Raw genomic sequence first — 117,093 nt, forward strand, 5'->3', positions numbered from 1 at the left:
TGGACATGTTCATGAAAGCAGATCTTTCTCCTCTACTGCCAGATACCCTGGACAAGAAAGCAGTAGAGGAAATTGAAAACAAATGAGATTCTGGAGAAAGAGGTCCAAAGTGATGCTGGAGTAACTGCACATGGAGGATCCTTTATGTCCAGATGAGTGAGACAGACAAAGACCAGCTGCCTTTATGTGCTTGCCCTGTCTGATAGTGACTGGAGCATGCTGCATCTTTCAGTTGCCTCCTGCCCATTTTAAAGGTTTTAAGAGCTTCTCTAATCAAGTTAGGGCAACACCATATTTAATCAGTTGCCTGTCAGCTGGCACAAGGCCTTGAAGAGGTTTGGAAGAGGGAGTAGAGACACTGCACACCTGCTTCCATCCTCTGCCCAAGATACGCTCAATAACACCAAGTGCTCCCGTTTGGTTTGCTTCTGGGCTACAAGCAAGTATTAAAACAGGGCTACTGGTTACTCAGACGTGCAGTACCTTTGCACCAGCCCAGGCACAGCATTGTACTTGTTAGTTCATCACTTTGTGGAAAACATATGAAGCCTGGTCACGTGCGAATCAATATTTCCAGTGGATAAGAGGGAGGGAAAGAGAGAAAGAGGGAAGAGCTAAGGCAACAACTTGACTGAATGCAAATGGGAGAGGAAGTGGACTAGCACTGCATGCTGAAGTCTGGATTTTTCTATCAACATTGTGGGTGCTTTTGCTTTTCTTAATGCCTGAGCTTCATGGAAATCAGTGTTTATTTATTCATATTTAAATGATTTTTGAATGCTTGCTAACTCAATATATTGATAATAAACTTTTTGGTGGAAAATAGATGCTGGTTTGATTGCTAACTTTATTAATTGGAATGGAGGATACACAGACCTCAGGGAATCATATATTTTTGTGTCTATTAATATAAATATTTTTCTTTTAGATAAGCATCTGATAGAGAAAAAAAAATCTATGAAAGCTGTAAATAAAAATTCTTTTCTTCTCCCTTCTTGCAAATTGTTCTGTAAATAACTACAATTGGTTTTGGACTAGAGGCCAGACCTTGACCACTTAATCAGTGCAACAGCTGTGCTTTTTCCCCAGCATCACTTGTGAGCATCTGGTATATTCTCCACGTGGGAAAGGCATGTGGCTTGTACCTGGGTTTGGAAGAGAGACAGCACTGATCTTGCTCTTGCCGCAGTGGCTTGGGGCACAGCAGAGTGCCTGGTGAAACAACACAGCTAAGGTGACTCCTGCTTGCTCACAGATCTTCTGCTTCAAGGCCTTCCACTCCTGGAGACATGTGAGAGACAACGCTGCCTCCAGAGCACCGAGCGACCACTGCCCCTTAGCAAAGCCCGCGCATCAAAGGTTGGTAATGCAGATGAAATTTGGAGTGGTTTAAAACTAACTCCTACTGTTAAAGCAGATTAATATTAGCTTAAACAGACTCTAGTACTTTCTGAGAGAGGTATTCTTCTGTCTGCAGACAAAGAAATTCAAAGTATGCTAATGAGGGGAGTTGGTTTGGAAATTTGTGCTGTCTTTCTGACCATAACTATACTGTTATATCTCTCTTTTTGCATATTTGCATGGAGATAGAGTGAATGAAATCCCATCCTTTAGACTCAAGCAGCCTAGGCACAGGCAGAACACACTTCAATGTATGCTGCCTCTGCTTGCCAAAATATTTCTTGCCTCCAATTGGAAAAAGGCAAGTTCCCATGTGGGACAAACAGCCTGCTTGAATCATAACCTCTGGGGCAGCAACATTTAATAACTTTTCTATGAGTTTTTCATCATTCCTAAATAACTGACTTGAAATGTAACTAATTTCCTTTGTAAGTTTTTCTGTAATTTTGGTCACTTCTGAATGAAAGCAGCTTCAGTCAAACTGAAAAACAGGAAAGCAGAGGGAGAAAAGATGGCCATAATATACACATTGCAAAGGGAAAGTTTATGTGTGTCTTCCTTGATAATTACCCTACTCAGTCACAATGGATCCAAAACTGCAGAGGAGAAAGGGTGAAGGGACATGAACTAAATGTGGTCAGTAAGTTAACTTTAGGGTAGACTCGAATTTGGGTTCAATTAAAACAAAGTCTCTTAAGGGTGAGGAACATACTCAAGGAACGTACAGTCAGATAACAGGACAAACTGAAAGGCTGAGAAGTTGGGAAGATGATATGAAGACTCTTCTTTGTAAGTCTTTGGCAGTACTGCATGTGAGATCGCGTTTCTTCTCTCTCCCAGCTGTCCTTGATTTATGAAGGATGAAGGCTGCTACTACAGTTTTGGTTATAGACTGAATTCAAATTCAAGCCAAGCAGCTCACATCTTTAATACTGGTGATCTCCATTTCCTTCCATCTGTCAGCTAGGGTTGTGATGGTCCTGGACACAGTCCAGTAGTCTGGAGGGGAGAGTTTGGTGGAACTGGCCTCTGCTCAGTTTCCACTGCACAACTCCCATGGCACAAAAGCAGTTCCCTTTCTGAACTCTTACCAGATGCATTGAAGAGTTAAACAGTGACTACAAAAATTTATTTAATCTCTTGCAGTCACCCACCAGTTTCAAGCTATGCCATGATGACAGGTTGCATGGGAAAAGCTTCTTTTGTTGACTGAACATGACATTCCCCTTCTGGCTGCACTCAGGGTATGAGTACCCATACTCAGTTCACTGGCACTGCACTTACCTACTCTTTTAAAAAACAACCTACTAAACCAGAGGAGATTATTTCGCTCCCACCATGTAGCGTATTTGGAAAGTGACCTCAATTTGTCAGCAGCAGGAACTGGCTTTTAGTAGGCTTGAGAGACACACACCTGCAAAAGGTGCTGGGTCTCAACCTGCCAGAGATTTATTAGCTTTGGAAAGGGTGGTCCACAGTATTGCCACAGGCTCTGGAATCGGAATTTGCTGTGACAGTCTCAGGTTAGGAGGTGGTCTCTGCAGAAACCCTCATCTTTGCAATTCTGAAGTAAGAGGTTGAAAAACATAGTTAGCATTGACATTCTTCAAGGCACCAACATATGATTATTATTGACGTCTGGAACAGTGAGTAGCTGAATAGCCTGTCACTTGTAGTTTTAGAATTATTTTCTTAAATGTTTTTATAACCTTTTATGAAATTGCCTAGAATGAATCACTGTTTAACAACAGCTTAGTAAACATCATACAGTTAAAGTGATTTGAACATAGTACAGTCTGAACTAAGATTGAGTCTTCAAAGAAAAGATTTGCTAGAAGCTGCAAAACAAACTCTGTTCTTTCCCTTAATGCAATAAAACACCTGTCAGCCTCCAAATAATCAGATTTTCAGAAGTTTCTAGCAATAGCTGTGAATTCTGAATGTTCCCTTCCACCCCAGAAGGCATACACCTGATGATTTATAACCAGGACACATTCTGCTCTTTAAATACCGCAAGAAAGGTACATGACCCTAACCAAGGGCACAAGGACGTGGTTTCTGATTGGGAAAACCTTGTAAGGGGGTGTGTGATTCTCACACGTGCTTTTCTGGGAGCTCCTTGATGCAATCTGAGTCTAATGAACACACCTGACAAAGCAAACAAACACCAGAGAGCACTTCCTCAGCCTTTTTCCAGAGTTATAACTGTAGCTGTACCCAGGATCATAGGGCAAAATCTGACTGACTGTCTGTCAATCAGTCCGTCCATTTCTTCTACCAGTGAAGTCCACAGGTAAGAGCAGACTATTCGTATCTTACTCCAACTCTGTTTTGATTCAGCTGTAAGGTATGGAGAAGCATTTTTGTTTACTTTAGACAACGAGTATAGTAATTTCTGAGGCATTCTAGATATGGATAAATGATACTGTTGTTGTTATGAGGCACTGAACTATGAGAAGACATGATAGTGCTTCTCCCTACATGTTTTTTTTGACCTGTGCCAAGCCTCTGAATTGCTCCGTGCCTCGCTTTCTTAGACACAAAGTGGGAGCAAGCTGTATGACTGTGCTGTGATGTTACACTCAGAAACACACATGAGGCACTTGCCTATTCTACAGGAGTAAACAAGACTGAGATGACAAACAGCTGTATTTTTAGGAGTAATTATTTTTCTCTGCCAACTATTTTGGAACTGGACCAGTGCAGTGGACTGACTGTTAGTCAACACACCACTAATTGGCTGGAAAGGGAGAACAGATAGATACTGGGATGGAGGAGCTGCATCTTGAACCAAATCAAACCCAGGCCCAGCAGATCTAAATAGTTTAGTGGCAATGTCCTGGATGTGTCTGCACCCCTCTACTGCATAGTAATGCAGGGAGTGAGAAGACTGAGGTCTGGCAGAGATAATGGTGTCAAACTCAATGTTGCACGAATGTGGTTGTTGTGCTTTGAGGAACTGGGTGTCTCAGGATCAGTGTTGGAGGGAATGGGCCTCTGAAAGCTTGGAGCTGGCTTTGTGTAGTACCAGTCACAAAGCCAGTCCTAGGATTGTTCAGGCACTACTTAGATCCATGTCTTCGTGCACACTTGATGAAGTCCAGCACGAAGGAAACTGGCTAAGACAGCTGCAGAAATATTAGGGAATATTCCAGAGCTATTATGGGAAATGGATGAAATCTCAAAATGTAGGAAAAGAGTGTATGCACTGATACTCTTTTAAGAAAGGAAAAAAAGAAGTGAAAAGAACTGGTTAGTAGTCACCCAAGTTTCAATTCCTGGAAAAAGTGGAACAAATGAGCAGTGTGTAAGGATATAGAAGATAACAAGGTGGTAAGTTACAGGCACACAGGCCTGTCAAGAAGAAATCCTATTGGAGCCACCTTTCCTCTTCTTTCTGACAGAGGAACCATCAGGGAAGAAAAAGATGTCCTTTCTTCTGACTTGGGTATAGTTTTCCATATTCCTTCCCACGACACTTGTAAGGCAGCTACAGACCCACACCCTGTGAAACTCATGTAATATGAGTGCACAGTCCAAGGGGAAAGCTTATTGACTGAACAGCCCTTGGAACTTTGTATCAAACACAGAGAGAGTAATAAGGGGACTTATTATTAATGGCTCCATAGTTGCAACAGAGATAATGCTTATCAAATGTCATGACAGTGTCATGCTGGCAGTCATGCAAGCACATGGGAGAACAGGGTCAGAATTCAAAGGGAGGACCAAATGAAACAATATTCAATATGGACAGGTACAAAATAAGAATGAATAATCCACTGCACCAATACAAGGTAGGTGACAGCTTGCAGGACAGCAAGGGAATCCATACAGCAAGGGAATGGAAGGTTTTAGTGGGTTTAAGGGATCACAAAATGAATGTTTCAAATGCCTTGCTACTGTTAAGAGACCAACATTATCCTGGGACAAACAGACATGAGTACAGACTCTGAAACAGCCTCCTTTCTCTGCATAGCACTGGTGGGGTTTTGGCTTGAGTGTTATGCCTAACTGTGGACTAGACAGTGTCCCTGCCAGTCTGTGCTGAGGGCAAGAGAAATCACTCAGTAAGAAAAGAGGTGTTTGGCAGTGTTTTTAGAAACAGAGGTAGCAGCACCACCTGCACACTTCTATTGACTATTTCTGCCTTATTTTAGTCTCCAAATACTAACGACAGATTGTGCAACTGTTGAAACAAGAGGATCTTCTCAGCTTCAATTTAATGGTCTAGGGGCCACTGGCTTTAAAGGGATTTCAAGTTCTGGTTCTGGAGCCATATGAGAAATTGGAAGGATTTCCAGTCTTGGAAGATTTTACTTCCATCCCAACCACTTCCACATTTCTTTTCCTGACCAATTTTTTTCAGCCATTCACTACTCTGAAGAGAAGATAGACTCTTAGCAGCACTGGCTGATACAGATACTTACAGGTATCAGAACTTTGTACTAACTAGTCTGACTTCTGTTTATGTCTCCTTTCCAGACAACAATCAATCCAGTGTGGTTATTTTAATTTAAATAGTAGCATAAATTTTCTGCTAGCTTTACTTAAAAATTTATTTCAGGAAGCTCAAAAACCTCCCTTTCATTTGCTCACTTGCATAGCCAGACAGTGCCTTCTCTCAGTAAGTTTGCTGTAAAATAGTATTTAATAGTAAAATAGTATTTAAAAAATGGGACTTTATTTTTGGGCAACATCAAGTTCAGATAATGATAGTGTAGCTGGATGCAGCACCGGTTGTACAGCTCAGGCAGCTGGCATCACACTGGTCAGCAGGACCAGTGTTGACCCACAGAATCTCAGGCTGTTCCCTGAGTGTGCTGGTAGTTACACAAGGACAATAAAGTTACCTGGAGAAATTACTGACTTTTTAAGGGCAACAGCACTGGAGCTCTTGCTCCCATTCAGAGATGGGAAGAACGAGGGAAGGAGAACAGAAAGGTCTCCAGCTCTCATGAACTGACTGCAAGAAAAAGCTTAAAAAAACCAAAAATCAACCCAGAATAAGAGAGTATTTATTAGCACTTTTTAAGAAAGGATAGACAGCACTGACAACGTGTGAGGGAAACATCCCTTTTTGTGGATTATACTTGGTTCAGGAAAGCAGAAGCTGAGCACAGCTGAACTGGATGGGTATGTTGATGTTACCTTTGTAGCTCTCTAATCAAGGCAAGCAGTTGTAAGTTCTGTGCCTTCAGCACCAGAAACAAGGCTACCAGTGTTAGAATCATTTGTGATTCTCAGGCCTGGCAAAGCAGAAAAGAAGGTTGGGATAGGACGATGATCTGCTGTCAGTGCAATGAGGCTGGAGCAGAATAGTTGTGGAGCTCTGGCAGGATTGAGTTGCACTGGTAGAGCCCTGTGAAAACCAAGGACACTCACAGCAGTGGGTGTTGCAGGCCAGCATCACAGCTTTAAGGGAAAGTTGTCTTTATGTACACGGTTTCTCAGTGCGTAAAATACTTCATTTATCCTGTAATTGCAAAAAACTACACTGACACCACCAACCCTCACTACCATCATCATCCATGTTAAAAAAGACTAATTGTGAACAAACAGGTCATTTGGGGGGACATTAGAAGTATCCTCTTAGTCATACTACAGAAAACAAGATCACTGTTTCAACTCACGTAGTTATTTCAGGCAGAAGCAGTGTAAACTCCTCACAACTATAAATTAAAATACAGAAGAATTCTCACCTGTGGTTTTATATAGAAATTGAATTCCAACTGTTTACTCTATCAGATCAAACAGGGAGGTCTCTGTGTCTATCTTTAACATCAGATGGCTTTTCTGTTTTAAGGCAAATGTAACAGATCCTGAATATTCCTTACATAAAACTAGAGAGACAAAAAAACCTCATGGCAACTGAAGGGCACAGTCCAACCAGCCACATCAAGAGAAATGGGTTGATACCTCATTTTGTTGTGTCATTACTTGGGGAATTTTATCTCTTTTATTTACCTCAGTGATCTGCAATTGTCAGTTTGAAGGCCACAAAAGGGGCCAAGGGGTTCTTGGCTCAGTGTCTGTGGGTTCTGAAATGACCCACGTTGTTTTCTGGCAGCAGAGAGGGAGAAAATATTTGCAAAGAACTCGCAGACCAGAGTCAGTCCAAGAAGCGGCAATAACCAAAAAAGAAAGAAACCAGACAAATAAAAATGCATGACTAATATAAACAGCATGTCAAAAGGGAAACAACTTCTAGTGCTCATTTCCTAGCTAGAGCCAGTAGCTCTTCTTTTCCTCTACTCTGTTCAACATGGTTTTTCTTTGCTGTCCTCTTCCAGTGTCAGTGACCATGAAGAATCTGCAAACAGAGATCACTTTATCAGTTGCCACACCATGTCCTTCATGGTGAAGTCTCTCAGGGTTTCTTTCTCTAGGGCAATACAAAAATCTCTGTGTTTAGAAATGGAAGGTTTCAACCAGCCCTGCAAGGAACTTACATGTACATGTGAATCTGCAAGTGCAGAGATGCCTTTGCTTGTCTTGGCCATGAGTGCCCGACAAGCCACAGTGGAGGACATGAAGTACTGCAAGAGCTTTCTCTGCATATAGTATGACACATGTCAGTGTCATATGGAAAGTTAAATTTATTTGCCCTAATAGACATACTGGATTTGATTTCTTGCCTGAGGCATCAGCCACTGTTTCTTCACCATGAAGAAGAAAACGCATGACCTGTCACTCCCTGGTTGAATGCAGTGTGCTCATCAGTTTAGCAGAAGTGCAACCTGCTCCTGCCCTGAAATTTGCCACTATTTCATCTGTAACATAAACACTTATTCAGTCACAACTTACAGAAATCATCTTATGGCAGCTAAATCTACAAGAATTTAGATATCTTTAAAGAAGAGAATTGGTCTCTCTTTGGTTTAGTTCTGTTCAGGACTGCAACTGCAGAAGTAGGCTTGGTCATAGGAATCTGGTTCCATTTCTTCTCTTGCATCCCTCTAGCAAATGAATTTAGACACTCAGATTCACTTTACCTCTGTTTGCTATTAGTCACAGAGTTAGCCAGTACTTAAAACACATCCAACTCGAGCACCGCTTCCTGCTCCAGGGAACACCTTTAAATAATGGCATGGGATAAGTAAGCAGACCTGGCTCTTATCAAAGTAATTTGCACAGAAAGTGTGAAAACCACAATTTCTTAGTTATTTGTGTAGATGTTACACTTACTGTGAGGGTGGAAAACCCTCAGCATTTCCAGTAGCTCCCTCTGCCCACAGTAGTTTTCACCAAAAACACAATGTGCTGTTTAATCAATTACAAAACTGACACCTGGGGGAAAAAAAAAAGGAAAAAAAAAAAAGAAGAATCAGTTTCAGAAAATCTAGGAGTTGAATAGACAAACTCTTATTTTCTTCTGCAGTTTTCCTTGTCCAGCTCCACTTTACAAAAGATTTTTGAAGACTGTCCTACTGCCCTCTGTGGGCTTTATTGTAAAGTACCTTTAAATAACCCTTTGGGCATGTGTTGGGACATGACTCCCTCAGAAACTTTTGCTTCTCTCATGCCCATGTGCTGCAGCTGCTTATTAAAATGATATCTTAATTTAACAAGGCCAACTGTACACCCTCCCACCCCCCACGTGGCTGCCAATGCTTTAAGAAGCCTAAGAGAAGGCATCTGTAGTGGCTGTTTGGTCTTGCTTGTTCTGAAAGCCAGTGAGATATAAACCCATCTCCAAAGACACATATAGAAATGGAAGAACTACTGATAAGTTGGGAGGGAAGATCCTGATACATATGAGATCCTGCCTTAGTTTTGGTTGAGGTGCTTTGTTTCAGTCATCATTTTGTGGTGTTCAGAGGCTGGGCTGAGGGGTTTTGCCAGAGAACTGAGTGGATAATAAATAGTGTTGATAAGATTTATACGTTAGAAACTCTTTGTGAAGCAGAAATGGTGTTTTCTGGCATTTCTCTACAATGGTCAGTTTTTAAAGAATGTAAAAATAACTGCTGCTTTTTAGCTTCAGCTGCTCTGAGTCCCTTGGCAATCTGGGGAATGAGATGCAGAACAGACAGTGCCTGGGGGTGTTCTTCTGCACCATTACTGTCCAGGGCATTAGCTCAGCTCCAGAGAAACTACAGAATTAAGAGAGTTTCAATTTGTTCTCATTTGTCCAATAGCATGGCTAAATCTCATATTTATTTATAGTATCTTCCAAATTAAGAGAGATGCAAAATATTTTTTTCTCAATAGTCTATTTGGATTTTAATTTGTAAACTGCAATTATTGCAATGAATTTTTACCAGTGCCACCTTCAAGGAACTAGACCTGAGTCTGCTCAAGACTCAAGTCAGCACAGAAATGGGCATCAGAGAGTTGTGGTTTGGGTCATGGTGCTTCTGGGCTTTACTTAAGTACTGCCAGTAGCCACTACACATCCTAGGGAAGTAACCTTCCTCTGATCTACAGCATTGTAAGAGCCAAACCAGCATCCTTCCACGTGCTGGAGGCTGTTGAAAATGGTTGTTTTACTCTGCTGCAGCAGATACTCCAAACATTTACACCAAACCATGGAGGACCATGTACTTAACTTCTGGAAAATAGGCCTGTGGGCAACTGTCCCTCCGGTTAAATCTCCTGCTAACACAGTCCCGACTTGGCAGAGTCCCCTGCTCGTACGTGTTCCTTCCCACCGGTGAGTTTCCACGCACACTCATTGCGCCAGGCGGAGGAAGGTAGCCGGGGCTGGAGCACCCTCTGCAGGGACCTTCCTCCCGTCACGGCGCCGGCAGCGGAGCCGCCTGCCCGGGAGGAGGTGTTCAGGGACACCTCCAACCCACAGCGCTCCTCCGCACTGTCGAGATGGACGGAGCTAAAAGGGCAGAGGGATTGTGCTGTGCGACGCCTCGGCTCAGGGAGTGTCAGCAGTGGGAGCTGCAAAACGCCTGCTCTGCTGGGAGGGGATGCGAAGGACATACTTTGGGAAAGGGGAGCAACATGATTATGGAGATGCTAACCCAAGTGCTGCTTGGTATGAACCATCCTCTTTGCAGCATGAAGGCATCTATAATTTTAAGGCTTTAGTATTCTTTAAGAAAAACTTATGTAATTAACAAAATAATTTATTATTACCATCCAACATTGAACTAAGTTGCAAGGCCTCCATTTGCTTTTGTGAAAGTTTTCTCTACCAAAACCACTGTGATGGTTGTCCTATTTCCCAGCTCAAGGCCTCATACTCAAGCTTCCACTCAGCTTTCAAACGTGCTGGAAATAAACAGAAATTCTGGCTTCCAGGGATTTCATTTCAGTGCTGCCTGTGACCATGTCATTGAGCAAGATTCCAGATTTGACAGACATTTGTTTTGAATATCATTGCTTACGGGCACTGGCAGAGGAGCACTGGCAGAGGAGCACAGTCCCCTGCTCCAATAGCTTGCAATGTGTAGGGCAAACATTGTCTAAGATTTAGCTGATTGTCAACTAGTTGCATCAACCTCTTGTAGTCCTATAATAAACTAAAAGCAACAAAATAGTGAAGCTTAATACCATCTTTTAAAGGTGGTATGTTCAGGATTACACATCACAGCTTGCTAGAAGCAGAGTTGTGGTATGTGGTTTGCTTGGGGAAGGAATGCTCTGTAACTGCAGCACTTGGCTGTCATCTGCTGAGATGAAACTGAAGCATTAAATTTGCTGTAAACAAGGAAGGAACTCTATGACAGTATTTGGTTTGCATTCCTGAGCTTGCTGCATGAAAAGCGAAGGTAGAGAAGGGTTTTTTTATCAAAAGTGTTAAAAGAATTAGCCTGTCTTGGATACCTCAATATCCACCTTTCAATATGGCACCTATACTTTTGTCACTTCAATAGGTGTACAAAACAGCTCAGAAAATAAAGTCTTTCTTTTTGTTTCTGCAATTCTCAGTGGCTTGCTCTGTGCACATTTCAACACCATCGCTTCTTGCACTTAGTCCTCTTTTCCATTTGAACTGGAAAAGCGGCTCAGAGAACTAGCAGCTCAAACAACTATCTCAGCAATATAACAGCACGATATGTTTCTTCTCAATCCGATGCGTGCCTGACCCATGATTGCAAGGGAAGCTCTTAATCTCATTTTAAAAATCAAGTTTCCACTTTCCAAGGCATAAGAAGGTGAAAACAACTGAACCATGAACAATAGTTCAAGATTTATTTATTGTTTTATATCATGAATCTAGGTTCCATTCCTTTTAATGTTTATATTTTGAAATAGTGGCTCTTTCTGAAGCCAGTGCATAAGTTGAGTTACTTTTGAGAATGGTTTACTGCTGTCTGGCTAAGTTATGGCCCTCAAGTATAATAGGCTGCAGCCAAGCTCTCAGGTTTCTTTGAAAAGCTTTTTAAAAAGACTGTTCCATGCTGCCTTTAATCTATTTACATTTACTATTAAACTTCTATCATCAGTTCTATTCAGCTCTATTCATTGTTGCCCTGGTCTTTGTGTGCTATCCCATACAATCAATGTAAAAATCCTTACATAATTAAGTCTGTACTTGTAGAACATAGAGTGCCATTCCCATGGAAAAAAAACCAAAACAAAACAAAAAAAAAAACACAAGAGGAAAGCAAAGGCCCATCTTTCTTATGGGCATGTGGAAATACAACCTCTAGCTAAGCAGACCACTGGAAAAAAATCCAAACTACTCTCTGATCATAAATTACTAAGAAAGGTAGTGCCATTTATAAAGCTGTCTTGCCACTTTTCTTTTTAATTTCTCCCCCCATACAGACAAGTATTCTAAGTGTTTCACAAAAAGCAATGAAGATCAAGATCTTTGTTTCCATTTCACAGACTGAGAAATGGAATAATAGTGGCTGTGAATGATTTATTAAAATCCAGAGTGAAGTCAATAATATTGAGTGGGATAAAAAAACCTACAGTGCTGGAATGAAGTAGATCTTTTGATCTAAATGGAAAATTGAGAACTTTGTATGTGCTTCACCACCTATACATTGGCCACAGGTGACACAGGATATGGATACACTGGGTTTCATTCTGGTCTTCTCATAAATTATTGTTTTTATGTTTGTACTTGCTGCCTTAGAGCTCATTCCTTATCCTGCCAGGCTCGAGTCTGGACTGAAATTTCCAAACCGACGGGCCGCGGTGCTGCTAGCTCCGTCCTGCAGTGTGGCTTGAGGCGTCTTCATGGCTGATGCAGCAAGACAGCTCTGTGAAGTCGAGTTCCGCAATTATAGATCCCTGCAGGGAATTTGAGCTGGTGGTGTAGAGGGAAAGCAAGAAATCCTGCATTCGCCCGCTGCAGTCCGAGGACGGGGGGTACTCGGAAGGATTGGAAATCAGCAGCTGACTGATGGTGGGGTGTAAACACAGGAGCGAACTGGTGTAGTGCCTGGTCCCTCCGGACGGCCAGCCTGGAAGCACAAGTCCTTCACTAGTGTCCAGGGGTCGCAGGCAGTGACCCGTCCCCTTGCCTGTCCCCGAGCCCTGCCCGAGTGCCCGGGCGGGCAGCGGGCACAGCCGCGGGCAGGGGCTGCCGCCGCACCCCCGCAGCTCTCGCCGGCCGGGCCCGCGCCCCCCAACCCCGCCGCCAGTGACCCGGGCCCGGCGGGAGCGGGATCGGCATTCGAGGCTGGAGGGGCCGTGCCCGTCGGCCCCGCTTCCCAGGGCTCCGCCTCGCCGGGGCTGGGGTGACACGGGCGAAGCCGTGCCGGGCCGTGCCTGGCAGCGCCGGGCGGGGCGGGCCGGGGCGGGGCCGGGGCGGGGCGGCCGTGGCGCGCTGTGGCTCGGCACGGCCCGGCACGGGGGGTGCGGCACGGCCCGGCCCAGCCCGGCACAGCACGGTGCTGCCTCCCGCCGGGCCGCGCCGGGAGCAGGGAGAAAGGGGGGAGAGAGGCAGGGAAGAAAGGAAGGAGGCAGGGACGGAGGGACCCCACGGCGCCGCTCGGAGCCCGGCCCGACCCCGGGAGCGCGACAAGTGCCTGGCACGGGATAAAGTTATCCCGGAATAAGGCTGCACGCATGTGCGTCACCCCGGATGTGAACATGCCGGCCCGGCTCCCCGCTAGCTCGCTCCGCCTGGCTCCAGCGGATGGGCTGAGCCGAGCCGTGTCGAGCCGAGCCGTGCCAAGCCGTGCCCGCGTCCCTGCAGCCCGGTAGGGGCTGGGGGAGGCCGGGCCCCCCGGCGCCCTCGAGGGTCGAGGTGCGAGAGCCCCTCTCGGCGGGGCAGGGGCAGGTGCGCAGCCCGGGCGAGCGGCGGGCGGGCCCCCGGCAGCGATGGATTTTCGGGGGAAGAAGTACGAGCGCGGCAGTAACTGGTCTGACCCCGAGGTGGTGGAGCTGCTGCAGCTCTGGGCCGATGAGTCGGTGCAGATAGAGTTGGAGAGCTGCTTGCGCAACCAGCACGTCTTCAACCGCATCGCCGAGGTGCTGCGGGAGAAGGGCATCCACCGGACGGGCGACCAGTGCCGGGAGAAGATCAAGAAGATGAAGCTGGAGTACCGGCGGATCAAGGACAATAGCAAGGCCCCGCGGGGCGGGCGGACGTGGAAGTTCTACGAGGTGATGGACCGGGTGCTGACCAGCCGACCAGCCCTGGCCTATGGGTCCCTGAGCAGCAGCATGATGGCTCAGCAGGTGTTGCAGGGCAGCATGGTAGAGAGCTACCACCACCAGTTTGCCTCCTCGGCCCTGCCCTTTGGACACTCCCAGCACCCTGAACTGATGGAAATCAAATGTGAGGAGGTGAACTCTGATGACCACAGCTTGACCCCAGAGCCCCCACAAGCCATGTCTTACCAGCAGGGCTCCCCTGAAGAACAGGAGATGGAGAGAGCCTTCTTGGAGAGGGCCCAAAACGACTCTCCCATCTCCAGGGTGGAGATTCCCATTGAAACCAATGTTTCACCTTCAGGTAGGGATAGCCTTTTACATTCCAGCATAAGGTTTCTGCCCATTTTCCCAGAAAGAGAGATTTTTTTTCCTGGTGAAGAGGTAGACACCTGGTTGTCACACTGACATTCGGATTCTTGTTTTTCCACATCCCAAAAAGCTTTAAAGTAGAAGGCTGGTATCTGCATTCAGAGTCTTCTGGCCATTCCTAAAATGTATCTTGCTGCAGGTAAATAAAGTCTAGAATTACTGAGCTAGGCTAAATACTGTGTATGAAATCCAAAGGGCTGGAATGTCAGCCATAAGCTGGGCTAGGCGTTTGTGCTGGATTTCTGCATGTAGTGCTGACAGTGCTTACCTTACTGAAAAAAAACGCCAATTGCATGCTTTTTGGTATAATTTGAACATAACCAGGGCTGTCTGCAATCCTCATGCTGAATTGTATCAGGAGACCCTCTTCTGCCATGGTTGTGTTATAAACCTGCAGGTGAAACTTCCCTTGCGTTCTTCTAAAATGTATTCCAGATCTAATATTTTAGGATATTCAACAATGAAGAATACTTGGGAATAAATTGTCTGGCTTTCTAAACTATTTAGTGGGACTTGTAAAGAAGTCATGGGCAGAAACAGCATATTTGTTTATAGGAGATTAGACTCGTGCACTGACAGTAGAGTTGGCCATTGCTTAGCTGTCAGGAAGGGTATAGTCTGGAAATCCTGGGGATTTCAAACCAGTCTAGAACAGGCTGATGGAAGAGCATGACATGTTGGAGAAGAAGAGGGATGATAACCAGTGTGAGATTAATGTCTGAGATCAGGAAGAAATGCTATGTCCTCTTCACTGTGGTGATTTCATAGCTAGTCCAGTGGAGGCAACTGGTGATTGATCATTCAGGTTAATACGGAGGCCAAGTATGGGGCTGGGGCTGGCACCATAGTGGTATGCCCAACGCGTGCTGTTAAAAAACAAACTTCAAAAAAAATTTGCAAACCTCGAGATGTACCTGACAGGTTTTACTTTGTTTTTTTTTCTGTAAACCCTGTAGTAGATCAAAAGGCATTTCAAGGACGGGCAGGGAAAGGCAGCAAAGCATGTCCATACCACTTTGTTTGCTGCGCATTTACTTTTTCTTCCTTGCTTTTATGTATTCACAGGTTTCAGTGAGCCCAACATGGCAAACTCATCACGGATCCAGAATGTTGTTCCCAGGCCTGGCTTCTCTGCCTTGCATCGACTGAGAAAAAAGCGGAAAGGCCAGCGTATGAGGGACCCTCTTGATGATCTCTTGTTGAAGACTCTGACATCTCAGCGGGCCATGGAAGAGCGCTTTTTGCAGATGGAGGAACGCCGATTTCAGCGAGATTTGGATGTGGAGGAGCGTCGAATGCAACTGGAGCAGCGACGGTTTGAACTGGAGCGGGAGCATGAGTTTCGCATGTTCAATGTCTTTGCTCAAATGCTCAGCATCCTAAAGCAGAGCCATAGCAGCTCCTCCTCCTCTGTTGCCATGCCTCGGAGCTTGGACTTCAGCCAGGCATTGTCCGAAATGGAGGGAATGGGAGGAGGAGGGAGCAATCTGCAAGAGATGAGGTTTCGTCCACTTACCAAGAGGAGGGTTGACATGCATGGCTTCTGTAACCCCAACGGCTTCCAGAGAAGCCCCTATCTCTCTGCTCGTGGCAACTTTGCCAACATGTTTCAGGGCTCCACTGAGGAAGGGTACAAAGCTTATCATGCTGACAAATATGATGAAGACAAGAACCCCAATGTGAGTGAAAAGCTCGAAGTGTTTTCCTTGCTTTATTACTAGGAAAAAAATTACTTTCTTAGAGGTTTGCTGGCAGATACGCCAGAAGTGTGGGGGGTTTTTTTGATGTGTCTAATACAAGGCAGATCAAACTGTTTGTTTGAGGAAAAGAAATTAGAAATAGTTTTGCAGATCATCTAGATATCAAAGATGAATGCTGCATTCAGCTCAGGTTTGCACACTCTGATTTCCCTATTGGGGTAATAATACCAGTAGTAGACCTTGAAAGATGTAAGAAATCTATAGGAACAGAGCTCATGTTCTTCCTTGCACTTCATCACCTCTATTATCCAATGAAGACCATCTTTGATTATCTAATTATATCTGATTATTGCAGGTGATGGGTGCAGGAGATACAACTGCTAAGTAGTAGACTTTTTTTTTAATTACTTTTAATACCACTCGGCACTTTTTCTGCCTGCTTACGCTTAGCTGTTCAGTTTTAAGTAGCTCATCATAGCCCTCTTGTGGCACAAAGACTGTGTGTTAATACTTCATGGCAAATTATTGCTGAGTAACAAGTATAGTAAATATAAATAATGATTTATCTGTGGATTACTTTAAAATAGATCCTTCATTCAGATACTGAACTGCTTGAAACTTTAAAAATATTTTATTATTAGTCCTGACTTAGTCACCCTGTGTTGGGAGGTGAAAACTAGATTTTTAAGCTAGACAAACGTGGGCAAGTTTTTGTTACAAGGTGTTTTATGAGGCACAAGCTGCCACTTCTACCAACTGCTGTCTATGTAGAAAGCAGCTTTTTAAACAAATACTTGAAGTTGGACTTGTACTTTAATAACATTAGAAGCATACAGTTACTTAGATTTTCTTTCACATTTTTAAAATTTATTCACCCAACCTCTTTCAATAATGAAAATGTGCTAGTAGATTTGAACTCTTCAGGAGCTAATGCCATGCTATATATGGCCAAATCATACATGGAACTGTAGGGCCATCTCTCCAGAGGGGAAAATTCAGTGTTATAATCACTTTTCATGACTACATGTTTATGTGGTTTCTAAGCAAATCAGTGGTGTGGAATGGTAAGGTCTGATACACAAATGCTTTTAGGTAAAGAAACATGTCCAAAACATTGTTTAAAACAGCTGCAGAAGGGTAAACCCCATTTTTTTTTCAAAATTGTTTTAGGGTTTCTTTTTTTAGTTACATATACCAGTAAGTGAATTCAAGATTAAGTTAAACATATTTTGTAAAGAAGTATAAACCATTAGTACATATTCATTTACAGACTGTTTATTAGCTCAGAAGCTGAATACTTGGGATATATATGGAAACACACACACATAGATGCGTGTCTTGAGTTATATATGGTGAAGTTTATGTGAACTGTGTTTTGATTTTTCCTTGGTAAGCTTTTTGGAAGAAATTTAGTGAAGTGATAGCTAAGGTGATGTACGCAGATTTTATGTGTCTATAAACAATACACTGTTTGTCTTTCTAGGGTATAATAAACTTTGGCACCAGTGAGAATAAACTCTGCTTTGACCTGATGTCTAAGCGGGTAAGTTCTATTCCAAAAAGAAACACTGAATTTGCTCTATAGTTCCTCCTCAATGCTTGCACTTTCCTAGAGTTACTGCTGTTGCTCAGGCTTCTCTGGTAGAGTTTTTCATTGTGAATTTCCTATTTGTTGGAAGTCACTTTTGAATCCATTATGTTATTTTTCCAGGAGGATAAAAACATGGGTGTTTTTCTCTTCCTCTTTATGATGGGTTCCCCTTTGGGGATGTACTTGGTTCAGAAAACGAAATGAAAATAAGATTCATTTTATTTTCCTCTGCTGATGGTTGATGATTTAATACAGATGCTTTGAAATTAGTTTTGAACTCTATTTAATTTCAAGGATCTTCACATCTCTCCATTATGAGGTCACACAATTTGGATAAATGGTTCTGAACTCACCTGAAATGTGCAAGGGTGGCAGCAGTGAAATCCCTCAAAATCAGACTGGGTCAGCTGCTACCTGCTCACTTTGTTCAGTTCCACCAGGCAGAGGAATGAAACACGCAGCACAACTGAAAAAGTAGAAAAAGGCAAAACGAAGGAATTGTAGAGGAATGTTTCTAGATTTCCATTAAAATCACTGCCCAGGTGGCAGCCTTCGAGGTGGGCAGGTGGTACTTTCTCTTGCCGGTAGTTGTCTGTGGGGTGGGAAGGTGACTCAGGGTTGGACGCTCAGTCTCTACATTTTGAAGTTCATGGTTGCTCCCATTCCACCAGTTCCCACCTTCAAAATGTTTAACATCTTTATAGATGATTTAGATGAGGGGATTGAGTGTATCATCAGCAAATTTGCTGATGACACTAAATTGGGAGGGAGTGTCGACCTGCTGGAAGGCAGGAGGGCTCTGCAGAGGGATCTGGATAGACTGGAGAGATGGGCTGATTCCAATGGGATGAAGTTCAATAAAGCCAAGTGCCGGGTCCTGCACTTTGGCCACAACAACCCCATGCAGCGCTACAGGCTGGGCACAGAGTGGCTGAAGAGCAGCCAGGCAGAAAGGGACCTGGGGGTACTAATTGACAGGAAGCTCAACATGAGCCAACAGTGTGCCCAGGTGGCCAAGAAGGCCAATGGGATCTTGTCCTGTATCAAAAATAGTGTGGCCAGCAGGAGCAGGGAAGTGATCCTTCCCCTGTACTCTGCGTTGGTGAGGCCACACCTTGAGTATTGTGTTCAGTTCTGGGCCCCTCAGTTCAGAAAGGATATTGAGGTGCTGGAGCGGGTCCAGAGAAGAGCAACAAGGCTGGTGAAGGGACTGGAGCATAAGTCCTATGGGGAGAGGCTGAGGGAGCTGGGGTTGTTTAGCCTGGAGAAGAGGAGGCTCAGAGGTGACCTCATCACCGTCTATAACTACCTGAAGGGAAGTTCTAGCCAGGTGGGGGTTGGTCTCTTCTCTCAGGCACTCAGCAATAGGACAAGGGGACACGGGCTTAAGCTCCGCCAGGGGAAATTTAAGTTGGATATCAGGAGAAAATTCTTTACAGAGAGAGTGATCAGGCATTGGAATGGGCTGCCCAGAGAGGTGGTGGATTCACCATCCCTGGAGATTTTTAAACGCAAATTGGACATGGCACTGAGTGCCATGATCTAGTAAATGGACTGGATTTGGACCAAGGGTTGGACTCGATGATCTCGGAGGTCTTTTCCAACCCAATCGATTCTATGATTCTATGATTCTATGATTCTATGATTCTATGATTCTATTCTATGATTCCTTGTTTTATTTCTACCTGCCACTCCATTGACTCGGGGGGGGATGCTACCCCACCACTCCCCCTTCCAGCTAAAAGAACAGGTAAGGCGGAGCTGCTGCCTGAACGAAAATGGTGCCTTCTAGGCTGCATAGGTGGTACCTTCCTTCCTTTGCTGTCCTTTCCCCTTTAAACTAGCACCAAGCCTGCAGTAAGTAGTGCAGAGCCAGACAGTAGTCAGCTACATCCTAATTAGCCTTTCTATGAAAATGAGTTGAGACTTCAACTAGAGTGTTCAAGCTTGTGGCAACAAGTTGAACAAAGATACTGTTGCCAGCTTCTCAGTCATCGCAGCCTGGAGTTACAGTATGGATTCACTGAAGGCAGCACCAGCTGGGATTGTAGGCAAATAATTTTTTGCTGTTTGGGACAATAAATACTTAACTTTGCCACTGAATAATGTATCGATTTCTGTCTTCAACTTCTGACTCTTAAATTAGAGAATATTTTGTGGTGTGTGAGATCTCAGATGGTCTTCCTTTCAGATAGCCCATCTGGTTTCCTTAGCCCTTAACACATTTTTTTAAGAGTTCTCCTCTTATTATTGCATAGTCATTTTTCACCAAGTCTGCTGATATGTTTTGTGTAGCATTCTCTAGATAAGTTTAAGAGAGAGATCTGAGGCACAGTTCTGTGCTGTGTTGGCTCCAAGAACATCTACAGCTCAATAAAGGAACTTTAATCCTACAATATCAGATTGTAATTCTGCATGGGATAAGGACAGTGCCTTTAAACTCCAGAGCTTTGCACCAGATATTAGAACACTTATACAAAATGTTGTGGTTTTGTTATCATGTGTGAAATTTTCACACTGCATGTTGAATTTTCCTCCACCCTGGCACTATCACCTACTTGAGTCCCCCCCGCCTTTACTTTTTTTTAATATTAACTCATAGATTTGGTTACTGTTAAATATTTGGAAGGTATATTGTACAGGATACTTGTTTATTCCCTTTTTGTTTATCTAAAATGTCCTATTCTCTTTATCTGTATCAATGCTTTGCTTTCCTTTGCAACTTCACAGAACTGGATTATGTGAAACCCTGATATTTATAACCTCAAAAATATTTAGGTAAAAGCAGTGTACATACTTTATCTAAATATAAACATTAAAAAGGACTCCACAGTTCAGGTGAATCTGTCTTTGAGAGCAAAATGAACTCCTCATAAGGAAAAAACTGCCTGCCCAGGGGAAGAATTATCAAGAAGATAATTTCATTGTTCTTCTGTCTTTTGAAAGCTCACATTATACTTCAACACTTACCAAAACTGATCAGAATTATAGAACTGAAGGAGCTGCAGTAACTTGGAACTGAGACATTAATGAAAGCTATTCATTAAAAAGAAATTAATGAAGAATTAACATATTGAAAGTTTATTAAATAAAATATGTATCTGACTGTGATTCAAATTTCTTTCTAACTCCTTCTAACAGTCTAGACATGAACTTTTACAACTGGGACTTGTCTTTCGAGTTGAAAGCTGTTGTCCTCAGAGCTTGGGCAAAACACTCTTGGGGTTTCTTCATTTGCTGCGAAAGTCTTCTGCAGGCATCTCTGTTATGGGCATCATGTGTGTTGCCTGTCCTGTACCCTTTTTTGTAGATCTCTGTGCAGTGAAGTTTTGGCTGCAACAACTTAGCAGAAGCCCATACTTCATATAACCTGAAGTTATCACTGATCAGTTTGCTGGTCCTTTGTTCTTCTACATCCATTAATTTTGATGGTCACTGGCTTTCCCAATCCAGTTTTACAACTGTTGAAGTTGCACGGGTGTGTGTCTATGCAGGTGTGTGCCTGTACATGGATCCCATCTATCTGCATGTTTCCCTTAGCAGTGAATGTGCTTTTAATGGTTCTTCTCATTGCTTCCAGCTGACACAGACTGATATGGATCTGATGGAACCTTCGCTGCTTCAGTATCCTGACTGGAAGGGACATCTGTTGTAAGTCTTTTCTGTAATGCTTCTCTTTTTGACTACTTGTTTAATAAGCAGAGTGAATGAAGACAAAGCACTTATGCTACATTCGCTAGTTAAAACTTTTCTAGGTCATATAATCATCTTTTTCTTTGCAAAACTGTAAATTAGCTGTCCTACCAGCTAATCCAATCAAAAGCTCTTTTATGGAGAGAAAGTGCAAGTTTTCTAAATAAAACACAGTTTTAAAAGCACTGCATACGTTAACAAATTGGGTAACTCCAGGCAGTTCTTTGAAATGTAGTGAATGCTTGGGGACAGTAATCCTTCTCTTCTGTGCATGATTATAGCTCATGAGAAATGCTGGCACCATTGTTGACATTATCAACATTATCCGTGACCTCTGCTGTGTGTAAAAATCCTGTCTGTTGCATGGGTCTATCCTGTTTTTTAGCCATTTCCGTCACACTTTACTATGCCCTGACTTTATTTTCCTAAGATGTGAACCTATCTTGGAAGCCCAGCCTCTTGGAGAATAAGCTGAATCAATATTTGCTTTTGTGTATTTTTCAGTTTACGTGAGGAAGTGGCTCGATTTTTGACCTATTACTGCAAGGCCCCTGCACCTCTTAAAGCAGAGAATGTAAGTAACCCAGTGTTCATTGCTGTATATTCTAATGTATTGCCATTTGTTGGTAATCAGTTTCAACTTCTGTTTTTTTAAACAAATGATTTGGTAAGAATGCAGCCTTTTATCATGTAAATGAGAGTGATTCTTCATTTCAGTAGCTTTTGATGCACACTTCAGCCAAAACATTTCAGGTCTACTGTATATTTGCCTCATGCTTTTCTTTTGTGTGCCAATGTCTCCTGCCAGCGCTCTCAGTGGGGCTTTATGTTTTCATCTCCTTATTCAGCTCAGGGTCCTACTATGCCTGTATTCCTCACTCAAAGAGTGCCCATTGTTTCAGTTGAGTTTAATTTCATCCCATTCTGCTCTTATACCTCAAGACAAAGATTTGTAATTGAACCAAGAGTTAGTTTTAGCCTGTAAAATAGACCTTTTCAAACTGCATGGCATTGTTGTAAGGAAGGGATCAAGACCTGAGTCTCTGCAGAACTTGCTGACTTGGGAGAGATACACGTACCTGTGGGGATCAGGGACTCCCTACAGCGTTCAGGGCAACAGGAACTGGTGCAACCACTGCTTTTCTGGCTGCAGTGATTCAGCAGAATCCCATTCTTCTCGTGAACTGAAGTTACTGCTGCTCAGTTTGCCGATCACTGCCTCTCCAAGGCACCTGATTCTTCCTGCTACTTGGAATGAAACTCATGGTACCTGTGAGCTTTTGTCTTCCAGAAGCAGGAGTCAAACCTGCTCGTGTACGAGACCTATTTCCACTTTTGCACAAATTTGTTAGGAGGTCAGAGCTGTTGTTACCACAAGGAGACGATATCGCATATTAGCTGTTGAGAAGTAGTTTGCCTTCATAGCAGTTCAGAACTGCTCCCCAGTTTTTCCCTATTCTTTTTCTAAATTGCTTGTTAGAATCAATAATGGCATCAGAACAAAGTGTCTCTGAAGCAAAAAACAGGATTAAAGTTATTTCTGGTAGAAGTGGGATTTCAGCAGAAAAATTCTACTAGACAACTGGGGAGAAAATTTATTTCAGTGATATTGTCAGGAATTATTATAGTGTTGTCTTTCTATGTACAGATTTATCACTATCTTCTCTCTTTCTTTTCTAGGTGATTGTTTTAAATGGTTGTGGCTCTTTATTTTCTGCATTAGCTACAGTCCTTTGTGATCCAGGGGGTAAGTGGATGGTTGGAAAATGTTTTTGGTTTGGTTTGGATTTTTGCTGGGAAATAAAATACTGTGTTACTTCGTTTAAATATTGTTTGACAGAAGTGAAGTAGTGGAATTGCCATTTGCCTTCTTCAAAGTTCTTGTTTCCTGCAAGATTGTGCTGTGAAATTCTTCATCTTCATGGTCTGCAGATGTCATGCACTTACACTTGATGTTTGCCCTGTCTGCCTTTAGTCTGCTAGACTAAACATGGGCTATACTCATGTTTACCTGGCTTCTTGCAGAAGATTAAAGTATTAATGTAAAAATAAAGTGAAGGCAAAGGCAGTAACACTGCAGTGGTTCCAGAGGGCTCAGTTGTAAAAAAGCTTTCATGTTTAGCTCAAGCACAGTAGGAGAGAGAAGGATTATGACCTGTTGATAACCATTTTTGTTTTCTCTTTTCCAGAAGCTGTTCTGATTGCTACTCCCTTTTATGGTGGTATTACCCAGAGTATCTTCCTCTATGGTAATGTCAAGCTGGTGTATGTCTGTTTAGACAGTAAGGTAAGATCTGAGGAATACCAGCTTCTGTAGTGAAATTGATACTGGGAAGTGATGAGCTTTGGGAACCTCTGGAAGCCGTTCTCAGATCAAGGATACATTGCAGCCAGCGGACATTCTCCCAGTTTATTACTAGGAAACTGGGCACATAATTTGCAAGAAAGTAATTTGAGACTGCAAATCTGGATTCCAGTTCTGTCCTTTTCTTGTATCTCACTCCCAATAACTTCCCTTGAAAGGAAAAAAATGACCATTTTGAACCTTGGGGAGAGAAGTGTGTCTGTCCTACTAAAGATGGTCCCAGGCTGGAAGAGCAGATGGAGATCTTGCATTGTTTTAGTTATTCAAAGATAGCCAGAGAATTCTGTTTGTGGCCAGCCTATGATGGCCATTTCTTTGATTCTATTTATTTATTTATTATCTCTGTAGTATAAAAGGATAAGAAGATGGTTGCTAGGTCATTATTGTTGTTTTTTTTTTTTTCTTTCAGGAAAGATTTTTCAAGGGATTGGCTGAGGGCAGTCTCTATTGAAATAACTTGGCCTTTTTTATATCTTTTATGTCTTTCAGATTACTGGAACAAACACTCGGCCTTTTCAGCTCACAGTGGAAAAACTGGAAAAAGCTTTGCAGGATGCCCAGGCAGAGGTGAGTTTAGCTGAGCTTCACATTACTACCTCAGTCTACAATGTTGGAGACGTGATGTCCCAGAAGTGGCCTAAAGATCAAAGCACTTTCAAAACCTATCACCTGGCTTTCTGTTTGTCCTTGTAGACCTCCTGAGATTAGGCTGCTTGCAAACTCGAGGGCAGTCTTAGGGGGACTCCCTCAGTGTCATGTCTGTCCAATTTTGGTCACAGCAGAAAGGATAAACTAGGAGTACCAGACCATTCACAAAGCACTGGAACCCATTCATATCACTAAAAAAAAAAATAAAGTACTTGGGCTTGCACTAAAATTTGGGACTACCCAGGGTTTCACCGTCAAGGCAGGCCAGCTGAGTTACCCCAAAACTGACTGCTCTATACAGCCACAGCAGTGCAAATGAGTCCACTAAGAATGCTGAGAGTTTTTGCAGAAGAGAGAGAGGTACAAATCTAGACAACAAAATGCAGATGAATATCTCTTTTCTGAAGAGTGAATCTCTAAGTTTTGACATTGTCGTAAGTCCCATAAATGTTTAGCTGCATCTTTGGATCATTACTGGCTCTGACATCTCCAGCCAAGTGTGCTCTAAATGAGTAACTTTGCATCCACATAACTCAGATTTTCATCTTTCTTGCCACATTCATGGACAATCTTCAGTAATTTATTACTTCCCAATTACTGATACAGCTCAGAGAAAGTGCTCCCATGCTGAGAACATGTGAGAGCATCTTTCTCGTTAATTGGTTGACCAGATGGCAGTGATTGTAGCAACTCCCTCTTTTAAAAATCATAGATTCATTCTATAATATTTTCCTCAGTTCACTTCGCAAGTGATATAATTATTTAAAAAAATCTTGATTTGTGGCTAAAAGTTTTCTCATACAAATCTAACCTTTGAGGTGAAAAATTATGGTGGAAGCTTAAGGGGAATCTTGTGTCAAGCTCACTGCTCAAGTAGAGGGACTGAAAATTTATCCCATAATGGGGACTCTTAATACTGTGTTATTTGTACTCTGCAGGGTGTCACTGTAAGGGCCTTAATTCTTCTGAATCCCCAAAATCCCCTTGGGGACATCTACTCCTTGTCAGAGCTACGGGATTACCTGGAATTTGCAAAAAGGTATGTCAGTTTGGAAGGCTGAGGCATACTGAGTCAGATAGAGCTTCCAGAACCTGGCGTGCTGCTTGATGTCCCTGAATTGCTGTGAATATCTCTCAAGTCAGGCAAACTGTCTGTTCTTCACACACAGTAGTGGACTTAAGACAGGAGAGGGGAGCGCTGGGAACATGGACCATGCACTCATCTGGGGTGGTAAAGCGACTTGCATCAAGGAATGCAAGTTTTATTTTTCAGTAATCCTAGCAAACACTGTAGTGCTGTACTTCCCTGGTAGAAAGCTGAGTTGTTTTCTTTTTGGTTTCTCTGTATCTGTTAAGACAAAGGAGTATAGGAATATGGGTTCCCAGCTTCATCATGGATCATAATACTCTCTGAGATTCTGAATCCGTCAGATGCTGAGTGGATGATAATACAGCTTTTTCTAGATGGATAGTACATACAGGAATTAATTTTCACTAGTGCGTTGAAAATTATTGGATTTTTGTCTTGTTATATGGTTGCAGTGGGTGACAGTTAAGTGGATATACCTCAAATCACTTCAATGTACATATAATAGACCTGAATTAAGAAAAACTGCTTTATTTTGCAAAATTTGGCATCCCCTCTTCCTTATTTAAAGCAAGTATTTGCAGGCCTGAATTTATCCCTGCTTCTAAATGTGAAGCAGCCTTCTTTAGTAATCTCCATTTTGTCCTTTTGCAGACATGAATTGCATGTGATAGTAGATGAGATCTACATGCTGTCAGTTTTTGATGAATCAGCCACGTTTCACAGTGTCCTAAGCATGGACAGGTAAAATCAGCTCCTACTTCCCTGGCCATCTTCCAGTGACAGTTCAACATGATGCCTTGCTGAGAACTTGTGACTGGAAGTTAAGTCATGAGCAAGCAAATTCTGAATCCGTCTTATACTGATTTCTTTCTTTTTTTTTTTTCTTTTTTTTTGTAATTTCTGAATGGCAAATGCATTTTGTGTGCAATCTAGCAAGTAAAAAATGACAGCTTTCTGTTGTGGTACACTTTTCAAGGTGTGCTTCAATATTTGGTTGTGGCAGTCCCCAAAACTAGAAACAGATGTTTCATTTGTCGAAGATGCTGAGACTTTTCCTCCTACCTAAACATCGTAATCTCTTTACCACGTTTCTGTTGATGCCTGGAAAAACTTTCTTTTGCTGTTTACTTCCTTTTTTTTAATAGAGTAGTCACAGATCACAGTCTGGTATTACAGACTTGATAAAGGCTTTTATTAAGTATTTTTTAATGAGATGAAAAACTTTTCAAATCTTTTTAAAATATGGTGGGAGGGGTTGTTGTGGAGGTGGGCTTTTTGTTTGTTTGTTAAATTTCTAGTCTTTACCAGTGGTGCTATCTTTCTTTTTGTGCACAGTTGCAAGGAAATAAAATATTCTTTGTTAGGTGTTAGCACAGTGTTGCTAGGCTTGATCTAAAAGAAAATGACTTTTGATTCTTGGAATATGCATTGGCACAGGCCTGATTTCTAGCATTATATGTACAAGCTTCATATGTTCAGGAAATCTGTGTATAAAATGTAGCACTGATATGCATCTGTATATCTGAAATATTTAAAAATTCTGTCTAAAACTACTTCCAGGGAGTTCCTAGCTTCTAAAGTTATTTGCATTTGAATTTTCCCTACTTGACTAATGTTCCTGGTGCACTATCTATCACTGTGTAATGCTGCCTCTCTGTTTCTGCAATGCTGCACTGGTGATCCAAAAGCTTCAGCACCTATGACACTAACTGCCCATCTGCATCCTTCTACATACAGATTGCCTGATCCACAGCGGACTCATGTGATGTGGGGAATAACCAAGGTGAGTGCTGGTTGCTGTTGTGCTGTGGCTTTGTGGCTGGTGGGGTTGGTCTGGGGTCCTCAGTTTCTCATGCTGAAAAGAGCAAGGTAGTAGTAGTAGGATCCCAGCCTTCCTGTTTGATAAAGTAGTCTCTCTGCATCTTCTCCAGGATTTTGCTGTTTCTGGGATTCGTTTTGGTACTTTATATACAGAGAACCAAGACGTTGCTGACGCAGTGGCTTCTTTGTGTTATTTCCATGGGGTTTGTGGACCTATCCAGCACAAGGTTGCACAGCTGCTTAAAGACAGAGGTGAGTCAGTAGCTCCATGTAAAATCCTCTGCCATTCTGTGTGTCTTAGTACTCAAAGGATCCCCTCTCCTCACTTTCTTAAGTAGTCTCCTGTTTGTACAGCTTAACTGACAGTCTTCTGTTATCCTGAAACTGCCCATGCAACACAAGGCTGCCAGCTCTACATAAAAGGATCATTTCTGCAGAGCTTCTGATCAGCAGAATTAGAGGAGCAGCTTGGAAGAAGTGTGGTAGCTATTTGTACAGAAATAGCCAGTGTTGTGTAGAACCACACCTTGTGGGACAAGGGAAATGGAAGTTGATTTCTAACTCCACCCAGGATGGAATGCTAACAGTCTACAACAACTAAGAGCTATGAATGTAGGAAACTTCCTTAGGAAGGTCAAGAAGATACTCTTCTGCACAGACATGAAACTGCTAAGTAGTTCTTGCCTGTCTTTTTGCCATTTGAGTAAACAGAAAACAAAAGAAGGAGGTGAAGGGAAAAAGAGGTGAAATGGAAAAAGACACAGAGTGTTTTGGAAACTTGAACAGATCAGAATACTTTCTCAGTTTGCAATTCTTTTCTTTATCTTCTCCTTCTGGTCAGACTGGATCAACCAGGTGTACCTGAGGGCCAACCATGCCCGCCTGAAAGCTGCCCATACGTATGTGACAGATGAGCTGAAGACACTTGGGGTTCCTTTTCTCAACCGCAATGCAGGCTTCTTTGTCTGGATTGATTTCCGAAAGGTTGGTAGTCTTAGAAAATGAGGCTTCTCCTGGGATGAGGGCAGGTACATAGTGCAACTGCGTCTGGGGGATAGGTTAATATTGTGATAAGCATTTTGTTTTAACGAATCTGTTGTCTAATGAGGGAAGGACTGTCAGGTGTTTCAGTCTGTTCTTTTCCTTTCGTCTATCTGTGAACTTCCCTCCTTGCAGGAATCTTACTACTCTCAAGCTACTTTCCTCCCCATTTCTTCCTTTATATCACAACTGCTGTACTTCAGAGGTAAAAGGTGTCTCCCTTGGCCTTTGCAGACCTCATGGGAATCACAGATTCATGAGGATCTCAGCGATCTAGTCTATATGTTACTAACATCTGGCCCTTCTGATGACTCTTCTAGTACCTTAAGACAGGCACATTTGAGGAGGAGTTGCTACTCTGGAAGCGTTTTCTGGATAATAAGGTCCTCCTGTCCTGTGGAAAAGCCTTTGAATGCAGTGAACCTGGATGGTTCCGCATCATCTTTGCTGACAAGACCCACCGGCTACAGTTAGGCAAGTAATATTTTCTTCTCTTTTTTCTCTCACCAGAATTTCTGTAGCACTGTTCCCTTCTCTCCTTAATCCTAAGACTATTACTATCCTCTTGTCTTGTCTGTTTGTCTTTCCTTTCTCCATCCTCCTTTTCTGGATCTGATGGATCTGGGGGCACTTGTGGCTCAAATTAATCTACTAGTGTTTCTCCTCCTTATACCACTGCAGGTATGCAACGGATACGCAAGGTTTTGGAAGAGCGGGAGCAGGAGATACTGGCAGAGGAGAAGGAGCAGCCCTGTCAGTCAGATCAGGATGGCAAAGCAGATAGCACAGATGAAGTCATTTTTGTATCCCGCCACCAGGAGCCTACCTGCGCCAGCAGCTCCAACCTTGGTGACCTCATTGGCCTCCTGCAGCAACAGATGCGTTCTTCTGACTGGCTACAGAAAAATACAGCCGAGCAGTTTGCACAGGAAAAGCCAGAGATCTATGATGTATTCAGCAAACTGGTGGGGAAGCAGTAGCGGTCTGTGTTTCTTCAGGGCTGTTCCTGAGCAGTGACTGACCCTGGGCCCCTTACAGCTCAGGAGTGACTTCCAGCAAATAATATATTTTCTGTATAGCAAGAAAATTACTTTGTAAACCCCCTTCTCTTCCCTCTGTTTGAGATCTCTAATTTGTACTATATAGGTGTATTCCTTGGATTGGGGTGAGGGTAGGGAATGGGGAGGTCTTGTTTGTCTGCTGCTCCCTGTCCTGCAGCATCATTGTATTTTGTATTTCATTTCTAATGAATATGCTCTTAACTCTCTTATAAGGTTCTGTGGTGTTATTTTTTATTCTTCTTGCTTCACACTTTCCAAGAAGACAGAGACTTGAGATTGTTAAAATGTGTAAAGTTTCCCTTTTCCTAAATGATGATCAGATGTGACTATTTTGGGGACAGAAGATGACTGCTGTCTCAAAGAGGTGTTTTGGGAAGAGAGAACTTGGTGTCAGCCTGAACTTAGCCCCAAGGGGTAAGGGTAAATAAGCATGTGTATGGATTCATCTGCATGAGTGAGGCTGTTTGAGCCATGGTCATCTAGACTGAGCTCTGTAAAGCTTTCTTTTTCAGTTTAAACCAGATCTAACCTCAGATCAGACAGTATCCAACACCCTCGGTTGGTGAAATGCCCATTTTTATTTTTATTCTACTTTTTTATATTCATGTAAATAAACAGCATCCGTTGGCCTCTTGATAGAATGTCCACAAAAGAGCTGCGAACAGAGAGGCAGTTGAATGTTCTTTCTACAGCCTTCGTATTCCTGGAAGTCCATCCTGTCTGGTTAACAGTGAAGTATATTGGCAGGACAGTGCAGAGAATGTTAGGTGTTCCTACAAGTATACCTGCTTCTGTCACCTACCACAGATTTTCAAGGTGGCACATTCCACCATTATCAGGATAATTAAGGCAATTTTTTATCTATGTATGTCAATTTGCAGGGTAATTTTTTGACTAAACAGTATTCTTCCACCTCCACTCCTTCCTTTCCCATTTTAAGACATTTTTCTGTATGCTGGTGATAGAGTATTTCAGTTGGAAAGCTTCTTTCACAGATACAAAACTCTTTAATTTCTGGTACTGTAAAACTTGAGGTATCTTAAAGAAATTGAAACTGTTTCTTCTGCATACAAATTAGTCCAGAGTTGAAGGAAATTGCCCGTGAAGATGAAATGGAAGTGCACCTTTCCCCTACTGTAATTTGTTCTAATAGCAACCAAGTTTCATCTCGGTGGCATTATAGAATCTGTTTATATAATGAGCTAGAGAGGTGAAAGACAAAATTCTGGCTAAATTCTGTGCTGTCAAAACAGTTGAAATTTGCTGATCACAAATGAAGAACCATCTTCTACTCTTCTGATCAAGCTCCAATATGAAAAAAATCCTCAGTCCCATGAAGTCTTGCATCTTGCTTAGATTTGTAACTCATTCAGAAGAAGGTTGTTATTGAGAATTAACAGGAAATTCAGATTAGTCTCTGTTTCAATCTTTAAGAAAACCATTTTATAGTTACTTTGTGAGGTGGGATGTCAGGGAATGCTGGCTCACAGTTGTACCCTTATTGCTCTGTTAGTTTTGTTCTTGGACATCATAGGTTTTGGCAGATGGGCAAGAGCGACAAAAGCATATGTCTGCATTATAAACCAAATTACCCAGGCATAGGTAGCAAATAATTAATGCGATCGCACTTTAATGTATGGTGATGGTGGAGAATTGTCTGGACGGTGAAAAGCCTGAGCAGTGGTTGAGGAGATGATGCTGCACGTGGCTGCTGTTAGCAGTAACCGGCTCCTCCCTCAGAAGCCAGCAATGAGGTGAGGTGATTGGTAAGATCAGTATCAGGGATAGTTATCAGCATCATATTTGCTTACTAGTTTGGCATTTGTCCATGTACAATATTTTAAAGGACATTCTTTGTTGTAATTTACTTTCCATTTCATCTTAGGTGTCCACAAAGTAAGCTATAGTAGAAGACAAGTCTCCTTAATGGAATGGAGGGTGAGATGAACAGCCAAAATACAAATGGACTTCCTGATTTACCCCCTCATATTTAGTACCCCAAGGAGGATCTAAGCAACAAAAATTTAGGGAGCAAGCTGTTTGAAATCAAGAACCAGATGAGACAGTATAGGCATTAGTTGAAGTAGTATTTCAGGGAATTCCTACAACAAACTCAACCTATTAATGACTCCTAATTTTCTTTTGTTGTTCTGGTCACTCTTATGATTGGAGTATGTGAATATACAATAGTAACAATTAATGTAATATTTTTCACACATATATGTTTACTGCTCAGAAAGTGGATTTATTGTAGTGTCTCTGTGTGGATGCAGCTGATAAAGCACACCTCTGTAGGAAAGAGGGTGTAATATGCTTTCAAAATCCTCACAGCTAATATAGTATGGCCCACAGTCACTTCCATCTGAGCTTGCTGGAACTCAAAATAATAGAACACACAAACACACACTTTGTTGTACGGAGTATTTTCCATGTTTTGTTCAGTTTTTTTCAGCTGAGGAGTTCTCTGCTAAGGAATTTTAGCTTGGTCACAGAAACCAAAAAATTAACTGGAAATGAGGCAAGAGAGAAATGTGGTGTCATGAGTATGCTGTTGAAATAAGCAATGTTTTTTCGGCTGTACAAACCCCATAAATTTTGCAAATGGCCTTTACTGGTTGACAAGAATTGGTAAACATGTAGAAAGTCCTGTGCATATGTATATAGAAGCTAAATCAACTCTTATTTGCTCTGAGTACCCTGAGAGAAAAAACACAAGCTCTGCTTGTACAAACTGTTTGTTCCTTCTGCTGCCTCCATGTTAGATGTTCTCTCTGCTTGCTGTATACCATAATTCTCATTAATGGCCTTTTTTTTTCTTCCTCTGTGTCAAATCTTTACAGGAAAAAAAATAGAGAAATGATTAAGGACTCTCCCATCCTGCCCCTGCCCCTGCATTTCTTTTGACCAGTTTGTCAAGCAGTAGGCAAAAAGAGCAGCATCTCAAATGAATCCAGTCAGATTTATATTTTTAAAAATTGCTGTGTTTCATCTAAAATAAGAAATGCCACCAAGATTGATATACCAGTGTGAGCTTGTGCTCATTATAATCAAACAAGACGATAAAATCTGCTTTGCATATAACTTTTGTGCTCCAGTTATCATCTATTTGACCACAGAAAGGATCCTAGATAGTTTAATGGTCCTTGCCATGTTCCAATAACACTCTCTGTCTCTCTCTCTGTCCACCTCCTCCACACCCCCACCCCATTCTCTCTCTCTACTCCAGAGAAATGTTCAGCATTTTTAGGTTAGAAGTGGGAATTTCCTGTGCAGCACTGCTCTCAGTCACAGAAACTTCCCTAACACACATTTCAGGCATAGACTTGACATTTTCATGCTTGTGGGAGGGGAAAATCTCTGGATTTCCAAATTATTAACCTGTGTTACATTGTAGTTAAGCAGACAACATAAGTGAGGCCCATTCTAAATAAGTATTTAGGAAGGATCATGCATTCCTAAAGAAAGAATCTGTGAAGCTGAGTTTTCTCTTACAGAAATTGAATAGATCCTAAGCAAAATATCTGTAAGGGAAAATATTCACTAATAACAACCTGAACTAAAGAAGGGTAGCTGCTAAAATATACTATATGATAGATTTTGTTGGGATTTTGTGTATGTGTGTGTGTGGGGGGGGGTTTGTTTGTTTGTTTTTTGTGGGTTTTTGTTCGTTTGGTTTTGGGTTTTTGTTGTTGTTTTGGGGTTTTGTTTTTTTGTTTGGTTTTTGTTTGTTGTTTGGTTTGGTGTTGGGGGTTTTTTTTCTTTTTTTTCTTTTTTTTTTTTTTTAAATAAATGTTAATACCTTAATTGTGTCTTTCTGTCTTGGAACATCTAACAGATCGTACAGTTGAGCTGACTGCTGTGTGCTCCTCCCATCCCCATAGCGACCCAGTTTCTTAAAACCTGCCTTGGAGTCAAATTATCATTTATATTGACAATTTCTCTGCAGTCTTCCTCCAGTTACTTGCTTACAAAATCCCTCTGTAGCTCTCATCCTGTTGGCAGAGTGGTGTTTTCATTTAATCAGAGAGATAGTGGCACACAAGGGCTGGATAAAAAAAACTCTCATGGATTAAGCTACGTGAGTCACACCCCTGAAAATTTCTGCATCTGAAATATTAAGCATGCAAAAGGATAAAACTGCATTTTGCACTTTTAATTATATATGCAGCTCTTTTTGTAATATTGGCTGACCTAACAGGAGATTGTCTTGGCTATTTCTGAAGCAGTTCAGACTGCACCATGAAGAACAGGGCAAGATATATAGACAAAAAGATATGTGTTCCATCTGAAAAAATCAGTGGCAAGATACGCTCCTTTTCCATTCCAATTAATGCTTTATTTATTACCGACTTACATAAAACACTGTCAACTGACTGACGACAAGATCCTAAATTATCTGCAGCCAACAAATGTCCTAAAGAGTCTGAGATGGTTATAAATACTCTACTTTTTGTCCTCAGTTTGCCTGGATTGGTTATTTTTAGCAAATAGCCAGTCGACCTTATCAAAATGAAGAATCAAAAATAGTCTGGAAAAACACTGCAAGGAAAGGCTATTTTTAGCTCTCTGTCTATTCCCTGCTGCTATCCAGCAAGGTCTGATGGCACAGCTCATGCACGAGTGCTTAGTTATTCTAGGCGAATGCTTGTCGTGACCTGTCCTTTCCCTGGATACCTCACTGCAGAAAGAGTTCAATTGATTAAAGATTAATGCATCTGCAGACCGTGACAGCTGAAAGCTTTAGGGAGGGGGAACCTACACTGACAGAGTGTTTCTACCTGCACCTTTGTGCTACATTATAGTTTCTTTGAAGGGAACTTTTGCCTAACTGAATCTTCTTGTGTCTCACATCTTTCAGTGGTTGCTATTGCAGCAGATCTCCAAAGTATATTCAGCTTTTTCCTTTCAATTTAGGAAGGTGGTAGAGGAAGTATAGTTACAGACATAAGGTCTGTTTTGAGCAGTGCCATCCATCACAAAGGAGCAGCATTGGAAGTGTATGATGGTCTGGATCAATAGATAGAACCATGCAATTGGCTGCTAGCTATTGATCAGACTAGTTAAAAACTCTACTGATATAGATGCAGGTATCATTTAGTTGTAAGACTTAAACTGGAACAGTGAACCAAGGCTGTTGCAATATTCTGCTTTTTTTTTTTTATAATAGAAATTCTTTCATTTAGTTCAGTACCTTATATATTGGCAGTAACCATTACGAAATTTTTCAGAAGAATAAATTGAGCTATGAGGTTTTGGCTATGCTATGCCATAGGTTGAAAATAAGGCTGAAAAGATGTCCTCAATCCATTAGTTTTCCCCTTCATATTTGCCTTCTAAAATTATCTCCTTTTATTATAAAGGTGTTTTCAGAATGTGCTGCTTTCATCACTGACTGCATAAGGTGCACCATAATCTCACATGCAGCTACTTCATATGTGGAGATACAATAGCTAACAGAAGGTTCTCTGAACATTTCTTTCTCTTCTGTGTACTGATCATCCCAGCAGAAAACACAGGATGCTGTATGTGACAGCAGGCTAATGTATGACGTGATGGTAAAGCCCTTAAAAATGAACTCCAAATGACCCCCCAAAAGCCATATAAGACAGGACATAAAAGGGCAAAGCAAAGAGAGGTAAAATATCTGATTTCTCCTGTGCATTTATAAAAATTGATAGCCTGTTATCCAGATGCTGATGAATATTTTTACAAGCTATAAATGGCAACCTGGAGTCTAAAAATAGTCTGTGCTGCAGACTTGTCTGGCTTAGCTACATCACTAGAATATAAACAGGCTCCCTGATGTGGTTTCAGGGAAATCTCTATCAAAACAGACTACGTCCTCCATTTTTCTTGTGATTTTGAAATAAAATAGCTGATGCTGCTTGCATTTGTTTAATTCTAGCTTTTAATAGAATTGCACTGATTTCCAGATTTTCCTACAGGGATGAAAGGATCATCAGGTTTCCATGAATATTTCAGCTACAATTGATTCGATGCACTTTCTTCTCCCTGGCAGAGCAGGGAGGCGGAGGAAGCGCCCGCGGGCACTGCATGGGCTGGCGCAGGCTGCGCTCGGTGACCCCCCGCCGCACGTGGATCTGCCAGTGTCCCTGTCACGCGACAGGGCCGGGGACCCCCCTCTGTATCTCAGACACATCCAGGCACGGTTTATGCTGATGAGCCCCGTAGCTGCAGAGATCCGGCGCTCATCCCGGCAGCCCCAATACATGAACGGTACCCCTTCCAATTCACAAAAAATTGGACACGGTCCATCTACCTCCTGAAGGAGAGTTCCTGCCTCTGCTTTATGAATGGCACAGTTCACAGCAATTTGAAGCTGAAGGGTTAAACCCGGAAACATTATGTACTCTAACAAACTTCAGTAGCTTGCACTTGGGAGGAAGGAGAAGGCACTACCAGCCCTCAGAAAGATCTGAGAGTGCTTCCTGTCATTGGCTTTGAATGTCACAGACAGGGTGAAGAAGGTATCAGTGAGACTGAGCAGAATGCTACATCACCTGCTATGCAACGTGTATGAGGAGAGGTTGAAAGAAAAGAGAAAGCAACTGCAGTGACAGCATTTTGCCTTTCTTGTGGGAGTACCAGGCTGTCTCTGTGCGTGCGTGTGGACGGCTTTGCAGAAAGCTGTTTTCCCAAGGGCAGGTGAAATGAAAGAGAACTAATCCATTGCGGACAGCTAAGACTGTTTAAGGACACTGTACTCCATGTGTGTGTGACAGAGAGAAAGAGACTCAGGTTAGAGGTTTGGAGCAGGGACAGGTACAACCTCTTATCCTTTTGCAATCACACATTATAGGATAGCCCACCACCACCTCACCGTTGTACGTAAGGTACAAATACATAAAAATGACTACAAGAAAAATTGAAGAGGGGAATAATACATTTCAGGCCACCAAAAGCTGACACTATAAGATACACACGGTAAGAGTCTTTTAAACCCCGAAGGATTACAGGATAGGAGCAGAGCTGGCCTGACTGGTAGCCCAGGCAGCAGAGACCAGGTATGAGGCTGGAGATGCTTCTGTCCCAGAAATTGGGTGGCTGAAGGGGCTGCAACAGGAGAAGTTTTTGTGGCAGGATATCACTGACCTCTGGTAGCTCCAGAGGCAGACTGTGGCAATGTTCCCTGGAGACCTGCAGCTTTACGAAGCAGAGGACTTCTCAAACAGCCCATATCTGTCCTCAGCTTGGCAGGAGAAACCAGTAAGCAATTGGAAACTGCCGAAAACTGTTGAGTGTTAAACTGTAACCATCGAAATAGTGACAGTTGTAACAGTTAAAACTGTTTGCAGGGTGATAGATACAAAGTAATCCCTCTCTCCACCTCAGTGGCACAAAAAATAGTCAGGGTGTATCAGCCCAGAGAGCAGAGAAAGATAAAGAATATGGGTGCCACATGCAGGGACACTACACTGCTGCTGCTGGAACGTCTCCACTGTACCGTTGCAGTGTGCACAGTTCAGCTGCAGCATCAGCCTCTGCTATGAAGACAGGCTGAGAGGATTGGGGTTGTTCAGGCCGGAGAAGAGAAGGCTCGGGGGAGACCCTAGAGCAGCGTGAAGGGAGCCTATGAGAATGCTAGAGAGGGACTTTACAAAGGCATGTAGTGATAGGACAAGGGAAAATGGCTTTAAACTGAAAGAAGGTAGATTTAGATTAGACATTAGGAAGAAATTCTTCACTATATGGTTGATGAGGCACAGGTTGCCCAAAGTTGTGGATGCCCTATCCCTGCAAGTGTTCAAGGTCAGGCTGAATGGGGCTTTGAGCAACCTGATTTAGTGGAAAGTGTCCCTGTCCTGGAAGTTGTTCCTGCCCTGCCCTGCCCTGGAAGAATGGTTGGAAGTAGATGATCTTTAAGTTCTTTTTCAACCCAAACCATTCTACGATTCTATGATCTTACCTGCCTTCCCTCCCCCCCTCCCCCCCCCTTTTCCTATAGACCTAGTCAGTGCCCATTTTTGGTAATGAAACCAGTGTCCATGATTCCCACACAGCTCGAGTTTTGTGCAACAAATTTGTCCTCCTCTATTTTCTATCAGGAGAGATATTGGTTCAAGTCACTTTTGAGAAATGTTTGGGGAAGGTGTAGGTTTGGGTTGTTTTTTCACTCAAGTACTGTGATCCAGCAGATGGGAAAGGGACGCATGACCCAAAAGTCTTTGGTCAATAAGAAATCTCAATATAGTTTTGGAAATGTGCACAGAACAGGAGGAAAGTGAGTCAAAAATGCAAACGTATCGAAAGCCAGGGTGGTGGTGGCCCATGGGTACAAAGTTTGCACATCCAGGTAAACACCAACATTGTCCCAGTGCCTGTTCTGACGGGAGAAGCGTCCCGTCAGCGAGGAGGCCTTCCCAAATCCTGCAACCAGACTTCAGTCACCGGGGTGGGGCTTAATGCGGAGCAGTGTTGGAAGAAAAACCACTAACAGGGAAGAAAACTCCCCAAAATGAAACAGGCTCCGGGGGCAGCCAGGGCGAGGGAGCTGTGAGGGGGTGTACAGTGGGCAGCGCTGTCGAGGGCAGGAGAAGAGGGCACGGCCTTAACCTGGGGCCGTTGGCAGTGTGAAACGCGGGTTTCCATCCGTGCCCTGGCGCACGACAGGCACAGACCCCTTCTCTGCGCTGCTCCCTGCAGCGCCGCCCGGCCCCGGAGCAGCGCCGGCCCAGGGGCAGCGCCGGCCCTCGGCAGCGCCGGCCCAGGGGCAGCGCCGGCCCTCGGCAGTGCGGGCCCAGGGGCAGTGCCGGCCCAGGGGCAGTGCCGGCCCAGGGGCAGTGCGGGCCTCCGGCCGCGGGGGGGCGCCGGGCGGTGCAGAGCGGCGGGGCGGGCGGGCCCCGCTCGGAGCGGGAGCGGCCGGGAGGCCCCGGCGACTGCGGGCGGAGGTGAGTGCGGGCGGCGGGGGTGGCCTCCTGTCCCTGCGGGTGGGCAGGAGAGCGGGAGGTGAAGGAGCCGCGGTGGGGCGGGGGCCCGGCTGCTGCCGACGGTGTCCCGGGCCGGCCTGGGCCCGCCCGCCGTGTCCCTCGGGGGGCGGCCCGTCCCGTCCTGCATCCCTGATGTCCCTTAGTGTTGTTGCCACCTCTCTGCTGTTTCTTGTTCCCGTTACTTCCAATATTCCAAGTGCGAGTACGCCTTGTTTCCCCAGTGGACCGTGTGCTGTGTGAGAGTGAATGAACTTGTCCATGGATGGAGAGGTACCTTCCGCGGAGGGTTCCTCCCCTCGGGCTCAGGTCTGGACAGATTTGCCGGGTGACCGAAATGCTCGCTGCAAATGTGCGGTCTTTGTCATCACGCAGGTGGTTCTGGCGCTGTGTCAGGAAGGAGGAATGACGTTAAGAGTCAGAAGCGTAAGGAAAGTTTCTAATTATAAAACTGATAGTAATGTAGCGTTCTGGCATCTGTCCTGATAACAGCATCATACAGGTATTGCCCTGTACAGGAGGCTTTAGAAGCTTCTTCCAGAGTCAGAACGTGGATGTAAATTGATGAGAGCGGCTGTTAAAATGGAATGTTTATTATCATCTCAGATTATTTTAGTGCTACTGAGTGTAAGTACAGTCATGTGTTACCCACCCTGTCCTAACAGTCTTTTGTTAAGAATTTCCAAATAACCCAATTTGTTATAAAGACCATTTGTTTGATAATGAAACTGATACTTCTTTTGTTTATTGATACTTATTTTATTCATACTTGTTGTCTGCCGGACAGTTGACTTGTCAGAATTTCTTGGTAGCTTACAAAGCAAGAAAACATTCCATTTGTCCTAAAGGAAAACACATAATTATACCATTCACATTCTTTTTCTGGAAAACATACTTACTACTTTTAAAAGGCTCTCACCGTGGAGAATTCAGTTTGAATTTATTTGTTATGGAAGTTTTAGTCAGAAACCTAAACAAGTTTTTTTTTGCCAATTCTCCAGTCTGTAGTTAATGTAAATTGCCTTATGCAGGAACCACAATTCTGTGTGTAAAAACTTGTAAGAACTATCAAAGATGACAATATTTGTGTGACAGTTGTTTGTGATACTTGAGATTGCATCATGTTTTTCATTACAACTCTAGTACAGACTATGGCAAACTATTATTTAAATGTTTTTCTTAATGTGACTGCACTGGCAGCTCATAGAACACTTTTTTGCCCCAAAAGGCATATTGACAAAGATGACAAATTAATTCCTTTTTCTTGCCAGAAGTGTTACCATCATTCTAGTCAGATATTGTGGGGCTGCTATGAAATTCAGTTTGAAAGCACCTTTACCTTAGAGATGGTATCATGATCCTACATTCTGTGTGATGCCCTTTTGTAAGTCTTTTGCAGGGTATCCAAGTTGTTTGTCTTCTGTAGGTAAGTGTTTTGTTTTTTTATTAGTATTCACTATCAATACACTTGGTTATAGGTGGAGTGGGACCTACTGGGTCTCAGCGCTCTGCTGTGTCTGAGATTTCCTCCTCCCCTCACTGTCCAAGCCATGCCTTTTTCTGACTTGTGATTGTTAACTGGCCAACATCATTTTGTTACAACCAGGCCCAGCAGATCATCCTCAATTTGTCCTGGATGATCTGGTGGCAGTCCTGGTTGGCATCTTATATTCTAGTGGGACGTGAGCATTTGAGGAAAGTTTACTGCAATCTGCTGAGATGAGGAACCTTCCATGAAAGGGCTAACTGGATGTTTCTCTGCATTTTGGTAACTATGTATCTCTTCTAGAGTTCATCCTAAAACCTCTCTCTATTTTGTAGAGACAAGAGATAATTGATTCCATTATGTGTGCGTCGGCCAAATATAACACCCGGGGTCCAGCCCTCATCCCAAGGATGAAAACCAAGCATCGCATCTATTATATCACTCTCTTTTCTATAGTTCTGCTTGGCCTAATTGCCACAGGAATGTTTCAGTTCTGGCCTCACTCCATTGAGTCATCCAGTGACTGGACTGTTGAAAAACGCAGCGTCCATGATGTGCCTGTGGTCAAGCTTCCTGCTGATAGCCCCATTCCTGAGCGGGGAGACCTCAGCTGTAGGATGCACACCTGCTTCGACGTCTATAGATGTGGCTTCAATCCCAAAAACAAAATCAAGGTGTACATCTACTCACTGAAAAAGTATGTGGATGAATTTGGGGCGGCAGTGAGCAACACCATTTCCAGGGAATACAATGAGCTGCTAACGGCCATCTCTGACAGTGAATTCTACACTGACGATGTCAACCGGGCCTGCCTTTTTGTGCCATCCATAGATGTCCTCAATCAGAATGTGCTCCGTATCAAGGAGACAGCTCAGGCTTTGGCACAATTATCCAGGTACATGCTGAAACTTCAATGTGTCAATTTAAAGAACACAAAGTGGTAAAAACTAAAGTTAATGCAGGAGGGGAGAATGCAGTGTGTTCATGCCAGAGCTAGGCTTTGACAGAATTTGTCTATATGCAGAGAACACCTTTCTAATTGCTGTCTGTTTCTTCTTTTGCTGTAGGTGGGATCGGGGCACAAATCACCTGCTCTTCAATATGCTGCCTGGAGGGCCACCAGATTATAACACTGCCCTAGATGTTCCTAGAGATAGGTACGCGTTGTGCTGTGTTTGAGTGCACAGATCTGGGTTTAAATGCCACTGAAGAAGCAACAAGCTCAGAAGGGCAGTTGATATCAAAGAATATGCTCCTTAACCTCTACGAAGCTGTAATATGACTTTCTTTCTTCTTAAAAAGGGAAGTAAAGAGGTCCCTGCCTTGTATAAAACAGGTGTTTACTTCTGAAATCTGAAAGTTTATCCCCATCCTTAATTTTATTTAGGATGTGGCTGAAATTTTGTGCTTTTAAGTGCTGGACTTGTAAGGTTGGAGAATCTTGAGATTAGACCTACATCTGGTGTGTTACTGAACCTGAATGCTTTACAGAATGTCCCATTTGATGCAAATTAGAAGTTCAAAGATGATTGTAGCTGCAGTTTTCTGATAGAAGTCAGGTACTTCAGGGCATTTTAAAGCAGCTTCTCTGCTTGACAAAACTATGATGAATTTCAATTGTGTTTGTTATCTTAATAATAAATCTGTATTAGTAATTGGACAAATGCTCTTAGTTATTCTCTGGTAAGTGTGTTTTGAAAATATTTGCCAGGAATTTAAAAGGCATAAATTCTGAGCTCCATTTTCACTTGCAGAATAGTTTACTTTTGGAAGAGGAAAGGAGGTTGTAAGGCAAAGAAAATAGGAAGAAGAGGAAGACAAACTTATTTAGCTTAGATGCTGTTACTGAATATGTTTCTAGTGTATTAGCTTGTCTGTGCTTAGTTCTGCTAAGTTAGCTCCCATGTAACCAGTGCCTTTCTTGAAGGTCAACTTTCTCCTGCTAAATGTCAATAAAATCTTGCCTGAGATATGGGACCTTTGCTGAGATGATTGTGTGTGGAGTCTATCTTGATTTCTTTACAGCAAAGAAAATTTAGAACATCCCTCAGTGCCAGAACAGATTTTTTTCTGGACATGTTTAAGGAGTAAACTTGCTCATTGTGAAGTAAGGATTTAGTTTTTTACTTCTCTGCATGAAATATGTTGTATGTATGTGGGTTAGCCTGGAGAGGGCAGTCAAGCATCAGTCTCACGTAACGAAACCTGCTAATCTCATGGTAGATACTTGCATTTGTTATCTTAGATTTATGATTCTTAAGGATAATTTTCATTTGAGAATGCTCTGTTTAATGGGATGGACTGCATGTTTGTGGATGCATGTGTCTATTGAAGAAGTGGATTTATTAAGAGAATGCAGTAGATCTACTGCAAAACTTTTTTGGTTTTTTTACTCTTTTTATCTGAAATCTCCATTTATATGGTTTAGTATGCAGGAAATGTATTATTTTGGTACGTGTTTGTCCTAAGTGTTTTTCATACTATCATGGAAAGCTCAGTAATTTAAGTAAAAAGCTAAAATCTTTTTTTGGCATACAGCTGTTGTTGTAACTTGCCAATTTGACTGACCCTGCAGCTGTATGATCATGAGCTGTAATATGTGAGAGAGGCAATAACAGCACTTGGGACAGCAAAAAAAGTGGAAACTCCTTTTTGTAGGCAGCCAACAGTTAGAGTATTCCATCTACAGAACCTGTACCACAGGTCACAGGTGTGAAGGCAAGAGAGCTGTGAAAGAAGTCACAGACTAGTGTGGACCTAGTCCTGGAAAGGCCTGAGTGATGCAATGTGAGCTTTCAGTATGATATTGGAGACCTTTGGAGTTCTTAGTTCAAGTCTAACTGAGTGTGTTTTCTGTATTTAAGAATGTCTGCAGGTGCTACAGGATGGGTACTTAACCAAGTGTGAAAGACAGTTATTTGTAGCATCACAGGAGGAGAGGCTGCCGGCCAAATTAAACGTATGTTGGTAGAGTTCAGTTGTTTTTCAGTGACTTGTCTGAACTGTACCAAGACAACTCCAGAAAGACTGCATTTGTGAAATTTTGTGAAATACATAGGTAGTATTTGTGAAGTTTGCACAGGAAGTGTGGCCTGCCTTCTACAGTCAGCATGTATCAGAGATCATAAATAGCTGAATGACAGTGGATCATGAGGTTTGGTAGATTTGTGTTCTGCTGATTTTCTGCAGAATATTAATCCAGGTAAAGTAAGACCTTATACACAGAGGGGAATAGAGTTCTATGATAATTTTACATCTGGAATCGTTCTTATCTAAGGTACTTCACTAAGGGGTTGTTTGTTTATTAAATCGTTACATCAAATTTCCAAAGACAGTACAAAAGGGCTTTATCCCATAATTTCAAAGGTGGAAGTCTGCCTTGTGGGCATGGAGACTATGTTGCTGATATTAGCTTTCATAATGCATGTAATCTCCTGCTATGAAACTTAAAACATAAGCTCTATATTATTTGTTAATTAGTGCTGTTGAATTTGGTACAATAATGATGTTGAAAGGATTTCTTTTGCAAAGCTAATCTGTAGCTGTAGAATTGAACATACAAACTAAGATACTTTTTATTTATTTCTGCTACAGTTTGTGAATTGGATTTCAGTTGGCAGAAAGCTGCTGCTGTTGGCAGCTGGGCAGAAACTTTTAGAGTAGAGGCCAGCTGGCACACTTCAGAAAAGTGGTGAAAAGTTGCTCAGGAACAGGCTCATTCCTCACTGATCGGTGCAATTTAAAGATTATTTGTCTTGAGTACATTAGGAGTTAATATTCCTACTCCCTTACTGCACTGTAAAATGAAAATCCGCATGGAGTTACTTAACTGGTGTTGGTTCCCTGTGGGTTTATTTAGGTAGAAGTCTGCATGACACACACCTGCTTTCTCAAGGCTGATGAGGTGCTGTCATGTTTTCACCGGATCCAATTAAAACAATCTGATTCTGGTTTCCCAGTTGGGGGCTGGGGGGTAAAAAAGAGGAGGGGGATATAGAATGCAAGAACAGCAACACCCAAGCCAATTTTTTTTCTCCCTGCTTGTGACTGAATTAGTATGGATAAGACATGGAACATGCAGCTTCAAGGGTGAGACCTAGTTCTAGCAGTACATGTCACCAAAGGCAGGGAGATGGGGGAGCATTGGAAGGGAATTAAAAATAATCACTTGATTTGGAATATAAATTCTAACTCAGCATGTACTTGGTTTATCATCCTGTTTTCAAGTTGATTTTTGCTCCTATCATTGTTTGTGTTCTGAATGAAGAGTAATAAAGGGCAAGTTGTTTTGATTTTGTAGTTACCAAGCTGAAATGCATCTCCAATCCAGAACCTCTAATCCAGAGCCTGGGATCTTCAAAGAGTGTTTGCCTTGACTACTTGAGTGAAATCAGTCACATTTATGGCAAAGCGTGATCATGATATTTCAACACTGAACAACTGTGTTGCCAGTCAGAACAGGAAGTGAAGTATCCTGTGGGACATCTGATGGGGATTAGACCAGGCAGAACATACTGGTGCTCATCCAGGATGTCTTGTTGTGATGGGAAAAAATGATGGGTCTTGGTGATATTTAGGTATAATGATAATCTGTTGTCTAACAGTTGTGGAAAAACTGTTTTTCCAGACACCATACTAAGGATTTCATTCAATGATATCTGAAAACAAGAATATCAGCTAATGGATTGTCAGTGCCTCTTCCAGTCTCATCTTAACTTTTTGTTCCTATGTGTCTGTTCTGATTACTGATGAGATGTGTGGGTGCTCTGATCTGAACTGTGACAGGATGCAGGCTGGTGATAGTAAGGCTTTTGGCTGTAGTCATAGCTACAGCTATGCATACAGCTCCTCAAGATCCTTTCTGTAGTGCCTTGTCTAGTGGTGTATTTGTGTTCTGCTTCTTTCCACAGAGAAGGAGAGAAACTGAAGTTGAGAAATATTTTTGTCCAAAGTACTTTGTGGGGTACCTTAAGCAGACTCAGTATCCTGGGGCAACTGAAAGTATAGTGCACCCTCTTGTTGAGTGACACAGGACTGAAAGCTTGATCAGCTGTTTGAGAAGTCTCACTAAAGAAGCTGAGTCTGAGTTTCTTTTGGAACTAGGATGATGCGTTAATGGTGCCACCTGGTCACTGGAGATGAAATGGCAACAGAAAAGCTGCTGACCTCTAATAGCATATTTAAAAGATGCTTGGTTTGTAATAGTATATAGTAACAAACCTGTTTCTGGAATTGTAAATGATATATTGTTTTCTTCTGTACACTTTGTTGTCTTCTGCACTTCTGGGTGGCAAAAGATTGTTCCATCTAGGAAAAGACACAATGAGGGTCATCCTGTTGGAAGGTTGAATTGCATTTTAATTTATCAGTCCTTGGTGACTTCCATGCTCTCTAGCACATAATGTCCCAAGCTGTTGGAACTTAATTTCATAACATGCAGATTTCTTGTTCTTTTTTTTCCTGTTTATAGAATTTTTTGTGTAATATAAAAATGAAATAAATTTCACTAGCTTGTATGATAACTTTGAAAATACAGTGGCAAATAACTCTGTTGTATTTTGCAGCCTGAGAAGTCCAGAGTTGCTATAAAATGCCAAATTACTATCTTACTGTACATCATTTGTATCCGAAGTGTAGCATGTCTCTAACATTTTGGAAGTTGTGCCATACCCTATTTTAGTGCAGGCATCAAGGAATATCTTAACTAGTATAAATAATTCAGAATGTATTTCTTTAAGTTAAAATTGCCTTAGGACAGGTAAGCTCACTAATTGCAAAATTATCATAATGACAGCAATATATTAAATTTCCCTATATTAAAACAAAAAGTCCATTCCTCAGTGATCATACACAAATGTAAGCATTCTGTTGGTGACTAGTTCCAATCTAGCAGTATGCTCAGATCATGAAAACTAAAGTGAACCTAAAAACAACATGGAAATATGCCACTGACTAAAGTCGAGGGAAAAACTTACTTCAGAGCATGCATCTTCTTTCTCTGGTATTCACAAGCAGTGAATTACTGGAGTCTGAATGTTACAGATTCTCTGTTCAAAGTTGCTTTCTTTTATTTTCCAGAGCTCTGTTGGCTGGTGGAGGCTTCTCCACATGGACTTACCGGCAAGGCTACGACGTCAGTATTCCTGTTTACAGCCCCTTGTCAGCAGAAGTAGATCTGCCAGAAAGAGGACCAGGGTAAAGTAATCACCATGAATTTGGCAAAGTATATTCAATATCATGTTTGGTATTGATGATGATAAAATATAAATATAGCTACTAGCTTTATAACTGGTGGTTCCAATGCTAATAGTCTTGGCTCATCTGCCAATATAGCTATGAATTGAGGATTTTTTTTGAGTGATTCTGTTTTTCTCACACCAGAAACTGGACTGTAAAATATGACAGCGTGACAGTGTTTCTGGTAGAATTAGATTCAATATTTCCAGTGAGCTGACGAGATATTTTGGATATAAATAGAAGTAGTTGCTAATATATTTGATTTCTTTGAAGTATAAGTAAATCAGGGCATTAATTCAAAGCAGTATAGATTCCCTAATAAATTATCACTTCACACAGTTTATTTAAGGATACTTAAAGGCAAAGTAATGACAAAAGACACTATTGCAATGATAAAAGTGTGCTATACCTGCGTTGTGACTTTAAAGAGATAGAATGTCCTAAGTTGGAAGGGACCCACCCACAAATCTAACTCCTGCCCCTGCACAGGACAACCTCAAGAATCCCACCATGTGCCTGAGAGTGTTGTCCAAACACTTCTTGAACTCTGTCAGGCTTGGTGCCATGACCACATCTCTGGGGAGCCTGTTCCAGTCCCCAGTCACCTTCTGAGTGAAGAACCTTTTCCTATTATCCAGCCTAAACTTCCACTGATACAACTCCCTTGAGTCCTGTCACTGATCACCACAAAAAAGAGATCAGTGCCTGTCCCTCTGCTTCCCCTCGTGAGGAAGCTGCAGACAGCAATGAGGTCTCCCCTCAGTCTCCTGTTCTCAGGCTGAACAAGCAAAGTGACCTCAGCTGCTCCTCATATGGCTTCCCAACTAGGCCCTTGACCTTCATATTTCTCCTTTGCACTCTCTATAATAGCTCTATATCTTTCTATTATTGTGGTACCCTAAACTGCACAGAGGACTTGAGGTGAGGCCGCACCAGCACAGAGTAGAGTGGGACAATAACCTGCTTCAACAAGGCAGTGCCTGATGCCCCCAGGACATGGTTGGCCCTCCTGGCTGCCAGGGCACTGCTGACCATATTGAACTTGCATCAGCCAGGACCCCCAGGTCCCTTTCCACATCACTGCTCTCCAGCCTTCTGTTCCCCAGTCTCTACATACATCCAAGGTTGCTCCCTTCCTTGTGCAGAATCTGGCACTTTGTTAAACTTCATATGGTTGGTGATTGCTCAGCCCTCCTAATTTGTCGAGGTCTCTCTGCAGGGCCTCTGCCTTCAAGGGAGTCAACAGCTCCTCCCAGTTTAGTGTCATTGGCAAACTTACTTAGTATTCTTTAGAGTCCTGCTTCAAGGTTGTTAACAAAGATGTTGAAGAGAACTGGGCTGAGAATGAAGCCCTGCAGAACCCCACTAGTGACTGGATGCCCATCTGATGTTACCCCATTCACTATAACTCTTTGTGCCTAACCTGTGGTTATCTCATGAAAAAGAAAAATGAGAACTGATTTGATTATGGGAATACATACATCCAGAGCTTGGAATATTGTTTTTATTTGTTTCTTTTTTAAAATAGTGGAGTAAGACATAAACACAAACAACACAACCCCCTCCTCCCCAAACCTTGTAGTTGGAAGTAAAGCAAGACAATTGGGAAATAAAGCACTAATTTTATCAGATAATGTAATTAGTCATTGAAATGAGCTACCCTAGAAAATGGTGGTTTCTCTAATCCATTCATGTCTTCAGAACAAGAGGAAGTAGAAGTCTGAAAGACGTGTTTTAATTGATTATGGAAGGCTGCTCTTTTAATATTTCATAAATCTTTTAATTACAGAGCTGAAAGTGTTTCACTGTAACAGAGTTTTACTCTGCTACGGTTTAAAAGTTCTGTTGATTGAGACAATGGGGATCAATGATGTTTCCTCTCATGAAGATCAGGTTTAGAAATGCAGAAACTTTAGGCTCTTTTCTTCTGACAGCATTCTGTAGAGAATATGAATTTTCAAAGTTGAAAACTGTGATTGAAAGGGCACAGCCTCTGTCAGACACAAAAGTTGTTGGTCTTTGGTTTAAGTTGTCTTTTCTGGTAAGGGCAATGCTCTTGCTCTTCCTCTGGGCTGCTCCCAAGTACAATACTGCAGTCAATTAGAACAACCGTGTGCAGTGGTGGTTTACTTTGCTCACACCCTTTGTGTTCCTGCTTGTGATGCTCCTGGGCCAGACCAGCGTAGGGGCATCTGGTTGCATCCCAATTGATTCTTCACAAGTCTCAAGTATTACTACGTTCTGATACAGAGTGAAAACACACTTTATGTTTCTGTCTGGAAAGCATGAACATGATTATAGGCTTCAGCATGTATAGAACTAACTGTAAAGACAGATATAGTCGTATTGTTCGTGTCCATGTATTCAGCTAAACGCTATGTCTGGTTTTGGGTCTGATAAGAGAAAACAAGTCTTGTGTTCAGTGAAGGTGTAGGAGCTTTCGTTTTCTCAACTTTTTTTTTTTTTTTGGTGGTGAAGAGAAAACTGCTCTACGGAGTGACATCTAGTGGCCAGTTAGCGTTGCTATTGAGACGCATTCACAGCTTAATTGCTTTGTGCAGGAGTCGTGTGGCAAGGACACACCGCTCAGAATTTAGGCTTGCTTGGGATGAACTATTGCATTCTACTATGCTACTGTGTTATTTCTTGGGAGATAGGATGTATTTTCTTTTGTTGCAAGATTTGATAGCTAGATTATGAGTGTCATAGAACAAGGACAGTTTCAAGGCAAAATTTGGTTTTGAACATACACACAAACAAACCTACATATTTTTTAGCTGATATTAGGCATTTATTCTCACTCATCTGCATCATTATTTCCTTTTTTTAAGGCCTTTTATCGAGCTGAACTGAAGGGTGCTTGTCTTTTTAATTGGATTGCTTAAAATCCACTTCTGCTAGAAATATATATTCTGTAGAGCTGCTGGTAGCAAATTGGTAGCAGCTGGAAGCTTGGGAAAAAGAATGTTTAAAAAAAATATTATGCAAGTCTCATCTGTTAATTGGAGCAACTAAAGTGACCAGCATGAAAATGAGTAGAAGAGGTGAGAAGAGCAGCAGGAGAGGTCTGACTTTATAAAGTGTGTGTGTTTGTATGTGCTTTCAGAGCTGTAAATTAAAGATAGCATCACATGGAGTAAAACTGGAATCCTAAGTGCAAGCCTCGTGCTTCCTGTGTTCTTTTGGTAGCGTGAGGGCAGTCACTCTCTGTGTGTTCCTTTCAGTGGGGAGTGGTAGAGCAGTCTGACTTAGCTGACCTGTTTAGAAAAGAAACCCAAGTAGACCAATATAACAATTAAATGACATGCTATTTTCCAATATTAATATAGCTTTTTAGAGCAGCAAGCACCTAATTTGGGCCTGTGTGGTTCACCTCCAGTGTAAATTAGTGTTTTTAAGCACTTCAATGTCAAGGCACATTTTAAATATTCATAGTTTTGGAACGTGGTGGGACTTGAGAGTGTATGGGATAACAGGCCCTCAACTCTTCCCTGGAAATTTTACCTTTATATTGCCCAGAAGGGACAGAACTGAATCACAGTTAAAAAAGATGAGCTTGTCCTATTGCTTCTGTCACCATATTGACACTAAATAAGCTAAATACTAAATACTGAGATGCCAGTTCAGCATCTTTTTTCAATCAAAATTCATGAGATAATATATGGGAGGAGAAACTAGCAGCAGCATTCAGTGTCCTATCTACTTTGTTTTAGCACCAAACAAAAGTACAAACAATCCTGGCATCAGTAGCAGGCTATTTTAATATGTAGCTAAATAATGTTTATTTCAGTTTATAATAGAGGTTATAATGTGAGTGCCTATTCTAATGTAATAAGCATTTTTTCCAAGTACAAATTTATTCAGAGTTGTAAATAACTATCTTACTATCCCAGATTCAATTATATTGCACCATTACCCTTTCCAGCCTTATCTGAAAATATGGTCTTGGCAGCGTGTCCACATTTAGTTAATCCTGCTCTGCTTTTCCAGGATGGAAGGAAATGTGTTCTAGGGCATCTTGGAAGTAACCTCCCAGTGCTGCTAGCTAACCTTGCTGTGGTTTTTCAGTCCTCGCAGGTATTTCATTCTGTCATCTCAAATGGCTCTGCACCCAGAATACCAGTCTGAGCTGGAAGCTCTTCAGGCTGAGAATGGGGAATCAGTGTTGATCCTAGACAAATGTACAAATCTGTCAGATGGGGTCCCTGCTGTTCGCAAACGCTGTTACAAGAATCAAGTCTTTGATTATCCTCAGGTGCTTCAGGTAAGGCTGTCTCTCTGCAAACGTCTCTTCACCTTGGTGTCTGTCTTAGCTGTGGTGCTCTTCCTGTTTAGCACTGGTAGGGTACTTCCTTGTATTTAATTAACTTACTATGTTTTGAAACTGCATAATTTGTTATGTAAGCTTGAATATTATATCCTAACTTTATCCTTATTTTTAAGAGGGCCAAAAACTATATAATCAAACTGATATGTAGACTATGCTGCAATTTGAAAACACTGCTTGTGTATAACAACTTCTTGAGATTGGTCATGGTGGTCTAGTAACACAAGACAATGTTATGTAAATATAAAAAAATTACACGAAGATACTGCCAAATCCAGCAGTAATGTGAGGAGAAACTTTTGGAGGCCAGATAAAACTGCTGACTTCAAAACTGGGGAGGAACATTGGAATCTACAGCTTCCAAAATAGCTGGTAAAAGGCCCTTCAGCAGGCATGAATTTGGAATTGATTTGTCACATGTGACAGTCCAGGCCTTGTGAGATGAAGCTTGGAGCAAAAGATGGCTTTGTCAATTGGATAGGTTAAATGAACTTTAAAGAGCATATGTGTGGATGTATTTGGCCAAAAAAAGTGTTACATTTAAGGAGAGTTAGATTACACTTTGTGTATGTAGTTTAGTAGTTAAATCGCACAGAACTATCTGTATAGATATGACAGACTGAGCTACAAGACTTGTCAGCATGCAGCTATGAAAACATCTAGGTGAAATGTGTTTCATGGCCTTGACTCAACTTCTAGAGGCCTTTTGATGTGTCACTGAAGATAAAACTAGATAGTGTTCTCAGACCCCTGTGTCTCTTGGCAATTCACTAACAGAGAGGTGTTTCGGCATGCAGTGTGGTAAAGCGAGTTATGCCATAGGCCACTGTGCTCTGTCTGTGGCCACCAGCATATAATCCGTCTTTGAACTTCAGCAAATGATGGAAAAATAACAAACAAGCTGAGAGAAGGCAAAGTTTCCACCCCCCCTGTTATGTTTTATAGGAAATATGTTTAAAATTCCTCGTGGTGGAGGAGGAGATGGAGGAAAGGGGTCACCCGGAGTCCTAAACTTGGAGTAAAGAAAAAAAACAAACTTGTTTGCTTTATTTCTTTAAATACAAACTGGATTGCTAAAAGACAGCAAGTCAGGGAATCTATATCTTGCTATGTATGATTTTGTAACTCAGAAGAGAGCTGGCGCATGCCGAGATTGTTAAAATACTTTCCTTTGTAGAGCCCTGCATTTCCCTTTGGAATGTCTGGCTGATAACAGCAGTGATGTGAGGAGATATATTTATAGTAACCTTTGTCTAGACAGGAAAAATGGTTATCTGGGCAGATGAGCATGTGTGTCCACATCTGTGCTTTTTTTTTCTCTCCCAGACCTTACTAGATTCTCTTCCACCTGCTGCTGTGTGATCTAGTGAGTCAATGGTTAAAATGCTTGTTCATTCTTTCAGCTCCTTCCATTCCCCACACCCTTCTTTTCCTTCTCTACCTGTCTAAGAGTGGGGAAAGGGGGGCTTTGATCACGGTTCATCCTTTCCAGCACTGCCTTTACATACTTCCTACTAGACAGGCTCTTGGGCTTCTGTGTTGTTAATGCTTCCCGTTTGCAGTCTTCTCTTAGATGAGATTTTTGAGGCTTTTAGTAGTCTATGGGTATGAACATAGGTCTTCTGATTGCAGTAGGAAACAAGTGAAGAGCCAGCAAACCCCCTTGTATTTCCTAGTTCCATTTTGATGTTTTGCTGCCCTACTGAGGCTTCTGGCTCCTTTTCTTCAGGCCACGGAACACAAGCTGGAAAGATGTTTTCTTATCTGTGGGAGCCCCTGTATCAACTTTAAAATTTTTCTTTCTTAAACTTAGGGATAGTACTGACTTAGGATTTTTCCTTGTTGTGTAGCCGAACTCTACTAGCATTTATTTTGCAATCTTGAATCTGTAGCAAGATTCCTCAGTGGCAGTGAGAACTAAAGTCCCTATATACAGGTGAGTGTGGCATAGTCAAGAAGTCTTCTCTGCTGCAGTTTAAACTCATGGCATTTTGTCTTGTGTGTCATGGATGTGAGTAGGTGGATTATGTTCTTCCTTTTTGCAACAACTTTTTTTGTCTTTGAAGCTCCCTTCTTCCTGTCCTCACCCCTTCAGAATAAGTAGTATTGATGTAGTCAATTCTTCCTTGTAGATCATACTTACAAGGTAAGTAGCCATCCTTTGCCTACCACTGTAAGTGCTTTGCCCAAGACTGAACACTGCTCTGTCTGAGGTCTTTAGTTACTGAGAAGAGTGAGTGAATCATTCAGGTTTTGCGAATTGTTCTTCTTTTTGTGTTGTAATACTACTAGGGGTGGATTGGTTTGTTTTTTCAACAGTACAACATTGCTATCACTTGGATATCCTTTCTTTACCTTTTCTTTTGTAGTTAATGTCCTCTTCTGCAAAGTGCAAATCCTAGCCAGTTACTTCATGCTTTATGTTTGTGCAGTTTGTTATTTCTATCTAAGTGTTGAATCCTACACGTATCGGTATTTTTTAGCTGATTTATCCCTATAATGTCAAAGTCTAATCCTGCTATCCTTAATACCAGCTAATCCTACAAAATCATAGGTGTCGTCAGATCTAATAAGTGTGGTCTTAATTCTGCTACTCAGTTAACTAAAAGACACATTGAATGCTGTTGTACTTAGGATAGATTACTTGGTTCATCACTGTTTTTACTTGTGAGCCACTGCTAACTTCTTTACTGGAGTTTTCTGACTGTAATTTATGTAACTGTAAAGCCTATGAGGACCTTATCTAGCCCCAGATTTCTTACTTTGTCTCTGAAAATGCTATCAAAAATGTCAAATGAATTTTAAAATTGAGATATGAAGTCCGTCACTTCCCTGCTATCCATAGAACTACATTACCTTATAACAGAAGAAAATTAAGTTGGCTTTGTACAGTTTGTACTCAAGTGAGTTCATACTAATTGTTGCTCATCTCGTTATGCCACAGTTTCAAAATGTTTTAAACTTATTTTTCTCTTTGAGTTCTCTCAATTAGAATTCTTGCAGTTTGGCCATTAAAATAAATAGAATTGACCCACTAGCTGATTTTTCATCCCTCTACTTATGATTTTTTTATTATTAGTTGTATAATTATTTTTAATTAGCTAATAATACAGAATATATTGGTTGCACAGAGCAAGACAGTTTTCCTTTTGACTTGTTTTTTTTATGAGGGGAAGAACAGGAAAACATAATGCATATATACATACACACACAATGCAAATCTGACATTTCTTTTTTTTTCCTCATTTGTGTGTTGGATGCTTTTGTTGACAGGAGTCTACATTCTGTGTTGTTCTACGTGGAGCCCGCCTGGGGCAGGCTGTGCTGAGTGATGTTCTTCAAGCTGGCTGCGTCCCAGTCATCATTGCTGACTCCTACATTTTACCTTTCTCTGAGGTTCTGGACTGGAAGAGGTCTGTACCCTCACTGTTGTATATCATACTGCTGCATTCGATACTTCATTACCTGCAGTGATTTGAGTAAAATCTGTGTGATAAGTGAAGTGTACTGGGGGCTACATGGAGTAGAAAACAGAGTAAGATACACACAGTATTTACCCTTGATATATTGTGTATCAAAAATAGGAGAGGAAAATAAATGAGACAGATATAACAGAGCATTTGATTATCCTGTAGCCAGTCATATTTTTTCTGAAACAGTTTTGCTTTATTATCTTGTGCTTGAATTCAATGAGAACTGGTCTCCATTCAGGCTCTTAAAAGTATTTACTAAAGATTGCATCAGAGAAATGTAAATTCTCTATATTGCATCATGATTCCCAAATTGATCTGAGATGGAAAGGTATACTTATTTTGTAGCTGAGTACACTGTGTAAGGAGCTTGGATTATTTTTCTATGCGTGCCCTATGCCCAGTTATGTGATCTTGGGATAGTATGTGTAAAAATTACTAGTTTTACACTGCATATGCTATTACTGTTTTGTCAATCCAAAAATCTCTGCTGACAGCAACTCAGTAGCAATCCAAAGATGAGAATTCAGGATTTCTGGGTCTCTGTCCCTTCCAGTTATTAGATTGTCTGGACAGATCAGTCTACAGACTTTGGCGACACTATCTGTGGGCAAACTGGCTGGTGGTGTGGAGGAACTGCTACAGAGTAATTCATTACACTGACAGAAGACTGCTTCTTTCTGCTCATGTCTTTTGAATATGTCTTATTAAAATAGTAAAACATTCGGGGTTAGAGAAGCAGTTGACATCTTTTAGTGTAGAATTTCTTTCTTCTCCTCTTGCCATTTGTTTCCTGTTTTTTGCTTATAGGGCCTCTGTTGTCATCCCTGAAGAAAAGATGCCTGAAATGTATAGTATTCTGCAAAGTATCCCCCAGCGACAGATTGAAGAAATGCAAAGACAGGTAAAATAATGTAATGTGTTAAAATTATTTTCCTTTTATTTACAGTTGGAGTGTAGGTTCATATACCGGCCTTGCTCTGAAAGCTGTTGGAATGCAGAAACATCCACTGTACTCTCATGTTAATATTTTGATTATTTGACCCTATTCTTTCCTTATGCTAAACATCTGCATTCACCATAATTTTCCAACAGGACAGAAACTCTCCTTGAATTTGAATGTACTGTCTACTCACATCTATTAACATATTTCTTTTGAAATAAGTGTATATTTGTTTCTTTTTTCTACATGGTATTTAAATTGCATCAAAGAAGTTCGAGAGTCTTGTCTTTATCTCAAAAGAAGCTTTGGTTTGTAGTAAGTTTTAATTGCTTAGAATGCGAGAGAAGCATTAAGTCCAAGAGGTTTTAAATATCATTCCTCTGAGAGGGATGTTTTACTTATTTGGTAAAATAAGAGAAGAGCAGAGACCGTGAACTGTCCAAACTTGTGAATGAAGCCTGTGTCAGCTGGGTATACAGGAAATGTCTCCTAGTTTACTCCAACTCCAATTGATGCTAATTCCTGTTTATTGGCCTTGTTATTATGGACACTATCATCATAGGTTGCTCTAATTCTAGACCTTACACAGAAAGAGCAAGCTCAGCAATGAGGACGTTTAGCCATATGAGAATTTTCACAAACTGTGAAGTTTTGCTGTCAGATTAGGGGCTAGGATTCAAGCACATTGTTCCTTTGGTGATTGGAATATATAGATTATATTTTCAGGCCAGCAAAGAAGATATTAACGTATATGGTACACTTGTATCTAGGATATTTCATCCTTGACATCTTATTGTACCTGAGCATATATTGTTGCAAGGTAGGAAGATACTCTTATTATCGCCTCAGTTCCTCATCAGGAAAAACATAGAGGAAGTAAGAGCGAGGTACGAAAGGAAAAAGTTAACTGTCTGATCTCAGGTGACTTTTAAAGATGCATGGAATTTCTGCAGTCAAATTTCTGCAAGAATTGTGAAGTCATGTTTCTGAAATTCCCTTACCCAACCTTAGTGACAAAGTCATCTTCTGTGTGGTCCTTGTAAAAAGTGAGCCAAGACATGGTTTTTCAGGGTGTAGCCTAAAACACTCTAGTTACTTCTACTTAGGCAGTGCTAAAAGTTGCATGATGTATGTTAATACTGATACGTGTAGAGAAAATAGACTCTCAAATTAAGAAGTAAATGTCTTTCACACTTGAATTCTGTTGCCAACTTCATTCTGTGTACAGAGAGTGTGCAAATACCACAGCAGCCGTCAGGGGTCTCCTTTCTCTTTAGTGTCTTCACACAAATGAACCGTTTTGGTGGAGCCTGCTGGCAGCAAGACATGCCACCAGAAACACAGGTGATAAAGTGGCCTTGGCATTACAGCTCCTAGAGATGCAATTTTGCTTTAGAGATGTTAACACTAGGGAGTTTTGCATGATAAAGTTTAAAAACTGACATTAGTCATCTGTTAAAGTGTGAATTACTTTTCTTGTTGTCCATTTTACTAAAAACATAAAATCATCATTTCAGGATAGTGTTCTCCATCTATGGAGAATGCACTTGATGTTATGGGCAGCTTAAACACTAATTTCAAAATATAAAATCAGGAAACAACTACAGTCTGTAAAAAACAAGCAAATGAAATGAAAACAAGCAAGCAAACCCCTTAAACATTCACAATGAAACAAACCAACAATAACTCCCTAAATTTGGATGATGCATAAATTACTTATGTTATCTGTAACTCCAATAAAATTAAGTTAAAATAGAAGATATTTTAATACTAATAATGCTCCAATAATAATACTAATAATAGTCTCTGTCTGGAGTGAGTTTTCTTGGATGGTTTGCAGTAGTCATTGTCATTGGGTTTGTAGCATCCCTGAACATCATTGGAAAATGTGATTCTGTTGACTGAAGTAGGTTTTTCTAAAGCTTCCTCTCACATCTTCTTGCTTTTGTTAAGGATATAGTTGTGTGTTTTGATAGTAAAAGTAATAGGATAAAATCATAAGGTCTGCCTTTCTCTTGTCTTTATGAATTTATTTCTGTCTGCATATTAAGAATATTTAAACATGCAATCCATACATTTCACATCCTGTCAGCCTTATTTACAAGGCGAAATCCCAGTGAAATTCCATTGCTGATACATGGTTCTGTGTTCTAGCTGTCTAACGTGGTGAAGAGATCTTGGTGACTGATACTGTGTGGATTACCAGTAACCTAATTACTTTTCCTCATTGATAAATATGCACTAATACTACACCTGTGCTACAAATTTTTGTTTCCTTCCTCCTCCTCAGTCTCACAGTAGGGAGCAGTTGCACACTTTACTCTCTGGTTTTCAGTTTAAATGGTTTGGGAAAGTATCCTAGGACTTTCTGGCTAGACAAAACATCATCTCAGATTTTTTCAGTGTCTTCACTTCAGCAGCAATGTACAGGGATGAATGAATAAAGATTTGCATAATAAGCCTGAAATGATAGAAGAGAGAATTTGAAGTTGGAATGAATTTCTTGAGGAGGCTGGTGCTAAAGGATAGTTCAGAAACAACATGAATTCATCACAAGTACTCTATTTTGTTTCTTGGGCAAGGAATTACTGAAATGAAACAACTAATAGCCATTTATAGAATGAATCTGCAAAAGAACTGGAGTGATTTATACATGTTTTCAGATGTGATCTATAGCAGTTTTTCATGCTACTTAGCCATGGAAGGGCAACAAAAGCTTTAAAATATTCTGGTTTTGCAAGTAACCCCTATTTCTCAATAATATTTAAGCCCCTTTTTTTGCTCCTTCAACTTCAAGGGCTAATAACACTTGATATACAGTATTTTGATGCTTGTTTTTTGTCAAGTGAAAAGGAATGACTGACACTGGTCTTTTGGTATGTTTGTTTTTTTCCAGTCCCACTCTAGTTTTCACTGAGCATTGCTCTTATTGAGATGGAAACATAGATAGTTAGATCACAATAGTTATGTTCTTTCTTGTTTTCACATTGTGGAACACTTGGAGTTTGATATAACAGTTATAAAAAGATGGGTTTGCAACTGATGTTAAAATGGGGCAAATGTGATCTTTGCAAAGAGCTTTTATTAAAATTGGTATGAAAATTGTCTTACAGCTTCTCATGGTTTCCTTTGTGGTTAGGTTGTATTTAGGTTTTATTTCAAAAACTGGTTTTATTGCACAAAAGAATTTCACTGGGGGAGACTATAAATTTTTGATAAAGACTTGTGAAGTATGTTGTGCAAGCACCTACCAATTAATGTACTTTTTCACTAAATTAAAAATCCAGTTGACATATAGGGTTGAGATCAGTTGATGTGTATGGTTGAGATCATCCTATCTCTAGAACAAATCTTTGCTCTAAATTTCTCCTGGTTTTTAGTGGGTTGAAGCATGCATTCATCATACCTAACAGACTTTCTACGTCTGACAACCTTTGTGGAATTGAAGCCTTGCTGTCTGATTACATTGGTTTCAATGTTGTCTCGTGACATAATTCTTATCCTTAGTTGGAAAACACCATACTTAAAACAAATATTATTGTAAATGTTAGCTTGCCAATTTTCTTTGTGGACTAGGTAATCTTTTTGCAGTCTTTTATTACAATTGATTTTCTGGAGATCATCCATCAAGGTTAAAATGTAGACAGAAACATATATACATACACAAACATATGTGTAATTTTTTTCAAGTTGAAGTAGATTGTCTGCTTTTAATGTGTAAAATTTTCTCTACGCTTATATTTTTGCTTTTTTTTTTGGAGATACTTCTAGCCATACATCTGCTGGAGAAGAGAGGAAAGCTCTTAAAGAGAAGTCATTACATTTAAATTATATAAGAACCCATATTTGAAAGTATTTTCTTATAGTTTGTACACCTATCGTGGGCATCACACAATACTGTCATGAAGAGGATTAAATACAGGTGTTTTAGTTATGGAGACATCATCTAATAGGATTTGTGACTGATACGATCTGAGCTGTGATTTCCTATAACACAATTTCGTTTTGCTCAGTTGTTTTATCCGATAGTACATGGTATACACTGGGAAAGAGTGTGGGAATTCAGAATTAATTCTACTGTCCTGCATTATACCTGATTGCACTGAGATCTCTGGGAATTAGCTGCATTAACTTATGCTTTTATTGTTCAAACTTGCAGAAAATTTTGCTCTCAACAATTCCTGGTTCAATTTCCTATCTTTCTTCATGGAAGGGAATAGTTTCTCTGCTTGTAGCCTAGTCTACGCTGTTGTAAAAAATTGTTACATATTTTCAATACTACATGTACAGCCTATGTTTCTGAAAATTGGAGACTAGCATGTGATGGCTGTTAAAAGCTGCAACATTTTGACCATCAAAACCAGTCTCTGCAAGTTGACCTGCTAAAATTAATAGCAGTCTGGATGAAACTTACGTATCTCTGGGATTGCTGTCTTGTCTGTTTTCTACAGTAATGTTGTCATTCTCATTTTCTTTGAAGCTTCCTTGAACTATCCCTCTTTCACAAATAGTTCCACATGGAGTCTGAAACACTGGCAGAAGTGCCCAGAGGCAAGCTGATAAGCAGCTCAGCTACACAGCTTCTGCTGCAGCAGACTTTATGCTTTCATTTTCTCTGCACCTCTAACCAGCACCCAGGTAACAGCGAAGTTCTAGAAGTGGAGGGGCAAGAAATAGAAGTAAATGTAGTAGACCTGTATGATAGAGAGTAAAATCTGAAATTTTGTCTTGCTCCTGAAGTGTGAAATAAGTTTTGGTTTGAAAGCCTGTTAAGTCTCTGGAAACATGTTTCAGCAGTGTAGTTGATATATAAATGTCTCTAACTGATATGAACATTTTCCTCAGCTTGCATCTCAGCCTCTGTGCCTTTTTCCTCCTGTTTTTGTGAGATGACTCAGTCTACCTGAATATACAAGCATCTTGTAAATAGTTTTCCTCATTTAATAGCAACATACTTAGAAGTATACTTTCAATGGAACTAGACTCATTAAGGCATAGGATCAAAATATGGAAGTACTGTGTAGTGGGAATAGAAGAGTTATTCCTCTGTTTAGTTAGGCTTTCTTTCTCACTGAACAGATTTGAGGTAAGGAGTTTACTTTCAAAAGAAGGCTTTGTGTGCCTATTCCTTTTTGAATTTATAATACTCCCCATCTCCCAAAAATAAAACTTCTGAATTAATATCTGTTCTGGAAGACTGGGTGACTTTGTGTGCTCTGATGGTACAAGAATGAAGAGCGAGTGTTCTTGAGCATGGGAATTCTTTCCATCCTGGTTTCCTAGGGAAACAAGGGTATGATCACATACAAATGTGCATGCTGATTTCTCTTCTAATATCTGTTACTGCTCAATTTCAACCAAACTTACAGAGAAATGGAGGTGTTGGAGATAAGAAACTCCATAAAGCTATGTAGCTGTGTAGAAGGTAAGCATCCCAGAACAACATGGCTTTTTAAGGGAAAATTTGCAGCTCGAGTTAATAGTCACAGAAAACCACTTGCATTTACCCATTATGAATAATCTGCTTTGGGAAAGGTTTTATTTGCAACTGGCACACCTTAGGCCACAGAAATTCAGATGCAGCATGACCAAATGATAAAGTGACAAATTAAATTCAGTATACAAAGAAAGGGGTATACAAGCAATTTAAAACAGCCTTCTCATAGGCAGTTATGGCCTCTCAAGTAGCTACAATCACTTAGGAAAGAATTCTTGGAGCTGTAATAAGTAGTTACGTGAAAGTATAAATTCCATGGTCAGTTTTAATAAAAAAATCCCAACAAACCAAAACCAAAAGAATCAAGAATTTTTAGAAAAAAGGTAGGGAACAAGATGGAAAATACTACGCCACCATGTAAATCTACTGTATGTCTGCACCATGAATACAGTTTGTAGTTATGGCTCTCCCATCTTAAAAAGGATATTACAGAACAAGGACGATCAAAAGTTTCAAGAGAAGAGTAATTAAATAGCCTAACACTCTTCAGCTTGAGAATGACCAATTGGCGATGAGGTGAAGCAAAAATGTAGTACAGAACTATAAGAATGTAATGAAAAAAAGTGAATGGATATGACTCTACAATGTTTGATATGATTTCTTTTCATGTTTCATAAGACTTGTATTACTGGGAATGTGGTCTAAAAAATTTAAAAAGGAGATGATCTTCTCATAGAACTAGTAGATAGTCTGTGAGATCACTGCGTCATCATTTTGTGAGAGTGAAGGGGTTTTATTGACATAAAGGCAGAATGAAGAAATCCAGAGAAGGAAAATCTGTCAGAGATGAAAGCAAAGATATATCCTCTGCCTCAGGAGTTCTTGCATTGCGGAGTTCCAAAAGCTGTAGAGTACTTTATGGAAGTGGTGGCTTATGCCTGCTGTGTCTGTGGGAGGGGAGTTCCTAAGGTACCTGCTTGTCAGAGCATTGTCAGAGAGAATATGGGAGCAGAAGGCCATTTGGTCAGACCTGGTGCAGGCACAGTAATGCAACTTCAGGACTTGGGTTTACAGAAGACCTTGGTATTATAATGCCTTGTGGAATAACCTTGTCAGATCATCAATGGTTTTCAAAGTGCGTCTTGACTTTGCTGGCTGCCAAACACTTCAGTGGTAGAATATTGACTGTGATGTATAGTTTCCTCCTTTGGATGAATGGGTAATTCACTTTCCTGAAGCCCCACAAGGTACTTTCTCAAATAGTGGCCATGCAGCATTCTTGCTTTTCATGAATTAAAGTTTTAGATACTCACAACCTGTTGTGTTTTCAGCCCACGTGGACAATTAAAAACTAAAAAGGAGTGTAAATTCAGTGTAAAAAATGTGAATAGAAAACATATAGTTTGCAATGTTTGTTCCCACAGTCAGAATACCTGGACAAGCTGTTGTGGTTTTTGTAGTGCATGTCCCATGTGCCTCAGCCCTGACCTTAAGAAAAGTTCAGACTCCAGGTCAAACAGAGCTGAAGACATATGCATAAATCAATGACTTATTTTAGTGCCACGTTAAAATAACATGAGTGGCTGGCTTTTCTGACCCCTCCTCCTTTTCATTTAATGTGCTTCTTTGGCTCCTCTTTAAAGAGAGTTCTGTAGAGTAATTTCAGCTCTTATCAGCTTGCTGACAGCTATATGAGCCTTTCTGCTGGCTCCGGGCAATCACTGCCAGCGTGTGAAACATCCCATTCTTGCAGTGAAATGGTTTTGGATAGAGTTAAAGCAAATGGGTGGTGGAGTTTTTCTGTGGGTGGTGCAACTTACATAAAAGAGATGGGATTTAGTTCTTGTTAACCAATTAAACAGAAATTCATTTCAATATCTGGACACTGGAAGCTCTTTGAGCATAGTTAGATTTTTACAAGTCCTTTTAATGAGAATATTAAACTTACAGCTGCAGTTCTTTCCCTGACAGGGGACAGCTTCTGTCTCAGGGTTCCTTAGACTCATCATTATCAAATTTAGGCAAACTTTCATCTGTCTGCCATTTGTAGCATTTTAAGGAGCGCGACTGCAGAGGCTAACCCTGCCTTAATCCTCCCAGAGTGCTTCAGTGGAGCTCTGGGTCCCCCATAAATGTCAGGCCTGGACAATTTGCCATCTTATCAGATGCAGTGAAGTTAGTTCCAGCCCTCTCACCCCTCCCCCAGAGGAAAGATTTGTTGCTGCAAACAGCAAAGGAAAGAGAAAACTTTTTCCTGGCTTACTGCCAGGATCGCCATGGGAGTTGTAGAATCCTTGGCATTTATATATGAGACTTTCATTGCTCTCCACTCCCTTCATTTGTTGCAGAGAGTATCCTTATCCTAGATTTTTTTCTTATTGTCTCTCCTGCCTTGTTGCTCTTCAGAATGAAGAAAACTGTCTTCATGGCATCTCTGAGAAAGAACTACAGAATTTGAGACCAATCAGCACCTCAATGAATAATTTTTATAGGACACAGTTGGGCTGCTTTTGTATCTACATTGGCAGCTTCTAAACAACAAAAGGTGAAACTTAACTGTAAGAGGGAAATTATGCTATTTTAAGACAATTTTCTTGTTTGTTTTTAAGATTAGATTTTAAGAGTCTGTATTTTAAGAGTTTGCATCTTGTTGCACAGTGAATTTTTACTACTTACACTTTTCAGGTTGCTATACACAGCTTGGATAGACTACAAATAAACCCAGATGATTCAAAAATTGGAAAGGCATATAGTTTTAGAAAAAATATTTGAAAATATTCTGTCATGCACATGAAGCAGTTAGCTGCAGACAAATGGATGATTAAGCATATCTCCTAGTGTTCCACTCCCTTTGTTTCTCTCTGCTTTCCCTCTGCTGCTGCTTAGTGTGTACCACATCACATTTATCAAGTCCCCTTGCTCCACTTAGCCCCTTTCATTATTGAAATTGTTACAACTTCAGCATTTATCTGTATAGCATAAGTACACTGAAATGCTGTAGTAATTTGCATGTGAGTATATTCAGTAGTGGTAGTAAATACGCCTTGGTCTTGTATCCATTTTACTGATGAGTAGATAGATACATAAATTAACTTGTACAAGGCCAAATAATAAGATTAATAATGGAATTTGGAAGTCCTGGATCATGTTTTAATGACTAAATCAAATATATCTTACAACACAGTAGGAACATTTGTCTTTTAAATTAGAAAGGTTTTACATGTTCTGTAGAAACAATCTGCTGCCAGGTAATCTTTAGACAGCTTTTCCTTTAATCTTTGTTTGTAAATTATGCAGATATATCCAATAGTTTCTTAGATTCCTGTATGTGGGAAAATTATGTATCTTTGTTATGAATTGAATAGAGGGCTGTTTAAGAATATATTGTAATTCCCTTTGGCTTGCCAATGGTGTAATTTGTATCTAGGGGTTGGCTTCTTCCTTTCCCTTTTGCTCCTTTTTAAATTTTTTCCTTTCTTTTTTTCATTAGCAACAGTTCTGAATGCTCTTTAGAAATTAAAATGGCACCTGGCATTAGTTGTCTTTCAATACATACTCTATCCCGGTGACTTAAATCTGTACAGATGCTCTGGAGAGGAGGACTACAGAGGGTGTGCATATTCCAGGATACTAAGGATGAAGTAGGGAATCATGGATAGAAGTTGTTAGATTATGGTTAAGATTAAGAAATCCAGTTTCCTGCAACCAGATTCAAGTGGTAGTGGAATTCTGGTCCCAGGGGGTCCACAGAATATTTCATCTCTTTTCTCTCACACAGTGAGTCTATCATAAATATGCTTCCCAACACTGTAGCAAACAAAGGCAAAAAATATCAGTGGTGCCTGTTGAGGCATTGGGAGAAACTTTCCTGATCCTGAATCTAGTGATTAGGTTAAACGTGACCATGAACCAACTGTCTGAAATGTTTCAGTAAGTTAGCAGCACCAGCCCAGGCTCTGCACTCTTCCTCTCACCGCTGATTTTCTTTCTGGTCTGTTGCTGCCTATGTGTAATAGCCAGAATGTATCAAGGGGAGAGGGAAAACAACTCCTTCCTCACATTTTTAATTGTTCAGGTGAAGCAAATGATGAATACATAATAAATATGCAAATGCTGCTTAGTACTTTCCATCTTTTTTTGGGTAGCAAGGATTTATGTAATAAGCCTTAATATTTATCTTTGAGATTAATTATCTTTTTTTACAAAATTCAATTTCATGCAGTAAAGGATATCATGGTGTTTCACATGTTTGCTGAGAAGAAATAAATAACTCTTGTTGATGTTTATCAACTGTTTTGTTCATGTAAAATTATTTTCAACCCTGTTCCATTGCAGTGTGACTACCACATAGTATTATCACAACCAATGATTAATAATCACCTTACCTATTTCATCAGATCGCCATGCAGTCATGTGCAGTTTGAGCCATGAAGGATGAAGTATTTTTAAATAGCTTGAGCTAAGATCAGTTATTTTTAAAGTGCAGAGGAAAAAAGTAGCACCATGTTCTAAATGGAATTTTTCAAGTAGATATGGAAAAAACCTCATGACTGCTGTCCTTCACTTTTATCCTTCCAGAAGTCAGCAAGATGTATTTGTGTTCAGGCAATGCTGGCAGTAATGTCTGTCGTTAAAGTTGTCCAGTGTTGAGAACTGTGTGTATGGGGGTATGTGTATTATGTTTGTGTTTGTATAAAACAGAGCTATATAGCTTACAGGAAACATGAGCAAGACATGTCTTCATCAAAAGGGCAAGTTCTTCCTGGTATAGAGCTTAAGCTCTGAAATTGAGGTATTTGCTGATTTTTGACTGCTATAATATGGTGGTAACCCTACCTAGATTTTTTTTTCCCTTTAGAAAGCTGTCCTTTCATGTGTGTGATTGGCACTGGGCTTGCTTTGTGTTTAGTTTCTCTAATCAAGGGAATTTAAGCTTCTATTCTCCCAGCATTAGTACAGCAGTCATGGGAAATCTCAAACAAGCCAGATCTTGTTGCAGCAGTTGACACAAATAAAAGCGGTTGTGCTTTTATTTATTTATTTTTGATGCTGGATGCTGATTAAAAGTTTCCAAGCATCCTTGAGGCATGTTATAAAGCCAGCCAGCAGAGAGCAGGGCAGCTGCCAAGGAAGGGAGATGCTGGTGGACAGAGGACAAGATCACAGTGGGAAGCATCACTGTGTGTAACTCAGAAAGCTGGGAAAGGTGTAAACAGATCCCCAATTTATCTGTAGATTGGGCTCTCCAAACACTGTTTTATTGGCCAGTGGCTCCTGCTTTACTAACCTCTAACCTCTGCAATACTCAGAGGTGCTGCCCACCAGCCAGCCTTGTCTTTGAACCTCCCTTGGCTCCTGCCACCTCAAAGGCTTGCAGTCAGATTCCTGTGTTTTGCTTGGGACCTCACCTCTCAGCAGGATGCCTGCAGCAGGGAAAACTGATCTACCCTGAGAACATAGACATATTTGAAGGCAATACCCCTAGGACTAGAAACCTATTGCTTTCAGTTTCAGGAGCTGTCCATCACTTGTCAAGAAACGTCGCTAAAATGTCCTCCCACCCCCAACTTCTGGTCATACAGTAGTTGAATGTTCCCTGCCATTACATACATGAATTTGTCTTCTATTATTTTTTAGGCTGCCATTGAATCAGTGATAGTGTAAGTCTAGCTTACTGTAGGTCTGGTTTCATGTTAACAGGGAGAGTGCAAAGGACAAACATCATAATAAAGATGATACAGATCCAAGTAATTTTGACTACTCCTCAGGTTAGGTGTGTCTGCCCCTTCCTTCACAGTAACAGCCTGGTGAAAGTGGAGTAATTAGGGAGCCATGTAAACTCCTGGAAACTGGAGGGAAGAGAGTGGCCTATTTTTGTGTCATTACATCATTATTGATGATTATGTAGATAATGACTATCTGAAAGCCACAGGAGGATCTGTATTACTCTTTTTCAGGTGTATTACTTTTTTTCAGCTGTGTTATTTCTGTGGTGTCAACAGATGTCATTTGCCTGTAAATAGGAAGACACGACTGAAAGCTCTTTGGAAGCAAAGGGAATTCAGAAAATGGTAGCCCTTTTTACATCACATGTTTCTAAAGCTGTAAATGCCTTTTTTTTTTTTTTCCTTCTCATCCTGCTCCTCTCTTTGCTGGCTCTGTCTCTGTGCTTTGCAACAGTATTCCCAGCCACAGCTGAAAATGGGGTGTTTCCTTGCTGCTAATAGTGGTGGTATCTGTTGGCTCCATAACTGAAGTGTATTTTGGCCACGGATTTGTAGGGTGCCAGGGCAGTAAGTCAGGTTTCCTGGCTGGTGCAATGTTGCCTTCTGTGACAGAGTTGTTAAGTTGACATACTCATTAATCAAAGAAGCAAGTTTGAAGTGCAGAAATATATACAGGGAGGGGAGAACACCAGTGCTCAGTGATATTTTTATCTATTCAAGTTTATGTGTTCTTGCTATTTTTAGAACTAAGTTACTATCACTGGGACAAGGAATAGCGGAAATCCGTATTTTAAGGGTAAAGATAATGCAAGATTTCAAAACTATATATAATGTTACCATTTCATGAGAGAGAATGAGAACTCTTCTATTAAAAATACCATCTTTTATGTCATATATTTAAGCATAATAAGGTTCTTCATAACAGAACATAAAAACCTTAAAACCACCAAAGCAAAACCAAAAAACCAACACAACATCTAAAACCAAGAAAACCCCCCAAACTCCCACAATTGTTTGAAAGTATGGAAGCAAGAGTGAAAATATTAACTTTGAGGCATGTCTGTTAAAGAACTATTCTCATATATGCACAGTATGTGTTGTTGTGCATATGGGTTACTGTAATTATGTCAGTGATTCTTTTGAAAGCACCAAAGAGGAGAATCTGAGGAAAGCTGCAGTGCAAGAAGCTTAATATCTGAGATTGCATTAACATTTTCCTTTACCCTTAACTCTTAAGAGTCATCAAGTAGTCTACAGCAGTAAAACTGAGAGCCAGTAGAAGTGAGTTACTCCCAAGTGGCTGGTATCTGAAGGGTAAGACTAGCATTTTGAACTCTGACCCCTGTCCCCTTATGAATCGGCAGCTTCAAAAAGAAAAAGGGGAAAAAAAGAAATCTGGATAATGGAAAAATTTAATTTTCACTCTCCATTGTGTCTGAAGCAGGCAAATTTTGTTGTTTCATGACTGAAATTACTATAGTAGAGAATATTGAGCCAAATGATTAAATCCACTTGCTGCTTCACTTTTGAAAAGATAATTTTTGAGGCTGAATTACAATAAAAACCAGCACCATGAAATGTCTGTCTAGAATTTCTGTCTTAAAATATTTTACTGTAATGATACAAATTATTGTTTTGTTTTCTTATCCTGCAGAAGTGTGTTGTAATTAAGAAATATTCCTCTGTAAGCCACTCATATAATTTGTATAAGTTAAATAGATGAATTTAGTATTTTCAGGGCTTTAGTTGAGAATCATGCATAACTCAGAAACAAGAGTTGAAAGATGGAATGAATATTCATAAATAATATTAAAAGAATGTTGTCTTGTTACATTAGAAGCAAGCTTCAGCTAACTGGAAACAACAGTATGTGCCCTGCATTGTTCCACTGCTCATTCCTCTTTTTCCTTTGTAGAGGTTCTTCTGATTTGAGGTTCAGGTAACCCCAATGTTGAATTATGGATTAGTCTTTTTCTGAAGTGATCAGGCACCCCCGAAGGTGCAATTCCTTGCTAATCCCCATGTTTTTAGCTTTGGAACTGACACACTGATGTTCTGAGCCCTTTCTTGGATAGGCCTATGTTGACAAACAGATGCAACACGACCAGCTTAGATTGAATTTGGAAGGTGCTTTTAAGCTGATATTCTATAAAACATGAAAATAAATCTGAAAACTTTTCAGTTTTTGGCAAGTTAGCATTATTTTACCAGTATTCTGTTGATTTAAAGGACTTGTCTCCATAGTCTATGTATGGAGACAAGAAACTAATTTTTACTTTCAGGTTGCAATTTCTGAAGAGTTTACCTCCGGTTTCAGGGAATTGCACTTTCCACCTCAAAAGTGACCCAACTTTCCAGAGTACATCTCTCTCACTTTTTTCATAGTCTGAAACACATTAATTATTTTGGAAAAACATAGCCTACATTTTGTTTGTTCTCATTTCAAACCTTCATGCCTCCCTGGGAAAAATGAGAGGATCTCAGGTTTTTACTGAAGACATAGCTTTAAGGGGAAAAAGGATCATGGCCTACAGCTAGTCACTTACTCTATCCTCTCATGCTCCCTTAATAAGAGGAGAACGAATTGTCTAGGAAGTATTTTAAGGTACCAGAGCTCTAAATGTCTCTCTGAATGACCCGATTTTTTTCCTGCACTGGTTACAGAGAAAAGATTGAGCCAGCCAGTTTTAGGTGTGTTGAACTTGATTGTGTGATATTGCCAAGGGTCCTAAACCAATTAAGCAATTTTTTTAACCCCAAATTGTTACCATTTTTGAGAAATAACTAAATACTGTCTAATTCATAATAGTATAAAGTCTTCTGAGGGTTTTTGTAAGCCTGTGTAAAAAAACCCAGATTGCACTGGTTTTAGCTGCCCCAGCTGGTATCATCTTTGCTGAAGAACTACGTATTGAAAGTAGTATGTATGATCAGCAAGGAAGTTGTTGAAACAGAGAACCAGATGTAGAAACAGTAAAGCAGTACAGAAAAAGGGTGCAGATTACAATTTATAAGCAGGAAAATGTGGGAACTTGGGGCTATAGAACCCAAAATTTATCTTGGGAAACTTTATAAAATGCTTGTTGCTCCAAAAGAGGAATTTATGCTTTCTTCAGTCCCATTTTGCAGAGGAGGTCAGTAGGGTGCTTGAGAGCTCAAGCTTGCTATCTGACTATTATATAACATCAGCTACCCTCATATGCATCTCTGGTATAGGGCAAACATAAAAATTCAATTTATCTTGAACCCCAGTAGCCCATCTAATTCTACTGGACAATGGAAATAGGCTAGGGCGAGGAAAGGTTGCCTGTGACCAATCCTAGTAGTTTACTTGATGGACAAAACTTGTTAGGTCTCACTAACTTAGAAAACATTTGATTATATTACAGTATGACATATAACTTGAGAAGGTCTTAGTGGATGCACTTACATGCACAGAGCTGTCAGATGCACAGCTGAGCTATAGATATTTATTGTAATAGCTTTTATATCTCTGCTGAAGGTACATGGTTTAGCAAGGGGTTGCTGCAGACAGTATCTTCGGTTACTTAGCCAAGTATTAATTTTATTAGTTTAAAGTTTCTATTTAGAAATTAAAAAAGAAGATAAACTTGTTTTCTTTTTTTTTTTTTTTTCCTGCTATCCATCCTAAAATTTGAAAGGAATAAAAGTAAGATCACCAAGCTTCCAGGCCAGTGCTGTTGCAGCATCTAGGCCACACTCTTTTCTTTGGCTAAACTTCTGTAATCCAGCTGGGAGTAAAAACCAGGAACATCAAGAGCCATCGAGAAGGGAAAGCATTTAAGCAGAGTCATCCTAGCCAGTGTGAAAGTCATATTTCAGGCCCTCATAAACCTTTTCAAGGCATTTTAGAAACACTGAACTGCTGCAGTGGGGCAGAATCTTACAGCATCATGGCGCCTGACCTAAAAGTTGAGAAAAGTGGTGGTTTATGGGCAGTTAAGTTTTACTACTCTTCTGTGAATTTTGGTTTTTTCCCCTTTTGCTAACTTTACCAACTCCCACCAAATCATGGGCTGTGAAAAGACAGGAAGCTAGAAAGTTCCTTTCATGGACTCTTTCCTCTTGATCTAAATGTTACAGAAAATAGTTCTTTCCTTGCCTCATGCCCAGTGTTTGTCTTTTCACAAACTAATCAAAAGATTTACGTTGATCTGTCTTGCCTTCTACACCGGAGCACCATTAGGGGCATTAACACTAGAACTTATAAACATTATATGAATGGGCTCTGTAATCTGATGCTATGCTGGCTTGTAAAGAGCTTATAAAGAGATGCTGGGCCCCCAAGTGTGTTTATTCCTAAGGAAAATAACACCTTCCCTAAATAAATGTTACTTTCAGTGAGTAGGCTACCCTGTTGCTGCCTGCTGCTGCCTGTTGTCTGCTATGAAAATAACTGCAAATTCCCCCTTCCCAAGCTCTTGCATGTACCGATATGTGCTGAATATTGTCAGTTTGGTTTCTTCATAGTCCGCTTGAACAAAGTCCCAGAACTGAAAAGTAGAGGAACTGAACTTTTGTTTTGGATGTTTGCTTATTTGGCTGAAGGAACATCTGTCTTTCAGATATTGCTAGTCTTTCTCAAGGTGTGAATGTGTATTTTTAGAGTATAAATTATAACACTATATTATATTAAACAATTTTGGCCTCTACATAAAGTTTTCATGGCTGATCTAATGAGGATGCAGCAGTTGAAAGTGGGGCAGGGAGGAAGAAAGGAAAGGCAACAACTTAGAACTACTTACTAATATGCCAGTGTTTGTGACCTTGGTCTGCAGAACTCACTGGTGAGAGGAGAGAGTTTGGCCTCCCATTCCTTAAGTCTATGGCTTCCATGATGAGGTTCTCATGGCTTTGCTAAATTTACTGCAGAAATTGAATTCAGGTGAATTAATTTCATGGGGAATCTATTGTGTAATGACAGTTTCCACTCACTTCAAACCTGTTGGGCAACCCAATAATACAATGTACTTCTCATGCTCAAACAAGTCATACAGTATGCTACATTTGACTCTTTGAAACATTGATAAAACTGTTACAGAATATAATGCTTTTCTGTCTTGCATTTGAATCTATCCTAAATTTTCTATTTATCCAGAAATTTCGAAGGGGAAGAGAAGTTACGTTTCTTAAATAGCTGTTTTCAGTTCCTAGTAATCAATGTACATTGATTTGTGTTGTTTTGGCAGTTGTACAAAGTACATGTTTGATCTCTGTTTACCACTTAGATTGCCTGTGACCTAGGCAATATGTAGGTGTATACAAAGTTAGCATTCTCTACAAGTCTGTGGTCCACATACTGTGTTTCCTTAGAAAATTTGGAAACCTCATCAAGCAGGCTTCTAGAGTACTAGAAGCTAATTTCAGTTCAAGTTGAAAGGAATGCTAGCCTTACTTGATCATAGTTGTAGTCTGTGTATATGTCTATGTGAAAGACAAGATCTAGGCTTATGGATTTTTTATTTCAAGATCCTGGAATGCACTCAGGTAGCTCTAATTAGTATATTACAATTACCATACCTTAAAAACACTGCCCAGTGTAATAATGTTACTCTTGAGTCCTCTTATTCATAGATATGGAAAAGACAAACAGATAACTCAGTAAAATTATGTAAGAATAATAAGTAAGTTGGCATAGAAGTCCGGAACAGATATCTTTGTTGTTGTTGTTACTCTCCTGTATCATGAATATGTTCATGGGATTTTTATCCCCTCTGTTTGTTACATTCCAGCAGAAGCTTTTCAACCTCACCAAGTAGAGCAGAAAATACATTTTAAATGAAATCAACATACATCTTCCCAATAGAAAACTTGCCCAAAATATTTAGTAACTCAGCATGTGGAGCAGCAGACACTAGCAAGCCATGTTAATCAGTTCTGCCTTATAAAAGCAAACAAGGTGGGGAGGAAGTAATGAGACCCTGAAACATCTGTTTGGGGACTTCAAATCCCCTTAGAAGGTTTTGAGTTCTGCCTTAAAGAAACACAACTCCAAAAATATTACAACCAACTGTGGGAACGTTTTATGGCTCTTTACAAAAAATTAATTTCATAAATATTAATTCCCTCTGCCCTCTTCTCCAGATTTGCTTCTGGTGTAAAGGTGTAATCTTGCCTGACATTGGAAGCATTCTTTGAGCAAGGAGAAGCTAGATCAGATCTATCCTAGTTTTGCTGAAGGAGGAAAACTAGCTTTGATTATTATGAAGCTAGATAATAATAGATATTACAGTATTAATAGACAATCTTAGAACGGTATAGGAATGCTGTCATTTAGTAACAGTGGAATACATAGTCCTGTGTGCATTTCACACTATTAATAGCTACTTGCTTATAAAGTTGTATGTCAATAGGTTATATAAAATAGTTTCTCCTTCTGCATAGTGCTGCTTATAGCTGTTGCTCTAATCACGTTCTAAACATGAAAATAAAATTTGAGGTCTGTGTTCTTACTCCTGTTTATTTAGAATACTTGAACGGTTGGCTGTTCTAGTTCATTTTAATTCTTATTCTGCTTCTGGTTTTGTTTTTAAATCAATTGCTGCTGAGTTCTGGATAATACATTTTTCCTAAGAAATGGAGCATGGGGAAAGGAATACTTATGCCTTTGCTTATCATGTGGTGTTTGCTTTATTTAGTGTCTTTTTATTTATTCTTAGCTGTTTATATAATTCTTCTGCTTTTACAGTTGGATGTAGCGTTCATTTTGTTCTGTGTTCTTGGTAATCAGCCTGTTATCCAGCTCTTAAGTCCTACTAGGGAAAGAAATAAGGAGAGGGAAGGGAATCCATTCTAGAGTGAAGTTACTTTGCACTCTCCCTGGGTAACAAGCTCAAGAGTAATGTCATTTTTGGGCATACTCATCAGTCTCTTAAATAAAATTTTGAAATAGTCTGAAATAGTTGGAGTTATGGCTGTTCTCTCAATCAAAGTGCGAAGTAGTGCTTCAGAGAACATTAATCTCTTTCCTAGTTTGTTTATTTAATTGTAATGTGGATTGTTTTCATCTTAAATATTTACAGAACTTTTCTGCAGAATCTGTTTTACAAACTACCCACAGAGTAGAGTTTTAGGGCTGGTGTTTTGACAAGAAGTCAGTAGTTCTGAATCCCATAGCTTACACTCAAAGGAAAGGAACGGGTAGCATAAGCATGAATATCTGCAAGTTTTTGCTTGTAAATTTTCATTTTCCATACTACTTGTAATCCTTCCTGTACACTGTTAGCTAGCCTAGGAATATTCCAAAAGAAAGTGTACATGTAGGAAGCACTGTTTGTCTTCTGTTAAAAAGTACTGACCTGCAGAATGACACATGTTGGCGCTTGTTAACAACAGCTAAACAAGAGTTATTTTTGGTTCATCCTAAGGTCTGTGCTTCCAGAAGCTTGGTATTCCTTCAGTAACTAAAAAAAAGTAAATAATACAGTAACTAAATAAGGTAAATAATATTATTTAATATTTTCATAGCATGTGATTAAAAATGGCTTGTTTGTAGAGCTTTTTTGCCATTTAAGAAATCTGTAACATGAGTAAAATAGCACTTGCCCGAATTTGTACATTGTCTTCAGTTGTATTCTGACTCTGAAAGCTTCTAAAGTTTCCAATTAAAAAAAAAAAAAATGCATTTTTTATTGTTCTACCTCCTACATGCAAACACATACTCTTATAGTTGATAATGAACCATAAGAAAATTGAAAATTAAATTACTTTCCGGACAATTCAGGTTCTGCCATTTCCCAAAGAAAAACTAGGTTAAAAAAAAATCATATTTCTTAGGCCAGAACTCTTGAACTACATTTATTGGTAAAGCATGTTTCCTTCTGGGTTGGATGGGGACATCCAGGATCATTTGATGGTTCTAGGCATTTAAAAAGTATGTTTATTTCTCTAACAGAGATAAGTCAGCATTTTCATTTCAAAACTCTTGCTTTTCTTTTAGCATTTCTGTCCCACACAGAAACTGGGACAAGATGAAAACTTGCTGCACAGGACCTTAGCTTGAGAATGATTCATCTGTGAAATTCAGAGCACCTGTGCATAACAATCTCATGCTTCATTTCACCAGTTTTACACTGCCTGTACTATAAATTAGCCAAGATTAACGATTGTAAAAAAATTGGCATGTGCATATACTTTTGTGTAAATATCTTAATATTTACTTGTATAAATAAAATTTGGTTTTTTGGAATGGGAAGGTATTAGTCTGGTAGGGTTCATGAGTACTGAAATTCTCTATCTGATCAACTGTCTCTAATATTGGTGTTAAAAAGTGACTTCTAAGTTCCACTTTTTAGGGAGAATGATTTTACTTGGCTATTTAGCTGCACTGTGGATTCCTCTGCCTTGGAAAAAAAATGAGTATAACAGCAATTTCTTCTGTTCTACAGTCAAACTGCTTTTGACATTTTTCAAGAGGAAAACATATGATGAAAGTGTGAAAATACCTGATTCCTTCAAGTATTCTCATTCTATTTAATCACTCAAAAATAATGCTGCTGCTTCTTTTTATTGGCTGTGAGTCATTTTATTCTGGGAGGTGGAGTTGAGTTGAAGCCTTCAGGCTCTGTGGAGATACTCTATCTACAATAAACATGCCTCCTAATTTAATTTCCACCTGACATGTAGAATTCATGGAACAGACTGTGCATGGCAAGCCAAAATTGATTGTTAAGCACTGGATCTGTGCAATGTGAAAGTGAACTTTATTCTCTTTACAGGCAAGGTGGTTCTGGGAAGCATATTTTAGATCAATGAAAGCAATTGCTCTCGCTACTCTTCAGATTATCAATGACAGAATTTACCCATATGCTGCCATTTCTTATGAAGAATGGAATGATCCCCCAGCTGTGGTAAGTAAATTCGTGTGATTTACTCATAAAACAAATTGTGGATGTGGTGGGGTTTTTTTTTGTATAAAAGGTATGTGCTATGAAACTTGGTAATAATTTTGTGTATGTGAATTTGTGTGTATATGTCTTGTGCTGGTAACTTGCACAGATGAAGCTAATATATTTTATGACAGCTGGCAAAATAACTAGCAGTTCGTTTTATGTCCTGGCACTGAAATGCAAACTTTTAACTTTTGCTGTAGCACACACTAAATTGCTTCCTTGTTTATATATTTATTTATTTTTCCTGTATGCATACATACACACATTTCTTTATTTCTGTTGAATTTAGGGAGTTTCTACTTAAAAATGTATGACCGCAGAGAAAATAGTCAGTGGAAATGCTGCAGATCTTAAACAATCTGCAAGGATCTTTTATATCATTATGTTGAAATAGCTAATTATTCCTATGCCTACAATTTTCTCCATGTTATTTCTTAATAATTTCTCTTATACAGAAACTGATGATCAAAGTTTTACTGTTTTTTTTTTTTTTGCCTTTTTTTTTTTTGTATGTTTGTTTGGTTTGGTGTTCTGTTTTGGTTTTTGTTTGGGTTTTTGTTTTTTGTTTGGTTGGTTGGTTTTTTGTTTGTTTGGTTTTTTTTAAAGTTTCACTGACTGAACCCACCTCTGTTACACTGGAGTATTAATTAACCTTTTGCACCAAGCAGCTGGTTCTGATTTTTTACTGTATAAAAGCCTGTAGATGTTTTTGACTCATAATCAGTTAATTTTCTCTGTGTCAAAGTACAAAAAATAGTTTTGTTTTACTAAGAAAACCAAAACTTGGTAACTGTCTTGCTTTATGATGGTTTAGAGGGAGTTTCTCTGAAAGCTGGGTAGGAGTGCTTCCAGGAGTAGAGTGTGTGTTACTTTAAACTCTTCAGGCTGATGGGTGTGAACAGTTGCTGACAAAGAGTTAGAAGCTCATTGCTGAGTTTCAGGAGTTGATTTTCCATTGCCTAGCCAAAGGCATTAATAATCTCCTGTTGTCATTGCTTGGAGAGGGAATGCGGCCCTTGTCAGTATTTAAGGACGAAATTAATCTGCACAAGATGTACTCCACAAGAAGGGGATCAGAGTATCTTAACACCTTTAGATTATGCTAGCAAAACCAAGCACCTTTAAATGGCTAGTAAAATAAAGAAAATGGCTAAAGAATCACTCACTTTTTAAAGGGAATGCAAAAATGTCTTCTCCAGGGTGCTCTCCTGTGCTTCTTTTTTAAAATAACTGTACTAGTCAGAATTCCACAGTTGGAGTCTGCTTGTTAGGGGAACAATGATCCGCTTGAGCCTGAGTGTGTTTCTCATCTAAGTTCCTGCCTAATATCCACTCATAGCACTGTTACAATTTCTAGTAAGCCTGGATGAAACATTATACTTGGAAAGAAGGTAGGTATGTACTTTTGAGGTAGCAGAAGATGGCAACTGTATCCTCTAACTCTGATAAGATGACAAAGTAACTAAAGATGGCTTGAATGTGCTTTTGATTTATGAGAATATTGCAGTATTCTTCTCTAAATAAACTCCATGACCGAAGCTTTTAAAGCAAATCATTTCAGGTCAGCCTCGGGGCCAGGATATATCTAACTGTTAAAATGAAGCACCTGCAAGTTGACATTAATATCACAATGAAAAGTGCGAGTAAGTGAGCGTTATAAATTCTTATGTTACTGGTCTAACTGAACTAACCTCCAAAACTTGCTGTGTGTATTCTGCCTTTGAACTCAGCTGATTCAGCATCGAGTTCCTTTAGCTCTGCTTATTGTTCCTTGTGCTGTTTTGGTCAGTAGGGACTAAGTGCAGTGCTCTTCTGTATGCTCTTGTTCCTGTTAGGTGGTTTAGATAGGAACACAAAGGTGCAGAAAGAATATATAGAAGCTGCAGGCACATTAGCAGAAGGTGCGGAGGTGGAATCACTGTTTTAAGGCAAGGGGCTTACTGAAATTAGCCAGAGATTTCTTTAATCAGTACAAGATTGTTAATAGGGCTCAGATCCCTGTGCTCTGAATAGTGAGGTTTTGAAAATGAGAGCATGGATTTGCTTATGGAATATTATATGGAAAATGCCAACTTTATAAACTTACTTACTAGGACTTGCTAGGTTTGTAAACTTACTTGTTAGGAAAAATTCACCTGTCTAACAGAAAGAAGATCTTGCTGTGCAAGATTATTATGCAGAGAATACTTAGAAAGAATCCTTGACCATGGTTGCTTGCCTGCCTGTCTCCTTGGTTTAAGATTTCTTTTTCTTTGTGTGCTTATAGGGGTTAATTTTGTTTAATATGTCACTAGGATCCTGAGAAGTAACAGAAAAAGAGTTTGGTAAAATGTTCTGATTACTAGTTGTTTTGTTGCTCAATTGTTACAGCTACTTCAGGTGTTAGATAAAGCAGTATAACCATTATTTCTACAATTAAGATAGCTCATAACTCTCCAAAGTGCACATTGTACTCTGCATTTTATTGAGCTATTGCAGCCTCATGAGTTTGCTTCCAAAGTTAGATTCATCGTCTGACTTCAGTCTATTTTCTATGATTTTGTATAGTTCTGCCATTTAGCATTTTGATGATAGTATTGTAGAATAGATTTTATTTTGAGTTAGCAAATACTTAGCAGATTGCAGCCTGTAAATATGTTGGATAAAAGATTTTTAGAGGCCTTAAGTATTCGATTAAGTAAGTTGTAACAGCAGCACCTATGAAAAAAAGCTGCATCTTTCACAAAAGGCTTCCACAAGTTTGTTGTCACTTGCAAAGTAGGACTGATAGGCTTCTCTTTGCTTTTTTTGAATTTTGATACTTCAGATTAGGAATTAAGACATATCTGCAAACTTACTAATGATTACATTCCCTTTACCATAAAATTGCATTGATTTTTGGACAGTCAGCATGAAAGTGATACTCACTTAAAATCAGTGAGGCATGCTCATGGATAGATCTGCACATAAATAAACCTTATTCCTGTTCCTCCTATATTTCTCAAGTCTCAACACAAATAAGCACCAGCCTATGTGTGTTGAGTCTGTAGTTTCCCCGAACACTTTAAACCACTATCAATAGGTACTGCTGCCCAAAGAAGCAATCCTGCACTCTTCTACGGTTGGATAATTTTTCTTTTAATGTACTACCTTCTTTTTGATTTTTCTAATTCACTTCTGATGAATTAGCCAAAATAATTTTCCTCATATAAAACTTATCAGGCAAAATAAAAAAAAAAAAAAAGGAGTGGGGTGTGGTGTAAGGGAGGGAGTGGGTAGCTGGAAGGCTGCTTTTCTTGGCATTAGTTAGACTTATATTGGCTCAAAATATTAGTGAGACTGTTGCCTGAGTATCTTCACTGAAGTGTGGATACAGCAGCAGTACAGGAGGGTGTTTTTCCAGGAGGGAGTATAAGGTACACAGAAGGTGAATGCATATAGGTTTAAATCCATATTTAGTACGTTGCACTGGGGAGGTGATCCAAGCACATTTATGTGTTTGTATGGGTTGACTGAAAACTGTTGGCCTTTCTAAAGAAAAAAAAAAGTTATAAAGTGGATTATTTTTCTACTCATTCACTGTCCCGTTGAGGAAATGGAAAACTAGTAGCATATAACATGCTAATATGTTATGGAATAGTACTTTGAATAAAAATGCACTATATTTCCTCCTTTTAATGAAGAGGAGCAAATGATACTTTTGGGGCCTGAAATTCTTTCCTGGACCATTTGAGTCCTTTATATGTCAGACAGTCTTTTGCTACAAGCATGAGAGTTTAATGTCTTTTGTATTTTTTGGGCTAGCCATTATCCACTAGGCAGAGGCAGTTGGTTATGTTCAAGTAGGCCAGAAAATGAACAGTTCTATGGTGTGCATTTTGATGGTTACCAGTTTGGGCTGGATTAGCAATAATGACTTATGTTTGAGATGTGATCTGTTATCTTCAATTAAGTAGTTTGTTATGTTCTAGTAGAGGTAAATTACTTCCTCACTTGTGCTTCTTTGTAGATAATTTAAATTCTCCTCTCTGCCTCACACCTTGCTAACGTATATGGGTTTCTGAAAAATGTATGACAGGGTTTTTCCAGATTTCTTCAGTTGCTTTTATTGAAATTCTTTCACGCCTGATTATAATATATATCTATGAAATATTAGAGGGTTGTTTTTTTTTTTTGTCAGGGGCTGCTTTTGAGCTATAACCTTGGATGATACAGAACAGAGTTTAATAATCACTTGAGAATATCGGTATGCTGAACAATAAACATACCAGATTTCATTTCTTCCAGTGAGGCAGAAAACAGCACTGTCATTGGTTTAAACTAAAATAGCAAAATTAACTTAGTGCCAAAAGTGCCGTTCATTTAGCAAAGCCTAAATAGGATGTTCATTTACAGAATAGTTTGTGGGTTCTGCCAATTACCAGGCACTTGACACTTGTAAAAAAATTAGACTATTCCCAACCTCTTTGACTAGTATTTTCTAGCTCTCAGTTTCCAGATAATGCCACTGTTACAACTGTACTTCCATCCTAGTACCATTTGTCATTTTCAAAGCATTAAGCAAATATTAACATACACTTTTTTATTTATCTGTAAATGAGAACAAGCTAGCACCTTTCTGGGCAGTGCACATCTGGTATTTTTTCCATTGAACAATATTAGATTTCTGTTTCTGCTGAATTTCCAGCTGCTTTGTGTGATGGTTTGAATCAACTGGATGAAATTTTGCTGTATTTATCATGTTAGAAGATAGGTATTCTTTTTATATTAAATAAATTTCACTTTATTGATGGTTTTTAGATGTTGATATTATGGATAAGTTGAGTATACCACATGTATTTGGCTGTAAATATTGATATTTTTATGTGAGTGGGGAACATGATCTAACAGTTGGTTCTTTAACTTACCTGCCCAGAGATTAGGATTCTTTTTTTACACAGGGGATTATTCTACAGTGTGTAGAAACTCCCGTGTGTCTTGTGGCTAATTTTTTTTTGGAGGAGGGTTTATGATCTTCATCAAAACATGAAATGTTGGCCCCTGCAACTTGGTTTGTGATTCTGCTGAACGTAAGCACTGAGGTTGGCTCTGGACAAGTAGAGAGGGTTAATTCCTTTGGTTTTGCCCTATGACCACTTGAGGATGGGAAGCATGATGAAATACTTTCTCAAAGTATTCAATAGGAACTTACCATAAATAATTGGGGAAAAATAGAATAAATCAAGGCTTTTTTTGGTCTGGTAATTCATAATTGAAACCACATTGAGGTTAGATTGATATTAAGAACAACCCTGAAAAAGCCTTAACTGCGGTGTCAGGGGATATATCTCTGTTTTGCTTAGATGTATGGAAGAACTGCTTAACTACTAAGTTCAACACACTGCTATCCTTACCTCTGCGCTTTTAAAAGACAGTGAGCTGTTGTTCAGACTGTGTGGTTTCGCTAATATTTGGTTTATAACAAGCCATCCAGGTGTTGAAAATAAAATACGCAGGAAGGAAAGCCCACTGTCTTGTTCATGGGAGCAGTGACATTTTATTCTTCTTAAGTGCTGTTGCTGAGTTTTTCCACTAAGTGATATCTGGGAAGTTCTTGATTCTTCTTTAAAATGGAACATCTTACATAGCCTTGTTTTCCTATAGACCATTCTGTGATGCAGTTTGTGGAATGAGTCTGCTATATCTTTCTGCAGGTCTTTCAGTGGTGAACACCCAAATCAGAAGTTTTGGGATGGGACTGAATCTAAGTTGTGTCTGATATTTTCCCAGTATCTTTGAGGCTCTGTAGCATTTTTGTGTTAGGATTGTCCATTTCTCAGTCTGGTTGTGCTCACTGATGTCCTGAAGCCCCCACCTATCTCCCTTCTGTATCTTGCTAAGAGTGGTCTGTTAAAAACTTCTCTGCCAAGTTAAACCTGAAGACTCCACATCGAGTCCAGTCTGAGCCTCCCACATAATGAGAATTTAGCACCCTTGATACCTTCTCCTTAATGTATTAACTTTTCCTGAAGTAGAATCAGGTTGTTTTTAATGACCAAAGGGGAGGACAGTATTTGATCTATCTATAATAAAGGAAGGTGCCTTGTTGCTAAGGCATTATTATACATGCACACTTGTAGAAAGCATGCACAGGACAGATGCAGCAGTCTGAATCCTTACATGTAGACATAACCATTCCTGACTTCTCCTCTCTTCCTAGCTTCAGGCTATTCCTAAATTCTCACTGTCACTCAGGTCCCACTGCTTCGGATTTTCATATGAACTGCAAAGAACTGTCAGGCAACTGAGACTGTGAGACTTAAGTGACATGAAATTACTCATAGGAAACTGGCATTTGAACTTGATCCTTTTTGCCCATAAAAATGATTCACAGCAAGTGACCTATTAATCTTGGATTAATTATCCTGGCTCTTCTAATGATATTATGGGAGGGCGATACTGAAGGGCTGTCTTATCCATAGCTGAGTGTCAGCACTTTGTCAAAGAAAGGTGATGGATGATCAATCTACTGTTGCTGTTTGCTCTCCTCTCTGAGAGTGAAAGTTCCTGTGAATTTCCATCAAGAATGTTAACAAAAATGAGAACAGGCACCACTTGGTTGCTTGAACAGTTACTGAGAGAACCCATCCCTATGTCATTAACCATTTCATGCTTTGCTACCATAATGGACATTTAATTAGGTTGCTGTTGAATTAATTGCCTGTATGGTTTGCTTTTCCCAAGCAGAAATCTGGAAGACTTTAGCAAATTATGGAGGCTTGAATTTGCCCGATTTCCTGCAGAAAGTGGGGTCAATAGGTCTCAGACTGTAGACACACTCTTCAGGCAGGCAGCAGGGGGTTGGCTCTTAATGGCACTTGAGAGATGGTTAATTGCCTTTTTGAAATGCTTTTCTCAAACGAGAGGCATGGTTCTCCCATCCATTAGTGTGTGTCTACAGGTTTTTCCCTCCCTCCATCATCCTTTAGTAGGTGCATGAGCAAAATCACCTCAAAAATTGACTTAGTTTTCCTAAGTTATGACCAGCAGGGGAGAATTTTCAAGCCTTTCTGAAAGTAGTAAAAGTTGGGATTTAAGTAACGTACCTAAAACTTAAGTTTTTAAGAGAAATAATGACCATTTTAGGTACATATGCATGTGCTTGCACACATATGCATGTGCTTGTATATGTATTTTTTTCTGTAAGTACCTAAAATAGTCTTAGATGATGGAAAAGGAATAATCCTTTTCAAAAGATATTATATCAAACAATTTGTTAGGAAGTGCTGTGGACATAGAAAAAGTTTCTAGAAAAACTTCAAATGGGAGCCATTAATCAAGGTAGCAATTCTCACCCATAAGTAATAAATAAAACATTGTCCATAGATTGCTCTACTAGTTATTTCTTCTTGTAGGGCAGAAACACAATATTTTCTTGGCATTCTGATTATGATGTTAAACCTCTGTTTCAAGTATTAATCAAAAGAGGTTTCTAAAAGTTGTTTCAAGAGGCTGCTTGACATTACCAGGGTCATTTGGATAATAGCAGTCTTGGGGTGGGGGTTGTGTGGAAACAAGTCTGTAGTAAAGCTTTAATGAGGTGAATTACACTCTGGTAACATTTAGATTGTGATTTGCTGCAGGAATTGAAGCTGCAGCGAAATGAGAGGGTGGTCTCTGTCTGCCACCAGTCATCTTGCACAATTAACAAAGTATGTACAAAAGCTTTCATTTTAGAAAATATAATAATCTGAAAGCAGATTTGTCTCTACATATGAGTTGCTGAAGTAATGGATGTATCTTTTCTGAATTACTAACTGTAGTCCTCTGCTGTCACAGGTAGCCATGTCCCTTTCATGAACCCAAGTTCCATATTGTACTGTTACTATTTCTACATTATCCTATTATTCCCGTTGGGTAAAAACTAGAGCTTCATGTTTTCCATTAGGAACCTCACAAACGGTTTAAGTTGAATGCAGCTTATACCAGACCTGATAAAACTATGTGTAGCTGAAGGCCAGTCTGTCTTTCTAACTATTTCAGGAAGTCTGAACATACTACTCCTAGTGACAGATCCTTGCCTAGAACATACCCTTAGACCATCCTGGACCAAACAGTGTCCCAGTTCTGTGCTTAACTTTCCCACCTCACATATTTATCCCTACTTCAGTTTTGATTTGTTCATAGAAGGAAATCATATTCACATCATATTTTTTTCTCCTTTGCCAAAATAGTCAAAATGTTATTATGTCTTTGAGTAAATAAGCTCTCTTTTCTCCTCATCCTTGAAATTATTCTAGTTAGAGGTGTCTAACCATTAAACATGGGAAGGTGATTTTTGGGTGTATAAAGTAACCACAGACTAAATAGCAAAACAGAAAATTGCAAAGTTTACTTCTTGCAAATATGAGCTGATAGCTTTGAATCTGTAAAACTTTCTTTCTTCCTGATACAAGCAAGCTTATGGTATGAGTTTAGCTGGAGATTTTCACAGTATTTCTGTAAACTGCTGGCAGTTACTAACTTCTTCTGAGTGTTCATAGTTTTTACAGGCTAGGATTCAAAACTTCCCTGCAAAACAGCATCACTAAGTTTCTGCTTTCCCAAAGGGTCTGGTTTTTCCCTTTGCTTCTCAGTCCGACCCCTGCTTGGAATGTCAGTTGGACTGCAAAAGTCGAAACTAAAATGCTGGTGCCCTCATTCTTGTCAAACGGTCCCTTAGTGCTTCTTCCCCCACGTTGTCAGCTCCAAAGGAGGTTGGCACATTCAGTGAGAATTTAGCTGCCTGTCTTGTCTTTTGCCAGCTGGGCTGGCTTCCTTATGCTGAGAATGTATTGAAGTAAGACCTTTAAAGTCTTAAAAGGGAAGCCCTAGTTAAAATTCACAAGAAGCAGATAACTCTCTGAAATTCATCTTTGCATCTCATGCCTTGTTTTATTTATTTATTTATTTAATGTAATAGATTGGGTTTTTCCACCATGGAACAAACTCAGCTTTGTAGAAGCTATTACATTATTCCACTTCATGCCTGCTTTTGCCCTTTTTGCTTGGGTGCACATTTTGTACCAGGTTTATGGTTTTGTTGCTTTGGTTTTGTCGTTAATGCTTTTTCACTTCTGAAATTGTAGTTCTGATTAAGTTTCTCTTTATTGAGTCCTGACTGTAAATATAGGTGTCTTGAAACAGTGATTAGTAAATGAGAATAGAGTCATGCCAGCTGGGTTTAGAATTTACCTTGGTTTTCCGTTTCCACAAATCTATCTGCCTCTTCCACTTTGTTTTTTACCGAAACCCTTACTTCTTTTCAATGTTACAGCTAGGCAAAAATGAAAATTGAATTAAGAAAGAGATTGGAATAAAGGTTTTGAGAAATTTCTGAAGTCCACTGTTGTCAGAATTGGAGAGTCAACCTGCCTGGTCTGAGCAAATTCCAATCTGATGGTTTGGTCCTGGATATATAAATTACTCCCTACTGTGAAAAGTCACTTTAATCAAATTGTTTTTCTGTTTTCTTGTTTTCCTTCACAGAAATGGAGCAGTGTGAGCAACCCACTCTTCCTTCCACTGATCCCACCTCAGTCCCAAGGTTTCACAGCTGTAGTTCTGACCTATGACCGAGTGGAGAGCCTTTTCCGAGTTATCACAGAGGTGTCTAAAGTGCCTAGTCTATCCAAATTGTTAGTTGTCTGGAACAACCAGAATAAGAATCCACCAGAAGGTAAGACCTTGTGGTAGGTGCAGTGGAGGAAGGTGAAAGGGGGCACAGCACCTGTTGCAGAATGACTTCTTTTCTACTTCATTAGTATTTGAGGAGTATTTCATGGTTCTTTCAAAATAATACATTTGAATTTTTTTGTGGCAATGTTTTTGAAAGTGAAATGAGAAAAACCGAAGTAGATGACAAGAAAAAAGCGTACCAGTGGTTGTGACTGCTAACTTCTGAATCAAAAGTAGCAAATACTATAGTTACAGAAACATTTCTGTCCTTAGCTTTTTTGAGGGGAGTGGCAAGGAGAGGCCTATCTTTGATTTGTCAATACTTGGTTTTATTTCTCTGTAGACTGTCTCTTGTCACGCTGTACATACTACTGCTGCTGGACCATTTTCTACAACAAATGTGGTTCAAAGCAGTGAAGTAGTTTGAATGCTTGGAGCTATGAAATAAGTGAATATTTTGACTGGTGAAATGAAAACTTGGGACATGTTGGGTGTCTAAAAAGGAATTCCCACACCACCAGAATATCTTGTGAAAATGCTACTCCTTGCCCAGTAAGACAACAGGTGCTGTCTTAAAATGTTTCTGTTTCTAACATGTATGATATACCGTGTTGCTCTTTATAGTGTTTGAGTGAATCTGGTGACATCTGCATGATATATTAATTTTTTTGAATTCATGCTTATTTTAAAATGAGGGCACATTCATGGACATTTTCCCAAATTATCTAAATGTGTAGATTTTTGGAAGAAAATTCGGTTTCAAAGATATATTAATGACTCCAGTGTGAACTCAGTGCTGTAAATTTCTCAATGAATTTGTTTAAATTTCAGTAGCTGAAGCGTGCTTTGTCAGCCTGGCATACTGCTGTATTGTATTCCCTCATGCCAGGACCTCAGTCTCAGGCTGCCCAGTCCTCACAGCTTGCTGCCTACATTTTCAAACCCAAGAACCTAAACCCCTGTTTTTCTGACTCCTTCCATGCAACCCCACTGCATGCTCCATGGCTGCTCTGTGTTTGACCAACTTCCTTCTTTCCCAGCCCTGGGCCACCTGCCTCATGAGGACGTGCTGCTCCTGGTCTTCTCCCAGGTCCTCAGCTGGAAACATAAGTCCTGGCATTGCTGAATTCCATTAGGAAATCACCATGAAGTAAATGAGAGGCATTGCCCCGTGTAAAGGAAGGTAGCTAGGCTTGGCCTTTGGTAGTCCTCTCCAGTGCTAGACAGACACTCCAACGCTACTAATTTTATTTCCATGCTTATTGCTTCCTAGGATGACCTTCTTCCAGATTCTGAACGCTAGTACTAAAATCCCGAGCATTGTGCTAGGCAATTAGGGCCTCCTCTTGTCATTCTGGATTAAATACTGTAGATAGAGTAGCTGTATATGAGCCTGGTTCTCATATGCTGTACATATGAATCTATCATTCTCATCTGAAAATGTGGTGATTTTGTGGGACAAGAAAAGTTGCCTTCTAGGAATACATGTTCAAAAAAAATGCTGTGTTGTGGATTCTTCTGTCTTCTGTAGTGTTAGGACTCCTCGCTTAGTAATTCTCTTTTCAGAGGCTTCAGCTGCTGCAGCATTCTACTGTTCACTTAGCTATTCTGCATAGCAGCAAGATACAATGTAAAGATAAATCCCTGACCACTTGTCTCAATTTACCATCTCCTAACTACTTCTCAGAGCCAAGCCATTGCTACCATTCACTTGGCTCATTTGCCATTTTGGCAACTTGCTCCAGTTTAAAGCACAGTAGTTTTATTGTTTGCTTTAAAAAGTGTTTTGTAATACTGCTATGCTAAATACCTTTAGTTTAGTGGGTTTTTAAATGTTTTACAGCCCTTTAGAGTAAAAATTGTTGCATATAAATTGATAACAACTGGAATTTTTGCAGTAAGAAGTTCTTTTCTAGAAGCAAAAAGGCTTAGTGCTATATTTAGTTACGTGATCACTGAATGCAGGTGGATTTGACCCAAATGAATTATTTCCACATTTCCATTGAGTCTGAGATAAAGAAGAGTTGAAGCAAATAGATCATTAGAATGACATTTTCTTTTAAATCATTGTATTAGTCTTGAAAGTTAAAGTGTGTTTAATTTTTAAATTAAAGTGTGTTTAATTCTGCCTCTATTACTGCTAAGTCATAAACTGGTTAAAAAAAAATAAAAAAGCCTTTACCTGTAGAGCTTAAAATTGTGGATTCAAGAGCACAGTTGAAAGCATAGGCAGTTTTGTCCTTGTATTAGCCTAAGCATTGCATTAAAGCGAATAACTATTTGTTTCTAGTGTCCCTTATCCCTTTATTGCTGTTACAACCATTGTAATCTCTTGGCCTATGGCTAGAGAGAGGTCAGTTTGATTAAATTACCTTGTTTTATTCCAGGTCCATGCAGAGCATTCCACTTGGCTCTTCAGCCAGTCTCTTGTTCAGTCTGTCTATTAGTGATCCTAATCCTAGGACTTCAAAGCTTCTGCTGTTTATAGCCTGTTAAAGCCAGGAAGTTTCTGATGGATTAGAACAAGGAATGAGTTTGAAGTTTGTAATGTGCACCACTGTCACTGGTAAAATCTGGTTTATTACCCTACAGTAGTATCTGCACTTTTATGGCTATTCTCTTTTAATTGGTTGTAGTAAAGCAGAGGTACTTAACCTTCTAGAGCATCAAATGCTGTATTTCTTGGTCCTTTCCATGTAAGGGACATGTTTCAGTACATAGGCAGATCTTGGCTTTTGTCGTTGCAACCCTTTGTGTGTTTACTTTTTTTTTCATGTGTAAATACGAGGGCTGGGTGAAGAGCATCCAAATTGCTTTCCTTAGAGAGTATGTAAACTAAATTGAGAACTGGATTTAAGTTTCCTGGGATATTGCTGGCATAGTGCCACACAAGTGACATGTAGCTGCTCCTTTCTTTCCTCTATCAACACCAGAAAAATATCAAAGCAATATGTATTGGAAATAGAAGGAATCTGCCCCTAGGAATGGAAAGTTTTGAAGTACATGCAAATTCTAAAAAGAATGTTGGTCTTTCATTTTGGGGGTTTTGTTTGTGGTTTTATTTGTTTGTGTTTTGGTGGTTTTGTTTTTGTTTGTTTGTTTGTTTGTTTTAGTAAATGCTATGTACTTGCAAAAATGCCTTTATATAATGAAACTCATGACTTAGGAGGAAAACAGAATAAAAATTAAAGACTCTAATTATTGTACAAAATTTAAGATCACAGAATCACAGAATGGATAAGGTTGGAAGAGACCACAGTGGGTCATCTGGTTCAACCTCCCTGCTCAGGCAGAGTCATCCTATGGCACAGAATTGCATCCAGAAAAAAAAGATACTGTACCCCTCAACAAATGCAATATTCCATAAGATAAAACCCCTTTTTACTTGTCCTCAGCATTTAGTAAAGTGTAAGTGAAAAGATGTATTTGTCGGCATGACCTGCAAATGAAGTAATGGTGATAATTTGTCAGATGAATGACAAGATGGAACTGTGGTCACTCTGCCATCAGTACTGCTGAGCATCCCTCAGGACACGTAAGGGGCTGTAGCTGAGCTTGCCTGCTGTGCTGTGTAGTGGTAACAGGTGTGGGGGGTGTGCAAGGTGTGTGGAAACAAACTCCTTGCAAACCTAGGCCCATCAGGACAGATGCAGCTCTGATACAACTGACAAATTTTTGGTCATATTGGCTGATAAGAAAGTAAGCAGGTAAGAGGGGAATGGATTAATTGAACACTTGACTGAAAAATTTTCAACCAAATAGCATATAAAAATGCAAAGTTGGAGATCTACATGTATGTGGGCTGGACATCAGTAGCACTGTTTTTCCCTTTGTCTTGTGAGTTTGCAAGGATCACTCTTGTAACTTAGCATGTTTGAGAGCTGTCTTGTGCAAGTCTGAACTTATCGTTCTGTGTTTTCTTTAGGATCAGTGAAAAGAAACAACACAAATCTATGAGCAACACAAATGTCTTGTGCAAACATTTTGAAGTTTACGGAGTGTTTTTGGTGGTAAAAATGTTGAATCTTATATAGGTGAAATAGCAGAGAGAAAATATCACACACAATAATGATTCTAATCTGGAACCTTAAAACTTTATAGCTTCAGCCTGTTCATCTTAAGTATTCTCTGGATTTAGAGAATGTGATCTCTGCTCTGTGTCTTTGGCTGAGTTTTGCATATTTTCTCTGCCATGCATTGTGTGCAAGAAGCCCATCAATCCAGCAGTAATGTCAGTAGGCCCATGACTGTGTGGATAATACTAATAAAAATATTAAAAGCTTTGAAATATTACAGAGAAAAAAAACCAATTTTTTTTTCCTCACTTGCTCTGCATCAATTAAAATAAACATTGTGGTCCAAGTGCCTGGTGCTGGGAATATTTGTATAGAAATGATGGTTTTCTCCGTCAGCCAAATACTTTTGTCCTTTCATTTGTATTTTTCTAAATTGCTAGTTCTGAAATTCAAGAAAATAATCTGTGATAGAAATTTCCACCAACATGTCATCACGTTTGTTTCAGACAAGTGAATAAAAGATTTTGTCTACCCATAAATTGTATTAAAATGTATAAATGCATTACTCTTAGTAAACACACAACAAGCTACAAATCACATGTGGTAGCTTGATTCCTTTGTAGGTTCAGTTTTATAAAAATTAAAAGCATATTTTAAGGAATGTGTCCTTCCTATCTCGTTGTGTTGGTAGTGGTTCCTGACGCTAAGTTGCTGACAAACTTGGAGTAAGATACAGACTATAAGGCTTATGATATTACTGAAATAATAATATTTGTATTTCTATTTTACGCTACTAATAGGCAACATTGATATAAACAGTTGGGGATAAGGAAACTGAGTATCCTTTGGATTACTATATCTTAAGGAAGCATTAACTTTAAAATAAAAATCTTCAGTGGCAGGTTTGTTTTTTTTCTGCATAGTGAGCCTTTAGTAGTCAACACTGATAGGAATTTTTTAACTTCTCTTTAAGTTTTGAATTAATTTGGCTTCTTGATGATGGATTTAATGCCATTTTCCTTGGTTAGCTAGAGAACTAATTCATGATGGTTTTAGTCTCCCGTAAGTCATCTTACAAACATTTTGCAATATTATTTCCTAAGAAAGTCTATAAAGTTAGCCTAATAAACCCATCTTAACAAAACTGGGCCCCAAATAGTGTCCTAGAAACAAATATTCTATTTTAATATATACAAGAGAAATTCTGTGCATTTCTGTAGAACAATATAATCACTGTAATGTAGGTAGAAAGCAACTGTTTTGAACTCTGGACAGACTTTTTCACTCAGCCGTTATGGAAAGAATTCTGGTAATGAATAGAGGTAACATGCTTGATGTTGTTGTTTCTGACAGTTTTTTGAAACTTCAGATTCCAGCTAAGTTCTGCCATTCAGTATTAGAATTATTATGAAAAAGTACTTAGTAGGTTTCGTCAAGAATGTTCAATTCATTGCATCCACGCAGACTACTGTAGACCACTTAGAATGAGCATCGGATAAGAGGTTGTACAAAAGATTAGGTATGAAAATTGAGTGTGGTGTATGGGATTCTGTGCAACTGCAGGTACATACAGCATGTTTAGAGATGTTTTGTGCCAGTTTATTATTGATCTTAGTCTACCTTGCACAACTTCTGTAAAGGTTTTTCCTTTTTATATTCCTAAGTGGGCTCCTTAGAAGTTTTGGGAAGTAAGAGCATACTGTGAATTAATACTCTGGAGCCAGGTTATCAGTCCTAAACAACACATATTGTTCTCTTCAAACTCCATATATCCATAGACTTGTATACACTCCAGAGAGCTTTATTTTCATAATTTACCTCTATCTTCTGCTGCATCACAGAAAGTCCTCACTGATTTTTTAGAAAATAAGGGTAGTCCCCAGTCCAAATATGCATTTTTATTTTTGTATTCTGAAAGGATCTCACGCCATGATGTGAGATTTCATCTGCCTTCCTGTCTTGGGCTTCTTTTGTCCTTGTCATACTCTGTTAAAGGATGCAGTGCCGTCTTACTGTAAGAATAAAGCCTATGCTTTTACCTTGGTTATAACAAAGTAGTAAACTGAGAATTTCCTCCATATATGTTTTACTAGTGCTGAGATTTCTCAGAACTTTCAAAGCAGTATCTGAAAATTCAAAATGTGACATCACAGAAGTGGCAGACCCTGTTTCTGACTTCTCTTTAAAGTGCATTCCTCCTGTGTGAAAAGTACAAATACTCTTCTTTTGTGGTTCTTTTAAAATAAATATAGGCAGTTTTAACCCTCCTGATGGATTCTAAAACTTTGATTTCTGAAGTGAGTTTGTCTTTTTTATTGACTTTATATTTCTTTTTGGAGTTCCTATGGCAAAGTGAATTTGTAATAATTAGATCTCTGAGTGGAACCTGCTGTCCTTTGTGATAGTCATTTTTGCCCAGACTGCTGAAGTGGCTACCCAGGTGTCATTGAGTCATGACACCTCCCATGCACTTCCATCTCCACAGGGACAGCAACCTTCAGTATCAAATCAGCCTCTAGGCAGCAAGTAGCCTTGTGCATTTTACATGCTGCAGAGTAACTAGTACCCTCATGTCTTATTCAAAGTTTATCCAAAATGCTTGCATTTTCTTTTCATTAGTTTAAGGCTAAATTCAGAAATATTATATTAAGTTTCCCAAAGCACAAATATTTGACAGTAACATACCCGTTGTTGAGAACTGGTCATTTTGAGAGACTTTCCAAGACCTTAGTAAATCATGTGGATTTAACAGGATTTACTGACATCCGAGATGAGTGCTGATTATAATTAGATTACATCTTCATTTTTCATACAGTTTTCATTACTTTTTCTTCTGTTACCATATTTTATGCAAGTGGCATTTCTGTTAGTAAGCTCTCAAAAGTTGATTTTTCTCAAGAGCTGGAAGTTAAAAGTGTATGTGCGCTTGTTTTTCTGAATTATTATTTTTCAGTCCTAGTGACTCTTCAGTTTCAATTTTTGTTACAGTATGTTCCTTTGTTGCAGTTGGGTTGTCATTTTTTTTTAACATGCAGTAGACAGGAAAGGAAATAAAGCCTGAATAAAAGGCTACTTAACATGTATAAAATGTAAACTTTGTTGATACTTATAAATACAAATTTTTGGTATTTTTGGGATCTAGGAGGCTACTTAAACTTATTTGATACCAATGCTGGGATTACATTTGGATAATTATAGGCAATTATCTAAAGGTCTTTAAGTAACTTGCAAACATTACACAGTCTGCAGTCTTTATGAGGCAGTGATATGTCTTTGTTAGGTACTATAAATGGGTATTTGCACATTATATGGTAAACCAGTAAGAAAGCAGTGAGCGGACTCAAGAGTACTAATTTGCAGTAAATGGTTCTGGTCATTCAGTGTTACTGACTCCTGAGGTTAGGATAACTAGTAAGCTGAAAATTTTGGAATTTCAGTGGTGTCCTACTGAGCTCATAACACTATAATTGGAATCAGTGCTCTGAAACATTTTTATTGTAGCCCCAAGGAACTTGCTGTATCTCCCCAGCTGTTGGGTGACTGTGACTTCCATTGGAGTCCATCAGTAATGGGGTTGAATCCTTTCAGCTGGATACTAATCAATATTATAAGCCATTCAAGTAGTGTGGTGTTGTTTGAGCTGATGCCTCATGCCTTCTGGTAGAAGGACAAGAGGTAAGTAAAACAGGACAAGAACGTGCATACATGTGAAATACATACCACAGTATACAAGACCACACAGATAAAGGTAGATTTTACAGTCACTTTTTTAATCCCACAATAGAAACCTCAGGGTAGGAAACTGAATAAAAATTTTGCCAATTAATATCACACTACATTTCTTCTCCTTTCTTTTGGCCACCCATGCATGCCAATCCTCCTTTTTAAAGTATAGCTCCAAGAAAAACTGACTTTTGAAGACTTACTGTGGTTTGGAAATACTGCTTTGTTTTCCCCAGTGAGGCACTGTTTGGACTCTGGTGTCTTTAAAAAAAGTGTGCAGCTTTGTGGGTTTTTGAGTGTTCTGTGAGCTGTTAAATCTGAGAGGCCCAGTGGCAATGAGGATGTGGACGTTCCTTCCCAAGAGCAAGTTTTACCTTTGCATATGGGATTGAAGCAGCTCCTCTTCTTCTCTGGTACTATCTATCTTCCTAGTGGAACAGACTGACAGTGGAAAGAGTGCAAAACTGTCTTGGAAGCAGATCTGATTCTTGGATTATAATGGAATTGGAAGTGCCCGTGCATAATTGTATCATGTTGAAACCCATTATTTTTGATGTTGTCTGTCAGCTAGCATTCTTCAGATTCTTCTGCTGAGAACACTTCCAGAGTTTGATTATATGTTGTTGTTTAAAAACCAAAACCATTTTCTCAGGTTAGGATTTCTCTTATTTTGGTCCTTACAGTGGCTTTTTTTCATTGACACCTATTTTCATTTCCACTTTTCATTCTGAAAACACAGAAACAACTATCTTACTTCTTTGTGCTGTTTTCTGAATCTCTGTGTTTACTTTTCATGTTCTAGTAGTTTATATATGAGCTTCCTATTCTCCTCCTCATGACAGTCAACAATCTCACAGTTCATAGTTTGAGGCAGAAGGTGCTGTAAGACCATTTGGGTTGACCTTTAAGTCATGAGTCACTACATTATTTTTCTTTTCAATCCAGTGCCTTCTAACTTGAGTGCATCTTCTATAATAATACCCAGTCTTGTTGAAAGATAAGAGGTACAGAACCAGCTACTGTCCTTGTTAACTTCTGCTGGAGGTTAACCACTGTTACTATTAAAAATGTCTTATTCTTTGAATTTGCCTGGCTTCAGTTTCCGGTCATTGTTTTTTGTTATGTCTTTCTCCAGTTTGTTGAGGATACATGGCATTTTTCTTCCTGTGTAGGTACATGTACATGTTAATCAAATCCACTTTTTGTTCCTTCTTTTAGTAAGCTAAACAAATTGATCTTCATGTTCTACCACAAGGCATTTTGTCATGACCTCAAATAACTTATATGGTTCTTTCCCGCACCATTTTCAGTGTTTTAATATGGTTTGAAAAATACAAACAGCAGAATAAAACAGTATTTTAGCATCTGTCTCAGTCTGTGTACAGTAACGTTTCTTCTTTCTGCCCCCATTTCTTTCTACATACCCATCTACATATGCAAAAATTGCATCAATCCATTTTGCCCCAGCAGTGTGCTGAGAACTAATGTCCACTCTGAGCCTTTAATCCTTTTCAGCAGCTGCTTTTAGGGAAAAAATCACCTTGATTCTAGTGTTTAACCGTGTGTCAGTTTGGGTGGCAGTCTGGTTTTTGTTCAAATGCATCTAGTTTACTAAGCAGTTCAGTCATACAGACTTCACTAAGCTCTGTATGACCTTATTGTCCTCACTATCTTTCATGTCTCCAGGCTTTGTGTCACTTGCAGATTGCACTGGCAATTCATGTGTATTTCAGGCCATTGATGAAAATTTCAGTAGTTTAGGGCCCAGTATCAGTTCTTAGAGACTCCACTTACCACAGAGGCATAGAATGGGCTGAGCTTGCAAGGTACCTCTGGAGATAATCCTGTCAAACCCCCCTCACAAGCAGGGCTATCTCAAGCAGGTTGCACAGGACCATCTCCAGAAAGCTTTTGAATATCTTTAAGAGTCAAGACTTTACTACCTCACCAGGCAACCTGTGCCAGTGCTCAATCACCGTCACAGCAGAAAAGTGTTTCCTGATGTTCAGAGGGAACCTCTAGTGGTTTTTTGTGCCCACTGCTTGTGGTCCTGTCACTGGGCACCAGTGAAAGGAGTCTGGATCCATCTTATTTACACCTTCCCTTCAGGTATTTGTACATATTGACAAGACCTTCCTTGAGCCTTCTCTTCTCCAGGCTAAACAGCCACAGACCTCTCAGTCTTTCCTCACATAGGGGAGAAGCTCCAGTACCTCCATCACCTTCATGGTTCTTTGCTGAACTCTCTACAGTCTGCTCATGTCCCTCTTGCACTTTGAAGCCCAGAACTGGGCACAGTACTCCAGGTATGGCCTCAATATTCCTGAGTAGAGAAGAAGAATCAGCTCCATCAAGGTGTGTCCTTATACACATTTTCATTTGACACAGAGCACAACTTATAAATTCTCTGAGCAGTCCTTTTGTATTTGACTTAATGTATTTTCCCTTATTTTTCTTACCATTGTTATCCCCTCCATTTCACTAGTGTAAGAAACTCAAGTGGTCATCTGTCTGCTGTTTGGAAGGTACTTAGACTCATCTTACAATGCTCTCTTTTCCCTCAAATTTTTGTTAAAATACATGTTTATGTGAAAGCTGGAAGAAACCAACATATCACATTTGTACTTGTTTAGCTATTTGTTTAGCTTTTAATTAAAATACTTTTTGATGAATAGTTGCTTTTGGGATACATCAAACTGTAGTAATGACTACTATTAAGCTTTGTGCTAGAAAATGTATATGGTTATGTGCATTCAGAATTAAGATTTAATATTCAGTCTTTAGTTCTATTTCTTTTAGCTTGGTGCTTTATACTTACACCTGCAGTTAAACTTTGTAGGAATAAAATAGGATTTTGAAAATTGTGGAATATGTTCCAAAGCTGTTAATGTGACACTTAAGGTGCTACATGTTAAACACATAGCAAGAAATGGAAATTAATCCCATCATAGAGTGAATTGGGTCCAGTTTTGTATCTACAAAGGATTTTCTTGCTATTTAAATCATCATTTGACTTGTGAATTTTAATATTTATGTTATGTAATCCAGTGCTCTATTCTACTTGTAAGGATGCTGTAGGGCACAAGTTAGAATCCGTTTGTATTTATTTAGCTTAAAATTATCACTATGACTTAGGACTTTGAAGATGAAAGAAATTACTGAGACACAGAATCTACTCCTTATCTGTCAATAGTGATTAATGTTTTACTGATATAATAAAATTTATTTTTTCAGCATGTGATAGAACTAACATTCTTTTTCAAATTCTTTATGACCCTAGACTCGCAGTCAGTGATTGTATACTGCTACTTCAAATTATTTTAGTTGCAGTTGAGTGAAGTATCTTTTCTTGCTGTATGTCCTAAACCAATACGTATTATCTCTGACTCTTTTGTGATTGTTGCAGATTGCTGTTTTGGGCAAGCTATCCCCCATGTAGCTGTCCTTGAAGCTCTCTGTAGAGAGCTACGGAGGTGGCTGAACTTCTGTCTCTCACCTTCATATGCTCACATTTGCCAAACTGAAACAGGTGTTTCACCATTAAGAAGGTCTTGTTAGATTTGAAGAAAAAAGAGTAAAGAGGCACAAAGACAGGTGCGCAGAAGTAAAGTATTATACTGAATTCTATTTCTTCTCATTTTTCTCTCTAGATTCTCTCTGGCCAAAGATTCGTGTTCCCTTGAAGGTTGTTAGGACTGCAGAAAATAAACTTAGCAACCGCTTCTTCCCCTATGATGAGATTGAAACAGAAGCAGTGTTGGCTATTGATGATGATATCATTATGCTAACCTCAGATGAACTCCAGTTTGGCTATGAGGTAAGAGAATTTCCTGTCTCTTAGGCTGTCCACTTCAACATTGCATGTGTATATCAAGTGGAGGAACCACTGCACAGTCTGCTGATTGAGATTGTTGCATCCCTCTTCACCATAACAGTTCAATGCTGACTGAAATATTTTTACAGATAGTCTTTACTTTATGCAAAAACCTTCCAGTTAAGAGAAGGTTTTTGGTCACTGGCATAGGAATGCCAAGAGACTCCAGAAAATATTGTATAATTGGTATAGTGGAAGCAGTCTGGAGACTGCTCTTAACAGCTCCAAACAGTTTTCAAACAAATCAGAGGTGCTAGCCAAGTTAGTGTCTTGACAGACAAGTTTCAGAGATTAAGTGTTGGGAACGGAGAAGGCCTCTTGAGGACATGCCGAAGTAAGGTGGAGTGCAATGAAAAGAGGAACTGAAAAATGTCAAGGAGGGGACACATGGATCATAGGCTTTAAATGGCAAAGCTTCAACAGCTGCTGTGGTAATGAGGGTATGGACAAAAAGAAAGTTTGTCCAAGTCAGTTACCCGTGGCAGCACGAAGAGGTGACATCTTCATAGTCATTTGAGTTGTTTGTTGAAAATACACTTGAAGCAACACTGTTGTCTTCCTTTCAAAACTATGTTTCAAATTAGTTTTATCTTCCCTTTTTAATTGAGTGTATGACACAGTCGACAATTTGACATTGCTGTTATGTGTATGTTTAAGACAAACATACTATATATGTAAATAAATCATAAACATTAGAAAATGTAATACCATATTTTAAGAAAGGTTTGAATTATTTAGTCACATCTGTATATGCAGTATTAAGAGCAAAACAGCACTAGGCTTTGTATGTGAGAGCTAGAACATGAAACTTACTTAAGTGGAGTGAAATTATGAAAACTATTTCTCTAAATGGGAGAAGCTAACTAAATTGACCCTGATGTTAGCTCAATCAGTTAGGGCCTGGTGCTAATAACACCAGGGTTGTGGCTTTAATCTCTGTAAAGGCCATTCAGTGAGCTAGACTTGATGATCCTTGTGGGTCACTTCCAATTCAGAATATTCTGTGATTATGTAAATGTGATAGTTGTCTCATTTTTAGCAGTCTTTAGTGGAGTTGTCAATACAAGATGATATTTTTTAAAATATGTTGGAAGTATTTCTTTAACATGTATATGTATGTGGTAAAACATGGCTCTTTCTCCCTCTCCAGTGAAAGAGACTGTTAGCAGCTCTGTAACAAGCTTTTGTGCTCCAGAAATGTCTGGTGGTGATGTAGGTATGCTGATGTAATAACAAAGATGTTAAGTAGTGGAGACAGAGGTTTAATCTATCATATGTGTCTCCAGGAAGGAAATACTTCCCTTGCCAGGTTAAGAGTTGCAGGTTAATACATGAAGTGTGAAAGATGGAATGAAGAGAAGACAACTGAAGGAAGGGGTTTTTTTGGCCACATATGCCTTCTCTCTATTTCGTTGTCTACACTGACTGTACTGCAGCAGCAGAGCAATCAAGTGTTGGCAGTTCTGCAAGCTGACTTACTTTTGTCTGTGTTGGTGCTTATAACTACTAGTTTTGAGAGTGATCTGATGGAGTCCAAGATGGCAGATCAATAATGTGCATGTTTTGTAAATCCTGGCTCCCTTTGCAGTTTGGTTTTCATTTTCATCAGGCTGTCTCAAAGTAAATAAAGTGACTAAGTGTAAGTAGTGACTTAGTCACGTAGGTGACTTGGGTAAGTAGTTCCAAATGAATCACTGCTACTGGCAAAGCAGGCTTGAAGGGCTTTGAAGTAGAGATTCAAACTGCAGCTGATTTCCAGCTGTGTCAGCCAGAAGTTGTGAGAAGCAGAACCTTGGTGTTTGTGTGTCTGAACTGTTAATTTTAACACCCTCAATGAAGAGTATCTGTAATATCACATATATTGAGTCTGGTCACTCACACAGTAAAGTGAAAACCAAAATGAGGCAAAGAAAAGTTGACATGAATTCCCCTGTAGTCAGTGTGATTAGATGGCAGCTGGGACTTGCAACTCTTCATTCCCTAGGATGAAGTCCAACAGGCCTAGCTGTTGGAGTGTGCTGGCTAATTTATTGGCCTTTTGTGGACGATGTGCCTTGGTGCAGGGACTGTCTGAGTAACAGTCCTTATATTCAGTGTGTGAATGTAACTGTTTGGACATGAGATTGTTTAGTCTGGCAGACTGAAAACTATTGCTTTTGCAGTTTTTTGCATTTTAATATAAGTCCTATTCCTTTTTGACTCTGTGAATTCAGCTTACTACACAGTAATGTCAATGGAAAATAAAATTGCCTTATTGAGCAGATAGTTCAGACAAACCTATGAGTGGTCTGAATCCTTGTATTTTGAATTTGGCTTCCCCCCCTGTAAAATAAATGAATGGAAATGTCTTTGAATACAGAAGCATAGGGGATTATTTTATAAATACACAATTTTCCTCGTATAGTGGGTAGGTGATGTAATTCCTACTCTCTGGCACAGAAATCAGGGGCTGAAGATTGATCTTTTCTGGCCCTGAGTGTCTGTGACTTGCTTGACAGGCCTGAGCTGGCTCCCAGATGTTTAAATTGTCCTCAGCCTGTGATAATTTATTTATCTGTTTATGTGTGTAACCAGAAAAGTATCTCTCAAGCTCTTGACTCATTTGCAGGGGAATCCAGAGGGAACAGTAGCAGCATATAATGTTACTAGAAAGTTTTCTTTAAAAAGTAGGTCTGCTTCTGCTTTGGTCATATGAAGGGCTGGAAACGTGACATTCAGTAATTTTCTTTTCTCCTCCTGACATCCTTGAGACTTTACATTTAAACATGTGGCAAAACCCCCTCTGTCACAGACTTGTCTGAATGTATAGAGCAAGCCTAAAAAAAAATTCAGAAAACTTTGATCTCTGTACACTTTCAGCCATAAAAAATTATAGTAACACTCAAAGTGTCAGACATTTTTTACTTGTTAAAAGTGAACTATTATGGTACAGTGATTTATGACCTTGCATAAATCTATTGGAGCAAGCAGAAAAATAGTCCTTGCGTGCTGCTGTATTAAGGTAGCAGAAGAATACTCTTGACATTCTGACTTTGAAAAAAGTATTTCTGTTAAGTTACATGATAAAATCACAGTCATGATTTGAGACACTGGAAAAAAACCTGTTATAACTAGTCAATGTTTTTCCCACTTACCAATCTGTGTTGTTCAGAGGGAGTATCAGAGAGATCCAGGAAATGGAGCAAGTATTTAGACTATCATAATCTTAAAAAAATTAAAACATATCATAATCTTAAAAAAATTAAAGCAGAACCATTGGCCACCTCTGAAGTGTTTGATGTTTGAGTGAGAGACTGAAAGTAAGCACTGTAGTGTTCCCACCTCTGCATCTCAGCTGACCTTGAGGCAGATGACTTAGCATTTCTATCATCCTGAAAAATGGGGATAACAGGTTCCAAATATGAAGTTCATGAAGATTTCTTATCACATACTTATGCAGCACTTTGTCCTTTCAAAGATAAAGTGTTTTTATTACAGCAATAATTGCAATAATCTAAATGGGGATTACTGCTCTGAGTCTACGTTTTTTGTTCATAAAATGTACTGTTTGGTGCATTGCTAAGTTTGCATTTTTTCTGTTGAAAACTGGTCTTCTGTTAGTAGATTATCTTATTCTGTCTCAGAACTGGTTTTCAGCGCTTCATGTCTGGCATTCCTTTAAAAAAATCTACTCTGTGTTGAATTGCATTTTCACTAGGCTGAAATTGTCATAAAGTTTGAGTGCCTTCTTCAGAAAAGTTCTTTCATACCCATTTTGACAATTGAAAGTTTAGTTTTAGCATTCCTTTATGAGGAATACTGTAACTCTTCTTAGCAAAAGAATTATCCACTGCTGGCCTCATTCAAAGCTCTTCTTCAAACTGATGATGTTTTACAAATTGTGTCCACATGAAGCATCACTTATCTTTTAATGGACTCTGTCTTTACATTTTGCTTTGTTATTTTTCAGTAATAGCACAAGCCATTCCTTTGAGGACTGAGGGAGAATTTAGAGTGGATGGGGCTCTGGGAGACAGAAGGAGTACTGATAGGTTGGGGTTTCTTTCATTTATAGAGGATAGTCTGTTTCATTCTGAAAATGTTGCCATGATAGCTTTAGAAATCTGATTATTTTTCTGTTCATTAAATTGCTGAAGTTGCATGTGACTTAATAAAGTCTATTAAATTTAATGCATAAATGTTTGAGAATATTTTGTAAAAGGAAATACTTGTCTGTCCTTCTGGCTATGTGGAGAATGAGCTGTTCTGATGACACAGCAAAATAGCACAGAATAGTTGAGGCAGAAATAGCTCTGGAGAGTTGAGACTGGAGGGTGTTTTAGCTGTGCTGTTAATGTCACTTGGGGAACTTGACTTGGAAACAAAATTACTATCATTTTCTCCTGGTTTTTCTTACAAGACTTTAGTGAAACTACTAAGTCAGAACTTCTGTTTGACATTTCATCTGGGAGATGCTTCGTCCAAAAATATTTATCTTCAGGGTTGACTAGCGGAGTCTTTGGAATGACTTGTCTGCAAAGAAGCATACCTCCTCTTCACTTGGCAATGTTTTCCCTTGGATGTGTCCCTTACCAGTATTAAATCAGGCCATCCGTCTTAGTCTGAAAAAGCTAATAAGTTTGCTGGCTAAAATGGAATGTATTCCTAACAGACTAATAAATTATAGGCAGCCATCAAACAAGAAAATGGACTGAAGTACAAAATAGAGAGTAGTATAAGAATAATTACCACTATTTTTATTCTGAAAGCTTCCTTATAAGCAGTAGCTGTTTATATTAATTTTGGCACAAAACATATGTATGGATTTGGGCAAAGAGCTGGATGGAGGTACTGGGAGCCTTTCCAGAAATTACCATTGAATGAGCTAGTGAAGCCAAACTTTTCCACTGACTTTGAAAGCATTACTTTTGAAAGGATTCTTTGTTTTAAAACACCTAAGTTATTTTTTAGATGCATCGAACTGACAATTTTCAGAGGCCAGAATCAGAGTAGGGTTGAGATTCAGAGTGATACAAGAAATCTGTATGAGTAATGTGCATTATAATTGGCTTTTATTTTATGTCATTTGGACTCCTGAAGATGACACTAAGGGCAAAAGCTAGAAGGGATATGAATCTAGGGTTCTGTGTTGAGAAGGCACTGAAGCCCCTTTGGAAGCAGTAGCTAACTTCAATCTCTCTTTCAGCTGCCATGTCCTCTATAAGAACTTTTAGCCCAATACAGTGCAGATCTGTGGTGTTCCGTCAAATCCTCTGTTGAGCCTCAGTAGCTTATGTGGTGGTGCCTTCCAACATCTTAATATTCAGGTTTAAAATTAAATCATTAATTTTTTGAGTTGTAGAGAGTGAGGAATAAAATTTTGAGTGTCATACATTTAGTTTTGTGCTATTTATTAATAGTTTTTACATCGTGTCAAAATAGATATCTCAAGCCCTCTCTGGCTTGCCTGCCAAAAGTCTGTATTGTTTTAATTAGCTGATGGCACCAGCTTGTAAGTGTCCTATGAATTCTCTTTCTTCAGTTCCAAATTATCTCTACTTTCAAGAACCCTCTGTGTTGGAACATTGTCATATCTAAATACTATCCCAGTACTTGTGCCCTAGAACTGTCTAGAAAGATTGATTTCTGGATAAAATTCAAGTCAAGGAGTCAGAAGATCTGGTTCCCATTCTTGTTTCCTGTATGATTTTTGGCAGGTTTCCTCATCTGGACATTTGAAATAATAACTGCTCTCATCATGGGATTCTGAAGCTGTATTAACTGACAGCAATAAAATGTGTTGAGTTGTATAGATGAAAAGGTAGATGGTAATGCAAAATCGTGGAAGTGTAGATGCAGAAGCAGTAACTTAAAACTGATTGTTTTATCATATTTACTTTGACAAAATACTTGCATAGAGTCCTTATAGTCCAGGCCTCCCAACTGAAATGCACTGACACATAAAAAGTGCCCAAAGTGAACTGCTGATGAGGTGAGGTTTGCAAGATGGTGGAATTCCAGAAAACACTTTCTTTACTGTGCATCCAAGTGTAGGGTTCCCTTGCCTTTTGTACAGAGAAAAGAGGTTGGCTAGTGGGATTATTGAGATGCTTTGTTCTTCTTGTTGATCTTGCATACACAATAAAATTTGTGTATCTGCTTGTTTACACACTACCAAACTAAACCAGAAACTCTTGTAACCTAACTGTATGTTGGAGAGTCAGGACTCATACTCTTCTGATAAACCTGGCAGTTATTTGTATTAAGCAGATTTTGAATAATAAGTCTGCAAATAATGCAGATAAATACTAACTTCATTATTGATCAGCAAAAATAAATACTGTATTTAGCAAGCAAATAGCATTCGGATCCCTCCAAATAATTATAATCCTTTCTCCCTTTTCTCTTAATGCAAAAATTATCCGCTATTTAATGTGGCCAGCAGTGTGGAGAACTGAGGTTGCATTAATGATGCCCTTCTCCTTGTTCTTGTCTACTGTATTTGATCCTGTAGTCAGCTATAAAATAATGTATGGAGTGACAAGGATGGTATCTTGATTGTATCCAGCTGTCTGGAACAAGTCGAGGGCAAAGAGGCTTTCCATGTAGCAGTAGTTCCAGCCAAGCACCCACTAAAGAATACCAGAAATATTAAAATATAAGCCTTTTTTAAGCCGGTTCCTGTCAAAGGAAGCAGGTTGGTTAGATCCAAAGCCAGCTGTGAAAGTAGTTAGTTGTAGCCATATCTGCTGAAGTTGACATCAAAAGTTTCATTTTAATCATGCTTGGTTTTAGTTAGGGCTAAAATCTTTCTGAATAGTCATTTGTATTTCTCTGTAACAATTATTTTAGTATTGCATTAGTGGCCTTTTGCTTTGGGACATGGCTTCTTTGAGTTGTAGGGTCCTTCCACAGCAAACTTGTGCTTTTTTGTACTTCCAGGCAACTTTTTATTCCAAGAATTTGGACTTAGAAGAATTTAACTGATCTTTGCACCACTGTAACTCTGCCCTTCCAAAGCAGATGTGTTGCATTCACACATTTGTATTTGCTTTCTGTGCAGGCCTGGTTAGTAGCGTGTCATATCTTTTTCTCTTCAGGTTTGGCGTGAGTTCCCTGACAGGTTGGTTGGATATCCAGGTCGCCTGCATCTTTGGGACCATGAAATGAACAAATGGAAATATGAATCAGAATGGACCAATGAAGTCTCAATGGTGCTCACTGGGGCAGCCTTTTATCATAAGGTAATATACAACTTGTACTATACTAATGTACAATGTGAACCTTTAAAAAAGAGTTGTATGTGTGTCTGCCATTGTTCCATGAGTTTTATGTGGTGCTATGATTATGTTTTTTTACAACAGTCAGAGAACTGATTGCAGACTTTTCCTAAACCTCGTTCAGTTGCTGTGAAAACAACTTATTTGTCCCTGTATAAATAAGCATTATTTACCTTCATAAGCTTACAGAACTCTTGCCAGTTTGCATGATCTGAAAGTAAATAGCAAATTTTGCAGTGAATGTAGCTTTGTAGCTAGCAGTTTAAGAAAAGAAAACTAATAATAAAGCAATTTGTGTGCTGGTCAGGAAAGGAATAATTATGCAATTCAGCACCCAAAATTTATTTTCTATCTGCTGAAGTAGTCCTTGGCTGAAGGCAGTATCACAGCAGTATCACTTAGCTGCCTGCTGTTCTGTGACTGAAATATTTAGTCTTGCAGTTACTGTATCTTTATTTAAAATTTCCTTCTTTCTCTCTCCCTCTATCATTCAGTATTTCAACTATCTTTACACCTATAAAATGCCTGGAGACATCAAGAACTGGGTGGATGCTCATATGAATTGTGAAGATATTGCCATGAATTTTCTAGTAGCAAATGTCACTGGCAAATCAGTCATTAAGGTGGGACTTTTCTGCTGTTTAGCTTTACAGAATTTAAAAATGTGATGTACAGTGCTTACATAAATTTATTTTGTGTGCCTCAATATAATCTTCCTTTTTCTCTCATTTTCCCCCAGTATGATGTCTTGTTCTGCTTCCATGGTAGAAAAGCCCTTTTAGTAAAACTTTTATGCTAACTGGGAACAGAGAATTGTTTTTTACCAGTTGTTTCTGGTGGTTATTTTAGCCATCTAGATGAGGGATGAAAAAGATAATTTAAATGACAGCTGTACATACGTGTGTATGTCTGTACATGCCCACATACATATATTTTAACTATTTGAGAGCGCTAGAGCAAAGAAATTGCCAACTGTCCACAGCTCTCTCTATTGTGGCCTGACAACAGCTGATTTATAGGAATGTTAATTGCAAGAACGTTAATTGCAAGATCAGCTTTAAATGAACTTTTTATCCTGAATTAATTTCCTGACATGTTTCGACACGTTTTCAGGTCTAGACATTCACTCTGTACATTCATTTCAAAGTGTGTCAACCTGGAATGAGATTTAGAGGCCACCAGGCGTTACTTCAATTAGCAGGGTCCATTTTCCCATCTGTCCATCATCATTTACGGGGACTGGTGGCTGCATTTCTTAGAAAAGTCTTTAGAAGATAAAGTGTATGTTTTTGCTAGAAAAGTTTTTGAGCTGTATGAGGGCACAGCAGAGTAATTTGGCACCTCTGTGTGATTCGGAGAGTCTTGCAGAGTTTGCCAGGCAGCTATTAACTGGAGTGAGCAAAAGAGCGTCTGTTGGATTAACGTTATGGTGAAGTATGGGAAGCTATATTTCATCGCTGTTATGGCTGCAAGAACAAATGGTGTTTATACAGGGACCTTGGCAGTGAGAAAACAGTCATTAAACAGGAATTAAGGAGCTTGTCATCGCCACTTCTTTTTGGTTACAGAAGGAAAAAACCCTCCAAGCCGTTTTTATTGGGCCCCTGTGAATTTTGCAGTCAGCTGGGCCAGATGGAGCTGAATGGAGGAATGGAGTGGCTTTTTTTTTTTTTATATGCCCCCCCCCCCCCTTTTTGAAACAGCTCAGCTTACACTGCAGGCATGTTCAGAGGTATTGCACTGCTCTCTGTGCAAGGAGATTAATGTCCCTTCTGTTGATATTTGATAATATCTGGCATGCCTTCCTCCAGGTGACCCCACGAAAGAAGTTCAAATGTCCAGAATGCACGGCAATTGATGGGTTATCTCTGGACCAGACACACATGGTGGAAAGGTGAGTGACCACTCTCTTTCTCTGATTGCCTTGTTCTGATCCCTAAAGTCTTATCCTGTGTCTCATTAAATTAGGATCAAAAATGCTCACTGACTGTTTTTCTGTAAATTACTAATTTTGAAATAACGTTGCATGGATTGTATTAGCATAAATCATTCCTACAATCAGTGATGTGTCACTGAAAAGTGGATTACTACAAAAAGGGACTTTAAAAGGGCACACTTTTTAGCAGCTTTTCTGTAAAGCTTCTAGGGTACATAGATGAAATTCAGGGGTTTGGCAGTACTTTCAGTAATACCACATCGCTGTTTACTGTGGAATATCAACTTACTAAGTATGATTTTTTTTTTTAACCAGACAGTTGCTAGCTTACCAAAGAGCAGCAATATAATTTGAAGTGATATTTGTACATTGTCTTTTCTCCAAGGATTGTGAAGCACATTGCTTCCACTAATGAAGGGCGTTTGCCTGCACAATTACATGTCACAGTTTTTAACAATGGCAACGCTATTATATTTTTGTTAGAATTTAATTTTTAAATGAGGTACACATTGGGAAGGGCAGTGACTTTAGACTGAAATATTGAAAGTTTGTAAGTATGAGGTTTGCAATCCCTGCTTTACAGCAAAAGGGCTTCCCAAGCTTAACCAAGACACAAAACTTCTCTCCGCATTGCCTTCTGAATGTGTAAAATAAGAGATAGTTTCTTTGCTTTTGCAAAGCTGTTCAACACCTAAGTTTGAAATGGGCTATCTGACAATAAATGTGCATACTAGTTATTAAGTGGCATTAATATGAGATCTAGGACTGACTAAAGCATTTCACTTTAGGTTTCTTGGGCTTTTGCATCTCTCCTGCAAACTTGGGGGAAAATATTTGCAGCCATAGAATTGATGGGGTAGATAAGCAGGGGCATAATACTAGAAGAGGCCACCCGAAGAAACAGATGGTTGGACTCGATGATCTTAAAGGTCTCTTCCAACCTTGATGATTCTATGATTCTAAGAGGTGACAAAAAACAAAATCTGACCTGCATTTAAAATAGACCATTTCAGATTTGTAGCAAGAGGCATAAAATGGTTATCTTACTAATTATCATATTAACAGTGAGCTTTTTTCTGTCCTTCTCTGCAGAACTCAGCAAGTGTAAAGTGTTATATGGGTTTTAATAAGGCTGGATTAAAACAAGAAGTATACAAGTCAGAAGTAAAACATACCCCATTAAGATCATAAAAATTACTCTGCAGAAAAATACTTAAGGAAGGGGCTAGAAGTTTTGTAAATCTTAAATATTAGCTGAAGGGGAAGCACAAGAGCATGCCCTGTGTCTGGCAATTCTGCACTGGCTTACAAGATGGACTACCTGAAGCCAGTTAAGCTTTCCTGTGATCCTACAAGTAGCATTACAACAACACATAGGAATTTTGGTCATGAACTAGGTTCTCATTAAGGTAAACACTATAAAAACAGAAGATGAAAAAGTGCTTTTTGCTCCAAAGTGCATTATGATGCAGAGTAAAGGTCACGTTTCCATGTCTATAGCAGTTCTTGTACCCTCAGAGTAAAGTGTCATTGACAGTTTATTGAGAACATATTTAAACTGTTGCTTTGCTTCTCTGTAGTTTCCAAAAGTAGAGAATACTGTGCCATGAGAAATGTTAGGTTGACTGCAAATCCACATGTTTTTATTTGCCCAGCCAAAGAAATACATGCTGAGAAAGAGTTTGAGTGCAGGAGGATATCTGGAGAGAAACACAGTTTGGGTATATTCAGTCTTCATTTTGAAAATCCTTGATATCATACTGAAACTGCTTATTCTCTACCTTCAATATAAGGGAGTTATTTGAAAATCTGAAAGAGGTTTTTTTTTTAATCTTCTAAGCTAGAAGTGGATAATAAATGATGATAACTCCTAGAGCAAATTTTCCTTAATTAGCAGTGAGGAAGACTCTTGTGTATATATATATATATATATATATATATATATATATATATATAGTTATATTCAGGGTCAGGAGAGAAGGGAATCCTTGTCATATTTTAAAAGAATAACTTCATACTGATAACTTCACGGTGTTGGGTATCAAGAACAATATCTGAGGTATCAAGCAAACAGCCATTATCAGCCTCACTTGCAGCTTCCCAAAGTGCCTGACTCCTTGTGTTTTAGCATTCAGAAATAGCAAGCAGGTAGTCTGAGCTAATTACTTGCCCAGATATCCAGGGGTCAACCTACTGTTTGTGAAATGAACTGTTTGTGAAACAAACAGTTTATCAGGGTTGTCATGTACATGCACAACATTTAGCATGAGGTTTCTGATTCAGAAATAGCAAAGAGATGCCCAATAACTGCCTGATGGTTTTGTAAGTGGAAAAGGTTTGAGAAGTCAAACACAAAGTTTGTGGAGATCTGGCCAGGAAAGACATGTAACTAACCAGTTCTGTTGGGCCTTTTGACACATTCAGTAGAGACAAAGGAAAGATGGTACAGTTGAACTCTTTTCTCTTATTAAGAGATATTTTTTTTTTAGCAATACAGTGAAACATGGGAAAGCCAACACTGCTATTCTTCCTGCTGTGTAATTTATCTCAGATAAATAAAAGACTTTAGTCCCCAAGGTTATCAAACTCCATCATTAAAATACATTAATTGAAGAAAGCTTTGAACCAAGAATCCCCTTCTTGGCCGAGGTTAACTTTTACATCAGGTCACAAAATAAACTGTAGGAAGATCTCATAATCCCTGTATTTACAGGTATTATTTAAGTAGCAACGAGATTTCTACCTTCAGCATCTTTGCATCGTGGCTCTCAAAAATGGAGAACTCTATAAAATGCAGTCTGGAAGGCAACTGCCTGTGCAGTAAATACAGCAAAGGGCTGAGCTGCTTCTGCAGCAACATTAACAGCAATGTTTTATTTAGGACATATAAATGTTTGTTATAGTCAAAATAGGAAGCCATTCCTTTAAGAGGCAAACTAACCAGGTAAGAGTTGGCCAAAGGCTACAGGTACAGAGTTACCCTGCCAAAAAGTTATTGGGATTATAACAGTGAGGAAACTGATTATGAGACACCTGAACAAACACCAAGTTCATCCAGTCGTCCAGGAGCAGTAAGGCTCTCAATTTCTGAGTTCACATAATCTTATTTTCTTGTTGAGCTGAGCACAACTGCATGGTGTCAGCAGAGCAGGGAAAAACAAAAAGAATAATTCTTGGAAGTGAACATGCCTCTGTTAGTATGAATTTGCAAAACTATTGACAGAGCCAAGAAAAACACCTTCCCTCCATATTAAGATGACACATTACATTCACTTTGCTACCTAGCTTTCAATATTTAATGTTCTTGATATCCTTTCTGGTTTATATTTTCCAAAAGTGGCAAAGGCTTCAGAATTCAAGTGATTTAGTTCAGTGCAGGAGATGAAATTTTTGGAAAGAGGTGACTTTCTTTCAAACACATTTTGTGACTTGTGCATGACATTTCTTTCCCTGAAAATATCCTGTTTCTGATCTTTGAATTTGACGTTGATTTCCTGAGGACTAACTTTTCTGTTTCTGCCAGAGTGTTTAGAACATACTAATTTTTCCATTTTTCATTTTTTTCCATTTCTTTATCAATGAAATGGTTTCTTGGTCGTTAAAGATACTGTACTGCTATGCTTGAATGGATTTGCCATGAGAACAAGTTTGGCTGTAGAAGGATTCCATCTTGATATTTTCTAAAACCTCATCTTTGATTTGGGAGTATAACCTCTGGAAGGAAGAGGTCAATTTTGTCTCTGCTATCCATTTAGTTTTGTCTTTTGCTCTGAGGGTGCTGCTTAGTTCCGGTTGTGACAATGGCTGGTCTGATGTGGACACCTGCCTACCAGGCAACAGGCTGAGATAACTAATTCATTTCACACCGGCCACCAAGCAGCTGTTACATTACAATGTCTTTCAGTCATTACTGGCAAAGGCAGGATTTGAACCAGTAGACTAGAAGTATTCTTGTATTCCAGAAACCAGTGAGGGCCAGCAGCTGTGCAAACTTCTCACATGCACATCTCCCAGTGCATCTACCTCCTTGCCTGTGAAGTTTGTGGTTTTTCTGCCATGAGACGTCTCCAATACACACATCATGGATTAGTTAGCCACATGTCTCAGAAGTAACAGATGATTTGAAAGTCTAACCTTACCTAAAAATCAGATTTGTTTAAGGTATCTGGTGTTGGGCATCTCCTGGAGGCAACAGAAACTGCTTAATGTTTCTGGAGAAAACAGTTCCTGCTCTCCATGTTACTGTAACCTCTCAGTGCCCAGAGCCCAAATCTCTCTCAACTGTTCTCCTTGTTATTGCAGACATTGAACCTGGGTCTTCACTTCAGTCCTCACTGATGGCTCCTTTGCTCTTTCAGGTCTGTGCTAACCTGGAGCAAACAGTGCTTATGACAGGTGTAGAGGTTACTTCCTACTGTACAGAGTTTCCTCTTACACTCTGAATTCCTTTTCTTTTGTTTCTTTTGTTTCTGGTCCCAATGATTTGAATCTGAAGGTAGGAAGGTATGAGATAGGAAGAGGTATGAGAGGATGGGACGGTAGCAGAAAGTGAAGCATCTACATTTACCTGTATATTCAAGTATCATCCCATATGAAGTAGTTTTTGAACACTTTTCTCAGGCCAGAAAATGGCCTCAAGTATAACCATTATAGCTTGAAACAGCTATGTAGACTGAGAAATTAATTTTGAAAACCAGTTTTGCTGTCCCATCTACTTCAAAAGAGTGTTTGGGGCAGTGTTGAGCAGTCCCCATCACAAAACTGTCACACTCAGTTGCTGTGATTGACCAGGTCTGATGAGGAAAATTATCCTGGAGCCACAGTGACCCCCTAACCCTCTGAAGGGGTCGAGAGAGGGTGCAGTGGTTGGAGAGCAAGAGACCTGCTCTGGGAGTGCCTGCAGCATGTCAGTCTCTGTAGCTGAGTCAAAATACTCATTTCTTTTTTGTTTTCACTTTTGAATGGCAAAAGAAATGTGACCTGTTTTCTTGTAGCTATCTCGGTTATGTGTGGGGAACTGTTGTCATGATTCTTAGTATCTGAAGTTCTTAAAAGCTGGTTTGTATAGTAGGCAGCTCATGTTAGAGGAGCACTAGCTGGGGTGAGATGAACCAAGTTTTCTCTGCCTTGCTTCCACAGGTACTGTGCCTTTCAGTGAAAGAGTTAAAGGAACAATGTAAGGTTAAACATCTGTTTGATTGTTTTTTGAAGCACATGGCTGTTCCCTTCCACATTACTGACACCTGAGATTATTAAGACTGAGCTTCACCTTTAAGTTACAGTACAATCAACTCTGCCTATTCTCTGAGGCGTGTTTATTTTGTGGGAAAAGATGAAGCTTCTGAAGAAGCCTGAAAAAACCCAGGCTTAAATTTTTTTTTTAAGACCTCAGTTTTCACAAAGCCTTGGTTTTTGCAAAACCTTCGTTAGAAACCAAATAGACCCAACAGTGGCCCTTTAAGAGACATGTTGGCAGTTAATCTGTTCTGGTTTACAGCATGTACATTGCTTTAAGAATGACTGGAATTCTAGGGGGAGGGAGAAGGGAAGCTTTGACCTCCAAGTGCACATGTGCTGCTGCCAGCATCCCCTTGCTTGTCTCTGTGATTAAATGGATAAATCAAAAACCACCAGCTTCTTTTCAGTTCTCTCTGCAGTGAGGCTCTCTTTTTATTTATTAGTAGCCAGCATGGATTAAATACTTCCAAGCACAAGAGGGAAGGTTTCTACCAGTTGTTTTGGTGTGGGATCTGGTAGCCAGCCCAGTTGTTGGGGTTCTTAATTATATTGCTTTCCCTTTCACCAGATCTGAATGCATCAATAAGTTTGCCTCTGTCTTTGGGACCATGCCTCTAAAAGTGGTGGAGCACCGTGCTGACCCCGTCCTGTACAAAGATGACTTTCCTGAAAAGCTGAAGAGCTTTCCCAATATCGGCAGCTTGTAGAGGCAGCTGTGAGACAAACCTGAGTGATGAATATGACAGCTGAAAAGGTGCTATAAGGAATATAAGGCCCCGAAGAGAAGAATCGCTAGAAAGTGGGAAGGAAATGGGAATTAATGTTGTATTCTGGTATGTTGTCTTTCCCTTACTTTTCACAAAGGTATATTGGAAAGCTGAACAACTGCTCTCTGTTGCTCACAGAGGATTGAGTCTATTCATGGGTTCTCTCAAAAATGTCAGACACGTACTTTTGTCCAAAGGAGGATACGCACCTGGAAGAATAAAACAGAATCTTGCTCTCTATGGTCTCACTGGCATGATTCACCTCTTCTATCAAATGTGTTGCAGCTCTCTGGTTAGTAAGCATCCATTCATTCAAAGCAACTGTCTACAATGTAGAGCTGCTCTCTTTTGGGGGGAGCTCATTGCCTGTGGCTGGTGGGCCTCTGCCTTTTTAGCTTTAACTGTTGGCTTGAGTAACTGTGTAACAAACATTTTCTTTTGCATTGTGAGACCAATGTTTATTTTTTTACAACATCACCAGCAAAAATTTTTCTGTGGTCATATGGATTAAAGGGCAAAACATTCTGTGTTAATTAAATTATTTTTATGGACATTGAGACACACAGTAGGTGGGAGGACAGTCTCCTTCTAAGCAGAGACCTGCAGCACATAACTGCAATTGCTGTGCCTCCTGCGTGAATCTCAGGTTTTCTGCTGCATCCATGCAAGACACTGACTGTTTGTCAAAACTAGTCGTATTATAAAAAAAAAAGGTGTCTTTAATCTTCTTAATTTTTATATTTTCATTATCAGGTTACAGTTTTACATTTTAGCCACCCACAGGGATGAAGTAAGTTTTTCACATCTGAATCCTCTTCAGCAAGCAGTGTGTTGTACTGATTTGTAAAACACCTAAATTTACAGAAATTCCCAGTTACATCTTCAATGTGCAGGTATATAGGTATGTATGAGACACTATTAATGCACACTTACAAACTCCTGTAAATTAGTTTTGTTGGAAAAACTGTTGTGTCTTTACTTGTAATTTAAAGAACCTATTGCCACAGGCTGCCACTGAAACGCAGCTTAGGAAGGCTTTTGGAGAAGATTTACATTTCTTAGGAGCATTTGAATTGTTTCTCAATACCGAAGTTAACCTGAATGTAAAAATTAAATGCAACAAAATTAGAAAGTTGCCTGGACTGCTACTCTTGCCCTTGGATATTAAAGAGGATCCCAAGTTTGGCTGAGAAAGAAATCTCTTTTCTACCTCCACTGATATAATGTTTGTTACTAGATAAGGGTGATTTCACTGTCTTTTGAAACCTCTGTTGCTGCTGGTTACAGACACATCCTACTGGATGGGCTGTTTTTCTGTTACACTGCAAGCAACCTTATTCCTTAGATTTGCCAAACCCCAAACAATAGGACAAGTGTTAGACATCACGGTTCACCCCCTCTCTTAAGCTGGATATGCAGCAATGACAGAAACCAAATGAAAGTCAGGCTAGAAACAGGAAACATCTGCTCCTATTTGTCTCACCCCCACTAAGACTTATCTTATTGCCCAATGCAGTGGATGTGCTGTGAATGAAAATCATATTGGAACAATAGCTCTGAGGGGATGCTTCACTTCATAACCTCCCTGGGATGTGCCTGTAAACTGTATTGTCTGACTCTCTGGGAACGTTTAATTACTAGTAAATGTTTTTCGCTGCAGTCTTTGTTTCATTCCTGAGTTGCTATGGGAGAGAGTATTGGGGAGCTCAGAGGGATAGCTGTTGCAGTGACAACTGCTGTCTGCACAGTGGGTATTACAAGATAGAGGAAGGTTTGTTGCTCATTATTTCTCCTTTGCAGCCTCTCAGGTTCATTCACATGAACTTTCTTACTGAATCTACCTATTGATTTATGTCCTGGTGCTTGAGTATCATGAGATATCAGCATATTTCCCTTGAGAAGTTTATTTTAAAAGAGTAGCTGTGACAGTGCAGTAGTCAGTTTTGGCTGTCCTATTGGGGCTGATCTCAGCTTGGCAGGCCTTAGCAGTTTAACTGAGTTATAACATCTTCCTTACAGAGTTGTGAAGCTGCTGTGATTTCTTGAGTCTTTCTCAGTAAGCCAGTAAAAAGTTTATGTTTTGCACAGTCTTAAAAGACACAGAGGATTTGAAATAGATGGTTCAATATTTTTAGATGTGGACAGCCAAACCAGCCCTGCTAAACTGATCTATAGTCTTAGGTCAGCAAAAAGGCACCAGGTCCTTGTGTCTGCATCCAAAAGCATCTGAGTGGTTTCCCCTTGCACAAAATGTCCAGTGACCCCTAACAATCATGTTTTGTCCTTTGGCCTTTTATAGGGCTAGATCATTTACATGGCAATTCATCTCTATTTTGTGCCAGGGAGAAAATTGGGCAATTGACTGTAAAAAAAAAAAAAAAGTAGAATTACCTCCTTCACCTCTGCATTTATGATTGTGATGTTCTTGATGGAAAATCTGTAAAGGTAAGATGTACCTGTATGTCCGATTTGGAATGGGTTTGTTGTCAATCTTTAAATTAAGATAATTTTTAACTTTTCATTGTATATATGATATCAAAAAAGCTTAATAATTGTCTATTAAAAAGTAAATCCAAGGAGTGTTCGTTGTATTTCACTTCTGGAGTGGCACAAGGAAACATGAATGAATTTAGAAGGAAGAATTGCAGCGACAGGCTGTTTTACTACATAAATTTGTGTTAAACTTGAATATCCACAATGCACTTTGTCAAGATCTGTCAGTATTTTATCTGTCACGTAACTGGAGTATGATGGTTGTCTCTGAAGCAGAAGTTTGCTCTGCATGAATTCATCCCAGTCACCTTTTTTGGGAGAGTAGATGTTACCTTAATTTTCTGCTGAGATCTGGCAATATCATTTACCTTGGAGAAACAGGGAACAGATCCTTTCTTTTTTTGCAAAGAGATACAGCAGATGTTAAAGAATTGTGCTTTTGAAAAGAGAGTTTTGGCTGACTCTTTGAGATTGGGGAATCCAGTGCGGTGGCAGCTCTTTGTTTCCAGAAGCCTGCAGCACTGTCCCTGTGGAGCATGCTGGAAAAGGACAGTGTGTGTGCATGGCACACCTTGCTACTTGAGCATAGCAAGGGGGAGATGTGCTGCAGTACTTCCCTTCCACTCATGGTAAGTTTTAAGGATACATTTTTAGCATTACCAACTCTCCCTACAATGCATTGAATCTTTCCTTCCTCACAGCTTCACTATCTTATTAGAGGATGTGTCAATTCAGGCCCCAATGTTCTGAATTACTCTCTCCTGCCATCTCCAGATCCTGATCTTGAACCTCCTGCCATCTATCATGCTTCCACCAGTGTGGTTCAAATATGCTTTACTTTGGCAACAAGTTCACCCCTGTTAATTATCAATTCAAGGTCCTTTTAAACTCAAGGCCCTTGGAGACATAGATATCAAAATAATTGTGAAGAGGGATTTAAGAGATGCCTAGTACTTCTGACTCATTTTACTTTTAGGCTGTGTTGTTGAGTGTTGAGCACTAGAAAAATGCTATACTGAGACACATGAAAATGGATTTAGGTGGGCAATTTTAATGTTAAAGATACCTCCAAGATCTGGCATGAATTCCCTCCATAATGAATGTCTTATACCTTGGGTACTTCTCACAGGTGGAGAGTAGGGAAGGATCTCAGAATGGTTAGCAGGTATTGCGTAAATCTTGTGTCCAGCCCTTTTACACGGAAGCTGCTGTCTTAACAGGGTCAAAGCATGATACAGGGGAGAAAAAATAAAATTGATAGTGCTGATGAGAAAATGGATTTTAAATGCCCTGGCCAGAGGCCAGACAGTGAGTATGAATTTTTTCTTTTTTTCTTTTTGAAGACTTGCATACTTAAATTTTACAAGGACTGCTGCAAAACAAGTTCTTTTGTAAACTGAAATGTAAACTATGGGTAGTTCTTGTAGTCATGGATAGTCTTGTCCATGTACTTGAACTAAGAAAAAAGCATTCTGCAAACTTGTATTAGATTAAATTTATGCTAGAAAATGAGCATCCAATTGGTCCAACTGCTAACTTCGGTCTGATCCTGAAGAGCTGGGAAGAGCAGAACAAATCCTAGGCAAGTACTCCACTTATATTGTCTTTTCATTTTAATTCCTAGGCTGGAAAAAAATTAATTTTTGTCAAAAACTGCCAGAAAACTCTGAACACAATACTCTGTAGGATCTGAAAGTTATCCCATGTGTAGGTGGTCATTTCAAACCTCTTTCTAACATTGGTATGTGACAGAGATAGCATTTGCTTAGCAGAAAAATCAGCTAGAGTTTATATTGGTTACCGTTGAGTCATGGGTCCTTAGGTTTTATCTCATGCTGTTGGGAGTGCATGTAGGATGGTGCGAGTTCTTTTTATGATGCCTGCCACTGCTGTATCCAAGTGCAAGAAATTGAGCTTCACTGTCCTCCTGTGTGGGTAAGATCTGTAACTGCAGATAAGGAAATGGAGAGAAGCTGTCGTATACCCAAGGCCTGAACACCAGTATCCCAAAGCTGGGATTTAGCAGAACAGCCACACTTTTGTCTGAACTGTTGTTTATTTGGACTTTTGGGTAGCTCACTACCAAGGTAGAGAACCGTTAGCCTTGACTTTAAGTATCAGCATGTTTCAGCAGGCCCTGGCTTGAAGCCATTTAGTGACATTCCTGGTGCACTCTGTGTAATTTCAGTCTGATGGAAATGTCTGTAATGCAGTCCCACCTCTGCTGATCTTCAGGATTCCCCTGTCTGCAGCTTCTTGTGGTTGCTTTGAAAGTGAGTTATGTTTCCCATTAAAGGATAACAGGGACAATTGAGGCAATTAAGTGGACTGGCTTGGAGTTAGCAGCATGCAGGGAGTTTTCCGACTGAAAACAGTGCTGCTCAAAGGTTCTTCCTGCAAGGTTGCCTGTTTGCTGTCTTCATTTGTCTGGAAAAGGATCCAGTAATTCTCTTTCAAATTTCCTTTAGTCATGCTAAATGACTGTTTACTTACATAAACAGGAAGTGTTCCTGCTCCAGACCAGGATGACAACTCTGCAGTGACTGTGGACAGAGATCAGTGCAATTTGGCCATGATTTCATTAGGTCTATGAACTTGCATTAGTGGTCGGTACCAGACTCTATGCAAGGTGGATTTTGTGACTAAGAAAATACCAGCCTAATTATTAAGTCACATCTACTGGATTTTTAACCTGAGTTTCAGTTGGCAGGGGACTGGACAAAGGTGAAAGCTGGACCATTTGACCAACAAAGGTGTGAAGAACTTGAGATATGCAGACCTACATGAGGTTTTCCATGTGCCATACGCTCAAGCAAATCACTGTTTCTCACCTGCTTTGCTGGCTGTTTGCAAACTTACAGGTCCTTCTTTTGCGAAACCTCTCTTTGATAGGAAGGGCCAGGTCTCAGCTGGGTGCTAGGCACAGTTAGTCCTGGGTGCCTTCAGCTGAGGACTAATGGGAACAATAACCACTTTGCCACACTTCATAGAAATAGGCAGGGGGAAAGGTTTGAAGCAGAAAGGACTGTAAAATGAGATCCAGGAATTCAGCAAGACTACAGCTAACTCAGAGCATCTGTCTTTGTCCTGTGACTAAGTTACGAACTGAAAAGCAAGAGAAAGTGGAAGATCCCTTCACAAATAATAAACACTTGTTTGTCTCAGATTAAATGCAACACCTTTACATGTGGGCTCCAGCTGGCCATAAGTAGATGCACCTTGCATGGCTGTTACCTTCCTTGCCAATGAGAAGATTTTTGTACATGCATCTGTTTA

The 117,093-nt window shown here is 39.7% G+C and overlaps 2 protein-coding genes across 4 annotated transcripts; both read left to right on the plus strand.

Moving 5' to 3' along the window:
- The first annotated feature begins 3,553 nt into the window (after nucleotides 1-3,553).
- ACCS (1-aminocyclopropane-1-carboxylate synthase homolog (inactive)) lies at nucleotides 3,554-29,565 on the plus strand. 3 transcript variants are annotated; one of them, XM_064657809.1, is made up of 15 exons: nucleotides 3,554-3,694; nucleotides 15,409-16,022; nucleotides 17,527-17,586; nucleotides 21,215-21,285; nucleotides 21,832-21,901; nucleotides 23,008-23,074; nucleotides 23,517-23,614; nucleotides 24,182-24,259; nucleotides 25,279-25,379; nucleotides 26,082-26,171; nucleotides 27,168-27,213; nucleotides 27,362-27,503; nucleotides 28,093-28,235; nucleotides 28,613-28,766; nucleotides 28,974-29,565. In XM_064657809.1, the coding sequence occupies exons 2-15, from the start codon at nucleotides 15,426-15,428 to the stop codon at nucleotides 29,270-29,272; spliced, it is 2,016 nt and encodes a 671-aa protein (XP_064513879.1). In that variant the 5' UTR covers nucleotides 3,554-3,694; nucleotides 15,409-15,425; the 3' UTR covers nucleotides 29,273-29,565. The 3 variants fall into 3 exon arrangements, with proteins under 3 accessions (XP_064513879.1, XP_064513878.1, XP_064513877.1); XM_064657808.1 differs by lacking the exon at nucleotides 3,554-3,694 and adding an exon at nucleotides 13,191-14,098; XM_064657807.1 differs by lacking the exon at nucleotides 3,554-3,694 and adding an exon at nucleotides 13,193-14,275.
- Nucleotides 29,566-38,164: 8,599 nt separating this feature from the next.
- EXT2 (exostosin glycosyltransferase 2) lies at nucleotides 38,165-113,900 on the plus strand. Its single transcript, XM_064657810.1, has 14 exons — nucleotides 38,165-38,262; nucleotides 40,120-40,679; nucleotides 40,852-40,941; nucleotides 45,863-45,979; nucleotides 50,090-50,285; nucleotides 53,622-53,761; nucleotides 54,629-54,722; nucleotides 74,663-74,794; nucleotides 84,323-84,512; nucleotides 95,901-96,067; nucleotides 103,204-103,347; nucleotides 103,878-104,006; nucleotides 105,195-105,277; nucleotides 111,126-113,900. The coding sequence occupies exons 2-14, from the start codon at nucleotides 40,144-40,146 to the stop codon at nucleotides 111,262-111,264; spliced, it is 2,157 nt and encodes a 718-aa protein (XP_064513880.1). The 5' UTR covers nucleotides 38,165-38,262; nucleotides 40,120-40,143; the 3' UTR covers nucleotides 111,265-113,900.
- Nucleotides 113,901-117,093: the final 3,193 nt, after the last annotated feature.

Source organism: Pseudopipra pipra, chromosome 6 (assembly GCF_036250125.1).
Source record: "Pseudopipra pipra isolate bDixPip1 chromosome 6, bDixPip1.hap1, whole genome shotgun sequence".
NCBI lineage: Eukaryota > Metazoa > Chordata > Aves > Passeriformes > Pipridae > Pseudopipra > Pseudopipra pipra.

Excerpts from the sequence above, each read along its gene's own strand:
- ACCS (XM_064657807.1), top strand. The coding sequence starts at position 13,639 with ATGGATTTTCGGGGGAAGAAGTACGAGCGCGGCAGTAACTGGTCTGAC. Across the intron at positions 27,214-27,361 it reads TGATGTGGGGAATAACCAAG|GATTTTGCTGTTTCTGGGAT; the intron begins GTGAGTGCTGGT and ends CATCTTCTCCAG. Across the intron at positions 28,236-28,612 it reads TCTGGATTGATTTCCGAAAG|TACCTTAAGACAGGCACATT; the intron begins GTTGGTAGTCTT and ends TGACTCTTCTAG.
- EXT2 (XM_064657810.1), top strand. The coding sequence starts at position 40,144 with ATGTGTGCGTCGGCCAAATATAACACCCGGGGTCCAGCCCTCATCCCA. Across the intron at positions 40,942-45,862 it reads CTAGATGTTCCTAGAGATAG|AGCTCTGTTGGCTGGTGGAG; the intron begins GTACGCGTTGTG and ends TTTATTTTCCAG. Across the intron at positions 54,723-74,662 it reads TTGAAGAAATGCAAAGACAG|GCAAGGTGGTTCTGGGAAGC; the intron begins GTAAAATAATGT and ends TTCTCTTTACAG.